Raw genomic sequence first — 123,573 nt, 5'->3', positions numbered from 1 at the left:
TAAAGTAAATTGAAAATGTGAATAATAATTAAAAAGAGTGTAAAGCATGGCTAAAAACAGAAATAAGATAAATTTAATGAGACGGACTAAAATAAAAAAATTTAACAAATTTGATAGGATTAATTGGTTTAGGTTCATAATGATTCCAACTAAGATAGGAGTATGTTTCTATGAAGAAAGATGGCTCAATCATTGACCATCTTCCTGGTAAAAAGTACAATGAATTATGATGGGAATGCCACCCACTTCAATTGAATAAGCTAAAAAATCCCACTTTTCTCACCTTCCAATAAAATTCCTGATCACAACTAAGACTCATCCATCCTTTTCACATGTACAAATCTCCGTCATATGTACTATCTTTGTTATATTTTAACATAATCAAAACGGATATTCATAAGATTGCATTAAGCAATTCTATGCAAGTAATTTTTAAGAGAAATGTTGTAATCTCAATGAAATAGTATACTGATTCAATGTTTTGCAAAACTCTGAAGTTTAATTATTAATGATCTTTTTTTTTTCCATATAGTTGGTTCAAAATGAGTAGTCGAATATTTATTTTCATTTGGGAGTGTTAACGATTCAATACAAGTCAACTCTTGCAACATAGAAACCGAACAATCGGTCTCATTGTACATCCGATAAGTATCATATCTATTGTTTTACAAAGTAACTTAAACCATTCCCCAATTATACAAGGTGATCATAGAAAACTGCCTCAAATGAGCCATCAAGATGAACCATCCACTAATGAGCTATTAACATGAAAAATATACTTCTAGCCAGATTGCATTGCATAAGAATATATGTATCATTAAAACTTTCTATGTATAACTATGAAACTCGAAATGACCGAAATAAGTAAGCGTCCTATCAACCAATAAAATATCGTGCTTGGACAAGATGGTATACCTTAAACACTAGGCAAAAAGCCGTCTAGTGAACCGCTTCAGAATGGATGTATGAACTAGCTTTTTCTCGATTGACTTCGCTGCTCGTTCTTCCAAGAATTCTTAGCAGCTTCGGAAGATGCACCGTTAGAATCCCCTTCGCCTTCTTTAGGCTTAGAGAAGAAAGGATCCCATTCGTGATACCCCACCTCTCTTTGGCCATCCTCGAGAAGAGCATATTTCCAACTGTTTTCCTCGATGAAGTTATCATATTCCGTTCTGCCTTGAATTATATTCTTTCTCAGCCTCGTAACCTTGTCGATGACCGCCTGCACAGACACATCAAAGGCATCTGGAAGGGTCTCTAGCTTCGAGCGAGGATCAGCATATATCAGCTTAGGTATGAGATTGATGACCGTCTCCCTCATAATCTCTACCTGTTGAGAAGGTATTCCCCGCAGCGTATCCTCAATGCTGAGATTCCTTTTACGAACATCGTTCTCTGAAATGAAGACAGAGTAACTCGAGTAATTCTTCGGCAGATGCCACGTATATTGAGTGTAAGCTGAACCAGGGTGGAAAAATACAGGTATACAACCAGCCAACATCGAGTCAAACGCTGATCTTCGAGTATACGAGTCCCCTTGAGGCTGTAAACAGAAAAGGGAACTCTGAAACATCTTCATAATACTACTTGGAGAATGACACTTACTTTCCCCAAAATCACATTCCAAAAGCTTGCATGTATCTGTACTCTTGCATTGATTGATTATCTGTCCTCTAATTGATTTCGGATTGTCGGGTCTTGGGGCCCCCGCAAACGAGAAAAGATATTTTCTTTCGAGCTTCCTCATCCGATCTTGCCAGGCAAACACATCGTTATCTTTTGCGGGGTGGAAATAGGTCGGATATGGTATCGCAAAATCGTTTGCATTCCAAGGGCTAGATTCCACCACCAACATAGACATGTTCTTAGCCGCAGGCAAAAACAGAAGCTTACTACCCCAATCGTTTTCCTCTTCTGTTAATCTTCGGAAGTCCCACGTAATCCTTCCTGCAACTAAGAAATGATCTCTACCGTCCATTATCTTCCACTCTGGCCTTTTCATCAGCCAATCAGTTAAATCAAGTGAAGCAGCATCCCTCCTAGATATATTGTATCCCCAAAGATACCGAGCAATATCAAACCCCGCATAAAAGGGTACAAATATTGCTGCAGCAATCGAGGAATCATTCGTAAGGCACTCATACTGTTTCATCCGATTGTTAAAGATCACATCTACAGCAAACTGATTCGTTGCGTACCACCCAGTATTCGAGAACACACCCGCAACATTCTCAAGGGGAGGACCAAGCCCAGCATTGGTAGTAAACTTGCACATATTAGTCCAAAGACTAAGGCTCCGACACTCTTTAAGCATATCACCATTGAACCTCGAGGGAAGATCATGAACATAAATGTACTTTCCACCACAAGGATCACTACTATTCTCAACCGTCCTCAAAGCCCTCATAAACGGAAACTCCTGAGGTTCATCTTGAGTAGGTAAAACACTCTTAGGATCACTAGATTTTGATCCAACATCGATCTTACGACTACTCACAGATGTTCCCCCCAACCGAACCTCCCCACTACCCTCATTTTCGACATCATTTTGGCTCAATTCAGAATCACTTCGCACCTTCAAGGGAACATTAGTTGACTTGACATCATTCAAAATCTCAGGCTTAACCTCATTTTCAACACCATTCCTACTCAAATCTAAGTCATTATGCACCAATACAGTCATGGCATCACTAGTTGATTTAACGTCATTTAACACCGGGAGATGGGTTTTTACAGGATTAAAAATCTCAATTCTAATAGGATTTGATTGTAAAGCAGTTGATTCATGGACATTATTACTACCTAGAACAACAAAATGGAAATACAAGAGTAAACTCCAAAACAAAATACACAAAGAACTCAATACACAAAGCCTACTATTATGATTCTTTGAATTCCCTTTCTCCATTTGACAAGGAATAGCCCCAACAGTCCACCTCCTTCTCATTACACACAAGAACACCCCCAATCACCAGATCCCAAACCCAAAACCCTCCTTCTATCTTTTACCCAACAGTTCATACAATCCATAAAAATCAATACACCCACAAAATTTACAAACCTAAATCCAAAACCCAGATAGGATTTTTCACAATCAAGTATAAATTATAGTTCTTTACATAAACATGGGCAAAAAAATGACAAATCAATCAGAAAATATAGAACTTCAATCAGCAGATTTCAAAAAAAAATGGAAATCTTACTGTTTACATATACAATGCAAGTACAAAAGGGAAGATTAACTTGCAGTTTTACAGCTGTTATGCTAAAAACTACCGCAAAGTTGAAATTTTGGCAAGAAAATTCTAGAAAGGGAAGGTGAGAGTTGAAAAGTGTGCAAGAAAGGAAGAATGGAGGAAAAGGTATAAATATGAAGGAAGGAAGAGGGAGACTCATGTTAGATACGTGCGCGAATCGAAGGAAGTTTGTCGGTAGCCATTGGATTAGTGGACACGTGGCAAGTGATGTCATGTACTCACTTTCCTAAATTTTCGATCATTTTTCTTTTCTTGGAATATTTTGGGGTTTAGAATTGAGATCCGAGAGAGTGAAGTGTGTAGGGATAGGAGAAGAGTTTATGATTTAGTAGAGCAAATTATAATACACCATAAGTAAAAAGTGTGTAGGAAAAAAGAAAATCATATAGAAAAAACTTGATGAGTTGCTAATAAATAGCTGATGATTTGCCGTTAACTTATCGAAATTGCAATTTAAAGACAATGAAGAAGTTTTTCTTTTTTCAGGAGCCACGAGTTGTGGCTCTTGGTGTATGACCTTGGCAACAACTCGTTTATATGTTGCCTTCCTGATTAGTCAAGTCCTTCTTCGTATGTTATAAATTTTAGGCTATTTCTCTAAATTTTCACCTTCTTATGACATTATAATACCTATAAAAACTCCAAATTCACTTCAAAAACATACAAATTGTTACAAATGAAATCATTTATATGAAATTATATATACTCTAAAATCATGCAAAATAGCTTATTACTTCACCCAGAAAAATATAAGTATCATCAATAAATACAAATAATTGTATTTATCAGTGAGTTTTATGGGCATGAGCTGCTTGTACCCCAATACGACCCGCCAACTATTGTAGTCGGCCACGCCTGCGATAAACATTATATATACGGTCACTATGTCGTGAGAGTGACATGCATGATATATGAGACACTTTGGCCCGACCCACGTTGAGCTGAATTCCATGTTTAGGATGGATATCAAGAATTTAGAATTATGGAAATACACAATAATCTCCTACATATAGTTAGTATTTCAATAATCATAACACAATACTTGGTCAATATTTTATATGTCAATGTTGTTCATACTTGGGGTTAAATTAGGAGTTAGGTTAAATTGATTCTTATGTCAATTTGAATTTGATTATCGAGTTATAAATTTTAGTATATAGATACTTTGTTTTAAGGTTGTTTTATTCAGAGATGGTCACTTATAAGAATAGCTTTTAATTAATTATTTCAACAAAAATAAATTCACAAATTCTCGTTTGAGACGGTTTTTTTGAGAGACTATCTCTAAATGGGCCGGCCCATTATATATTTTTTTAAAATATTATAAGTAGGCATTAAGAATATTGTAAGTAGACATTTAAGATATTGAAAGTAGGCGTTAAGGATACGGTAAGTAAACATTAATGATAATATAAGTAGACATTAAGAATATGGTAAGTAGATATTAATCTTTAATGGGTTGGGCTTGAGATGTCTTTCCAAGAGACAATCTCTCAAGAGACTAGCTAAAATAAATTTGATTCTTTGAACAATTTAATAATAAGCTATAATATTAATCAATTAAATCTAATACAACTTCACAAAAATGAGTTTCATTGAGCAAAATTAATTATAAAGATTTTTTCTATAAAACAAAAATCGAGTTATGAACAAAAAAAATAGTGATTACTTCTTTCAATTTAAAGAAATAGTCACAAGTATAAGTAAGGTGAAAAAATTAAAAGTAAGTAAAAGTAATAAAAGCTACCATAATTTAAAAAAAAATGAAAAAAAAAATATATATATATAAGAGAAAAATTAAATTTGTGCATAAGATTAAATAAGAGAGTATAGATCATATAAATAGTAAATTCAATAAAACAGACTAAAAAAAGACATATATATATATTCATTGAGATGAAAGAAGTATCAATATCAATATATTAATAAAGTCAATTAATTAATTATATGCATTATGTTGTTTTAAATTTAGAACTAAAAGTGGCATTTCTTTATATAATAAGTTGTAATTTTCAATAACAACTCCATATTAAGTGTCGGCGGCATGAGCGAAATGGAGGTGTGTGAGATCTGAAAATGGGAGTATTTACCGCTAATTTTGTTTGCTTCCAATTAAAGCCTCAACATTAATGTTTCATTGTCTTTACTCCCTATTATTCTCTTACTACAAAATGTTAATCAATGGAGTACAATACATTTACTAAACCACCCTTTCGTGTTTAAGTTAATAACGTGAAAAGGAAAAAATAGTAAATATTTAGAAAAAATTATCCAGAATAATCTAATTTATTTGTGATTTTCCTACAATAAATTTTACCTATTGATTAACATGAATAATCTCAACTTTAAGGAGTATTTTCTTAGAGTAAACTTGGCTAACCCGATGACCTGCTATAGAAGTTAATTCACCAAAAAAAATAAACTGAAAATTAATTAAAAATTAGAGAAAAATTTTGAAATTTTACATAAAAAATTCTAAATAATAAATAAGGTCATAAATTTTTTTTGAACAGTTCTTTTACATTATTTGTTCATTTTATTTTTCCAAGTATTAGATTTTTAGTTATATATTTTATTAGACTAATTTCTGCTCTATGCATGCTGAGAATATACTTCAAAAAATTTCATTTAAATCGTTCTGAATTACTTTTTTTTCAATTTTTTTTTTCAAAATCTTATTAAAAATCATTACATACAATTCCTATTGAGAGTAAGTGTTTGAGTAGTTATGATATAGTAAATGCTATACTAAAGTATCAAAAGGTGAAAATGATAATAAAAAATTAGGATTTACACCATTATTAAGGTTTAATACCAACAACTAAACATGTTATCTTGAAGCTATACCAAAGAAAATTTACAACATGATTATAGTTAGGGTTGTTATCAGTAGATAACATCAACAAGTACTTATATATCCTAATTTAAAGAATGTAGTAAGTTGAATTTTAAATAAAAAAAATGATGTAAAATAAGTAGAACAACTTTAAATAAAAATTAGGGAAATTTGCAAAGAAACACCTTTTAAAACCCTTTTTTGTAAAGAAACACCTTTTATAATTTTTTTTGTAAAAAAACACCTTTTAAGAGACTTTTTTAAAAAAAAAACACCTTAAATCAGTTTCCGGTGACTTTTGTCAACTTTCCGGCGTTGACTATGTCATTTGTCAACATTCCGGCGTTGACTTTTGTTTTTATTTTTATTTTTATTTTTATTATTAATATTATTTTTTTTAAAATTTTTATTTTTATTATTATATAAAAAATAATAAATAAATAAATAATAATAATAATAAAAATAAAAACAAAAATAAAAAAAAATAATTATTTTTTTATTTTTCCTGTTGTTTTTATTTTTATTTTATTTTTAATTTTTATTATTATTATTTTTTTATTTTTGTTTTTATTATTATTATTATTATTATTATTATTATTATTATTATTATTATTATTATTATTATTATTATTATTATTAATTTTTTTAAAATTTTTTTTTAAAATAATAATAAAAATTTAAATTAAAAAAAAATTAATATTAATAATAAAAAAGATAAATAAAAACAAAAATAAAAAAAAATTTAAAAAAAATTAATAATAATAATAAAAATAAAAAGTATAAAAAATATAAAATAACAATAATAACAATAAAATAATAATAATAATAATAATAATAATAAAATTAAAATTAAAAATAATAATAATAATAATAAAAATTAAAAATAAAATAAAAATAAAAACAAAAGGAAAAATAAAATAATAATAATAAAAAAAAATAATAAAAAAAAAATTTTAAAAATTTTTAAAAAAATTATTATTTTTTTATTTTTGTTTTTATTATTATTATTATTATTATTATTATTATTTTATTTTTTTTAAATAATAATAAAAATAAAAATTTTAAAAAAAAATAAAAATAAAAATAAAAATAAAAGTCAACGCCGGAAAGTTGACAAATGGCATAGTCAACGCCGGAAAGTTGACAAAAGTCACCGGAAACTGATTTAAGATGTTTTTTTTTAAAAAAAGTCTCTTAAAAGGTGTTTTTTACAAAAAAAAATTATAAAAGATGTTTCTTTACAAAAAATGAGTTTTAAAAGGTGTTTTTTTACAAATTTCCCTAAAAATTATTGCAAATTAAAGGACACGAAAGAAGTCTTCAACTTAAAGAAATAACTAGAAGTATTATATAAGCTCCATGATGAAAATATTCAAATACTAATCAAATCGTTGACTTTTGGAAAATGAAGTGGTATCTATTCTCTCCACGATCTCAAAGCGGGCCATTTGATGGTCTTTCAAATCAAACTTATTCTAAAAGTAAGCGTGAAAATTTAAAATTTTAAACCTGAGGTTTGAAGTTGTTTGCAATTACTAACTGCAAACAGGTTAAAAAAGACAAAATAGCTATTCGCACTTACTAACTGCAAACAGCTATTTGACCTGTTTTGACCTATTCGTAGTTAGTAACTGCGAACAGAATGCTGCACAAAAACAGGTCAAATAGTTGTTCGCAGTTAGTAAGTGCGAATATCTATTTTCTCTTTTTAACCTGTTCGCAGTTAATAACTGCGAACAGCCCCAAACCTCAGGTTTGAGAATTTCACACTTACTTTTGGAATAAGTTTGATTCTTAGTTTATTTTGTTAATTTTTTATATTTTTTCACTTATGTTTTTCAAATTTTCGTGTTTATGAACGTCGTTGTGAACACTTAGGAGTATACTTATGTTCTTTGATTAGTATTTTATGGGATTTAATAATGTTGAGTAGTAGGAGACATGACATTCTTCATATTGAATCTACTCGTATTTGTAGCAGTTGATAAATAACAAATAACAACACATATATAATATTCCTTAAACATGTCAGATTTTATACTTCACATGATCGATGTGATGTATCATGTATGGCTCGTTGTTGCTGCTAAAACAATTGACAACACAAACACAAGGCTTTTTTTAAGTTGATGGATCTTGTGAGTTTTAGGTCAACCCTAATCCTTCATGTTGAGTTCGAGTTGATACCAATTCATATCAAGTTAGAGTCGGATCAATAAGTTTTAAATTTGGGTGGATTATTTTTAGGTTTACTTTCGGCTAAATAAAGGAGGATTCATGTTAGATTGGATCGTTTATATTGTGTTGAAATCAAGTAGAGTCAAATTCAAATAAAAACTAAAGAGGAATTCATATATAGCCTTAACTTGAATAAAAAGGTAAAAACAAATAAAAAGTTTCATGACAATTTGATCAATATATAAACTTGGGAGAAATTGTGTAATCAAAGAACTAAGATATACACCATAGGAAGATGTCAGAAAGATCAATGTGGAGATAACTTTTTGATTCGGAACATAAGCAAAACATGCGACTAAAAAAGAATAAAGAAGAACACCAGATAGAGTATACAAATTCAAAAGTTGGAAAGCAATATCACCGATATCAACATATGATCTCCTGTAGTTCTATCTGAAGCGTCTATTGGAGAGGCCAATCGACAGGGAACAAGAGCACATTGCAATTCGCAATTCCCTACTCATATTTTCAACTAGTTAGCCAGCAAGAAACTCACTTTAATTGTTTTAGCCAGAAATAAAGGTAAGTCATCGCCCCAAAACTTGAGCGCGAAGGAAGGTAGTTTTTCTCATGTTCTTCGATGTTGAAACAGAGCAAACAGAAGAGAGATGAGTAGAACAAGAGGACATAGAACCAAAGCCTTACTCCTAAAACTGTGAGGAAAGTTAATCTTATCCATCTTACTTCCATCTTTCTCCCACTTAACATCTCCAAATGATAAGCCAACTCCAGGTTCTCCCATTTTCACTTCACTCCCAACCAAAATCGAGTTATTTACCCCCTGAATATTGTTACTGACATAGATATTGATGCAACAATCTGGCAATGGACAGCTTTGACGCACGTTCATCACTGCACCGACATTGCTTCCATCCACATTGAAGTGATCAGAGGTGACGTTTTCTCCATCTTCACGATTCACTAGATGGTGAAGTAGTCGCAGTATGTCTTCAATCGATTCTACATTCCCTTCCTTACAATGTTTGGAGTTCTTCATAGTGTGTTTTCTTTCCCTGTTTTCACAGTTAGTGCAAGAGTATTCTGGCTACCTCTTGACATAAATGGGGAACTAATATCCAGTTTTCTGCTACCACAAGCAAGCCAACATTCCCTAAGAATGACTTGATGAGCACACAACATATTACTTGTTTACTTCTAACTTGTAATTTCAATAGAATTGGAAAAATTACCGTGAATAATGTAACATTTCGTTAATTTCCCTACAACAATATCAACTTTTGATTAACCATGCATAACACCAACTTAAGGGATTTTTTCCTAGAATAATACCAACTTTAGTTTATTAACTAATTTACCGATTTTTTTTGTCTTATAAACTCTTATAGTTTGATTTTTAACATGTTAGGTATATTTTAGGGAAACACCACTATAAGTTGGTATTATTCATGGTTAATCAAAAATTGGTATTATTAAAGGGAAATAAGTAAAAGGTTATATTATTCCTAGTAATTTTTCATAGAGAATTTAGCAAGGTACTGTTTTTTCAGACTGTATAAAAAACTTCCTCTTACCAACAAAAATAAGACACAAGTCCCTATTATAACTAACAAGAGTGCGCATATTTATCATCTGTCATCACCAATAAGAGGTTAAATCAAGAGAAATGGAAGACGTAGAACGTAAATTTTGGCATAAATGTTTTCAAATAAATAATGAAACTGTTCACCCGGCATGAACTGAACCTGGGAAAAATCTAGCAAATGGTTCAAAAGGTTACAAAAAATGACAGCATTTCTCAAGATTATACAACCCTGATGACCAAATTATCTTTATGTTTATTATTTCTTCTTTGTTTTCTTGACAGCACGTACTACATCGACAATATAATCTATATTATCGGTGCTAAAGATGGTCAGCACTCAACTTTTGTACTGCTCCACCTCCCACATAATGCATGGAAGATCACAAAAGAATAGATCTTGACAAATTTAACGCATGCTGCATTCAAAATCAGAGTGTTGAGATTATAAATGCATTGCATACCTATTACAATGATCCCAACAGGTGCAAGATTTTTACCAAGAGAATGGGAGTTGGTAAGGAACAATCACCAAGGTTCAGGTGTAACCTTTTCACTGATTGTCGATCCAAATTGCGGCCCACCCTTCCGGTAACAAGAAAGGTACTCAACAGGATATCCCCTGAGCTTGTGTGGGGCAATATCAAGATCAGCAAATGTTAAAGCTGTAGAATCATTCAAATCAAAATGTCAATATAGTTGTCCTTCGGATCATTAGTTCAAAATCATGTACACTTCTTATTTATGTGAGGTTGCCAATAATGTTTGCTATCAAAAGGCAATCAGAAACAATCTCTTTGTTTTAACGGTAAGGTTGAGTACATTGGACTCTCAAAACTCCGTTTATGTGGAAGCTTACGTGGGAGTAACTTAATGGGATTAATATTGTAAAGGAATGTTGTTGTCCCTTAAATAACTGAAGGGAATTCCCTAGGTACCATAATCAAATTGAATACACTAACCTTTATCAGATACAACTGTATCTACAGAGTGAGCACGGATCTGATCCAGATTGAATATAGTTGGAGTTGGTAAAGGACATGGAACTTTGTTGAGCAAAATTTCTCGAGGAGAAGAAACGACCTAATTATTAAAATTTTGTCAGTACAAAGCAGATGGAAGAAAACAAAGGATTATAATAGAAAGAAACAACTGTGAAGCATCAGAAACAAAAAAAATAATAGGAGTAATAAAATCTTACATAACCAAAAAGAAAGCAAACATGAAAAAAAATCATTTGTTCACCTTTGCAATTGGCACTGGAATTTTCACATACCGGGGCCATTCACGAATCATTTCAAACATGAGTTCTGCCTGTACAAATAAAAAAAATCAGTTGCAATCCAAGCAGCTGAAACATTTTATATAATACAAAGTTCAATGTATATACCAATTCCCGCACTGTGAAGACATCTGGCCCTCCAAGTTCATATGTTTTTCCCATGCTAGACCCATCATCTTTCAAGGCAGCCACAATAGCACCAGCAACATCAACCACATAAACAGGTTGCATCCTGGAAAAAAAATCAAGAAAATACATCAAAGAGAAAAATGCCACAAATAAAAAATAAGAAATAGTTTATCCTCTGCCCTATCAATAGAGGGACAAAGTTAATCATCATGGTAGACATACTTGGTTGATCCATTCCCAATCAATGGAAGAACACTATACTTCTTCACAAACTGAGCCCAAGGATTTAAAATTCGATCCTCTGTACCAATCATAGTAGAAGGCCTCATTATAGTTGCCTGCCGATACAAAGAATAAATAGGATTTATATAAGTCGATATCTCAGGAATTAGGATACCGCAAGTTTAGCCCAAACTTGCAAGATGTGCAAGGCCTCAACTAACATATAAAAAAGTGGTTACATTGTTGTTAAAATCCTGATCCAGAACTTACGATCCTATGATTTCAGGATCCAAAAAGGTGCGACCGATCCAAATTGTAGGCATTATCTTAATGTATGTAGAATAGGATCCCACAATCTTATTAAGAATAAACATTTAGTGGTAGGATCTTAAGACAATTCTAAGACATTTGATCAAATTCATTCCGACAATAGCAAGTGGCCTAATCAAAAGTACTATTTACTTTTACATACTAAATCATATATTTATAGACTCATGGTTTAAATGTTTTTATTCTTATTTAGTGTATTCTCCTCACTTTAAAATGACAACACTCCGTACTCATCGACCTTAAGTGACTTCCCACCGAGTATTTAAGGGGTTTGATGTACGCAACAAAACCCTTGTGATAACACAGAGGTTTCCTATTAACCGCCGATAGAGAACAACAACTCCAACTGGACATGATTTAAAGAAATTTTATAATAATAGTCCAGAATAATGCGAAAGCAACAAATTATAAATCTTTGGCTCTAGATGGAGATATTAATCTTACACATGTCGTTAAAAGACATAAGGTTTATAATTTAAAGTTTAAACATGCAAAATGAAAAAATCGTAACTAGTTACCATCATTTTAAACAAATTTAAAGCAAAATGTAGGATCATACGATCCTAAGATCCTTTATATTCGATTTAATCGTACCCCCTTTTTTGATCCTGATCAGGATTCCAATCCTAAGAAAAATTTCATCCTAATAGCTTTGTTGTCATGAGCACAAATATACTATTAGGATATTAGCAGCCGCGAAATAAAAAGATCCAAAAAAAAAAAAATCTCATACAAGATCTAAAATGTTCGCAATTGTCCTCATTTTGCATATTTTAGAATTGAATCTTTGCAAAAGGTGCTACATGATCTTAAAATGTTAGTAATTGTCACCATAGTATGGCATAAACCACTAAACAGTAAACACCAAAAATATATAATAAACTTTTTGAAAAAACACAAAACGGACTTACTTCTGGAAGCTCTCTTAAGATAGCTTCCTCTGCGGCCGCTTTGGCTTTACGCATCCTAGATTCTGAAGTTGGAGATGCCCCAAGGCAAGAAACCTGAATGAATCTCATGATACCACCATGTTCCTTTGCAATCTACATAACAGGAAAATGTTTGCATGAACAGAAGCAAAAGTAGTCTTCATTTAGAAGAACCAGTAGTAAAAAAAACTAGGTTTCAAGACTCAAGAGAACAAATTAACATAGTGAAGCTAATTGCAGATGATTTTATACACGAGAGTTGGACCTTTATGAGGGCACAAGATTCCAAGAACAACATTGAAGAATGCCATTAGAACTCATTTAAAGAACTCCCCATCACAGGTTAGGAGCTCCAATGCCATTAATCTAACTTCAGAACCAAGTGTTCCATAGAATTCGTACCCTTTCACAGTTAAGTTGAGTCACCCTCAACAGACAGATCATATGGGCTCATTAATTCCAATAAACAAAGACGAGGAATATTCAGTGATTGAACGAATTGTATTTAGCATCTTAATCAGATTTTGAGATTTGGCCTCTTAGAGTGTTAAAAATAAAGCTTATAAAATAGTTATCAACTGGAACCTGAACTCGTAAATCTAGAGTTCAATCAAGGCCACAAACGAAAATAACTAATATTAATGCCTTTTCAGTCCTCATGGTAAGAAATTTTGGATCAACTAAACAAACCAACTGTGGCAACCTAGCACGAGCTCAAGGTTAGTTTAGCTAATTGAACAGCTCATTATGCAGCTTATCAAACTTAGTAAAGTTTTATGGGGTTGGGCATCTCACGTGAAAGAAGTCAGCCAGCAGAAGCATCATGTCATGATATAATAAACATTCGAACTGCGAGATTTCCCGGGCTTGGTCTGTTCATGTCACACTCAAATGTTTTCTTGTACGCTTTTGCATACTCAATTGTCAATCCTGACATCTATAAAGGCCATGATTTGCCCATACGCTGGAGGCATTATAACGCAAATTGCTTTCTGCCAGTAATTCTACCTTCCCTCTTTGACACTTATAATTTGCCTGTAAGTGGATGATAGGTTTTTTGTTGCTTTCTAGTACACTTTAATGTTTTATTATCCAAAATGTTAAAAGCATAGAGCCAGAAGACAGCTTAAATAATGCATATTGCAAAAATGGAAGACTAACCACAGCAAGCTGTTCAGCCATTTGGTGATTGACTTCCTCAAAGCTGAAATTTCTTGTTTCGTATTCCCTTCCTATCAATAAATGCCCAATTTATCAGACTGAACAAACCAAAAGTTCAAAATAACATACAATTAGCAAGAATGGAATGCTACCAATAAGATTAATAACAACATTAGCCTTTGCCATCACTGCTTTGATTGAACTTTCATCTCGTGGATCATATTTCATAGGTACAATCTGACCAAGAAATTAAACAAATCAGATATCAGTCAAAAGAAGAAGGGAAAAAGTACTGAAAGGGATTAATCTAAAATCTTGCCTGGCCAAGATCACCCATCAATTTGAGATGGCGAGGAGAGTCCTCAGAACCTCGAAAAGGAACCAAAACTTGACTCCCCATTTTAGCTGCAGTTAAACTACATTATTGTCAAAACATGAATGACATACTCCAAATTAAAATTATTAGAACTTAGACTCAACCATGCACTTAATAAACCAGAGTTAAACAATATACTATCTGTGCAAGGACATATGATATGAATTTGGCTCAGCCCGGAAACAAGAAACGCAACATAAAATATTAAATAAAATGAGATATTCATTACTCACACTTGCAATTCGCAAAGAGCTTTCCAAAAACATTAACATGCAATAAAAAAGATGTAACTTCCAAAGTCCAAACCGAGATTTAGGTTACTAATAACAAAAAAAATTTAGAAAAATGGATATGCAATTCAAGCATCGTGGATGTCAATGACTTGGACTGTTCACTGGAAAAAAAATTCTTGACCAAAGTGTTTAATAATTAAAAAGGCCAGTATATAAATCATTGACCATTTAAAGAAAGGAAGGGATGCCCTTAATGGAGATTAAGACAAAAGGAAGAACTTAGTATATAAATAGACTTAAATTTTATGGGTCACGAGATTGCAGGACTAAATGAGTTAATGTTCACTAAAAGATACTATAGCAAAAGAGTAAGGATACAAACAAAACCCATGATACAAGCCTAGTTTATGACGCAAGAATGTCCTTTAACCCAACGCAGATCCTCAAGAGAGTAAAAGTCCTTTACGTACCTCCAGAAAGTAAAAAGGCTAAAGCCTTTTATTATCCTTTTCAGTCCAAACATGAGTTTAAACTTTAACCATGAACACAAGCTGTATAAGTAACAGTATCGATAACAAGGGTCACAAGATTGCAAGAGTCAATATGTTAATGTTCACTAAAACATACTATGGCAAAAGAGTTCGCATAAAAATACAACCCATGATAGAATCCTAGTTTATGACTGATAAATGTCCTTTTACCTAACGTAGTGTCCTCAAGAGAGTACAAGGCAAGGACCTTTGTTAAGTTATTTCACGACAACAATGCCTTCCATCACTAATGACATTGTACACACGAAATTGAAGCTATTCAAGAGATATTATTTATAAAAAATCAAGAATTTACAGGTTCAATGTTCACAAAAGATAGTACACCCCTATTGCAATAGCGGAAAAGTCATAAGAGTCAAAAGGTAACTACTTACCAAAAGAAATTAGAGGTAGGTTCAAAATCGAAATAACCCGTGTTATAATTTTACAAACCTATCAAGTATGGTCTATGGAAACAACCAAAACAAAGGGCAGAAGGTTAAGAAAGGTTTTATGAGTATCAAATAAGCTTAGTTTGGGAAAGTTCAACGAAAAGCTAAGATTCATAGCCATAGGACATAGAGTGAAGACTTTGTATATGTATATTATGCATATATGGCATGCTCCTAACATGAGTCCAATGGTACATACATATCCAACTGCAATATATGTGTCGTAAACGTCTTTCATATGGTATCTCATGAAGTAACAGTTCACATATCAAATATACATTTGATAAATCCATAGATTGCATAAAAATGTCTACTAATTACAAAAAACAATAGAAGTAAAGTTCATAGTAAGCAGAAGCCATGATAAAACTGTAACATATAGATTATAGACTAACAGAGGGTGACAACCAAATTCAACTTCAAGAATCATGGAACTGTGTCCAACGCCATACTAAACCACCAAAGATAACCTTGAAGAAATACAAATCAGAAGATCATGATAGTAGTATGAATGTATAAATATAAGAACCTTGACTCACCAAGTTGTTGTACGAGGTAACGTCCAAGAAACCCAGTTGCGCCAAATACTGTTGCAACAATACCACTGCAAGATGCAACATTCAAAGTTTAAACAGGAATGCTAACTTGATAAGCACACTGAAGTATTGTTTAATTTGATAAATTCAACTATTATTGAGCTATTTAATAGGCTATTATACGACACAGCTTGGCTGACATAATAAGAAACAATGCCATTGTCAGCCCTTTTTGTTGTCTAATCATCAATTCATTCCCCACATAATCTATAAGAAACCTGATGCACATAGTAGTACAACAATGTAAACCATGATTTGGTGAAGAAAAATTGGAAGTAGTTATCCAGCCTTGTGATATCTCATTCCAGCTGGTAAGGCCCGACAGCATCACTCGATTCTGACGCTCTCTCACAGGAGCCTACAGTTCAGTTAAGGTGGTAGGCATGTAAAGAAAAAATAAAAGAGGTAGAACGCAAAAGTTTTGAGCTAGATAGGCTCTTAAACTTCCACACATCCATCAGCAACAGCTGACCCCATAATTTTGGATTAAGGACGTGGAGAAAAGAATATATTGACCATGAAGACGAGTTCCTTATAAGACTGTTTTTTTTACAGAACTTAGAGCTAGCTCAATCACTTCAATAGTTCTGAAGCTACAACAACACCTCATGAATGAAAACTATCTTTTCTATTTTAATGCAAAGAAAGCTTTATGTAGCTAACAGAAAAACAAGCTATTGATAATCAATTAAGTCCATCACAATAGGATAAAGAACTTAAAACATAAGATTAGAGTTCATACATGGCATGTCTACAGACACAAGAATCAAGATCTTATATAGCAGTGAAGCCAAAGGAAATTAGTTTTTGTAAAACCAGAACTCCATAACTCTCAATAAACAATAAAATAAAGAATAGTATCCAATCAACTAGTTGTCGAGTTGAAATCATGTAAGCCACGCAACCTGCTGAATAGAAGATGCCTAATCAACAATGCAATACAAAACACAAGAAGTTACAACAATTGACACCCCAAGCTAAAAAATGCACCAATCACTGTCCATCCTCACAACAAAACTTTCAAGTTCACCTTTTTCTAACGCGTCATTTCCAGGCGCACCATACCACTTGAAGCATAGCCGAACGTGTTCAGAAAGCCTTCTACTCACAAAGCCTTTTCAAAAGTAGAGAATTAAGTGAAGTTTCTGCCTTTGTTAAACTACCAAAGAATCTTTAATTTTTTGAAAATACAAAGACTTTTAAGAAATGCAACAAATGGATATAAGAAGCAAGTTAGCCTATCTTTACCCAATCAGTAGACAACAAAAACCCAAGTGTCCTTTTCCCAAAACTCCATTTTAACTCCTTTTTCATGCCAAACTATAAAAATTACGCAAAACAGCTTTCAGAAAAACGTAAACACCCAAACTAAACACCCCCTTAATGCACCATGTCAAACTGAAAAACAGTACACTCTGAGGTGGAAACAGATTAGATTGTCCATAAATCAATTCAAACATATGAAACTAAACTCGGATATAAATCCCAAGTTCATCAATAACTGATATTGAACTTCAATCACAAACTACAAAACCTACATTTTATAAACATTTCTACAAAGACAATCCAAAACTTCTAACTGCAATAAACTTCATGATTATTATTATTAAAAATACAGAATGAAAGGTAAAATAATTACCTAACAGATGACCTTCCTCCAGTGCCCTTTCTGACTATGTGGCCAAGACCTTTAGTAGCAAGAGTAGATCCATACCTAGGATGATCAACACCATAACCTACATCCAACCGAGTCATCAATTTCATAATGACATTGCTATTAAAGAACATAATTTCAAAACTGAATTACAAACCCAATAAAACCCTTAAAAAATGCGAGAAATTAAAAAGGCCTTAAATATTTAAGGGGTGAATGGGAAATGGAGATAAGAGAACTGGATAAAGAAATTACCATGATCAGAAATGGAGTAAAGTGCCTTGAATGATGAGATTGAAGGAGAGTTCTTCAGAGGTTGTTGGATTAATCGCCTGGAAATGGACTGCATTTTTTCTCCGATGGGCGATGAGAGATGAATTCAACTGAAATTTCAGTTACAGAGGAATAAAGAGAAAAAGAAGGCCGTGATCATTTATAATTATGAATAAAAAAATTAGTTTTGATAAGTAAAAATTATTTATGATTGGAAAAAACAATTACATTCAGTTAAAAAAATTATAATTAAGTTTTAATCAGTATAAATAAGTTATAACTTATAATTAAAATTTAATGAATCTATAAAAATTAATTTTTAATCAGTAAAAATTAGCTACAACCAATAAAAATCAATTATGATTACTAATTAAAATTCAGTGTCAATCAGTAAAATTAATTGAATCAGTAAAAATGAGAGAACTAAACAAGGCCTTAAAAAGAAAAATGGTTAAAAATAAATCGATCCACACAAAATAAATAATATATAAATTTATTTTTAGTGAATTAAGTATTTCTTTTCTTGTGTCTTTATTTCACCAAATATTGTTGGTCTAATAGTATTTCAATAGATTCATTTTATTAAGTTATTGTTGGTCTAATGGTATTTCAATAGATTTTTTTTCTTTAAAATTATTAGATTATCTCAATCACATGATATTTCGGTCTAAAATCTTCTTTTAATCAACTTGCATTAAATATTATACCTAACATCTTGTTCAATATCTTATTTTCTATTTAATCTGAAAAAATATATCCGTTCTATTGGAAGATGAGTTAGAATACTAAAAACAGTCACTTTAAATGAGCTTCGTTGTATCTAATTTTACAACACATCTACCGTAATCTTTTGTACTAATACAATAGTTCATCTCTCTTAAAATATATATTTTTGTATTATATAAGGTTTACGGAAAGTTTAGAAGCATAATAAAAAAATTCAAATTCTTTAAAGGTCCTCTATAATTTCAAAAATTATGATATTTTTTTAACTTTATATCCTTAAACAAACATATTACAAGTAATCTAATATTACAATTCTCAAATTTTCAGAACATGTTGGACATGATCAGTATCCCACCTAAGTGTTGTAAGTTGTAACTACTAATTATCGATATAAGAACTCGTTACATCTAAGATATCCTCCATGAGTTATAATAACACTGTTATTGCTTAGTTTTAGCCTAGGTCTTATTGTTTAGGTTTATCCCAAAATATGAAACAAATAAGCAAAATTAACAAAAGAAAATTAAAAAAATGAGCTTCGCGTAAACTTATTTTAAAAAATAAGCGTCTTTATGTTTGAGCCCAAGGTTAGGTTAGTTCGCAGTTACTAACAACGAACAAAAAAATTGATCAAAAAAGTCAAAATTGTTTGTTCACATTTATTAACTGCGAACAAAAAGAAGACAATGTCATACCGTTAGAAGAGACAAAAAAATAGAATTTATGTTGGTAGTTAGTAACTGCGAACAAACATGTTTTTAAATTTTTTTATCCCTCCTATTATTATGATTTATGACATTGTCTCCCTTTTATTCGCAGTTATTAACAGCGAAGAAACAATTTTGACTTTTTTTGATCAATTTTTCTGTTCGCTGTTAGTAACTGCAAACTAACATAACCTTTGACTTGGACATAGAGACACTTATTTTTAGAATTAACTTTAACCCGAAGCTCAATTTTTTTTTTTTTGGTTAATTGTACTTATTTATATCTAATACCAAAACAAACAACATCTAATGACAAGTGTCAAGCTTTCAGAACTTTTTTCTGGCCCAAATACTACTCTAAGTGCATCTTCTTTTAGAAACAATTCTTTCCTTAATTAATTACTACTCTAAGGTACATCTTTTGGAAACAAATTTGACCAAAAAAAGTAAAATTTGCAAAGATATCATAATTAGTCCTATTATTAGTGGTATGCTATTGTCATTAATAACCCCTTTTAATTAATACTCGAAAAAATAATTATGTGCTATATAAGCTTTTTATTCTTAATTATAATCAACTATTGTATATTTTTGTACCAATTATCCTAAATTACATATCATACAATACAATATATCAACTATTGCATATTTTTGTTACTATACGCATTAACATATTCTAAATTCTATATATTATATAGTCATTTTCATAATTCAAAATACTTTTAATACACCAAATTCTTATTCTTGTCTTGATATAAAAAGGGGATGAGACACTTTATAGTAATTGCAATAGAATAACATTGTGTTATTGGCAATAAAATAATATTAATTATATTTTGTTTTAAATTACTTGTAATATTTATTTTTTCACGTATGCACTAATTCAATCTTTAATATCTCTAATTATACACAATAAAAAATTATAAAAATTTGATATTAATAATCTTTTCATTTAGACAAATCAAATAAGATCTCACTTAAATATGTTTTAACTTATAGATTGAGAATTAATTACAAATCAAGGGTGATGAGTGAATAATGCAAATATTGCTAATGTTGCAAGTGATTTAAAACGGAGAAAGTATATATCATTTACAAATTTCGTTGTTTTCTTCACATTTTCTATTTTCACCCTTTTTTGCTTTCATTCATCAAATCAGTGACTTATTCTCTATATCTCATTAATTTAAGTCTCACGTGTTTGCAGCCTGTGGAGGAAGATTACTTCTATCTTTTTCTCATAAAAAATACCTATTTTTTTCTATTCCCATATTTAAAAATTGGATTTTTTTTTTAATTATCTCTCTATAGATGTTTTGGATTAGTTGGTTCGAACCAAAAAGAGAAGTAAAGCATGTAACCAATCGTGATGAATAGGTCATATCTCCTGCATTAGTTACAAAGAGAAAATATATTTCAAACAACTTTTTTTTTTCTTACAATACAAGTTTTTGTGTTTTTACCATAACTTTTATGAAAGTAAATAAATGAAACTACTACTCCTATTATTATTATTTTTTTGAAAGAATACTACTATTATATTTGAATAGACTAAAATGCTAAGTGATGCAATTATTATGATATAAAAGGAGTTCCTTTGTTTATCATGATTTTCTATATTTAAATCGAGTTTCTTTGTTTATTATAATTTTCTTTAGTTATCTTTGGGAATTTGATTGTTAGTTTGTTACCGTTATTTTATTGAATTTATACAGGTATTATATGATAAATATATTTTTATTTTATTTGCATTGATTAATAATATATGCGTGTAAGGAATATAAAGTATATCATAAGTTACATTCTTTGTATATATTTAATTTTTATCACTTCTAATAAAAATCTAATATTTATACATTTTCTTAAAAAGTGATTTTTTTTTTAATGCAAGTTAAATAACAATGAAGTAAGGATATTTTAGACACTAAATTTCAAGTAACAACACTAAATATAATAAATTGATATTTTTGTTAGAGTTTTATATTAAGTTTGAATTTTATTAGTTGTTACTGATATAATTAAATTTAGATTTGGATATGAATTGTTTGGATTTAATTTATTGGAGTATTAATTGATGTATATATTTTTTTACAGATGGTTTATTTAGTTTGGGTTCTTTGTTTAGTTGTTAAAAATTGACTTTCTATTCAAATTGAGACGATGTAAACGGCGTTTAGAGATAGACGATACTTATAGAAGAGTAATGAAACTTGAGAAGAATTGACAATAACAATCATGATATTTTTTCCTAATACTAAAATCTAAAATTTTATTTTCCTTTATTTAGTTTGATCAACAACTAAAGACTTGACATTAAGAATTTCCTGATAAGAAAGTAAAGAACAAGATATAAAATTAGAATTCAATCATTTGATTATTATCTAACATAAATTTTAAAATTTTACGAGTACGTATTAAGGCATGATCAATCATATGTAGTGGTTTTATGGGTCAAAATTAGGCAAATACTAAAGATTTTAATTTGTGATGATGATAATAATATTTATACTTCAACATACAATGTTGTATACATATTAAAAAGGTGGTTATATATTTTTAGTTGATATTGTTTGATATAAATATGTCCATTTTCACTAAGTATATATATATTGTTTAACTTTATTTTTCGTTAGTATATACAAATATGGGTAAATATTAGGCAAATACCAATAATTATTTTTTATTTTATTATTTTTTTTGATAATTTCTTCATTTATTTATAAAAGTATATGTTAAATATAATTAAATATTATAACCCGTAATTAGCACGGGCAATCACCTAGTTTGTTTCACATTTTCGGTTTATCCCAGGGCTGACCCTTTAGGTTGAGTCCAGCTTGGGCTTAGTTTTGGTTTTTCTCGTTGGGCTGTACCTGATTCTTATGGCATTTCTTTTTTATTTTATGATTAGAATTGAGTATGATAGATCGTTTCACCATGACGGATTTAAAATCAGTCTATTTTCTAATAAGTGATCACTTTAAAATTATAATTAATCACTTTAAGATTGAAAAGTAAACTCTTTTAAATTAAATTAATTTTTATAATATTATAATTGATCACTTTTAAGACTATTAACTATAAGTGATCAATGATCACTAAGGTTAAAACTAGAGTAAGTACTTTAAGAATATTAAGTGATTACTTTAAGGTTATAAGTAATCGCTTTAAGGCTATAACAAATCACTTTAAGATAGTAAGTGATCACTAAGATTATAACTAGAGTTGTTAGTCGGGGCAAGGCGGGTCAAAATTATAATGATTTGGATTGGGTCGTGCTGGTTATAATTTATATATTCAAGATTAGTCAAAGCCCATTTAGACTTGATCGGCCTCAACCCCTTTAAAAGTTTATTCAATGTTCTTTTAGTCTGACTTCGTAGCCGTTACGTCGACATGTCTGTATATAAAATTGTGATATAAAATTTTTTTAAAAAAAGTGAGAATATTTCTAATTTTCTATGGCAACTAAACCCAAAAATGATTGTCCTAGCCTTTACATAAAAGTTTGTTAATGATCCGACTCATTAATAATCCGTTTAAAAGTGATAATCATCATCATCATAAACAATAGCTATTGTTATATTCCGTTTTTCTATATTCAGAGTTAAAAAAAAAAACAAAAGACAACAAATTATGCATAAAGAGAATATTCTAAAAATCATATCTTCTAAATAAATAAAGAAAAAAAAAAGGTGGTATATTGACATCATAGTAGTATTAATTTAATATCTTACCAAAAAATGCCTAGTAATATAATATAGATTATTGAATAAAAAGGAGAACAAGGGATATGGACTAATAAGTAATAAGGTGAGAGATCTTTTGTTGTTTCAAAAAGAGAGTAATTTAGCATTAAAGCAGTGTGCTTTACAGTTAATTAGTTGAAGCTGCTTGGATAAACTATTATTAGTTTGATGCATTAGTGGATTTCTGATTTAAGTATGACTAAGATTGCAATCTTATTGTTTACCATCAAATAACAATACTATTATTAATAGTCTCGTTTTGTTATTGACCACCAAATAATCAAGTTTTACCATGAAAAAAAAAGTTAAGTTTGGCTGCCAATATGTCATTCTTATCGTGTTTCGTGTCAAATTGTGGTGTGTCACGTTGTGCTGAGAACAGTGTCATGTAATGCTTCATACGAATTGTATTTGGGCAATACAATACGTGTGCTAGCCTAATCCACTTCCATCTAAATTACAGTCACTCTCTAATAAATTAAATTATACTTTGATTTTTTTATAAGAATTGCAACAATTTTTTTTTAATTTGCACGTTAATTTACTACAATTTTAATTTTGATTTTTTATTTGCATTCACATATTTGTTTTATTATTTCATCTTAGATCCATACATTTCTATCATGTTAAATAAATTACAGATTTTTACCTGTTATTATAAAACATAAACATCAATGTTGTAAATTTTGTAATTTCTATGTTACGGAGAGAATAGTAGTATATTCATTCAATTGCTTGTTTGATAACCATTATTGATACACCTTTATTCGCAGATATTGTATACTATTCTATCCCTTTTACTTAGAGTCAAGAAAATAGAATGATTTTAAAGAAAATATTAATAATCAATAATAAATAGAAAAAATTATCCGGAATAATTTCACCTATTACCCATTTAATATGAATAATTCCTAATATTAATTATTTTTAAATTATCCAAGCTTTACATATTTTTGCTTACAGCACCCCTTGCCACATTTTAACCAGTTACCGTAGGTATCTACCACCAAAAATGAGCAGGAATAGACCAACAAAGAAGCATAATGCGGAAAAAGAAGTGAGTATAACGGCTCGTAGATACGTACAGTAGCCGGTTAAAATATGGGAAGATGTGTTGTCAAAAAAAATATACAAAGGTTGAATTATTTAGAAATAATCAATAATAGGGATTATTTAGAGCAGATTGGTATTATGTAGAAATTATTCAGGATAATTTTTCTAATAAATAAAAGAAGAAATTAAATTGTGTATATAAAATTTAAAAAAATTGAAATACATGGAATATAAACTAAAAAAGTGGTTGATCATTTATAAAAAGAAAAATTATCATAAACAATACAATCTTTTTGTTAATTTTCATACAATAATACCAACTATTGATTAACCATGAATAATAACAACTTAAACGGGTGTTTTTCTAGAAAATTCCTAACATGTTAAAAATCAAATTATAGGGGATTATAAGACAAAAAATTGGTAAATTAGTTAATAAACTAAAGTTGGTACTCTATTATTCTAGGAAAATATCCCCTAAGTTAGTATTATTTATGGTAAATTAAAAGTTGATATTATTATAGAAAAATTAATAAAAAATTATATTATTTACGATAATTTTTTCTTTATAAAAATAATAATAATGCAAATTAAATGTAAGGAAATGAAATTGCATATGAAAAGGAGTGATGAGGAGCATTGACTTTTAAAGCATTGCTTAGATCATAGTCATCATGTTACTAAATTAATCTATGTCGGATGTCATTATCAAAAATGCCAAAGCAGTACCACAACCCTCTTTAGTGTTAGAGGATTGTACATTTATGTACAAAGTTAGCACATAAACAAAAGGAAAAAATATGAATATTTTAGTGGAGGATGTATATATGAGATTATGTCTTGAGTAGAGTACATATTGGTTTTAAGAGCATTCTCAATAGTGCAAAAAAAATTTATTTTCAATCTCTCTTTATACTTTTCTTTTTATTTATAATAAGTTTTTGTGTGAAAATTTTTGATATAAAAAATATATTTCATCAATGAGAAGAAAAAGTTTCCTCACTAGTTTTTGAATATTAACTTGTGTAGAATTAGAAAAAAAAAATTTTAAGCATATTAATATAGCAAAATTAGTGTTTAATTACGGAACATAAAATTTTATAATCATTAATATATTTATATATATTTTTTAATATATGTATACATGAAAAGGCCTATTTAAAAAATAAAATTAGTTTTGTAGAGTGTAAAAAAAATAGGTTTGTGAGTTTATTACATTTTCATCACCAATGGAATCAAAATTTTGAGCAAAAAAACTTCCACATGTGAAGTATTTCCCACCATTGGGATTGCTCTAATATAGAAGAGATAAATAAATTATAGGTAGAGTCATGTTCGTAGTGAGATGATTATAAGGATTTTTGGTAGATGATTGTTGGTTGATGGCTTTTTTTGTTGATTTACTTGAACAACTAAAATCTATTTTTGTTGATTTTTAAGGTAGTTGAATGATTAAACTATTTAGAAAAATATTTTGTAAAATTAAATATTAGTTGTATAATAATCAAAAAGTAGGCCAACAAGCAAATACCAATAAAAAGCTAAAAACAACAACATTTTTTCTTTTAACAAACTATTTTTGGGCTTGTGTCCAATCCACAAGGCAAATACTGGACAAAAGCAAATTAAAAGATAAAAATCAACCAAAAAATCACTTAAAAAATCAATTCTAAGTTTAGTGCCAGTGAGCAAAATTCAATGATGTGGTATTTTACAATATCAATTTTCAACATATACTGTTTCGTCCCTTCAAATTAGCATTATTTAAAAAATGAGATATTTTTAGAGAACGTTAATTTTTTTGAATTGTGTGGAATAACTTTAAAGAGAGTTAAAATGTACTTATAAATAAAACTTAGTGTATCCTTCGATTATTTTTACGAAAAGAAGAAAAGGGAACGGGGGATCAAAGCGAAAATTATTCAAATTTTTTCAATATTAGAAAATTTTGTTTTGTCCGAAATATAAAAAAAAAACTTTTTTTAATATTTTTCCTTCCATTCATTTTCCTCCCTTCTCCAATTGACGTCCAAGTGAAAGAAATTCAATCTATTCATTTTTGTTCTTTATTTTACCTTTATTTCCTTCCACCATTGCATAGTTTTAGAAAAATAATATACCCAATTTTAAATGCTTTCTCCGTTCTTTTTTGTTCTTTTCGTTTATTTATTACACAGTTTTCAAAGTAAATGTTAAGCTTTAATATCTCTAAATACACATTATTAAAAATAATAAAAAATATATAATAAATATTATATATTAAGACAAATTTAAAGAATTCTCACATAAATATATTTTACCTTTTAAATATGTCTTAAAAATCGTGATTAAATTTCTCACTCCTTAAAATAGAATATTTTAAACCAAAAAAACATTAAAAAACAAAAAGATTACAAAAATAAGAGTACTATAAAATAAAAAAGACAATTCAATAAAAAAAAAAAAAAAAAAAAAAAAGAGAGAGAGAACCTAACGCAGTCCACAGTGTATCTGTAATCTGCATGCTGGCTGGTGGAATTTTCAAAATGTCCCAATTCAAGGATTACCGTTGTGGGAATGAATGGTAGTGTTAATACTGAATCTTGAAAAGGTACAAATCCAATCAATAAAATCTCTAAATCTGAGCCTCATATAAATGTAAGATCACTATTCCAGCGATATAGCATCATATCATATAGAAGTATTATACAATAGTATAAAAAAACCTGAAAATTACAAATGACGTTTTTATAGAGTTTTTTATAGAGTAAATGAAGCATATTTCCAAGTTAAAATATAATTGTGTGACATCATATCGTATCATATAATTAATATTATAAAAGAACTGAAAAATGTAAATGACGTTTTTTCTAAAGTGTCAAATAGAGCATTTTTACAGGTTAAAAATAAAATTATGTGATATTTAGAAAGATTTTATTACATTAAGTAATTCATTATGATTTTAAATATTAAAGATAAGTTTTCAAAAATATTTTTTTAGGATATTTATGTAAAACTAATAAAAATCCTTTTAAACATGATTAATTGATTTGGTGGCAACTATTTTACAAGTAATCTTTTGTTATGAAATATTAACTATTTTATATAACAATGCATATCTTATATAAATTATATTTTAAAAAAATTTAAATTATTTTAATGTTATACATATTATTAATTTTGTTGGGAAATGATATAAATAACATGTTCAAAGAGCTTTGTCATGTTTTTTAAGTTTGTTGAGGATGAGTCAATTATTGAACTATGTGGACAATAAATTTACAAGTATGTCAATTTTGACACAATTTTATTTTTTCAAAATCCTCAATTTGACAAAAAAATATATAATTTCGGTAGAATATATAATCAATTATTATTTATCCAATCAAGAAATTATCATGTTGTTATAAAAACTTATATCAATTATTACATTTTATTAATATTATAAGTTGATAATTGTAAGTGCAATTGCTTATTTTTTAAAATTTTTCAATCATATTTATTTTCATACTAACAAACTTCGTGCATTGCACGAGCTTGTATACTAGTACGTTATAAATGGTGAAAATGTTAACGAAAAGTTATGTAAATTTAATAGGATAATCTCTCGATAATTTAAATGATTATGCTTATTTCTTTAATTATCATATTTTCTTTACAAAATTCATTTTAATGTATTACTCTCTATTTATAGTGGTGATATTAAGTGGTAATAAATTGTGACAAGATTTTTTTTGAGATCTAAATTTCATTATCATGCTAATGACATGATGCATTTTATAAAAATTTACAGTATTAATCATTCTTATTACCATGTTTTAACATCAAAAACCAAACAGGCCGTAAAAGATAGTTTCTATCAATCACATAAGAATTGCATTTTGGATGAAATTTAGTAATTGCTTAGTGGTATGTTTAGCAACTTGAAATTTATATTCAAATGCATTGGGCATGTGTAAATATGGGGTATTAGTGAATCTGTCAAGGAATCAACGTAATTAAAAGTTTAAGTTGATGATCTAGGGCTAATGATATGTTATATACGTTAGCACGTCCCTTCATATGAGAGCCCTTTACGATAGAATTGTAGAAGCGTCACATACTCTCCTTGTACCTCGCACAATATTTCACTTTAAATGAGGGTGTGTAAGATTTGAAACTTTGACCTCTTGTGGTGATTTATAATACCTTGTCAAGAAACTAACTCAGCTAAAAATTTTGGTTGAGGGATGAAGACTGCCTAATATACTTAAACAAAACCGAGAAGAAAGATAAAAAATGAAACTTGAGAGACTCAAAAATAGGATCAAAAAAACCAAAAGTGATATAAAAATTAGAAAAATTTGTGAATTACAAACTTAAAGTTTAGCACATATACGAATTACAGCTTCAATGTTTATTTTTTTTGTGAATTACAGTCACTAATGTATCAAAATTTACATATTCATGCCAAAAATATATAACTCCGACCACTTAACCTATAATTTTGACCACAAAAATGGTCGAAATTTTATGTTTTGGCCTAAATATGCAAACTTTGATTGATACTTTGGTGACTGTAATTCATAAACGAAAAATTAAAACTGTAATTCACAAAGCTAAAATTTAAGGTTATAATTTACAAATTATTAAAAGTGAAAATAATATTAAATATATAAACTTAGATGTTGAAATCAAGATTCAAGCCACAAACATCAATTAGTAGTGTAAAATGGGTTATGTAAGAGTACACTTATTTTAGATATTTTGAAATTTTTCATAAGAGGAAGACTTAAAAAGTGATGACTAATGAGTGATGATGAGGAGTGGAGAGAGATGAGCCAATGGTAATCGATCATGGCTTACGTGGAGTTACATAATCCAGATCATCTTACTTTTTCCAACGAAAGAAACGTAATCCAGCCTGCTTTGCTAGCTTTACTTTCAAAAAAGGCAGCAAAATAACCCACTCCATGCCCATAATTTAGCTTTTGATTAGCTAATCTATGGTCATAATATTTGTCGCACTTTTATTTTTAATACGTCTGATTATATTTAAATTTTTAGTTGTTTATATATTTAATTTAATTTTTTTTATCTACTTTCACATATACTTTCTACGTACTACCATATAATATCTTATTTTTATCTCAATTTTTTTGTTTTATATACCGATTGTCTATAGGAAAAATTTATCGGAGGCAGCGGAAGTAAGAAAGATATATGTTTGGTAGTGTCTATGCTTTTGTTTCTCAATGACATATGACCAGAAAAAAGTTGTATGATGACAACAAATAATATTTTTATTTTAGAAATTCGATTTTTACTATAGAAGAAATGATTTTAGAAAAATTAAATTAAATATTTGCATGGATAAGATAAAAAAAGACATAAAGTTTGTAAATGAGATTGAAAATGATCAAAATTTGATATTATCATTAAAATAAAACAAATTCATTAGGGCAAGTTTGAAATAATTTTTTATAGAAAAATTATTAAAACATATGTAGTAATTCTATATATTTTGTATAGATTGCTCTCACTAGTATATGCACAACCTTTTTCATGCATGCACCTAGCTAGAACACCTACCAACTCAACATGGTGGAAAGGAGCAATCCAAACACTTTTGTTAAATGAAAAGAAATTTGAATATGGAAAATTCGAGGCAAACTTTTTGGGTAAAATAGCTTATTAAAATTAAGAAGTCCCCTCAAACCAAGTAAAATTAAATTATCAATGAATAAAGTGTTGAATTTCTAACAATTTAGGTTAATTAGTAATTTTTTTAATATCAAGAATCAACTAAATCAAAAGTTTAAACTAATGGTTGAACCTAGCTTTAAGACACGAAAATCCTTTGGGCTAGAAATATAAATGCAAAACTTGTCCTCCTCCTCAGACTGACTTGAACATCGAAAAGACTATACAAGACATCACCTCGACAAATCTTTCCAAAGATATACCACTTATATTTCGGGTTTTTATTATTATCATTCAATTTTTTAGGTAGATATTTTATCTGTGTTCTAAATTTCTCAACCAAACACGTGTATAAGGGTCATCATAAAGGCATAGAAGCTATTTTCTACCCATAAAACATCCTTATTCAAATATGCTTTAAAGCCCATTTTAACTAATAACCATTTTAACGAATGCTTATTTATTTATTTAAAAAATAAATGTCTAATTCTTGCAGCCAAGTGGCATACAAGAATCTTATCATTTTGTAAAAAAATGGATAAAATATTTTGAGAATCTTAGTATGTGAACTTTGCAAAATTTTGTTGAAAGCATCATATGCTCAACCAACATTAAAACATGCGTATTAGATAGTTTTGTGCATTATTATTAAAATATCTAAAAAATCAAACGAGTGATTCGCCTTGTGGTAGGATTGTAATAATGGTAGAAATCTTACGATTTCGATTGAAATAAACTTTTGAGCGGTTGAATTGTAATATGATTTTACGATTTTACGAATTTATAATCTAATCAATAAGATTTGCTTAGGATCGTACGATCCCACAATCTGATCCTACCCTATGTTTGACTCCAAGTAAAGTCTGATCATGTTACATAAAAGCATTATGAATTGTCATTTGAGACGGTCTCATTGTGGACATGCTCCTTGCATGGGCTAAATTTGAGATTGTCTCACTAATAAACGGTCTCTTATAAGAATATCTGAGAAGCAATATATAAATGACCTAAAATTGGCATAGATCCAAGACTTTGTTCGACCTTATCAATTTAATGTCTAATCTAATAATTTGAGATTTAATAAATTTGGGTTTAAATTAGAATTCAGGTGTGAAACAAAGGGTCTAAGTCCGAATTTAAAATTTTAGATTGACTCTAATCTCTAAATGCAATTAAGACTCTAATTCTCTAAAGTTAATATATATTTTGTAAAACTCTGAATAAACTATATTGATGATTACTTTTTTGAATTATAAGGTAGGTTGGAAGGGAAAAGATAGGTGAAAATGATATTTTATTAAAAAGTGGTATTTAATCTCAAACCGATACAAAATTTGATTCTCATATATAGATAAATACTACCAATAGAGATCGTAAGCTGATGTACAAACTAACACAAGTCTTTCTCAAATAATTTAAAAGTGTTTGTTAATCTACCACCGCTAATTTTTTTTAGATAGAATTATGAAGGTATAAAAACTATTTTTAATCCACAAAACATCCTCCAAAACATAGAGAAGATGCTCTAAAGCCCTTTTCAACAAAATAACCCCTTAACATGTCTTTTTTTTTTTTTTTTTTTTTTCCAAGTAAACAATGTCTAATTTTTACAACCAAATACAATATAGAAGAATCAATAATATTCTCATTTTATTATTAGAGAATTTTATTAAGTGGACTTAAAAAATTCTGTTGAAAGCATCATATGCTATAACAACATTAAATAGGTTGCCTTATTACAAGGATAGTAATATAATATATACAATATACTAGCTATAATATGCACGTGGAATCAATGTTATTTTTTTCTATTATGGGATTTTGTTATATTTTTTTATTTTAGTCTGTTTTATATAATTTGTTATATTTTTAATTTAAGTATTGATATTTTATACTTTTTCTTTAATTTTTATTTCATTTATATTTTTTTCTCACTTTCTCATTAACTATTACTTTTAATTTTTTTGATATTCTAACGTATATTTGTAGCAAATATTATGTGACATAAAGGAGTATGTGGCAACTCCACACATAAAGAAACGAAAAGGATATGTGATTGATATTTATCAAATCTATTCTATCAATTTCACGTTGTTTTACATTTATTCCATATTATACTTTATATATTTAAAGGTAAAAGAAAATACATGATTCTACATTCATTATCAATATTTAAATTTGATAATCGATATGACATTAATTATATATATATATATATATATATATATATATATATATATATATATATATATATATATATATATATATATATATATATATATATATATATATAATCTAAGTTGAATTCATTATTTTTCGATTTTTATCTGCGAACTCTTATTTTTGCCTCAATCTCTTCGCATATTTTTTCATTTACTTCTTTTTGATCTTATTTTCCTACTAACTACCTACCGATCAAAATGTAAACTAAAATAAATCACAAATTCTTGTGAGACAGTTTCAACGTGAGGCACGCCTCATATACAGGTTAAATAACTTAATAATATAAATTAGTAGTATATATACTTCTTGTTTTGAAGGTTATATAACCAAGAAACAATCTTTTACAAGAATATCTGATGTCTCAAATTAAACATAGCAAAATAAGTGATCACTTAAAATATTTCATAGGTTCCTCTTAATTTGTTATGCTTTTCACTTTTAGTTGTTGATTGAGTTGAGTTTGATGCATGTTATTAATTTATGGACATAACTCACATTATCTCCCTTCAATTTATTTTGGATTCAAATCGGAAATTTTTTTCCAAAAATTTGAGATCCGGTTTAACTTTTATTGTTTAAAATTAGAGGATGCCAAAATTCAAAACCCTAAGCTAAATTGAAATCAAACCACTACTATATCTACTGCTATAAATGTCTGCATGTTCTCGAGGTTTGTTTTTATGATAAAAATCGTTATAAAATTAATTTAACATAAATTTTAAAATTTTGTCTACCAAATAAAAAAGTTAAAAGTTTAGGATCACTACATGTCAAGGAATCAACTCAACCAAAAGTTTAAGCTGATGGTTGAGCCAAGATATGTTATATACTCTAACACTCCCTCTCACACGAGAGCCCATCAAGCTAGAAGTGTGGATACGCATACGCACTGAATATTCTACTTTAAATGAGGGTGGTTGAGATAAACCACATGAATTAACAATCGAATATTATCTTAGTTAGTACATAGTATCTTTTATAAGTTCGTTTTAGTCGCCCTTCTCTCAACCTACACGTACACTATAGTCTATACTCGAGAGTCCATAGAAAAATGCAAGACCCGAATGTTGACCCATGACTATCATTAGTAGTAGTGGTTCGTTAGGCAAAGGTTGTCCTGAGGAGTATATAAGATAGATCCAAGCATGAAGCATCCAACGTTAGTCGACAAAAGAAAGCACATGCAACTGATAAAACACTCAACTCACAAAGCAAAATTCGATCCTAACACGCCAAGGGCGGTGAAACCAACGTCTACAAATGCAGACAAATTAGGTGAGAAAGGGAACTGAAAAGACCCACTTAGTTGAGCCAAGGGAAGAGAGAAAAGAGATCTCTCTCTCCTTCATTCAATTCTCTTCTTTTGTCCCAATAAATTCTTCTCACTTACCTTTCCAAATCAGTACTCAAATTTATAGAGTGAAAAGTGAAAACCCCATTATAAACATGGGTTTGCTTTTATAGAATGAAAAGGGTGTTCATTTGGGTTAGAAAGGATTGATTTTAGGTATAATAAGGTCAAATCTTTGATGGGTTTGATTCAAAATTTCAAATTTTGTTGAGCAAGTAAAAGAGGAGTTGAGACAAATTTCTGATTTTTGGTGGGTCATTTTTCTTTGTTCTCTTTCTTCACATTCTATGATAAACAATCTGTTTGTTTTCATGTGCTCTGTGTTCTCTTCTTCTGTCTTTTTTCTATAAGTGAGCTGTCTCAATTTATGAGCTTTATACCCAGATGGCAAAATTTCCTTAATTTGGTTCAGTCTTGTGTTTTTTGGTACTATTTCTCCATAACCGACTTACTCTTTTTGATCAAATTTATTTGCTTTTCTAGAAGATAATTTCTGGTTTTGGATCATACCCAGTTGCTAATTTGAATCGATTGTTTCATTACCAGGATTAAGCTTATTGTTAATGGCAACTAATAGCTTAGGATTACCTAGGGAGTTCCTGGGTATTCCTATACTGGAGTGGGTGTCAATATGCATTAATTTGGCCTTCTTCTTTGTGTTTGTATTGCTAGTTTCTGCAAGACAATTCATCACTTGTATGGGCCGTATTAGGTTGATTAAGAATGATTCAAACCCGAATTCAGTTCCGATTCGTCGAGGTTTAGACTATGAACTAAGTGATATTGTAGTGGGAATTTGGTACAAACTGTCAGTTTTGAGTTGCTTTTATGTGTTGTTAGTGCAAACAGTTTTGTTAGGATTTGATTTGGTAAGAGTTATAAAGGATGTATCCCATGGAAATGTAGCTAGTTGGGTTCTTATATGTTGGCCTATTAGTCAAGGTTTAGCTTGGTTGGTTATGTGCCTTATGACACTTCATTGTAAATATAGGGCGTCAGAGAGATTTCCATTATTGTTAAGAGTTTGGTGGTTTGTATCTTTACTCATTTCTTTGTGTACTTTATATTTTGATGGTAGAATTTTGTGGGTAGACGGGTCTAAGCATTTGTCACCTCATGTCGTTGGGAATATAATTGCAACCCCAGCAATTGGTTTCCTTTGGTTCCTAGCATTTAAGGGTTCTAGTGGGATACAAATCATGGAATACCCTGATCTTCAAGAGCCTTTACTTGAAGAAGAAGCTGGGTGTTTAAGGGTTACCCCTTATAGTGGGGCTGGTCTTTTTAGCTTAGCCACTATTTCATGGTTGAATTCCCTTCTTTCCCTTGGTGCTAAAAGACCACTTGAGCTTAAGGATATCCCACTTCTTGCTCCTAGAGACCGTTCTAAGGCTAACTACAAAATTTTGAACTCAAATTGGGAAAAGCTTAAGTCTGAAACCCCTAGGAAGCAACCTTCATTAGCTTGGGCAATTTTGAAGTCATTCTGGAGGGAGGCAGCTTGTAATGCTATCTTTGCTGGCCTGACTACGCTCGTTTCGTATGTGGGTCCTTACATGATTAGCTATTTTGTTGATTATCTAGGAGGGAAAGCAACTTTTCCCCATGAGGGTTATATTCTAGCTGGGATATTCTTTTCAGCTAAGTTAGTAGAGACTTTAGCAACCCGGCAATGGTACATTGGGGTTGACATTTTAGGTATGCATGTAAGGTCAGCTTTAACTGCAATGGTGTATAGAAAGGGTCTTAAGCTGTCTAATTCTGCTAGGCAAAGTCATACTAGTGGAGAAATTGTGAATTATATGGCTGTTGATGTTCAAAGAGTGGGGGATTACTCTTGGTATCTTCATGATATATGGATGCTACCATTGCAAATCATCCTTGCTTTGGCAATTCTATATAAGAATGTAGGAATTGCTTCTTTAGCGACGTTGGTTGCGACAATTGTGTCGATTGTTGTTACCGTACCGATAGCTAGAGTGCAAGAAGAGTATCAAGACAAGTTAATGACTGCAAAGGATGAAAGAATGAGGACAACTTCTGAGTGTTTGAAGAATATGAGGATGTTGAAGTTGCATGCTTGGGAGGATAAGTATAGAAAAATGCTGGAGGATATGAGGGTTGTTGAGTTCAAATGGCTACGAAAAGCGCTCTATTCTCAGGCTTTTATCACATTTATCTTCTGGGGTTCTCCCATATTTGTGGCAGTCATCACTTTTGCTACTTGCATATTGTTAGGTGGCGAGTTGACAGCCGGAAGTGTTCTATCTGCTCTTGCCACTTTTAGAATTCTCCAAGAGCCACTTAGAAATTTCCCGGATTTGGTGTCAATGATGGCACAAACCAAAGTTTCTCTTGATCGTCTTTCAACGTTTCTTCTTGAGGAAGAACTTCAAGGAGATGCTACTATTGTACTTCCAAGGGGAAGTACAGAAACTGCCATTGAGATTACGGATGGATCATTCTGCTGGGATCCGTCTTCGTCGAGACGGACTTTATCAGGGATCGAAATGAAGCTTGAAAAAGGGATGCTTGTTGCTGTTTGTGGGATTGTTGGTGCTGGAAAGTCGAGTTTCCTGTCTTCCATTCTTGGGGAGATTCCCAAGATCTCTGGTGAAGTGAGTCCATATTTGACTAGTTAGTTTGATCAAGTTCTAGTTTAAGAAAATCCCATGTCTCTGACTGCTTATTTATCTGGTTCTTTTTTATCAGGTTAAAGTATGTGGTTCTGCAGCTTATGTATCTCAGTTGGCATGGATACAATCGGGAACTATCGAAGAAAATATTCTTTTCGGAAGTCCAATGGATAAGCCAAGGTATAAGAGTGTTCTTAATTCTTGTGCATTGAAGAAAGATTTAGAAAATCTTTCACATGGAGATCAAACAATCATTGGAGATAGAGGCATAAACCTTAGCGGTGGCCAGAAACAGCGTGTGCAGCTTGCTCGAGCCCTCTATCAGGACGCTGATATTTATCTACTTGATGATCCCTTCAGTGCTGTCGATGCTCAGACTGCGTCTTTTTTGTATAAGGTTGTATGCACTTTCGCGTAGTTCGCTTTGTACTAGTATCTAGATGAAAATTCGTTTTCTAAAAAAAAAAATTTGGTCTTTTGCAGGAATTCATACTGACCGCCCTGGCTTCAAAAACTGTGGTGTTTGTAACACATCAAGTTGAATTTTTACCTGCCGCTGACCTGATACTGGTATGAACTCTATGTCAATATAAGAGATGAACTTGTCTTTAATGATAGCATAACTTATTCTGTATACTACTTTAATTTTAGTACCCTTTAGATCATCATCATCGTACCCAATGTATCCTGCCTATAGAAAACTATGATGAGGGTCTGGGGAGGGAAGGAATGTGGCAACCCGTACACATAAAGGAGGATGCGGCCAGAGATTTTCTAGATTTTCTATTTGATGTTGACATTGCATATACAATTGCTACATTCTAGATTTTCTGTTGGTTTTTATTGCGAGAGGGAAATAGTAAGCGGTCATCTGAAAGTTTCCGAGTTCTTCGAAGTATCAAACTTTAGTTCTAGGCTTCTGATGCCTATTCTAGTTGAGATTACAAAACTTGCTGTCGTATGAATTTTCATCACTAGTTGCATCGTATAATGGGTTTGTCGTTGCCTTGAAAATCTTTATTCTCGTGCCCCTAGTGGGTTTTCAAGTTTAGAAGGAGAGGTAATACTATTGGAGTACAGTCTGAATTTTCTGGTTTCTGTACAATTAGTGGGTACTCCCAACATCAGGGGGAAGATTGGTTTAGGATACTGGGGATTTATTATATGCTTTTGTTCTCCCAAGAATCTGTATGAGTAAAGTGCCAAATCCACCTATGCTATACAAGGCATAGATTGGAGTTATTAATTATCGAATTCCTGTTTTTTTTCACGTTTCTTTGCAAAATAGGTATTTTGATTCATTTTCTAAGCTTAACATTTTACATTAATTTTCAATTTTCAAGATTTTAGGATGGATTTATGAGCAGGAAGTAGAGTTGTCTAATTTGCATAATCATTTATTGTAGCCTTATCATCATTATCATACCCAGTGTATCCCGTCCATAGAAAAACTATGAGCAGGGTCAGGGGAGGGAAGGAAGGCGGCAACTCATAATCATGTATTGTATTCTAAAACTCTAAATCTCTCAACTTCTGCAGGTACTCAGAGAAGGACACATTGTACAGGCAGGGAAATATGATGATCTTTTGCAGTCTGGCACAGATTTCAATGCCCTAGTATCTGCTCATCATGAAGCAATTGAAGCAATGGACATAGGTCCTCACTCATCAGAAGATTCTGACGAGGATTCTAGCCCACAGAACGATATTGATGACATTGATCACGAATCTAGTAGCTGTAATGTTAGTTTAGTAAAGGAAGTGCAGCCTACTATGTCATCTCCCGAACGAAAAGCAATTAAAGAGAAAAAGAAGGCGAAACGAGCAAGAAAAAAGCAGCTAGTTCAAGAGGAGGAAAGAGAACGAGGAAAAATTAGTATGAAGGTTTATTTGTCATATATGGCAGCAGCCTATAAAGGAATGCTGATTCCGCTCATTATCCTCGCACAAACGTTGTTTCAAGTTTTGCAAATAGCTAGTAGTTGGTGGATGGCTTGGGCTAACCCACAAACAGAAGGGGACAGTCCTAAGACTAGCAGTTTGACACTTCTTCTTGTGTACATGGCACTTGCATTCGGCAGCTCCTGGTTTGTTTTCGTCAGGGCTCTTTTGGTGGCGACTTTTGGGCTGGCCGCTGCTCAAAAGTTGTTTGTGAAGATGCTTAGGTGCATTTTTCGAGCACCTATGTCGTTTTTCGACTCTACTCCAGCTGGACGGATACTTAATCGTGTACGTTTTCTGTCAGTGCCCGACAGCTTCCCTTTGCTCCTCCTGTTCCGTTTTTTTTGACATTGGCTGCTGCCCTCTTATATTTTTGTACTAATTCTCACAAATCTTTACATGCCAGGTTTCTGTTGATCAGAGTGTTGTGGATTTGGATATTCCTTTCAGACTTGGTGGATTTGCTTCTACAACGATACAACTTCTTGGTATAGTGGGTGTAATGATGAAAGTCACTTGGCAAGTGTTGCTTCTCGTTATTCCGATGGCTATTATTTGCTTGTGGTTGCAGGTAATGCATTATAACTGAATTCTGTTTTAAGAAAATGAACTGAAATTTTTTTGCAAGCTTCCTCATCTAGTCTATGCTGGGACACTATTGGATGTCTATCTGTGTAACATAATTTGCCCGTTAATTCGCTTTTTGAATTAGCAATTCCCTTAGAATAACCCTAAAATAGCCCAAAATTGACCATACTTCGCAATTCACAAGGAAATCAGTATGTAATCATGTAAGTAATCATGTATGATCCTAAAATAGTCTTTTTATTTAGTATTCTTTTTTGGTTATCATTTTGTTGCGTTGGAGAATATATATGAAATCATGCGATGTATGTATTACTGCAGAAATACTACATGGCTTCTTCACGAGAATTGGTTCGCATTGTAAGCATCCAGAAATCCCCAGTTATCCACCTTTTTGGTGAGTCAATTGCTGGAGCTGCCACAATAAGAGGATTTGGCCAAGAAAAACGATTTATGAAGAAAAACCTTTACCTTCTTGATTGTTTTGCCCGACCATTTTTCTGCAGCATTTCCGCTATCGAATGGCTTTGCTTGCGTATGGAGTTGCTTTCCACATTTGTCTTTGCTTTCTGTATGGTTCTGCTCGTCAGCTTCCCTCAGGGAGCTATTGATCCAAGTATGTAACTCTTTTCAATTTCAAAACACAGCTTGATAGAATTTACTCCGATCAGATTGAGTCTTGTTATCCACTTAATGGAATTCAAGAAAGAGATTAATAAAATAAGTTCGACAAGTCTGCATATATAATCTTCTTCGTAATGCTGATGCACTTGATTTTTTGATAGGTATGGCTGGCCTTGCTGTGACATATGGGTTAAACTTGAATGCACGTTTGTCGCGGTGGATACTTAGCTTTTGCAAGCTTGAAAACAAGATCATTTCGATAGAAAGGATTAATCAATATTCTGAAATCCCAAGTGAAGCTCCACCTGTTATTGAGAACTGTCGTCCTCCAGCTGCATGGCCGGAAACGGGGACTATTGAGCTGATTGATCTGAAGGTCTGCTGTTGTTTGCTAGATTGTTACTATTAGACGATAGTCTCTTCGGTTTCTTACGTTATTTGTGATACTATCAATGCTAGTAGTCTAGTACCTCTTTTTCTTCCCGTCCTGAAGAGCACTCATCATCACTTCATTTCTTAGGTCGCCGGGATATTTGTGTGCTAGTTGTTAAGAATAAGCTTTTTTGAGTTCTTTTTGCTGACCCTTGTATTGACAGGTGCGGTATAAGGAAAACCTTCCGCTCGTGCTTCATAATTTGAATTGCACATTCCCTGGTGGGAAAAAGATTGGTGTGGTTGGACGTACTGGCAGTGGTAAATCAACAATGATTCAGGCGTTATTTCGAATGGTTGAGCCTGCATCTGGAAGGATTATCATTGACGACATAGATATTAGCACAATTGGGCTTCATGATCTCCGAAGTCGTTTGAGTATTATTCCTCAAGACCCATCCTTATATGAAGGAACCATCAGGGGCAATCTCGATCCTCTTGAAGAACATTCTGATCAGGAAATTTGGCAGGTTATTCCTGGATTTCCCTGCTCCCTTTTATCTTGTTTGAATATATATACATCTTGTCCAACATAGTTACTTGCATTTCTAGGACGATCATAGTACACGTCCTAGTTAGCTGTATTTTACATTATTATGAAACCTGTTGGAAATACTTCACATGTGAAGAAGATCTCACATCGCTAAAAGAGTGGGTTGTAGACTTGCGTAATACTTGATGGGTGAATCTCCTATTACCATATGGTTTTGGGAAAGAGTAAACCTTATCTAGTGCGTATGCAAGTCAACGCTCATTATTTGTGGGTTTTTGGGCCCGAGCCTATGGGTGCCCTGTGGGTGTATCCACGTAAGTGGGCCATGGGGTGATTGTGTGACGAATTGTCACGGCCTAACAGAACCTATGCATGATCTATTTGAAACTCCCGGGTTCTATCCGTTTTCTGTGGCTGTCTGATATATCAATTGCTTCAACCTTATTTTGCTGCAGGCGCTCGATAAATCACAGCTTGGATCCATTATTCGTTTCAGAGGTGAAAAGCTTGATTCACCAGGTTTGTATTCATATAAGTGACCGAGGGGTAGAAGTGATCTTTGATTGATAAATATATTTGGTTTTTCAATTTACAATTTGATTTTTGCTTCACTTATAGTGCTTGAAAATGGTGAAAACTGGAGTATGGGACAACGACAACTTGTTTCTTTGGGACGTGCTTTGCTTAAGCAGGCAAGAATACTTGTTCTTGATGAAGCAACTGCTTCCGTTGATACTGCCACAGATAATCTTATTCAGAAGATAATAAGAGCGGAGTTTAGGGACTGCACGGTTGTCACCATAGCACATAGAATACCTACTGTCATGGACAGCGATTTCGTTTTGGTCCTTAGTGATGGTAAGTCTGCTCATTCCTTTTGTGCAATTACAATATGTTTTGGGCATTTTTACAAAGTAGTCGCCCTTTGGTTTTCCGGTATTAACTATGGCGAACTACCGATCTTCCATCATTTGATGCGCACTTTGTGTTGCTTATATTATCATCATTCCATTAGCCCAATGCCATTAATTGGCTCCCACCAGACTGAGGTTTTGTAGTTTCGGATGCATGCAATCTTACCCTTGTTGGTAATAACAAAGAGGTTGTTTCTAATTTCAGGTCGAGTGGCAGAGTTTGACAGCCCTGCGCGGTTGATGGATAACAAGTCGTCTATGTTTTCAATGTTGGTTGGAGAATATACATCAAGGTCAAGCAGTATCTCTTAGTTCACACGCACCAAGTAGACACGGAGCCAAGACGGAGCCTATTCTCTTTCAGGTCATCCTGGAAGAAATCCGCCTTTTGCCGCGCCTATCAAGTTGCTTCTCTTGCCCAATGGACAAGCGAGAAAGGAGATCAGAACAGCATGCTGCTCGATCCCACGCCTGGTCTTAGATGTCCTTCAATTTGAAGGACAAGATTGTCCTGGCTTTATGAGCCGGCAGTGCTACTCAAGGTTGCTGCCCTTGATCAGGGCTCGATGATCACAATTACGTTGATACGAGAGAGCCAAAGGAAGAACACTTAATTCTAATTTATCATTTGACAATGCGAGTTGGGTGGTTTCATCTTTTTTGTTTAGAAATGTATAAAGCCTCAAACAGTGCCACTTCGGAATGCCGATCCCACATCCCTGCTTCATGTAAAACAACGAGACCTTGTGATTTTGTAGAGATGAGTTATGATAAAGAATAAATCATTTGCATTCTGGTATTTCAACTTGTTGCTGTTTTTGCAGTTTATATAACTTGTCGATGCCAAATCTTGTGGTGGGTGCTCAAGAAAAACCGTTTTGAAGATTCACACACCGGGATTGCTCTCATCTCCGGAAGTTAGGTTTGGTAAGACAATAATTTTAGCTCTGCATTTGTTGGATTTGATTGACTTTTGAGTGTAAAAATCTGGATAAAGAAGGGAAGGAGGGCTATTCCATTTCTGGGCGTTGAAGATGAAGAGTCAGCATTATTTTATGATATTGTTGAAATTGGAGGCACATGTTCTAATCCAAACTTGGTTATCGGATACTCAGATAATCGGGTACTCAGATAATTTGTGTCGGGACAATGGGTAGCCAATTACTGTGGCAAAACCAATAGTTTAAAGGATGATCAACAACTTAGAAAACCGAAGGACAAAACAAATTCCGAAAGCAACTGCTCTCATCTCTTGCTTGAACATGCAAGATTTTGGTTCAAGTATCTATCTCCTTTCAAACATGTTTGCTCAAACGAGCAATTACTCAACTCGTTCGAGCAAACTTCAATTAGACAATTTTTCACGTTTAAAATATTTTTCGCAATTTTTTATCAAATTATCATTAAATTACACAACTTACTTGAAACAACAATAAATATATATATATATATTCACTTGAAGCTTACAAATTCAGTAGTAACATATAGGACTATAAGAGTATTATTTATGTTCCAAGAAAGCACACTCACCTCAACTTACAGCAAAAACTCGCAAACCTCATTCCATTTTATATATATATATATATATATATATATATATATATATATATATATATATATATATATATATATATATATATATATCATCGTAGCTAATGTATCCCGACTATAGGTATATATATATATATTCTATCTTGCAGCAAGAGAAGTTGAAAATTCGTTTCCCGAAATGTCATAGAAGAGATCATCACTCTTGCATAGAGCGTACACAACATCAACCATACTCGGTCTCTTTGAAGGATCTTTGTTAACACAAGCAATCGCGACAGTCATCACATTCATCAACCCTTCGACTGAGTACGACTCTTTTTGAAGATATGTGTCCATCCACCCCGTTAATTTTCTCACCTTTTCCTCTTCCGGACCCTCCCAAATTTCATTGGCACTTCCCCAAAGTGCTTTGCCTTCCTCGTCTATGGCTTCCTTTCCAGAAATCAATTCAAGCAAAACAACCCCAAATGAAAAAACATCCATTTTCGGTGAGACTATACCATCGGATAAGTATTCAGGCGCGATGTACCCTTGGGTTCCAACAATGTGCATTGTAATGGCGTTGCATCCAGACCTTGCTAACCCGAAATTGGCAATCTTGGCTCGCATATTGGTGTCGAGGAGAATGTTGCTGCTCTTGATGTCTTTGTGCACCACTTGTGGCCTCGTATGCTCGTGAATGTATTGAAGACCATTTGCAACATCGACAGAGATTCTTAGTCTTGCTTTCCAGTTCAATTTTCCCTTGTTCTCGTGTAGCCACGAACAAAGCGATCCATTTTCAATGTACTCGTAAACTAGGTAGCAACTAGCATCCTCAGGGTCTATCGAAAATCCTTCCAACCTAACTAGGTTTCCATGATTTACCTGTAAACGAACATGATATATATGTTTCAAGAGTGGCCTGAATTCGACTAAATCATATTCGACATTATAGATCAAAATTGAATGAGCTAAGATAGTTTGAAAAAGGCAGATTTCCATTGTACAATATATAACACTGAAGAACGACAACCGAGTTAGGTTAACACACAAGGAGTATTGAGTTTTCGTGCAACCCTATACTAGTGTGTAACATATGACACAGATCAATGAAAAATCAAGCCGGTTTAACACAAAATTAGAAAAAAGTCTGTAGGAGACTAGGAGTTTATCTTAAACTTCCTCCTTTTGGAAATACCCGCACCCGATTGTAATATGTCGAGTGGGAAAATATCACCATCAGTAGCAGATATAATGAAATGAAGGAAAGAGTTTGTGATGAAGATGTCATTATGTGAAGACTCATCCATTGACATTAGAACCTGTACTTTTTCTACATAGAAATCATTAATCAACAATCATAGCACTTTTTTATAAAACATCCACCAGTTATTTGCGTACATAGTTGTAATTATAAATGGATCAAGCTTGATGGGTCAACTACTAAAAGTTAGAACTTGTACTTTTTTCCATTTAGAAATCATTCAACCACCACGATTATAAAACAGCCGCCATTACTAAGCTCACAAATAGAAAATTTTTTCCACTAATTTAAAATTTTATTTTAAAATTTCAAAATATTGCAATTTGGAAATATATTCCTACAATATCATCCACATTATCATAACAACATTATCATACCTAATACATTCCGCTCATAAAACCAATTTAGAAATATCACTCAAATGATAATATAGGAACTTACTCAACAAGGATTCTCAACTCTTTTAAGATTATTTTGAGAAAAAAAAAAGCATACAATTATAAATGGATTAAGCTTAAAAAGTCAAATACTATGACCAAACAACCTATCTACTACGGCTATCTTAAAAAACAAAGTGGGAATCTAGCTAGATAGTAATGGTATCTTCACTAACCTTGAACCTCATTTAAGGATACCAATTTTAAGTCAGGTTGTGTCACCCACTAATCACGGGTTCTGCACTATCTTCATTCCACGGGACACATGTTTTATACCCATTTGCATCACACTTGCAAATTGCAATTCCATTCAACTCTATGCTCACTTTCCTTTTAAGAATCATGATTATTTTTAAAAAATCCAAACTTTATATATATGTTTTACTTAGAGCACCCTTTGTTACATTTTAACTCTCTACTGAAAAACATTTTAGCGTTAAAATGTGGCAAAAATTACTCTTAGTAAAAACATATACGAAGATTGAATTATTTAAAAATTGTCGGCAGATGACAATATAGGTGATTATTGTAGATAACTTTTCCTAATTACTAACCAAAAGAATAACACAAATTTGCATGCCACAAGATCTAATATAATCACCAAGACAATAAAAATAGGTTGAATAAATAAAGAACAAAGACAAATTACCTTCTGCAAGATCTTCAATTCCTCATAAGCATTCCATTTCATCTTCTTAATAGCAAAACATTTCCCATCAATAAAACCCTTATAAACAGCACCTTGAATCACACATTTCTCACTAAACCCATTAGTGGCCTTCTGTATTTCTTCAATCTCATAAATCTTATACTTATCCAAATTCTCAGAAACATCAGCTAACAACATATTCTGTTCCAATTCCTTCAAATACCCTCTTCCAACACCACCTCTCCCTACATTTTCTGCATTTTTCACATCTAATTCTTTCTGCTCCTTCAAATTTCTAAGCATAGAATTGATTCTAACCCACATAACAAACAACAAAAATAGAATCAACCCACAAATTCCTAATGCTATACTTAAACCAACCACAGCAGATTTATGATTACTTTTTGTGTTAATCACTATAGTTTGATTAGTAGAAGGATTACTAGTTTGATTAACCCCAGGAGGCTGTTTAAGCTTGGTTAATTTTGAAACAGGAACAAAAAGTGTATCAAATTCATCAAATTTATCCCCATTTAGATCGACTATTGATTGTTTAGAAACCCTAAATAAAGAAGCGATTTTATCCAAACTATCATTAGGTTGAAACACATATGTAACCAAGAAATTAACATTATTTTGCAATTGGGTTTTATTAGGGCACTTACAAGAGATGGGAAAATAAACATCACTCCCAATTTTAAGATTGTAAACATCGAGAGTAGGATTGACGATCATGGTTGATTGGTAAGTTGTAAGATTCCCATAATGATCAGTAGAAACAAAGTAAAAAGTATCACCTGGGTTGATTGTGTAAGTTAAATTAGCAAAGGAAAGAGATTTTAGGGTTTGATTCTTAACTGGGTAACACCCACAAGTTATAGGGATAAAAAGGGGTTGATTTAGGGTTAATGAGAAAGATGGGTTGGAAATATTACTGGGTTTTGCAATATTTGGTCTACTAACACCAAAAAGATCACCAATGGAAGCAAGATCTCCAAAGTGTGGAGGTTTAGCTCTGTATAAGACATATGTTTGACATGGATAGTTGATGATTGTGCTGTTTGTTGTGCAAGTGTAGCCATTAGTGTCTGGTTGAGCTTCTGAACTGTTAAGGATGTTTAGAGAAAGAAGGACTAGTATATAGAGAATAAGGAGTTTTGGTGTCATTTTGGGTTGGGGTGGTTTTGTTTTGTTTTGTTTTGTTAAGTGTTTGTGTTCTTGTATTTATGTAAAGGTCAAGCGAAAGTTTCTCCGTTCTGAAATATTTGCTACATATTATTTTTGAACTATTTGTTCCTTAAGCTTATTTTATGAAAAAATATAATCAAGTGGAATCTTGCTTGAATCGTATCACCACATGCTTTCATAATATTAACTTTTTATAATTTTTATATGTGCATAATTCAATAAATAAATGATCAAAATAACACAGAATTACGTAAAAAGTTAAATATAATAAATATAGTGGAACGAAGGAAGTATAAAAGTATCATTTGTTGACTGAGTCAAGTTGGATGACCGATGTCTTATTAACTAAAGGTCTATACTTAATCGTTGAGGCGGGTTTGTAAGTAAATATTTTGACAATTTGATTAGATTTTAATTTTGATTAATTGAGTCAAATTTAGACAATTTTATCACCGACGATCTGATTAGGGATAGAAATAGTTGGAGATACCAGATTCACATTCTAGACTAGTAAAAATCTCTTTAGTTATCTCTCTTGCCCTAATGCCTAGTTGTTAACTTACCTACTCCTATTCTTTTTGTACGCATCGAGTCTATTATTTTATCCCAATCTTTGTTTTGGCTATTGTAGTTCTTTTGTAGGTAGCAACAGTGCTTAATCAATTCCTCTCTATGCAGGGATCTCATCTTTTGGGGTAAAATTGACCGATTTTCTCTAGTATTCCCTCTCAAAGGAGTACGAGTATGAATTTTCCGTCACCTTTTCTCATCCAGATTCTGATTTTGAGTGGGATATAAATTGATGATGATGATGATTGAGTGCCTCTTAACACTAGCCAAGCGAGTTGTGTTGTGTTTTGGGAGCGTATTTTTGAGCCAGAAAATAAGCCATGTACCTGACTTTTGTTTGCAGCACGCCCCTGAATCACAACATCGTGTCTTGCACATGCTTTATTATTTGGAGTCAATAATAGTTCATGTATGTAACGTAAAATGTAGGTTTAATTTCATAGGAGGTTAGAAAATCTTTATACGTAAAAAGATAAAGATAGATAATGAGAATTGAACCACTATTAACCATCAACTACAAGAGTACCCATCTCAAAATGTTTTATCACTCGTGAGGAAACTGCAACCCAACATGAATAAGGCGGAACAAAAAATTTGGTCTAAACCGTAAACTAAATCGGACCAAATAGAAATTTTAGTATTTGGTCTGGTCTACGGTCTAAATGGTCTTGTCTGGTTTTTTTAAAAATAAATTACGGTTTACGATCGGATCTCGGTTTTTTATTTTTCAGACCGCAAACTGTACTGTGGTCGAAAATTATAATATTTTTTAAAAATAAGTTGCTATCTAGATATTTCAACATTTAGTTATTTTTATATAGTAATATACTTGAATGATGTTGATGTTATTAACTAATTACAAATTATTATAATTAGTGACTGTAGGTCAGAAATATTTGCATAAACACATGTGTTAATTTGATAAAAATAAAAAAAAGTAGACTAGACCAGACCAAACCGTTTTATAACGGTTTGGTCCAGTCCGATGATCTAAACGGTCCGGTCTAGTCTGAAAATTTTCTAGACCGGAATTTATAGTTTGATCTGATTTTAGTGTTAGACCAGATCAAACCGAACCGTGTTCCCCCTAATACATCAATAAAGTGATTATTACTCACTAGTTTCAATCATTCATTATTATTTTTTATTTTGGTTTCTCCTACTTATTTTACATCATTTTTAATCTTAAATAATAGTATATTATTTTTTTATCTCATTAATACATTTTAACTTTTTTTAATTTAAATTACTTATTTTTTCTTTATTTATTACATAATATAACTTTTTTTAAAAAACACTCATTTGTCTTTGCAACCCTTCAAGGGGTTTTAGAACTAGGTCTAGATGCTTGATCAGTGTGAACACATTAAAGTGCACTGTTAATAGTCATGTAAGTCGTTCAATGTGAATTCTTTTAATAAGCAAAAATGATTATTTTTAGACCAGGATGTTGACTATAATGACTGAAATGCTTACGTGAAAGACCGTCTTTTAATCAGATGGTAAATTATAATATTTAAGAAAATTTTAAATTATGCACAAGATATTTTTAAAATCAGAGAATAATTAAAGTTGAAAAATCTTATTATTAAAATGTAATCAAATTTTTAAATAATAAAATGAGACGTTTATAATGAAATGACTATTAAAAAATTATAAAACTTTATATAAATTGGGGTGAATAATTAATTATACTCTTTCATGTGAAACGTAAATATCGCTTACTATATACTATATGGGACAAAGGGAATTGAACTTTGAGGAAGGAAGTTTTTTATTGATGACGTAATATGTTGCATCAACTTTTGACGATTCTTCTATGTTTTGAAATTTGTGTCACTAATTCCTATCGTCCAGACGTCCACCCATAAAATTGAATTGAATTAGGATTCTCACAATTACATAAACTATCCGTTTAGTTAGTGGTATTAAGTAATGAAAATGATTTGTAGTGTAAAATTTCATCAAAAGTTTTATATTATTCCCATGATAGTAAAATTTTAATCACCAAAAATTTTTTTATTTATAAATTTCCATTCCCAATAATAATGCATTGGAATGAATTTTATGAAGAAAATGAGATGATTGGAATTGGACAAACATAGTTATCAAGGTAGCCAAGAGATTTTTCAACAAAAATTACACTAGTTTTTCATTCTCATCACCATCGTTTATTACTACCCACCAAACAGGCCGAAATGTAATAAAGAGTCTATTACTTAATCTAATGGCTATAATTGCTAGATGGAGAAAAATAGAAGAATTTTTAAAATTTTATTTTTTATTTTAAAATAGATGTTAAAATCTTAGCATAATTAATAAAAAAGTAATAGAGAATCATAGTACCATAAAATTTGTGTTTTCTTTACTTTTATAGTTTTATTTTTTGATTTTTTATTTTGGGTTCTATTTTTTGAATTTTGACTACTTGAAAGTAGAAACGTAGGACATTTTTCGTCCTTCAAGTCAACAAACCAACATGAAGTATTTAATACTTCCTTTATCTAATTATGATACGGCCAATCTGCTAAGAGCGAAACGGGAATTGATTTTAATTTTGGTAAAGTTAAATTCTTATTTAAAAGAAAAATTTAAACTAAAAAAGTAAAATTATACTTTTTTCAAAAAAGCACGTAGTTTTTTTAAGTTGTGGTTTGATTTTGTTCATTGTTAATAACAATAAATAATCTTTTTACTTAGGTTTGGAGATTTACATGCTTATTTTGAAAATTAAGTTTTCCCATACCTATTTTGGAAATTTTTTATTCAATTTTGCTTATTTTAGTCAAATTTTCTATAACAAAGTGTAAGAAAAATCTTCAATCATTGATTAATCTATGACTTCTATTCATGCCAATGAAATTATTACTATGTTTTTAGTAATAATTACACTCACTTATTAATCTTTATGAATATATTTGACTCTTTTTTAATGATATTTATATATTTTTACAGTTATTTTTGTATAGACTATATCTCAATAAGACGATTACAAATCAAAGAGTTTATATTAAGATTTTTTCATAATTTAAATTGATTGAATTATTTAATATATATATATATATATATATATATATATATATATATATATATATATATATATATATATATATATATATATAAAAGATGTGCCTTAAGTAAAATCGTCTATATAATAATTTGTGAGGAAAGTATATAATAGTGACGTACTATATAAGGTCATTTTTTATAAGTTCTAGGATATAAAAATGCGTTTTGACTTTTTCTTATCTCATGCACCCCTTTGTAAGGTACTGAGGTTAATGAAATTGAATTTTAAACAGCTGCGACAAGTTTATTTGTTTGATGCTATATTCCTTTATTCCTTGTTACTAATAGTCAATATGTCTTGATTTTTAATTCAAACAATGAAATATTTATTGGAAAATTATTTTCCATGAAAGCTTTTCATAATTTTTAATTATAAAAAACTTTGAATTTTCTAAAGTTCACTACAACATAATTTACTTTCAGTGGGATATATTTAGCGACATATATATTAAATGTCGTTACTTTAAATTTGTAATTGTATACATAGAGAATTTACTGACATTTATTAGACCCTTTAACAGCATAACACAAAATTTCACTAAAGCTTTTTGCGACATACAATTTAGTGACATTTCAAAGAAATGTCACTAAAGACTATAGTAACAATTATATATGCCACTAAAGACCAAATAAAATGTCGTTAAATCACTTATAGTGGAACTTAAAATAAAAATCAATAATTATTTCTATTATACTAAAAATATAAATCAATGACATTTTTTTTAAGCAGCTAATTCAATGCCACGAAAATTTAAATTTGTTATAATGGTTGCATAAATTCTTGCCTATAGTCCGTGTGGCTTCAAGATATATTTTTTTTAAAGTCTTTCCTGTTTTTATTTGTCACTTGACTTGACTGCTAGAAATGAAATCTACTCTTTTCAAACTTTAATTTTAATCCAATTGATTGTAATCCAACTAAAATTTATTCCATTATACTTTGAAAATTGTAATCCAATTAAAATTTATTCCGTAATAATTTGAAAAAATTAACTTCAAAAATTATTTGAGTTAAAAAAATAATTCAAACCTGACAATAAAGCAAATTTGACCTTTTGATCGATTTTTTTAAAAAATCGATAAATATGTTTTTAGTTCCATGTTATATTGTTTGTTCAATACTCACTATCTTATCGATTGTTTTTTCTTTTTTTTGATTTTGAATTGTAGTTACATCGTTAAAACATGTATAATTATATAAGAAAATTATTATAATTTATTATATGTTCTTCAAATATTTTGTCTTTTAAAAACTAATTGACTAAATGCATTCAAATTGAAAACGACACAACCTGAAACTTCTACTTAGAGTATAAGCAAATTATACTCCAAGAGGGAGGGGTATTTGATTTTTTGTTAAGCAAATTAAACAAATGTAAGTGACTCTCAGCTAGTACTCTGATTGGATTGTACATTGAAGCTTTGAAAAGTCGATGAAAGATCTATTTTGGGCGCCTTCACCATTGCTTCAATTTTTATTCACATCTCATTTTAGTTTTTCTACTTTTCAATTATATCCACGCAATTTAATTATCTCACTGTATTTTCTTAATTCTCGTGCAATTATAAATTTTTGCATTATCAGGAAGACAAAAGGAGTAGATAATGCGTATAGCTTCGATGTTGTTCATCAGTCTAAAATGTGGACTCATTCAGAATTATGTAATAAAGACATAATAGCGTAAATTGTGGATTCATTCTGGATTATGATAACAATTATACCACAAGTTATAGTATGAGTCTAAAATACGCCTTTAAGGTGAGGTAGTATAAGTTTCATCTATTTAAGAATATTTACGAGTCAATTGATAAAATACAACGACCTAAATTTTGCACGTCAAGTTTGTATTTTGTACGATTTCCAATGATCTAAGCTAAGCCAAATAAGTGAATAACGATAAATAAGAGTTCTTAGGAAGTTTTGCATTTTTGCAGTCTATAAAGTACATTCAAAGTATAAAAGTTCTTCATAAAGTGGACATCTATAAATATGAATCATCATTATTATACCCAATGTATCCTGCTTATAAAAACTACGGTCAAGGTTTGAAGAGGAATGAAAGACGGCAAAACATACCTATAAAATTAATATTTTGTATATTTTGAAGATTTGAATGGGATTGCAGTTAGCAACACCAGATTGTAAGTTTTGTCTCTTCATCCTAGTTAGAACCTGTAAATCAGAACATTCATAGATTAAAAAAAAAAGCGATCGTTATATACATACTTAGGAAGTATAAGAGCATGAAACATATGGAAGTATTTGAACATTAATCAGATGTTGCCAGCAATAATGAGTAATGACAATACCATTTGAACAAATATGGGTGCCATTTTGAAATGGCTTCAATAAAATGGTGGCCTTTTCTTGAAATATCTCCCATGATGCATCTATGTGCTTCTTCTCGGTTAGTGGTGCTCCAACAGCCAGGCGTAACATATATTTGCCAGACAAAACCTATAGACATGAATAAGAGTAGAAATTATGATTAACATAGGTCATATGTTATCAGTGGTTTATTCGAAAATTTTAGAATTAGTATGGCATACCGAGTGAGAAATGAAAATCTTTCCGGTAGAATTTACAGCTTCTAAGAGCTCACGGTTGAGCTTATCACACTGGCTTTCATCATCATCAGGAGGCAACAGCCGGAAACATACTAATGCAAATGTCCTAGGTGTAACCACCTGTTCATAGATAATATAATCATCCCAGAAAATACATGAGATACAATAAATTGATAAGATTTAAAACTGAATCTTGATAAAACAGAAGACTTTGAGGCATAATTAAGTCTAGTGGTTGTTGTTTGAAAGGTGATGAATTGAATAAAAAACTTAGTGAAGAGAAGTAAAAAAACAAAAGATAGAGGGTGTTGTTTGTAGAAAAAGGGGGTGTGTACTAGGTCATTTGTTTTCATTTCCAGGTCATTCTCGAGTTGAGGGTCTCGATGGCCACAATCCTTATCTCTTTTGGTAAGGGTATGGTCCGTCATCATCCAACCCTCACCATACCCCGATCATAACTTCTATGAGCATGATATACGAAATATGATGATAATGATGTTCGGAAAAAGGGGATTTATAACTTTTAAGTTCTAACAACATGGTCAGAATATGAAACTATAATCTTGCATGCGGAGCATTGTCTCAGTGAAACCTCATATCACTGCTGAATTTAGGCGTGGCTAGTTACCATGTGGCAGCTAACCTTGCCAAAGAACCGAAACTTATGAGTTTGGTAAAGAGAATTACCTCAAATCTTGAATCCTGACGAACAAGGTCTTCAAATCGTTTTGCCAAAGATATATGATTTCTAATGTATGCTTGTAAGCCTTCCTGGCCGTATAACCTCAAAACCATCCACAGTTTCAGAGATCTGCAATATATTAATGCATACTTTTAATTGAGCAACAATTGGTGAAGTCGATGCAGTATTTACGCAAGCCGTGATGAGAGCTTCTAATAGTATGTCACCGTGAAGATTAGAGCTTCTAATCAATTCAATCAATCAGTATGACATAATGTTCACCAATCTAACCACTTAAATATATTTAGTTAGTCTAATGTACAACTTTCATATACATGATGTCAAGATTATATTTGCATCTACAGCCTTAATGTTAATGTTTGAGACTAGCCTGAATCGACGACCGAGTGGAATTTGCCAATCTTTATAATCCACAACTGTATTTGTTTCTGAAGCCTGGTGAGAGAAGCAAGTCATATGTTCCCGAAATCTATGAACCAGATACTAAAATAATCAAACAAAAGAGAATACAATAGCTTACTTTGTTTCTCAAATACTCTGGATAAGTGGACAATGATTCGATAAGAGCAGCTCTGTCCTGAAACAGAAAATAAAGTGAGACCCCAATGTATGGAAAGAGGACTTGTAGAATCAACTATCACATAATCAATTATTAGATGATTAATTCTATAAAACTCAAAATTACGTTGCCTATTCAGCTTGCACCATAGGTCTGGAAAATATTTCAACAACTTAGCTTGTATATTAAGCAGAAAGCCAGAAATAGATGAATGGAAACACAATACTTGAGTAGGATATGACTAGGAAGATTTGCAATTCAGATTTTTTTTTAAAATGTAATTCAGAATACTGTCACAACGTGTTTTCGAGGGGACAAAGATAAACAAAGTACAAAATGAATCAAGAATGGTGACGGAATGGTGAGTGCTGTGCGTCAAGGCCTTATGAAAAGCCATTTTTTTATGCAGCTTTGAACTATTTTAGTATCAATCAATGAAAAGAGTGATACGTGAACATGCCAGGTCTATTAGCACTGCTAGAAAAACTGCAAGACAATTGGCTGTCAAAGAATTCCCATTACCAATGTAGAGGCAATTAGGCAAATTCTTAGCAACCATCAACATCAAACATCATATGTGCAGCAAGATTTCATTGTGACAAAAATTCAGGTACTTTAGACTGTTTAACAGATAAATGCAGAAAATATCAGGTAGCATACCGTAACCCAGAGCGCTGAGCAATCGAAATTGGTAAGGAACCATTTATGTGCATTCATACAAAATGAGTCCGCTTCTTCAATACCATCGAGATAGTGGCGGTATTCAGGACAGATACAAGCACTTCCAGCGTAGGCAGCATCAACGTGAAACCAAATTCCATTACTCTTTCAACATTCCAAACAAGATGTTAAGGTTTCAAATATTTTATTGATATTGAAACTAGATGTTACATGACTGATACACACCGGCAACTTTCAAGTATTGCACAGTTGAATTAGCTACTTTAAAAGGCTGAAACGATTAGAAGTTTTCCAAGTAAGAAGATTGATGAAACTCTTGGAACAATTGACTGATACCTTAGCGATCTTTCCAAGAGCAGGCAACGGGTCAACTGCTGTTGATGAGGTTGTACCAATCTGCAAGCAATTTGAAACACATCTTACACTAAATATTATAGAGAAACTTTTATTATTCACTCAGACTATTACAAAATCATCACAACACATGAAAGCATACTTGCCAAAGGGAAACAGTTTGTCCCTTTAATCAACAAAGGAATACCTTACATCATTTCAGTGTTTTTTAGTCATTGCAGTGAATTTTCGAGTACTACATCCAATTCTTTTTATTCTTTACACTTCCACCAAATAACGACTGTTATTTTCTCTAGTTGTATAGTACTATAAATTTCAATAGGTTACTTTTATGAAAAAATAAATTTTATAAAATTAAATTTTGAGACAAATTGTTGAGAAATAATTTAATTTATAACAATAATTATTATACATCTTATTAAGGTATTAATGGTTAGATCTTGAAAAGTTTGACCGTAAAAGTCAAAGTGCAAAGAATAAAAATGAAAGTGACCGAGTACTTAGTAACTAGTATCCCCTCTATCCCCATTAATTTGCACATCTTTCTATTTAAATTTGTCCACTTTTATTGCACCATTTCCATGGTCCTACTTTTTTCTTAATTTCATCCATAAACTTATTCTCTTATTTCGTCTGCTCTACTCATTTCTATCACCTACTTGTTATATTTACTCTTTACTTGCAAATCAATATTATAGAAGTACCTAATAAAAAAAGGTGTATTTCGTGGGGACAGAGGGAGTAACTCACATTGTTTTTGAAGTAGGTTTTATCCAACCATAAGTCCATAATTTTGACAATGAGCAGCCTATGTTAGTACTTTCTAGACATTAAGAAACAGAATGGCTATAACACAATTATAAAAGCACTCCCACTGTACCACACATAAATCTAATAGTTTAATTAAAACAATATTAGAGTAAGCCACCAATGATTATGATTTAAGATCAATCTTGGCCTCTATTCTGAGTAGCTGCAAATGTTAAAATCTCATGATTTAACTGGAAGTCTGGAACAGATTTGACATTTATATTCATGTAAGTATAGTAGAAATTACAGGACCAACATGAATGTCAATCGAGATATGGAAGTAGTAGTGATTATCATCCTTACAGTTGCACATAATAGAAGAGGTATTAAACCAGAAGCAACATCCTGCGATACAGCTTCAGAAACTACTTCAGGAGAAAGAGCATATGAACTCAATGGATTGGTCTTCAAGATCCTGAAGTTTTCAGGGTGGACTCCTGCAATCTATTATCAGGCAGCAAAAACAAAATATAAAATTTCAGAATTTTATGAGTAACATAATTCCTTTTAGTTTTTATCCATATAACGATGTGCCTACGTTACTTGAACTCGAACCTCGTGATGTATTTGTCTAAATTCATCCTCGAACATCTATGATATATTTCCACAATTTGGTTCAATATGTATTGTCCAGTTTCCATACCTATGCTGCATTGTAAAGGATTCGACGTGTCCAAACCTCACACACCAATGAGCTTATGTGTTACTCCAGTTTTTCTTATTTTAATATTTGGATAGTTGATCAAAATTAGAAGATTATTATGCACCTTATCAATTACGCACTAAAATTTTAACGTTGCATGAGTGCACTAACCAATAAGTACACATCAAGGACATGTATTTAACTTCATTCTTTGCATTATCTTGTCTTTGGCAATATATCCTTCAATGTACTCATTATCTTGTATAGTAAAACATCTTTAAATTAGTGAAGGTATAATAGGCCCTATCTTTCGGTTTAGTTAGTGAATTCATACACCAAATGCCATCAGTGAGCACTAAATTTATTTCATCAAAATTATTACCATTTCCACTAATTGGTAGAAGCTATTTATAACTCCATAAACCACAATGACATTCAATACAACGAATATGACCCAACTGAAAGAATCAGGAAAGCAAATAAACCTGACAAGCTTTTTTGACGGAAGCATGAGTTTGATCAGCTGAATAGACAACCAGTTTCCCAAGAGAATCTTTACCAACTAATTTCAACATTTTATCACGCGCAGCTAATAATGCAACTAGAACTGCTTCACTAGCAGTTCCCTGTATTACGCCTCCTCCTTTTCCTGCAAAAACACTAGTTCAGCTATGATTACAACGTATTCTTTTCCCCTACTTTGCATTCAATGTAAGTTCTATACCGAACAAAACTTACTTTAAAAATATACCAAAGTCTGACTTTTAATTGGTTATCTTTTAAAGGATTGACTTTTATTTATCCTATACATGTCTATCTTCATATCCTTCCTCTGTTCTAATTTACTCGCAATATGAGAAATACTTACACTATTTACTTATCTCCCTTAATTTGTAATTAATTTTTAATTTATAAATTAAAACATAGTTAAATGAGATCTTGTTTAATTCGTCTCAATGTAAAGATTATTAATATTAAATTTTTTATAATTTTTATTATACATAATTATAGATATTAAGAATTAAATTAGTGCATTGGATCGCGTGAAAAAACAAATGTTACACGTATTTTGAAACGGAAAAAGTATTATTTTATTCTAAAGGATCCACCAATTTTGTTCACATAGTATAAAATAAAAGGTTATTTAAATTTAAAAAAATATAAAAATCGTTATAGGCCAAATTATAATTAATTAATTTATTAGAGTTAAAAAAAAAATAAAATATAAAACAAAAAGATGATTAAAAACAGGAAAACAAAAAATTTTAAAATACAGAAAAAAAAGAAAAAAAAATCAAATTGGGGAAAATTGTCAACAACCCCTTCACTGTACACCACCCATGCTCCCCAATCCTGCGTCACCCCTTCCCCTCTTCTTCCCCTGCGAGATCGAGTTAGGATCTCTCCATTACTTAAAATGTAATGGAGGGTCCATTACTCAATTTAATGATTATTCTTAATTTTAACATTTTATTTTTATTTTAAAATAAATGTCAAAATACAAGAATGGGTAATAAAGATAAATAATGGAGGATTCTAATGGTGCAAGATCAATTGAACAAACTCTAACCCCAGTTCACATAATGCCATGCAACTTGTTTTTTAGGGCATCAAGCAACTTGTTTAATAAGTCAGGTTATTTAAATTTTTAGGAGAAAATAATGTGTAAAAGTGAAATTTTGTAAGATAAACGAAAGGGAAGATTTTTACAAGCTATTCACCTAAAGATCAAATACTTAAAAGTTAAAATTTCCTACTTTAAATAATGCAAATAAACAATCGTTTATTAAGTGAAAGACCTACACAATTTTAAAATTTGTAAATAGTATTAAGATTTTGAAATTCTAATGTGTAAACCTATACAATATTAATAATAATTTATTAAGTAAAAATAGTACTTTCTATTTTTAAAATTAATATCACTTATCCACCTGAATCCAACCATCAGATTAAGCTTTTGCTTATGATGGTTACTCAACATAGTTTATGAGGAGAAATTAGAAGCCAACATAAGAAAAGATTGTAAGTTAGATCCTCATCCACACCTCATTTCAGATGGAATATTTAAACTTAGATACAAAATAGTACATAATACTATAACATTATGCAGCCTTAAACATCAGATTATTAATTGAATTAATTACTCAATGTTTTGGCATATGCTTTACCACAAGGCTCTAGAAATAAAACGATGAGGTAGGTGTAGGACGTGGCCCAAATAGTGGCACATTAATTGGGAGAAAAAGAGTAACCATTTGTGCTATAACTAAGAAGTCCCAACTTTTGTGACATAGAAATTTGATCGATGACATTATTGCTTGTGCTTCTAGGCTAAGATTCTGATGAATGTAACAACCAGTTCGACAAAAAAAGTACAATTACCGGTAGAAAGGAAGACATCAGGCAACTTGAGTAACTTAGCAAGCCAATCTAGAACAATTACTTCAAGTTCAGTTGCTGCAGGACAACTTATCCAACTAAACCCAACTATGTTCAAGCCAGAGCTCAACATTTCACCCAGGAATCCAGCAATACTACTATTAGAAGGGAAATATGCAAAATAGCCTGGACTTTGCCAATGTGTTACCCCTTGAAATATTTTTGATTTTACATCTGCAGAAATACCACATTTCATTTTATTTGTTCAATTATATTTTACAATGCAAAATATACATAATTATTCATAGAAAAACAAAGAAATATTATTTGGTTAATAACAACCTAATCTTTGATTAGACATAAAGTGCTCACTAATGAACTAACCATCTAAAACATCTTGTAAAGATTCTGGATGAATTGGAGGAGAGTCAGGTATAAGCTTACCAAGATACCCTGGCTGCATAGCACAGCAAATGCAAGATTAATGGTGATGACTTATGAGTATATAGATCTAAATACATACATTACAAATTCTGTTCACATTCTTCACATGATTTCTAATAAGATGAAGTTCACTAAATTTTAGTCGTCATATTGCTCCAATCCTCATAGCACAGTAATTTCATCTCAATTCCATATGTTAAATTTTGGTCTAAGACTAGTAAATTTACTTTTAACTCAATTAAAGTTCAATTGAAAAACACGTCAAGTACACAATTTGCCTCACAGTAGATTTTAATTATTTGGGAGGGGGGAAAGAACTTTGTTCTATCATCAATGGATTCTATTCATGTAGACTTTGTAAGATAATAACAAAATCACAATTAATCAATTGACGCTAGCCTGACAAGAGCATGTATACAAACTTGCATGTATATTCTGTAATAAGTGAACAAAACAGACATTCCTGTCAGAGTTGGCTATAAACTATTGCTTTATGTACTTGAGTTTCATCACAAGAGGTGTGTTTTTTTTTTTATATATATTTTGAGGTATCCCGAAGAACCCATTATGGTTTACTTTATGACAACTCTAATCTTCGCTCATAATCTCAACCATTTATGTCTGATGTCAATTCCCAATGAATAAAAGGCATATGTTGGGCATCGTTAGAGACTTAAGAGTATAGGGAACACAAAAGGTTCCTAAAACAGAAGGTAAGAACAATTGGGCGCACATTTTTAAACCTAAAAGACTTGCTTATTTTAAAGCTTGACTAGTTGCCTGCCAACTTCAGCTCAAAGTGGATAAAGTGATACGGAAAATTAGAAGAAATGTGTAAATTATACTGAAAAGACAACTTAAATGTGTGGATGAAAATACAAAAAATGTGGATCATTTCCAAAATATTAAAGAAGGCCAAATATGATGGGACTTTTAAAGGAAGTAGGGAAAATTTTATAGAACAAATGTAGCATAACCACAGGCTTGATAATTCTAATGAGATGTTGAAAAGAACAATTTGGTGCTGGTCCACGTATTAATAAAGATCATTTTGCACACATTATACAGAATAATAACACAGTGGAAGCAATTTCATCGATAGAAATCAATATATTTACACACCAAATTATTTCACACTTCCCATAAAAAAACATTCCCCTTTAACTTAGGCCAAAAAAGGAACAAGTTAAACAATCTTACAATGATATTTCTATCCCCATTTGAAATTACTCCTAAAAATAGCTTAAATGTCCAAAATAATGTCCAAAACATGTAAAATTATAACTACTCATTAAAATCTTACACTAAACACAACTTATAACTACCTATATCCCATTTAATTTGCACCTAATTATTTTATGTTGACTCACTTTGCAATTTTTAATGATTGTTTAGTCCGTGATAATTTATCACATAATCACACCGTGCCTCGTGAGTGTATCTCGTGTGGATACACTCACAGGGTACACATGATCTCGGCCATACAAGCCCATGGGTAACACTATTTTAATGATCTGCGATCATTCTCACATATTAAGTATTCCAACACTCCCCTCACATGTGAGCCACATCATATCATATCCATAGACTATCATTTGCTCTGATACTATGTGACAATTTTTCACAAAATCACCTTGTGAATCCACTGGTGTGGACACATCAACGGGGCACACATGCGCTCAGAATCATTAACTTATATACACACACTTGATGAGGTGCACTCTTTTTCAAACCCATATGGTAGTGGAAGATGACTCACCAAACCTTATATGCAATTTTATAACCCACATCAACGGGGCACACATGGGTTCAGAATCATTAACTTATATACACACTTGAGGAGGTTCACTTTTTTTCAAACCCATATGGTAGTGGAAGATGACCTCACCAAACATTATATGCACTTTTATAACCCACATCAACGGGGGTTCAGAATCATTAACTTATATACACACTTGATGAGGCTCAATCTTTTTCAAACCCATATGGTAGTGGAAGATGACCTCACCAAACATTATATGCAATTTTATAACCACTATTTTAATGACAGTGAAATCTCACTCACATGCAAACTATTACCAACACTTGCATAAAATCACAATCACTTTTATACGTAAAATGATTTAATTATTTAAGCACCACCGTACCATATCCTTGCTAATTATACCATATGATCATAACTTCTTAAAAAGTAGACATAAAAATAGAAGTACTGATAAATATAAATTTAAACAATAAACACTATATATAAGCATTTGTTGTATCAATTAAAATAATATTATCTTAAAAATTTTAAGATAAATACACGTTAATCGGTGCATTAATGTTTGATATTGCAAATATCAGTTTGGATCAGATCAAATTTGTGTGGTTTCAGACTCTATTAAGGTTCATTGGTATAGAACAGACTCGATCAGCAACTGTTACTGTCAAACAACTTATACAACTGTCACTTAAATTAGGAGCATTCAAACTCACAAAAACGCAACTGTCAAGCACAGCATCATCACAAAATACTAATTCATTTATTCATACGTGAATTTATAACGAATTATCATCGCTCAGTTTATTAATGCTTCCGTAAGTTTCTTATTTATATCGGACTTAATCATCAACATCAATTCGATTTTCGCATAATCAAATTAGGGTACGAAAGGGAAGAGATGAGATACAGATACCTGAACTTGGCTAAGAACAGGGAAATCCTCAATGGATTTATAGTAATCAGCAACAAAATCCACCATTTGATGACCATACTCTCTCAGTTGTTCTGCATCCATTGCCTTCAACTTTTCTTTTTCCCTATTCATCATCAAAATCATGCAAAATTCAGAATATGGAATTATAACGTATAATCAATCATAAATCGTAAATATGAATACATGCATGCAAAATATATGTAGAAGAAATCAATTTTTCTTACATTTCGGTGAAATTAGAACAGAGAGAGAGAGAGAGAGAGAGTTCGAATCGCAGAAAGGCGTTAAAGTAAATTTGTTTTAGGAAAAGAGAACGATTTTGATGGCGTTGGAAAACAGAGATGAACACACTTTATATAACAATTTGTTTGTTTTGGTGCTCAGTAATCACTCCTTACGTTTAATTGTGAGATCGCCACTCAATCCCGTTGCACTTATTTGTGAAATCATACTATTCCTCCGTTTTTTATATAAACAATTTTTTCTTTATTTAATTTGATTTACCAATTTTAATGTTAAATTTGATTATAATTTATTGATCTATATAAAAAAATATATTTATGTTTGATTATGATAGATTCGTCTTAATATATATTTTTAAATAATATTTTTTAAAAATTTCCAAAAACTCGTGATTAAAATTAATTAACTTTTAAGTTTGCATTGGAATCCGCGAAAAAAAAATATAAATGGGAAAAACAAATGAAAACAGATTAAGTAGTTCTTTCTTAGGTCTGTTTTACTTATTTTATTCAAGTTGAACTATGAGAATTTTAAAATCATGTAGACTGAAATGAATTTAAATCATAAAAAAATTATAGTATTCAACAAATAGAGTTGAAGCTTCCCTATAATTATCTTTTTTTTTTAAAAAAAAGTTTTTGACTTCATATATTTGCCTAGTATGTCTTGAAGAACTTTTAAAATTAAGATAGCAAAAATCATAAACACATACTAAAAATAATGAATGTAAAATTATGAATGTAAAATCATGAAAGATAAAGAGTAATGACATTATAATATAAATTTATTAAAAAAATAGTTTAAATTAGAATTTGATCCTCTAACTTTAAATTACAAATATGTTATCCAATCATTGAATTATTGTAATTTTTATTATATTTTTACACTCTTTAAATTATACTACATCATATATTAGTAAAATAGTTAAAGATAAAAATACAATGATTAATTAAAATATTAACTAATTTATAACTTACTTCGTTGTATTTTGTGTGGCTCACCATATAGGCATATACCCGTTAAACAAGAGATTTAAGGGCAATATTGATATTTTAAATATTTATTTCACTACTAAACAAAACTAATCATATTTTCGCCTATAAACTCTAATTTTTTTTTTATGTATCTTAATGTCTCACCATTAGTTAGCTTTTTATGGCCCATTTTGTATAGATTTTTTAGAATTGCGTAATTTTAGTTTCCTTCGATCATTTTCTAGGAGTAATAAGAAAAAGGATAATCATTATCGTATTTCCTTACCATATTTATATCAAACAATTAATAATTTAATATTTATTAATATTCTTTTCTTTACTTAACTTTTTTCATTCCATTTCTTTTTTGTGATTTATACCAAATAACCCCTTAATTCCAATATAAACAAGGGCAATATTGATATCGTTGTTTTTGACGTATATCTCATTAATTTTAAAGTGACAATTAATAAAATCCTAATTTTTTTCCAATCAGACAAAAGGCTGACTTGCTTAATTATTCAAATTCACCAAGAGAAAATGCAACCATATTAACAATAGTTTAACAATATTAATTTGTGAATTTTTAAAGGTAACAAAAAAAAATTGAGCTCTCAAATAATCTGGGCCTGACCTTCAGGGCCTCCGCTAATGAGGCTCACGTCATGGGGCCTGGCCTGTTTTTACCCGATCCTTAAAAAACACAAAATTTGCATAAATTTTTGTGTGAGACAGACTGTTAGCATCGGACAAAGAGAGTAATTTGCTTATATGACTGTACACGTGGTCTTCTATTCTGATGTGGTTGTACGTGTGGTGTCTTTATCATGATGTGTCAATACTTGGCAGCACATTAAAAGTCACGTCAATAAGTGACTTGATATAAAGGTCACCAACAAGTAAAAGTTTATAGGCTGAAATTTAGGTTCAAAGTTCGCCCAAACAAACATAATAGTTGAAGTTCAATCTGATAAACTATTTTAACCAAAGTTCATTTTGCTAGTTCAAAGTATCGTGGTGCATGCTATTCGCTGACGACATAGTGTTGATAGCAGAAACTAAAGAGGAGGTTAGTAATAAATTGGATGAATAGAGGAAAGCTTTAGAAGGTAAAGGGTTGCGCATAAGTCTTACGAAGACCGAGTATTTGCGCTGTGACTTTAGTGGGACAACACCGGTAGGTAAACCAGAGGTGTTCATTGATGAAGCAGTTGTTAAAAGTACAACCAAGTACAAGTATTTGAGAATTCAAAGGAATGGGGAGATTGACGAAGATGTAAATCATCTTATACAAGAGGGTTGACTCAAGTGGCGAGCAGCCACCATAGTGCTATGTGATAGGAAATTCCCAAGCAAGTTAAAAGGAAAATTCTACCGGGCGGCAATCAGACCTACTCTGCTATATAATGGGAGTGAATGTTGGCCTGTAAAAAAGATTTTTGAACATAAGATGGAAGTTACAGAAATGCGTATGCTGAGGTGGATGTGTGGCACAGATTGATGGATCGAATTAGAAACCAAGAGTTTAGGGACAAACTAAGGGTAGCCCCTATTTTTTGAAAAATGCGCGAAAATAGATTGAGGTGGTTTGGACATGTGCAGAGAAAAACTTTCGCCGCCCTTGTGAGGAGGATAGAAAGCATTATAGTAGAGGGTAAGAGGAGTCGAGGAAGACTCAGGAGAACTTGGGATGAGCAAATAAAAGTTGACTTACATGAGTTAAACCTCTCTGAGGGCCTGACTAGGGATAGGGGTAGTTGAAGACTCTATATCCATGTTTTAGACTACTGATGTTCTCTTAAATTACCTTTTGGTATTCTTGCCATCTTGCTTCTCTCGTTTTTTTTATTATTAGTTTTTGTTTTCTTTTTTCTATAGTTGGTTCTACTTATTTATTTTATTTATATGCAGTTAATTTATCTTTCCCGTGTAGCTACGTCTCCTTATCAATCTCAAGCCGGGGGACTCCTTTAGCCGCGCTCTCCTTTATGAATATGAGGTGCCGCCGTTCTTTCCTCCCCAGACCCTATTCATAATTTTTCTATGAACGAGATACACTGGGTATGATGATGATGATGCTAATTTGATAATCTATACTCAATCGTTTTCAATTAGCGTTCTTCTTAAACCTTTTTTTAATGTCTAAAATCTTTTTTTTCAGCCCCCCTTTTAATTTCTTCTTTTACTTCTAAGGTAATCACTTAACGAATCGAGTTTTGTCTCAATTATAATATATATCACTTTCTTCAAATAAAAGCTGAATTCGATTATTACTACTTCCTTTTTTTTTCTCAGTCTATCTTGTTCATATATGAAGGGTCAATATTTAATATCACCTTTATCGATTGTCCATGCATTTGTGGATACTACAAGTCTACAAATACGTATGGATAATAAACATTGATAACATCAATGCAAATGCACCAAGAAATAAATACAATACTCTTAATATTAATGATGACCAGAAAAGAGTAGGTTAAGAAAATAAATCAGTATTTTGGTTTTCCATTTGGAGTTTGGTCAATAAAAAGATTCCAATATATTTTACCTTTATTATTACTAAACTAATGAAATTTCAATTATTTAGTTATTATAAACGTACATTTTGTAAAACTAAATATAAACATCCCTTATGAATCTAACAAATGAACTTCAAAAATATATGTAGATAATTAGATAAGAATTAAAGTGATAAAAATATTTCCTAAAATAAAAATATCCTAAAGGATAATTATCAGTAAAGTAATTGGCAAAATGTATTAAATATAAGTGACAACCTTCTTCTCTTCATCCCTTCTTCTCTTCATCCTTTCTCTTGATCGTCTTTAGTTCTTTAGTTCCTGATTATGATGAATTAATTCTAAATGGTTTATTAAATTAAGGGCACGTTTGTTGCATATGATGTTTGCTATCGAAGGTAAGTCGAAAACAACTTCTTTGTCAGCGTATGTCATCACTAATAAGGGTAAGATGACGTACAAATAACCCAAACGTCATCTTAAATGGGAGACACTTAATGTTATTCTTGTTGTGTTGACGCCAGGGGCAATTTTGGGTCCACTTAGGTGAAACCGACTGCCTAAGGCGCCTAGAAAAAGGGGTCTCATATATTAACGATATAATTCATTAATCAATTGTAGCTTAGTTGGTGATCTGTTGTTGGTTAAATGTTTAAGACCTATGAATTTTATATTTTTTTTGAAAAATTTGATCTCTATTTTTGCCGTTAATGGTTAACAAAAAAAACCTTAATTTTCTAAACATCATAAATTAAATAGACGTCTATACTCTTTGACAGAGTCGTCTTGAAAAATTTGAGGGCCTTGTGCTGAATTTCTATTTTGCGCCTTATTTATAGTAAATATATTTATTTATTTATAAACTTAACATTTTTCTTTTTGTACGGTCAATCACGTTGCAGACCCTCAAAGACACCCTGGTCTTTGCTCCGCCTTGTCGACCACATTAGTATAAAGATAGTAAATGACAGGCAAGACCAATTCCACACGAATCAAAAAGCCACCAACAAATAAATATAGTTGGGTAGTAAGCTAGCTAGCTAGCTTATAGAAAATCAAACAATTAAAGAATACTCCAATTATATATCTTCCACCATTAAAAGATAAAGATGTGGTTTAATAAGAATGGAAAAACACCATTGTTAGAAGGTGATCATGAAGAAGAAAAGAGTAGAAAAAAATGGTGGGACCAAGTGATAGACTATAAAGAATCAAAGGAACAAATAGTGTATTCATTGCCTTTGGTGTTAACCAATGTATTTTATTATCTAGTTCCTCTTGTTTCTGTTATGTTTGCAGGTCATCTTGGTCAGCTTCAGCTTGCTGGTGCTACTCTTGCTAATTCATGGGCTTATGTTTCTGGTTTTGCTTTCATGGTTAGTCTCTCTAATATTCTTTAATGGAATATATGTTTAATCATTTTATGTTAATGGTAGTTTCTGGTTGAGTTGGTTCCTCAACATGTATTAAAAAGTCAACGTGACTGGTGACAACATATATAGTTTTGGGTTCGAATCTTTTCCATTTCTTATTTGAAATGGATTATGCACATGTATAAGGAGTGCTTATGTCGTGTCTTGACTCTTGAGTCATCGTATTAGGATGGTTGACACAACACAACCTGTTAATGTACATGGCCCATTTCGGCACGGTCTATGCAAATCAATACAATACAAATTCTATTGTCTAGTTGTAGCTTTTTAGCTATAAATGTGGATGCAACGCGTACATTTGTCATATCTCGCGCTAAATAACCCAATAGATAAGATTCCAACCTAATACCGTTTGTCACATTAGATTATGATAGACTGCATGGCCATTGAATAGCAAGAGCAAAGCGCGCTATTGCCTAGGGCCCTAAAGTTTTTAGGGCCTAAAAAAATATTTCCATGTACAAGGTAAAGGTTGATATTAACTTGAATTAATTTAGGTATAATTTACATTTTTTTTTTTGCTATTTTGCTATGAAATATGAGTCATTTGGGGTTTTTATAAAATACTTAAAATATAAACAATACAAAACAAAATGATAACATATTATTTATTACGCCTTAAATTTTTAAAGGCCCTTTTCATTACGCATTAAGATTCCAACCTATTACCTTCTGTCACATTGGATTATGATAAACTAATATGTCAAGGAACCAACTTAACCAACAGTTCAAACTGATGTTTAAAGTCTTAAAATATGCTTATATACTCTGACTAACTGAAAAACACAAATTTGTGATTGTAGCTTGGTCTAAGTGGAGCTCTAGAGACACTATGTGGGCAAGGATATGGTGCAAAACTATACAAAATGCTAGGGATTTACCTCCAAGCATCAACCATAATATCCCTCATTTTCTCCATACCCATATCCATATTATGGTATTACACTGAACCCATCCTAACATTCCTTCATCAAAGCCCAGAAATCTCAAAAGAAGCAGCTACATTCCTTAGATGTTTAATACCAGGACTTTTGGCCTTTGGAAACATCCAGAACATTCTAAGGTTCCTTCAAACACAATCTGTAGTTTGGCCTGCTGTTGTCTGTTCCCTTGTACCTTTGATCCTGCACTTTGGGATCAACTATGTGTTGGTTTACTGCACGTGCCTCGGTTACAGTGGCACTGCTTTGGCTGCTTCCATTACATTCTGGATTTCAGCCATAATGTTGTTTGTTTATGTTCATTATAGTAAGGATTTGAAGCATACTTGGACTGGGTTTTCTAAGGAAGCATTTCATCATGTTGGTGGAAACTTGAAGTTGGCTTTACCTTCTGCTGCTATGGTTTGGTATGTGCCACTTTTAACCTTTTTCGCTCTGAGAATCATGATTTTGCCTAAGTGATTGAATGTTTTCCTTTTCATTGTTTTATTTTTGTGATATGGGTTTGATTCTTACCACCTACAAGAATATAAAACAATCACGTGAAAACCTATTTAACGTGGTGAAAAAAAATATTAGGGCTATGTACACATTCAACCTTTCAAGGGTAGTGGCATTTTGGTAAATATCTCCAACTTTAAGATGGAGATAAATATATAGTCCTCTTCAAAAGACATGCATACCTCTTCCATAAAGTATGTCCCTCTTAAAACGATTCATGTACCTTGAAAAAGGATTTTTCACGGTTTTCACCAACTTATTAGTTTTCATCAGATCGGAGATAAATCCTCTTCCCCCTACCTATAGGAAATTCTCCCGCCTTACCTCAATTTATATATATATATATATATATATATATATATATATATATATATATATATATATATATATATATATATATATATATATATATATATATATATATATATATATATATATATATATATCTAATGTGTATTTGGATGATATACTTCCAGTTTTGAATATTGGGCGTTTGAAATCTTAGTGTTAGCTGGCTTGTTTCCTGACTCGGAAATCACCACTTCTTTGATTGCAATGTGGTAAGAAATTTTTTGGGTAATTTTACATTTTCCCTTATATTTCTGATTATTTCTATGATAATCATCTTTTATAATTTCTTATCAGTGTTAATACAGAAGCAATTGCTTTCAATTTCACTTATGGTTTAAGTGCTGCAGCAAGGTACTTAGCCAACATTACAAAACTATGTTTTATTTCACTTTCTAGGTAGTCTTAATACATGCTGATGGTATACATTAAATTAGCTATAATAATCTAATTATTTATTGTAGCACGAGGGTTTCGAATGAACTTGGAGCAGGAAGATCGGATCAAGCAAAACACGCGATGGGTGTAACATTGAAGCTATCGATCATGCTGACTGCTATAATACTTCTTGCTCTAGGCTTCGGCCACGATGTTTGGGCCGCATTCTTCAGTGATAGCACTCTTATGATGAGTGCGTTTGCTTCCATGACACCATTTGTGTGTATTTCCATATTTCTCGATTCGATTCAAGGCATTCTATCAGGTACTAACAAATCATCTGAATTCCTTGCAATGATTCAACTTTTCCAAGTACATTTGACGATTTTTCATTGGTTTTTCGTCTTTTGAATAGCCGTGTGTAGGGGATGCGGTTGGCAACATTTAGCCATGTACATAAATTTGGGTACATTCTACTTAATTGGTATGCCCATTGCATGCTTACTTGCCTTCAGGTTCAATTTGTATGTCAAGGTAAAAGATTCTCGGTTTCACACTGTATTATGCAATGATTCAAGGCGATCATATTCTAATTCTATTCTCGTCGTTTGTGCATGATTTTTAGGGTCTTTGGGTTGGCTTAATATTCGGCCTTGTGTCTCAAAACGGTTCACTTTTCTTAATAACTCGACTCCAAAAATGGACTACAATCAAGCTTTCTGATGGCGAAGAACACCCAGCATCAGTTTGATTTAGTGCAGCCGATGAGTACTATTCAACGCATCCTTACGAAGTTTTGTTTCCGAATGATGGTTAAGCTTAAGTACTATCTCGAATAGAACATAATGTATTCGGATGTCCATGAATCTAAAATTTTTTATGATCAATTAATTATAGCTACGCTGTCGATTTTTTAAGTTCCAATTGACATCGGAAACAGAAGATTCGCGGAACAAAGAAGCATAGTTTTTATTCCAATGGATAGAGAGAATAATTTACAAGATGAAACACGGGCGCTTCACTTTGAGGCAGCCCGTAATTTTTTTTCCTATATAAATATAGGGATAACCGTCAAACTGCTTCGGCCTCCCCCTAAGATATTCCGTACTCGGGCTATGCGACTATACGTTACAGATTTTTTTTCTTAAAAATAATTGAACCATGGCAGTTAGGGACTATGGCCCTATGCAGATCAAGCTGCTTGACAAGCGCATTCCGCTCCCAGCCGAAAAGAAAAAAGTGAGAAAAAGAGAGAAAACCTGACTATGTATTGACTACGAACAGCAAGAGACCTATATGGCTTCAGTAACTATATGATATCAAACAATCAACATGTTGCTCTATCCGCCTGCTTGTTCTCGATCTAATTTATGACTTCTCGTGCTCAAAGGTAGCCAAACGAGAGTCTGATAAGACTGTAAACATTTGCGTGTCCACAAACAACTGCACAATTAAAACTCAAGAGCGTAAGATATAAGTATTAATGAGTTATACTAGTAGGATATCTCACATTGCAAGAAATAAGTAAGGCTAAAAGTTAAAAAGGTGTTTGGTAAATGACTTTTTCATTAGCTTCTAGCTTTTGGCTGGTCAAACAGACAAAAAAGTATTTGAAAATGGCTTAAAATTAAAACCAAAAGCCTACTATGAGAAGTTTTTTGTTGGCGTTAAGACCCTACTTTTTCACTAATAAACAACTAACAGCCAACAACTATTTTTTACCAAACATCTCCATAACAGGTAAGCTTAAACACTTCGCTTAACTTCCGGCCGGTCAAACCGGATAACCATTTGCCAAATAGACCCACAAAGAAAGTCTAAGAAACAACATAGTCTAACACGAGTGGGTCAAGGGAAAGACGAACCTTGATGAATGGTCGATCTCTACTAGAAAAGGAATCAATAAAACTATCCTTCAGAAGTAAAGAAACCTACAAACAACACAAGATAATTAAGATCCGGTTTTTGACTCCGTGATTTCTCATAATGTTTCAAGTATCCAGGATGCATGAATACGATAGAACATTTCACTTACTCGATCATTTACACGTGTGATGGTATAAGACCTTAGATCTGCACATAGAGACTCCATGTATCTCTTCATGACACCTGAAAAACGCGTAGCAGCTTCAGCCTGCAAACAAATCCAAACTTTATGACGGGCAACGAAGGTTAAGACCACAAGATAAAAAAACAAGAAAACGCAATATTACGGACTTGGGTAGTGATGTCGGATATTGGTACGTGTCCAAGTGTTGAATACGTCTAAATATTCAATTTATACCAAAAATGAAGTGTCTAACTGCCATACCAATGTCCGAGCATCAAGGAACGGACACGGATACGTGAAGCAAAATAAAGAGTCCGAGTACCGATTTAAGAGAAAACAACTAACACATGTAGCAATTAACGTTATTGGAACTTAACGCATAAGTAGCAAGCCAGTCAGTGCAATATGATTATATGAGAAACACTCCGAGAGGACAAAGGCCCAAGTGAAGAAAGGGCCTCGGCAGTTGCACGGAAAAAGGACCCGATGACCCGATATTCACCCAACCTTGTAACCGAACCCGATTTGATCCGACTTCAAAAATGATTTACAATTAAGTAAAAAACAATATGGACACAAAACCCGATTTCAAATCGACCCGAAACACCTAACCCGAAAACAAACCGATGACCCGAATGAACACCTCTACAAGCTTCACCTCATCTTGTCTCAAATTTTTATCGGATTAGCATTAGACCAAAACTACTACATGGGTATGAATATTGGACTTTTAGAAGAGAAAATTGTAGAAAGATGGGGTAACCGAGATGCACATGTTAAGACTAATCAGTAGACATAGATCGAAAATAATATTCGAAATGAAGATGTAAAAAAGGGTCTTGGAGTTCAAATATTCAATACAAAATGAGAAAAAATTGTTTAGGTTGGTTTGATTAAGTGAAAAGAAGACCGAAAAATGTACCACTTACGAAAGCGCTGGTGCTAGCGTGGAAGATTTCCTAGAATATACAACCTTTGCATAAAGCATCAAGATCAACAGACCATCGTATTATATTATGTTATCACGACATATATCGCAACCAATAGCACTTATGACTGAAAAGAGTTGTAAGTACCTGCTCCTCATTGCATTTATGTACAGGGTGTTTCTCAGCTGTCCTACACTGACTAACCAGAGCAGTATGGATTGGAAGAAGTTCAGAATAGAGCTCCTTCCGTAGAGGAATCATGGGCAACGAACACATTTTAACCTGTATAAATACACTTTCAATTAAAGAAAGGTTTACAAAGTAATTATTTTTAAGAACAAAAGCCTGACAAGCAGACTAGAACTTCACAACCACCACTGTCTTTGCCTTTACCAAGCCTCAGTCATGAGTCCTAGGGGCTAGGGATGGCAACGGGTCAGATCTAGACCGTATCCGAATGGATCCAAATTATCATAGGCAAGACCCAAATCCGGAACGGGTCTAAATTTCAGGACGCATATCCTTATCCATGGATTATGTGGATCTTGTATCGGATTCGGGTCCAAAATGTGTCTAACTTGTTCATTGCGATCAATTACACTGACACACACTTTCTCTCTCACAAACACACAATCTCTCTTGCTCTTTCTCTCTCACACACACATGTGAAGATGGTGGATAGATTCCAGTTGTTGATGATGGGTGTGTTTAGTTGGTGATCCTGAATTTCATCATAGACTGATTCAGTTGCTGCGGCGGATGGTGGGTCAATGTGCTAAGGATAGATAAGTGATGGGGGTGAGGCTAGGGTGGGGTCATAAAGAAGTTGACATTGACAGAGGTAGTCTAGGTGGGGTGAAACAGTCGTATTATTAGGAGATTTCATTAGTTGTTTTTAGCGCTTAATTTTTCTTATATATTTGTTCGTTACTAATTATAATTTAATTAGTGATGGTAGTAATTTGAAAATTCTCTACAATGATTAGAAACTTGTTAATTCGTAACGTGATTATGAATCGTAACAAGTAACGTAAACTTTGGAGGTAAAACTTAAAGTTGAGCAACTACCCATAACAGTTCGAGAAAATTTTAATTATTACCCAAGCATATTATATAACCATGATGGGAGTAAATTAAATATTTCACACATATACAAGTGATTTTTAAACATGAAGTACAAGTTACATAACTTGTTACATGTACAACAATTTTTACCCAAACCTTAAACTATCTTAGATAAACCTTTCTTACACCATATTAGACCAAATTGAGGATATAAATCACCTCAAATCAGCCCCAAAACAGCAGCCCCTACCTGCCATACTAGCCTTCTTTTAGCCCCAAAACTCACTTGCACACTCCACCAAACTCTCTACCCAAAGCCCCTATTGTTCTTACCCAAAAACACCATCATAACAAGCATGCAAACATAATAAATCAAGACATTTTCTGTCCATATTTTCAGCTCCATCAACCTTCTTTCACTCTTCATTTTACTCCTTATTTCATCCATAAGCATAGTTGAAGTTCAATCTTCCAATTCCTAGCAAAAGCATCTTCTTTTCTCATCAAATCTTCTTCAAAAGCCCATCTAAAACTTCTGAAAATTTATGTTTATAAACTCAAATCTCCCATAAAAATAATCTTCATCTTAAGAGTTTTCCATAGACACCAAACTTGAAGAAATCCACCAAGTATAGAGTAAGCTATGTTCATTTCTTTATTTCACTAGTTTTTGTTAAAACTTGTTCATGTAAAACATTTTTTTTACATGAATCTTTCTATAAACTAAGATCATTATAAAATGAGTATTTTATCTCTAAACTAAGAAAATCATCATTTATAAATCTATAAAAATAGGCCATAATAGAAAGTAAGAATATGTATTTCTACAAACATATAAATTTTGTTACTTAAAGGATTCAAGTAAAATTATAGGACTTAAGTAAGTATGTTGCTCAACATAATAAGTATACTCTAAATATGTTAAAATTATCACAAGTATTAGTCTAACAACTCTAACTAGGAAAAGTTAAGTGCATGTTAGAAATCCAAAATTATTATTGATTTTTGGATGAATGCAATATGTTTAGTTGAAGAGTTGGAGTTGAGGCTTGAAGGGCAAGGAACCGAAGTTAGAACCACTTCTAAGAACACGTAGGAGCTTACGGAATAATTATATAGGCTTGGAGTCGAGGTATGTCACATGGGGTGATTTTTAAAGGATTTAAGAACAAGTTGGGAAAGTTTGTGTACAAACTTGTTTTTTTTTTAAAAAAAAGAAAAAATTCCCAAAGAGAAGTTCTTAAATCTTGAAAAATGATGTCAAAATGATAAATTTGAGTATGGAATAATTTATTACATGTATTATTATTGTGGGCATCATGCATGTTAATTTTATAAATTATTGTATGTTTAAAGTCATGTTTAACACTACTTTGTGAAAGTTATTGTGATGGAAATGATTATATGAATTTGAAAATATTTGACATACATTTTAAAAGAAATTTCCAGTAGCTATATGTTAAGAAAATTTCTTGGATACTTTTTGTTGAGATTATTCGTTACATTGATATTTTAATGGATTTTAAGGTGTTAAATACTCTTATTATAAAACATGGTATTAGATGAACTCTTCATCATCAAAAATAATTAATAAAAACATATTATAATGTCTCCAACAAGATTTGGCCAGAATATATTTAGTTTGGAATTTTTTTTATAATTTTTGAATAATCGTTAAATTGTTTAACGGTAAATTGTAAAATGGTAAAATATAAAATAATTACCAAACAAAGACATATGGACTTGAAATTCTTATCACATACTCATATGGACAATAGGTAAAATTTGTAAAAGTATGGGAAGGTTTCGTTGACATTTAAAGACCTTAATAATTTTAACTCGGTTATTAATAATCGGTAAGTTTGAAAACGGTAAAATATAAAATAAATACTAAATGACGTCTTTTGGACATGAAAATTTTATGAGACACTTATATAAACAGTAGATACATGTTCAAAAATTTATATGGATTTTCGTGACCATATATGGACTTAAATAAATTTTATTCGGTTTATCGGTAAAATAACAATGTTAATTATTAAAAATACCCCACATGATTTTTAATGGTTATTTAAAATTTTATACCCCTTAAAATAGCTTCTGGAATATCATATAATTTTTATAATATTTTATTCAGACTCAAATAATTTTAAACCTATTTTATTCTATTTATCGATAAAATGTCTATACAAAATAATAAAACATCATACATGAGTTTTATAAGTTCAAATGGCCTAATAAACATGTTATATGACTTCTGGAACTTTGGTATAATTTTATAAAATAAGTTATTAATTATTTACTAATTTATCAAATTAATAGAAAATGTTTATTTATTAAAAAGTGTAATATTGTTAATTAAATTTGGGTAAAAATAGACCTATATAAAAAAATTTATAATTATATTAATAACCTACTGCCTCATAGTATAAATTAAGTTTAAATTAGATGGTTTATAAATTTTTATGGATTTAGACACCATTTAAATAACGGTAAATACCCAAATTGTCGAAAATAATTGTAAGATCGTTATAAATTCGCATAACCAATTATAATCTGATGGGACAACCTTAAATTCATTTTAAATAAGGTATTATAATGACTTGATTAATTTGGTCTTTGTTGGAGAATTAATATGTACTTTGTAAATCAATTATCAATTTTATTACCGGCAAAACTATCTCGTATTTAAGAAAATAGTGTTTTATGAAATCTTCTGTCGTAATGATTTTATAGACTTATGAATCATATTCTAGTTCTTTTGAATGAATTTCAAAACCCTTTTAAGTTATATTTACTTTAAGAAGGATTGAAACGAAACATTTTAGTGGTTTCCTTAAAAAAATCGTATTGAACTTTAATTACTTTTTGTTACGATGCATTTCCATACATGCTAGTGATGCCCCAATATAATACAAAGGTTATGTTTAATGATATGATTATGCTAAGCATGTTTTACCCATGTGGGAAATATTATGATTTGATTTTGCTAAGTCGCAAATAAAGTATGTTTTGCTATGTGCAAATAAAAGATGTTTATCATATGGAAAAAGTTAATATTTTTGAATTTCAAATGCTATTAAAATTACAAGATATATATTATGTACAAAAAAATATTTTATCCTAAATGGCGGGTACATATGCCACAGCAAATGTTGTGTGCATGATTAAACGGCTCACCAATGCTGAGCGCGTATTGTTCACAATACCATTGTGTTACACTTGCCGGACATGTCGCGGACGGTAGACCGACTACCAAACGAGTCACAGGATGACTCACAGAGTACCCATGTAAACTTATGATATGAGTTTGAAATTGATTTGGATCTATTGAGATCTTATGATTTATGATGAAAAATGAGAATTTGAAATTACTATAGAGCCATTGAACTGAATTTGAATCATAATATGATTTATCAAATGAAAAAGCATATTTCAAAATGAATTTACTCAAATAAAAAAAAAGATTTTAATAACTTGTTTGACGGACACCAGTGTGTTTATACTCGGCCTTTTTGCTGATACTATGTTTTGTATGTTTTTCCAATGGTTTTGTTTTTAGAGTAAACCCCTATGGCACCTCGACGGAGAATGGATATGCGAGCGGAAGTCGAACCCGAGTTGGAGTATGACTCCCCTTTTGTTTAGATCTCTTTATTGTATTTGAGAGACTATTAGTTTAGATTTAGACTATTTTAAGGATGTAATTTGAACTTTGGACTTATTTCGATTTGGTTGTAATTTTCCTATATTTTGGACAGTTAAGACTTCCGTTATATTGCTTTGGTTTGGTTCAAGTATTAAACTTGAATATTGGTTTGACCTTTAAGTAACCCCTTAATTGTGTTAGCAAAAGTAAGCTTTCGCTTGATTAATACTATATTCCAGTTAGTATTTGCCTTCATAATTCGAGGCGGTTACATGGGGTTGGAGAAGGGAGCGATGTGAAAGACCAGAGTTGAGCTAGTGCTTTAGAAAGTGGTCAACGGTTGTAACGGATGGTCAGTTGCTGGTCATGGTTAAAGGCGTTTGGGCAAATCATCAAATCCCAAACTCCCCCTTGGGACTAGATTTAGAGGGATTTGGGTGAATCAAAGAAAAAAAAAAGTGGGGATAGTAATTTTTTTTAAAAGTGATTAATTATGAGACGAAGTGTGTAATTCAAGTTATATCCCACTAGGCAAACAAAGAAGGCAATTTTGAAGGCAGAACATTACATGCTTGCCATAAATAACACTATGCTTAAAAAAATGCTGTTATGTTTATATTTAGGAAAGAGTACAAACCTGATCCTTTGCTACATTAACGAGGACTAGATTAGATGTCTTAATCTTCACGTCTGCTGGTTTATTCTTCATCCCAACCTGTAAACCAAAAGAACAGAGAGCTTTATCAAAATCACAATATCCTTTGTTTTAACATACTCGGATCTAGAAAGAGAATGTGAGAGCCAATATAAAAACTTACAACATAAGGAACAGGAGCATCAAGAAAATCCAGCATCTTCCCAGGGAGAATCTGAAATAATGAAATACATCAATCAGATAATATATACAATAATACAATGCTCCATAACAGATTACCATCTCATGATTGTAACATAACTCTGAAGTCTGAACATTATTAGCAACTCAAAATTATTAGCAATACAAATGTGCGTAGAGTAAAAACAAGGCCACGTTGCGTCGTGTCGGCCGCATTGTAAAGTATTTCAAAAACAACGTACCAACGTTTCCCATGTTGTAAAGGTGTAAAAAAAACCGTGTCTTGGGTCGTATCAAGGAATATCTATCAAACGATATTTAGGTGTAACGATAATTGCATCACTCCTGTTATCGCATCACCATTTCGTGACAGCAATCGCGACCATGCGCATTTTTACTCTATGAATGTGCCACATATTTTTGAGCTACCAAACACAATACACATTATTTCTCTTTTCCCTTTCAATGTCTAGTTCTATATTCACCGATTAGCTGATATAAATTTAACATTATGTTGAGATGTCCAAGCAAGCATATTTCCACGGTTATCAAGAAATCAGAAAGAGTGAATAGTTTGCATGGTAAATCACTAAACGAAGCAGAGGAGAGTAGAGATGAGACAATGTAACCCACTCACTGATAGAAAGAGACTTTGCCATTCAAACGGACGAATCATAGGAATGATAGATAGCACTACAGCTGACAGAATACCCTGTAAAATTTCAATTTTGATGGTGAGGACGAAGCAAAAGCTCACATCTAACAACAAAACATACTATTAACTAGAGCATAATAATAGAATGAATAATCAGATTCAAAGAAATAATTACGTTTAAAATGCCACCGGAACCCGGATCGCCATCACCGGCGATCTGAGTCTCGAATCCTCACGAATTCGGCACGGACGTTTCCGACCGGAAACCGGAGGTCCGATCCGCGTTTCGTGCTTCATTGATATGGACAGTTTTAGGAAATCCGTCAAATATTTTGCTCCATACACAAAAGCATAATAATAGAATGAATAATCAGATACAAAGAAATAATTTTACCAGATTAGATCCGACCACCACCACTTGTTTCTCCAACAGTACTCCAGTAAGCAAGTCCAAAATCTGAAATGAAAGATGCTTAATAATGAGATCATCAATTAAAACAGTATGATTTCGAAACAACCCAGAGTATAGGCAGGTGCGTTTACACGCATATCAGGATGATGAAGTCTATAACTTACAAGAAAAGAACAGGAATCAATCGTTATAATTATATTTTCAAAATACCACATTCTTTTACCCCAATATATTGAGTTGCTCCAACCTAAAGAATATATACGCATATGAAAAAATCTTATAAAATATTAACGGCGAGACATATAAAGAATTTATCTATGCAAAGATAGAAAAAGAAAAATGCTCAACTACTAGATAGTCACATGTTGATGATGTATATAATTAAAAGGCTGTAGAGTCGGTTTTTTAATGCATCCAAGCTAATACACATATTCAAACAATACTTTTTTGTCTCGGAAATTAGGAGATAATCTTTCAAACAATCCCTCGAGGCCCTTTGAATTTGGAAAACTTTCCATTTATATACATCACTTAACTTTGCTATATTTCCTTTTTTGGCTATGATCTCGCATTCTATTTTAATTACCTCCACACTCATTCTCTCTCTTTATCTCATCCATATATTTCTTCTATCCATTTTTTTTGTCTTATTCTCTAATTAAAAATTAATGAAGTAACACTATCATCCTATCTGAAACTCGAGTCTCTGCCTCAATATTACAATTTGGGAACAAATTTCCCACTTTGCATCCACGGGAACTTTATTTCCCATGAAACTGTCCATGTAGGACGGTGCACAAAATATTTTTTATTCTTTAGATCAAATCGTTATCTCAAATTACGATTTGTATTATTTTTTAGCAAACTGCTATCTGAGATGACGGTTTAATCCAAACTATAATTTTGAGAAAAAAAATTAAAAAAATGAGAATTATTTGAGAAAAATTTTTATAAAAAAATGTTATCCTACGTGGACGATATGGAGGGTGATATATTTCTCTGTTATGTAAAATGGAAATTATTTTGTAAAAAGATAATATTGTGGGAATAGACTCCTCAAACTCAAAGAGACATAGCGAGTATTACACAGAAGATAAATGATTTTTAGGATAAGTTACAAACTTCAGCCCCACAAGATAGATAAATTAACAGAAACATACACTATCCAAAGAAAGCACTCGACAGATTGTTGCCGTGGTCCAAACAGATAATGCTACAGCTTCTTCTGCAGCAGCTAACCTAGCATAGACCTGAAAGTCACAACTTATGCTAAGAAAAATACATCTCATACAGGAGCTAGTATCAAGAAAAGATAAATATCAAGGACGAAGCATACCTCTGCAGATTTAATTGGATCATGCAACTCACTATCTAAATCACTTTCATCTATACCAAGATCGGATATTGAAAAGCGTTTGTACTGAATAGCCTGAAGGTGTTCAAGTGGCTGAAACACTACCTCACCCCCTCGTGGAGGAATAGGGAGAGCTCCATAAGCACAAACTATTTGCAGTAGATCATTCTTATTCTCCTGTGAGAACAAACAGAAAACCCAAAAACTTAAAAAAAAACACGATGGACAGCTAGCACAAAATTTCTAAGCATTTTATATAATGGACAGAGTAAACAAACCTTAGCCCATTCCATAGTCATGAAATCGCCAGAACAATCACTATCCTGGTTTGAAAAGCAATCATCATCATCCATGCTTCTAACCGAACTGTCAAGAGAGACTAATGTGATTATTGGCTGTACTAAAAATTGGAGATATTAACATGGTGATTTTACATTCCACGACTTGAAAATAATGCAAGAATATGGAATAAAAACTCCCCCGTTACGTTACGCCTGTTATACAACCTGTTTGGAAGATGTCACGACATAAATCCCATTATATATCAGTGCATGAAATTTCACGGTCAAAAAGTCACGTTGACCCTTATGTAACATGTAACACCCGTTATTTCACCATTACAACGTTATTTCTCTTCCCGTTAAAATTTCATTAATACCCATTAACTTTAATTATTACGATCACTTAAATTAAAGTTACTCATAAGTATAGTTGATAAACAAAATAATTAACTAATAACTAATAAGTTAATTAATTATACACTAAAAAAATCTCAAATATTGCAATTATAACAGCTAGTTGTGTATTATTGTATAATAATAGTAGTTCAACAATAAAAATGCAATTATAAGTTCAAAACTCCCTTATGTGATTTTTTTTCGAAAATCACACCGCATCTGCCATGATTCGCGTTATTTCTTCTTTATCATCGTTTTCTGCGACTCCGCGACCCAGATTTTTTTCCATGTGACAAGATCGAACCTAGTAGATGGAATAAATAAAAGCAGAAATAAAATGCTAACAGTAAAAAACTTTGTATAAGACTTGATGTGTTATACCTGTGGAAAGACAAAGAGCTGTTGCTTCTCTCCAGTTTTAGATGGTCAGAATGAGATGATAAGGTAGGCTCAGGTGATAGAGTAGGCTCAGGTGAAGAAGTATTGTATTCATAATTCTCATACGGTTTACCAAACCCATTAGCACGGCTTTCAGATGCAAGATCATCACAATCTTGTAGATCCCTTTTTCCATCTTGATCAACCTCTTTGGAAGGACCGAAATCTGAGGCCTCGCTATCATTTGATGGAGATTGAGATTCCCCAATCTTGGACGAATTAGATAGGACATCATCATCAGTTATGATACCAGCAGCAGCAGCGGTGAGGGCTATCGCCTTATCAACGGGAATTGCTGATGACATCCACTCAGTGTCCTTACAAGGCGATTCAAAATTTTCATATTGTACCCTTGAAGGAGACGGGGAATACCCACAAAGACTCATTTCACTAACAAACTGTGTTATTCGATTCAAACGCTCCTGTGAGATAATACTGCCATGAAAAATGAAATGAATTTAGTAGCAAAACTCAACAACCATAACTAAAATGCATTATAAAATCCCTTAAAAGGCTAACCTATTAAGCATCTCATAGTGTAGCTCAAAGAAAGGAACTCGGGTTAGCAAACAATAGCAGCGAGGTGCAGAGACCAAGAAACGGCTGCCTCCTACAGATGGATTACACAAAGGTGAAGAAGAACCCAAGATAGCGGGTGGCCGTTGAACAATCTCTGGTACATGAAGGCAAACACCATATAGTGTTCCACTATCTGCAGCCTACGTTAGTATAAGAAATTTCAGTATCAAGCATCAATTCAAAGAATTGATTCTCATTTCGCACTGTGTGCACTTGAGGGTTTTCCACCCCAAGTGCTATCTTGTTCATCTTACCAACCAAAAATAATGTTAAGCTGGTATAAGATTACATTTATATTTTTCACATTTTAGGGATTTTTATTGTGAGGGGGGTGTTAAAGATAATGGCAATTCACTTTGCAGTTTTGAAATTTTTTAGGTCCATTATATTTTACTAACATCAATACCAGTGTCACGTGATTCGCTAATCTCCTCGCAAATCGCGAATCAGAAAAAGCAAACTATGGTCGGTTTTGGCTATTCTTGGGCAAATTAGAGCGAATCGCGAATTCAAAAGGCAAATTAGCTAGCTAATTATGTTACACTAATCAATACCATGAAGGCATGTACACATCCTATATCAGCCTTATAGGGTCGTCTTACCTTCAGTGAGAAAACGAATGCTAAGTCATCCCTACCCATATGCTCCTGTATAATAATGCAGAGGAACAAAATATTTACACATTAGAAAGGATACCAGGATAGATGCACTAAAATATATACTACCTCCAGTTTTTTAAGTTATCATTTCTCCCATAAACCCTCATGTCTTTGGGAGAAATGATGCAATAAAAAAATAGAAGTATTACGGAATACAGACAAAGTCACTCAGGGCATATGATGACAAGCTTGCTAGGTGCATGTGGTATGAATCCCCACCTTGGAACCTAGAGCCAGATGTCAAAGGGTCTATTCCTACGCCTTACACTTCTTGCGGTGGGGATTTTCCTTACCCTTCCGTAGCCTCACACTAAAGTCCTGTAATGGCTGCATTGGGCGACCCTAGCGGGGTCACGTTCAATTGGGCCTTTCATCTTAACGAAGCCGTGAAAAAAGGAATATAATAATGGAAACAAACATAAAATAAGTTGTAATGTAACCAATCTTATCACCAGTCACCAAAATATGCGTTGGTGATAGCAAAATAAGCAGAATGTTGTATTATAATATGGCATCAAAATCTATGCAATAGTTGCAGAAAATACATGATAATTAATAACCCTCTTCACTCTAAAACTTGATGTTTATGTCTCCTCTTCGTCACACTTTCCTCCAATCCTCAACATATCGCTTCAACACTCAAAAAGAAACTAAGATCTCTATTTAGCTTACACCTTTCACCATATGCAATGGAATGAATTGTAAATTAATAACCTATCACCAATAGAAACTGGGATCGCTCATCGTTCATCCAGAATTAACCACTAGCCCCTACTATATTATTTTTGCGCAACAGCATGAAAAGAAATATAAAAAATACCTGTCCATAAACAAGTGAATTCAAATCACTCAAGGATGGAGTTCTCTCCATCAGCCGAGCCTGAAATTAATAATACAAAGAAAAATGCGTTATAAACTATGCATAATATAATAAGATGAGTTGTGGACATACATAAACCAAGACAAGTAATGGTGTTAAAATGCTCATTTGTTACCCATATGTGAGTTGCTCCACATTAGAGAAAGAGAAGAGTATACATCACTTTATAAACTTGAGGAGTAACTCATACTAAAACCAATTCATTTTAGTAGTGAACCTCATTTGGGTTTGTATGTAGGTTACCTCTTCTCCTTCTTGTTTAGGTTGTCTAGCCAGGGTCTCACCATGAAATATGTCTCATACTTGGGTTAAATAGCCTAATAATATAAAATTTTAGCTTATGAGCTTCTTGTTTTGAGGTCGTCTCACCGTGAGACAGTCTCATACAAGACAGGTTGTTTTCTAAATTCTATCAAGAGGAGATGCATAAACCCGGACAGGTACAGGATATGGCATATGGCATCAGAAATGAAGATAACAAATTAGCAAAATCAAAAAGAGTTTAATATCACAAAATCAGACCATATCCATCCAGTTTCACAAAAGTAGCATCTCAAATACCAAATCAAAATATGACCTTGACACCTCCAGGGAAAGAAAAGACACAGAAATCTTTGAGGCGCATAGGCAGTTTCTTCCCATGTGGATACTTGAAAATTATCTGCAGGAAAAGATAAATAATTACATTAACATATATTCTTACCAGAACATGTAAAATCATCCTAAAATATAGAGGCCAAATGTGAAATCATTAGAGGTGCGAGCCTTAAAACTTCAGTCGTATAGGTCATCCAAAATTCTGTAAACACCATGAGATGTGTCAAGAAACACAACCTGAAATCCTAAATTGTTTTTTAGTTTTTCTGGTTATCAGTAGCAGCACGAAATTCCTTTTCTCTTGTATCTTGTTCATCGACAGATCACAGAACTCATCTAGATGTGAATTTTGATCCAAGCAATCTAGTCCAGAAGTATTTAGTTTATTCAATCAATTAATTATGGTCAAATAAAGCACCTATTTTCTTGTGCATATTTTTCTTGTAAAAATGCATTCCGAAAAAATATGCCTCCAAGTTTAAGTTGTGTCAAATGAACATTGATTGACACTAATAGCCTAATAGGTTTGATAATTCATTCAGAAATAGTGAAGGTGGATTCTTCAGTGTTTTCCAACAATATTTTCCTAAATAAGACTATGCAACAGCTAAGCTTTTTACTTTCCCAACACAATCAAGTGGAGCACAGAGTTGGATTCACACATTGTTTACAAATATAACTAGCCAAATAATACTTATGTTTACAATCACAATTACTATTTCATAGATCCATATTCATTAGCGTGAAATTTCAGTTAATGTCTAGAACATCTCCTTAAAAAACAGAGATATTTGGATTTCACCTTCCCAAATATCTTAATCTAATTCCTTCTAACAAATGATCATTCATTAACACTACCTAACTACCACAAACATTATTGACAACCCATAACACCTACATCACAAGCTTATCTAGAAGCTAGGCTAAACACGGAATAGAAAACCATATATTCAAGCGAATGATAATAAATCAAAAAAACAATAACTTTCCCCATGAATAGCATAAATTATTATTCGGAGTTGAACCTGAGGATCCAGCAATGGAGGAGAAGGTCCGCAATTATATGATGATCTTCCATCCAGTTCCTCTGTTCTAGCCACTTCTGCCTCCCACTTTTTCCTTCTAGCAAATGCATCCTCAATGGCTTCAAGGTTGGCATCTGGATGTAGACCACTAACTATGAAGTGTTCGAATAGGGAAATGGGCTCCTGATATTTACTACGATCCTAAAGACGCAACAAGGTACAAGTTATTCTGTTGCAAAGCAGAAGTTCCAATTTCAAAAACATCTAAATCATCCTATCCTCTTCCTCCACATTATAAATAACGCAACAAACTAAAAATTAAAGGGTACATTAAGGGGGTATTTGGTATGAACTTTATAATACTAATTAAGGGATTCAATTACCATTACTCCACATCTTTTGTTTGGTATAGTATAAGGTTAACCCAATCCCTTTCTTGAGGGTAATGGATACCCTTATTTTGTTACCACACATTTATGTCAAGAAACAAATTTCCTTTTTATGATCAAGTAAGTGTTTCTCTTATAATTTTAGACCAAACATCATCTAACTACAACCCATACCCTTACCCTTACTCCTCTTTATCATTTCCCTTTCCATTACATTTTATGCTCCCATAACAAACACCCCCTAAATATGCAACAAACTTTATATTTGGAATCAGGTAGATCCTATGAAGACATGCTTCGAATTTATAATTCACAGCTATGTTATTTCGACTTTTCGTCTTACCTTGCATAGCTATGCTAGACACTCAGCACTCATGAGTCATGACATGCTTATAGAAAACTTATCCAACACTTCCAGTGTCAACGCCTCAACAGACACTCTAATAATCTTGAAAACATACTTAAAAAGAGAAAATTGTGAACACCAAAGAAGATAACATCATGTGATACATGTTCACAAATGCGCATGCTGTTGAACTTTGACAAGAAGCAGGAAGAAAAAATGTGTATGCAAATATTTGCATGTGAACTGACGAGCTCGTAGAAGGTATTCAAAATCAAGAATATTATTTGTGAATGTAGTGTCCCCGTACCTATGCCCTATTTTAGGATAGTATATCCTTGCCTAAAGTTTTTAGCTTTGACATGTCTCATTATTGGGTATGTACCCATTACCCACGCTCACACATGTGAACATAGCTTGCCAGGGAAATCAACACTCTCCATTTTTTTTAGTCAAAAATCACAACTCCATTGCAAACTTATATGTCAAGGTTAATTTCGACAGAAAAATCTTGAACCAAATGAGGGGATTTTTTAGCCAGTACGAACTAGAAACAGATAGATTCAATGTTTGACTAACACATAACTACCATAACTAAAAAATATAATCAAAAATCACATGATACAATTCAGAGCAGCATTTTATTACGGAAATAATAAACTACACGAACAAACAACATAAAATAAAACATACTTGGGTATGCAGTTGATACCACTGGCGTTTCTGGTTTGCGAGTACCTCAGGGTTAAAATTGAACCGTCCATTCTCATACTGCGAGTTCCCACCCCACCGCCAAGCCTTTGATATCTGAGACTTCAATTGCTCGAAACTACTACGCCTGCGTGTGTGGTTTACAGTTTCACTCTGATTTCGTTTATGTCCGGTCCAAACGGGTGATGTATTGGCACTACTCAAGTACTCATTTGCTACCCTAACAGCCTCCTCGGAGATTTGGTGCAAAACCCACAACGGTGAAGACGGCTGTTGTTCATGTACTTCAACATCCCCATTTAACTCCATTTCAACAAAACCTTATCTCATCCTTGATCATTCATGTTAACAATCATCCAATACTACCATCATGGATCATATGATTTGTCATGAACCCACCATATATACCAAATAAACAAAAAATCACACCTTACAATAATCCCAAAAGTGACCAAGTCTATGAATTATGGCAATCTAATTACATATTGAGCAGACCCACCAACTATAAACTTTGATACCCTTTTCCAATGTCTCTACTCTACACTGATCTTCCAACCAGGAAACAGCTTTAAAAAGAAACTCCAAAAAGTTGTTATCTTTATGAATTCAGCAATTAATTCCCTACATATCAATGAATGAAAATGACATTGAATTTTAATATGCCTCAGTCAAACAAAACATAACCTAAAAAACATAGAAACGTACATAAAAGTAAAATCCCAATCAACCATTCATCTTTCTGGTCATTTTCTCAATACCCATATGAGAAAGTCAGGAAATTTGACCTCTTTAAATTCTAAACTCACTAATTTGGAGGATAAACAAATTAAATTATTATAAGGGTACATACTATATAGCAAAAAAATAAAATAAAATAAAATCTGAAGGATCATTTTTAGTACATATCAGCAATCTTACACAGTTTACAACACCCACTTCACCCCCAAAAGGATAGAAAAAGGAGAAACTGACCAGCAAATAAATTAACAAAAATAGTAAGTTAAGAAAACACAATTACACAAGCATACCTCTTTAGAGTTACTAGGGTTAGATTGATTGCACAAAAATGGAGTTCAATCATAGGAAATGGGAAAAAGTGGGGAAAGAAAGAGATGAGATGATGGAAAGGTCTCCACAAATGGGCAGGGTGGGGGCTCTATGTAAAGAAAGGTCAGTACTTTAACTTAAACATGGAGAACCTGTTCATAGACCCATTGAATATAGTGAATATGAATATTTATGAGGAATTATTTGTCAATTTTAGTTTTTACTTTTAGATCAAAGAGGACCCACATGAATCATTGTTTAGCTTGTAAGAGTACTTGGAAGATGGATGCATGGAAAATCAACTATGTTTTGTTGGTTTTTGGTTTAATCTTCTTATTTTTGTACTATTTTGAGAAATTTTGTTGTTGATGATGATGGGTAATTGGTAGATGAAATTGTTGTAGTACTACTAAAATTGGTTTGATGTTTGGTTGTCTAAAAAGTTTGGATTTGGTATGTGAAATTGAAGGACATTTATTTATCTAATTTTTTATTTTTAATTATAAGAGGAAAATACTTTTGGGGTTTGATTGTGCTATATTTTTATCTTAAAACTCTTATTTGGATAATTTAAATGTTGCAAGCTTAAAAAAAATAAGAAAGTATTTCAGAGGTCAATTATCATTTTTAACTAAGAAAAAAGGGAAAAAATAAATAAAAGTAGGCAATAACGACAAGATCTAAACAAAAATTAAACTACAATTTAAATTGGTAAAAAGAATATTTTATTTCAACTAAGACAATACTTAATTCACGGTAAAAAGGATAATTTTGAACAACAATAGTTGAAGCATTTGTGCACTATATCTATAAATATATAGTAGTACATTGCTTGCTAAAACTGCAAGAGATATTTGCTTGCTAAAATGCAAGGAATATTTAATAAATAATCATTGGTGCCGCAATTTATTTAGACTAACTCAAACAAAATCTATTTTCTATGTCTATCTCAATTTTTAATACATCATATGAGTATTATATTATATCGATGCTAATAAAAAATTAGAAAAAATACATAGTGATTTCTTAGAGTTTTTCTAAATAAATTTAAAGATAAATTAGGTAAGTATTATTATTTATTAATAAAGTCATAATTGATTGCGTGGGAATTTTTTTCCTCAATTAATTTAATGCTAAATAAGATAATCATAAATACTAATAAAAATTATTTTATACGTAACTTAAATATGTTTATTTAAATTATTAAATGTTGTTTAAATTAGTTTAAATTTTTTCAAAAAATTAATTTAAATCAACTCAAAATAAGTTGAATTTATTCAAAATTATAATTTCCTATAAATGAAATAAACCAAAGAAAACGATAATGATATTAACTAAGCAAGATGCTAAAAGTAATTATTCCAAGTGGTTCATTATATACCTTTTGAGACCCCTTGGAGTTTCCCTTCCAACGTGATGTTAGAAGGTGTTAGGTGCGAAGATGGTAATAATGAAGGAAAGTAACACATGAACATGATTGATGAGTAACATGCCTTTGGGAGACACTTCTCACTATAGTGTTGTTTATTCGGATTATTAATTTGATTATGTATTTTAGATCGGTTAAAAATTAAGTTTAATGTCCATAATGATTTTTATATTATATTAAAGGCATTTTGAAGTCGGGTCAAGTCGGATTCGATTATAAGATGAAGTACATACCGAATCATCGGATCTATTTTGAACATCTCTGAACTTGTGCTATTGAGAGTTCAATAGCAAATACTTCCTCTCTACCTATGATTTATAAATTGCATTATTTTTTTTTATTTTAGTCTATCTTATTTAATTTACCCAATATTCATTTTTAACAATGGTTCCACTATGCATTTAGAACATAATTTCATAAATTTAAACAAGGAGAATAAGAAATAACCCACTTATAAACACTTGATAGTAGTAGGAGTTTTCCCTCGAATTTATGAAGCGATGTATATTCTTCTCTCTATAATATAGAGACAACTCACACATAAATAATAAATAAACATATAGTCTCTATATATCTTCCACATTATAATCTTCATAAACCCTATATATTTCTAACTAATTTTATAAAAATATTTTTTCATTTATTATAGTATTAGTACCTATATTTTTCTACAAACTTCCATTTAATATTTAGATTCTCAGTTTCTCCCTATTAAATTTTCAAACAATTTTCACAAGTCAACACTAAAAAAAAGTACACTTTGGAAGTTTCTCATTTTCTCTCACCTATCTTCATTTTACCCCTAAATTTCCAAATTTAGTACATTTTTTTAGTATCTAGGGTTTTTTCCCTGTAAAAAACTGAAATTTTTTACTCTAATTCATCTATTCACCTCTTTTTCTTAATGGGGTTTTCAATTCTTTTGAATCCCACCAAACCTCGCAAAATTTCTCCCCAAAATTGTTCTTTGTTTGAGTGAAAATTCCAATGGATCAGTCACTAATTTTTGAATTAAGTTCCGATGATGAAGTTGGTTTCGATAATTCTCCCACTGTTGACAATTTTGGTTGGATAACAAAGCTTCTTGAAGATGATAATTCTGATGAAATTGTGTCTAATTCTAATGGAAGACTCCTTATCACTAATAATGGTGTTAATAATGATGAAGATGACTCCGACGACGTTGTTGTTGTGGGTGAAGTGATTGTTGTTCAAAAGCCAAAAAAGCCGAAAGCGTTGTCGCCCAGAATTGACGATGATGAGGATGATTGTATTGTGTTGGATGGTGACCCAGATAAACCTAAAGGCGATGCTAAAAAATCTGGACAAGAAGACGATTTGGACGACTCAGATGATCTGCTTATTGTTGGTGAAAAGGGTCAGGTATAACGTTTTATCAGAATCGATTTCATCAATTTTAAGCTGTTCTAATTTTGATAATGAATAGTTTTAGAGAATTTTCTTGTTGTGAGTTAATTTTCAGTGACTTGTTTCTTGTAATCTGTATTCAATTGTGAGTTTTAAGCCATTTTGGGTTACTCTCCAATTTTTTAGGTCAAAAGGAGATTTTGTATGAGTTCTTGTTTCAGTACATCTATTTTTGGAAATTCAATTGTGTGTAATTGGGATCCTCTATAAGTTGGTGTGTTTCTTGTATTCATGTCTGTAAAATGGGGCTCTGTTTGAATGGCATTAAATTTAGGTTAGTGGTAAGTGATGATTTTATTTTAATGAATGAGAGGTGAAGGCTTTAGACGGATCTAAGAAGCTTAATAATTTGTCACATTAATGGTTTTTTGGGGGGTATGTAACATAGTGTAAACAAGGCTGCATCTCATCGCACTGGTGGCATTGTAAAGGTTTTCAAAGCAAGTTAACCGATATTTTCCGCATTGTAAAGGTGAAAAAAAAAAACCTTTTTTGGCTGTATCAAGGGATATTATGATTCGACTGATATGTAGGCGTTACGATAACCGCATCACTATTCCGTTACCGTGATCGCGATCGTTTCCGTATTTTTACACTATGGTCTGTAATATCCGTATGTGTTTGTGAGGGAGTATTGTATGCTTTACTCATCTATGTTGTGCTAACACATTTTTTGTGTACATGTTTTGTTGATGGTGTGTTGATTTAACTGCCTTTATTAAATAGCGTAATATGCAAATACTAATATGTTGCTTCGTCAAACAGGGATAGTGGAGAGAAAGAAAGTTTGTTTTTCTTTCGAATGATGTTTCTCGTTTTTATACATTTAAATTATCAAATTGCGTAATATGCAAATACTAATATGTTGCTTCGTCAAACAGGGATAGTGGAGAGAAAGAAAGTTTGTTTTTCCTTCGAATGATGTTTCTCGTTTTTATACATTTAAATTATCAAATAGCGTAGTATTATATGTTGCTTCGTCTAACAGGGATAGTGGAGAGAAAGAAAGTTTGTTTTTCCTTCTAATGATGTTTCTCGTTTTTATACATTTAAATTATCAAATAGCGTAATATGCAAATACTAATATGTTGCTTCGTCTAACAGGGATAGTGGAGAGAAAGAAAGTTTGTTTTTCCTTCTAATGATGTTTCTCGTTTTTATACATTTAAATATCTGAAGTTAGGAATAATGGCGAGAATTACTAAGTTTGCTTGCTTATGTAAAAGAGTAAAACATAGAGAATTACTAAGTATTGGCAAGAGTAGAGATTTGATCATATGTGCTGCAATAATATCAAAGTGTTTCAATGAATTACTAATGTGTAAGAGAATGGTCTAAGGTGCAATTTGGAAATAGAGATCAAAACTGAGACCAAGTTAATTGAGTGCTATCTTAAGGTTGGCCTTTGCAAGTTACATTGTTTTATGAGAAAGTTATTGCCGAGTATATATATATATATATATATATATATATATATATATATATATATATATATATACATATATATATACATATATTGGTATTTGTTAGTTCATGAACTGTTTCCATTTGTAGTGAACTTATGAATTGCATGCTAAATGGCGTATTTTTATTATTTGTTGCTTTATCATGCCCCTCTTTCACTATTGAGTTTATTACGTGCTTAAATCACTGATGAGATGTTTAGCCCAGTCTCCAGATGCCAGTCATAAAACTCGGGTTAACTACCTATGCTCTCTAATGTGCTGGCTAATGCGGATCCAGCTTTCAGGCGCATGCAGTTCCTTTCAGAGTTGTATGTGGTACCACATATGGGTGCATTGGTACGCCTTGCATCTGATTATCTGTGAAACACCATTTTGTGGGGCTTGCTAGTTACTCTATCCATCCCTAAGAGATTGCCACACTTTCCTTTTAAGTCCGTCCCTTTTATTTTGCTATAGTTTTCTATTATGGAAATGTCCTCATCACTTTCTTTCACTCTCATCCACACATTTCAACCTTTTTTAATATCATCTACACAATTTAAATGGTTCCACCATTTCTTAATCTTTGTGAAATATTCCATCGTGGCAATTGCTTGGGGACGGAGGGAATAATATTGTTAGTGCTTCATAATGTCGCTGCTCCCTCTATGTATTGTGTTTGCAACTTTTGTTCATGTAAGTATATCCTGTATTTTTTTTTTGTGTTTTAGTCGTTAATGGCGTTTTCTTAGATCCTTTTCTTTGCTTGGAGCAGCTCCGTGAAATTTTAGTGTATTGATATCTTATAGAGTTGTCGTATAATCGACATGATTTTAATTAGTGTTGTTCTGTATGAGAAGAGTGTTTTACATTCATTCCAATGGCTTAATTATCTCTTTGTGGTTTTCGCGCTATTGCAGGTTGCATGCAGAGATTATCCCCATGCGCGACATTCTTGTGCAAAATTTCCTTTCAGTTCTACACCACATGAAAACCGCTGTGCTTTGGTCAGGCATCACTCCCGTTTTATGCTCACAAACCTTATTACTGTTCGTCGTCACAATGCTGATTGTGTTTTTGCCTTGATGAAATGCAGTGTCATTGTTATGTTTGTGACTCAGTTGCTCCATGCGACCATTGGGGATCTGGAGTCTTAACTACCGATCACTGTCATGCTACAGACAAGGAAGAATACTGGAAGCAAGAGAGGAAAAGCTTCAGGCAGATGAAGAATCCAGGTCCCATGTCAATCTCTAAACCTATTGTCGAATCTTTCCTTCAACCTTCACAATTGCATCCGGTTCTTACAGGACCCAATCAACTTTTGAGGGCAAAGTCTACCCATGGGATGTCTTCAACTGACGTTAGATTATCAAATAGATTACAGACAAATCAGATTGCTAGACAACTTCTTGGGACTCGTAACGTTCAAATCCAGGCCAATAGAGTTGCACATCTGAATCCTAGAACTAGAATGGTCCCTTCTCGTCCGATTTTCAAGAGGGCTGGATTTACAAGGAGGCCTGGTGATGCGTATCAACCTACTTGCTACGCACAAGACAATGTTCGTGTAGCATGCATAGAGCAGCCGCTTCAGCTCTTAACAGGACAAAACAATCCCACCAACTCAAGGGCTCCATTCCTTCACTTGGATTTAAATCCCAATTGTTTATCTTCAAGCACAAGCAGTATGTCCCCTGTTTCTCAAGGATATAATCAGCCTAGTCCACATACCTCAACTTTGCTTTTTCATGGATATGGTCAGTCTGCTGCTGTAGCAAGTGATACCGTCAACTCATTCACATGCACGAACCAAACACAGAGTGTACCTGTTCAAATTCTTCCTTGCAGTGAACATTCAGCTGGATCTCAGAATATTTTTGATCCGGCTCCTGACATTTTAAGCAGTGTTACACCGATAAGCCTTCAAATTTCAACTGATCAAGCTTATTGTAGTCCAATTCTTTCTAGTAGTACATCTACACCAAACAATGACACTTTGAACTGTCAGCAGTTAGCAGCAAATAACTCTCCATTTGGAGTTGTGCCTATGCATGAAGTCTCGACGTCAATGCAGCAGAACGTGCCAATCTCGGGTGATGCTGAAAATTTGGAGTTTGATTTTGAAAATTGGCTCGACAATATTGGATCCGTTCTTGGTCCAAAAGACGACGGTTTTGTGTCTGATACAAACAACCAAGCTTCCATGCCTGAGCCTCTTGATACAGGTATGCTCTATTTTGATTTCGAGACTTCTTGGAAAGGGCTGACTCGTTTATAGGCGTAACTTTCGGTTCCTGCTGCAGTAGTTAACTTACATGGTTTTAAAATCAGACCTGGTTCGTGCTGGGGTTTGGGCCAACTGTAGCCTTTTTTGTATAGTTTGATATGGAGTTGGTAAAATTTATTTTCTTCTAGACTTCAGAATAATTGTACATAAGTTAAAAAAAATGCATATGATCAATTTGCTGTATTTGATGGTAACTTTATTTACTCTCGTTCTCTCTTCTTTAAAGGCTGGGTTCCTTGCACTGCTGTGACTCTTGACCTACAAAAGTATGTATGGATGTTATAAGAATCATAGGTTGATCGGGTGGTTGGGGACTTTTCGTTTTACCCTTGTGGTAGAGATTTAACTCCCATCGACTCTAGAAAGACTTAATTTTCTCTCTCTTGTCAGTATAGATTCTCTAGCCTACCCTAAATAAAAAAGAATATTTATAAATGGATTAGGGAAAAATATATGGAGTGTTATAACTATTAGTCATAGTTAATTAGAGTGGTTGATTTGACCAACTGATTTAACATTTTGAAAATGTTGAAGCAGCTTGTTTGAAAATAGTTGATTTATATTAACAAGCCGACTAATTTATCAAACACTAGCATTAAATGATTTGATTACTCAACCATCTATTTGTGATAAAGTTGGCTAAAATTATCTAATAAACTATTTTATCGAACACCCTTAATGGTTTGGCTTGTTTCTTAATTCTGTAACGACGTAGTTTTCAGGGCTTTGTTGGCGTATGCTTGGGCCTACTCAGATCGGTTTTACTGTTTTACATATGCTTGGTTGATTTTCAAGTAAGACGAAAATAGATTTTGTGCATATTGAGTTAATAATCAAATATTTGTTATTTTTAGGTGTATTAGTATATAGTGTGGTCATTTGATCTATAAGTGCAACATATTTTGTTAGTTTATTAGTTTTTTAAATTTACAATTCGGTTAAAATAATAAGTAGTTTCAAATTAATTATAATTTGTTTTTTTTTTATTTACAAGGATATTAACGAATTATATGACACTGATGTAAATGATAGAAATATTATCATGGTTTGAGGAACTTAGGATGAAGACTACAAAACCCAGCTGGACTTGACTCTTACTCATTCCTGTATTCGTTTTTCTCTTTTTGTTTCCTATTATATTATTCATGGTCTTTTTACTCTCAATTTCATAACAATAAATTTGACACGTCAAGAATTTTAAAAATCAGATATATCATTGTAAAAATCATTTTATGTCCACGACATACATTAACCACAAATACAATCAAATATAGTAATAAATTATGTCTCTTTATAGCATAAAGGCAAAAAAAAGGTGAAATGAGTCTAGATTGCATTTGGGTTTTGGCTCAAGTACAACCTAGCTGTTATTAGGCCATGACTCAAACATATTACACGATAGGTTGAGCCGCTCAACACATTATCGGCGTGATTGGACCATAGTTAAAAGGCACCCAAATTGTACTTATCAATTTTCAAATGAGACGATCTCTCAGTGACAACATATCTATTGGATTGATACGCTTACTGTGTCTTAAAGTGATTTCTTGTAACCTTAAAGTATTCATTTTTTATATTCTTAGAGTGATCACTTATAACATTAAAGTGATCAATTAAAGAAATTAATTAATTGTATGGAATCATTTCATAGTTAGACAATCTCATACAAAACTTGTGTTGTGTTTGGTCTATGAGCCAAACAAAAACGTGTTGCTTTGGGTGTATTTCTTTTCCTTAATTTACATTTTCTTTTGGCTATAAAAATGAGCTACTTTTGTGAGAGACGACCTCTCGTTAAGACGAACTCAAAATAAAAAATTTATATGCTACCAATTTATATTTTTGGACTATTAACTCATATGAGACGCGTCTCGCAGCGAGACCGTCATACAAGAATTTATGTTAATATAATTACATGATATTACAACCCACCTGACCCAAAGGTCTCATATTGGATAAACCAAGACCAGAAGCAATGATTCTTAGATCAGGTGAGGCTTACTGTAATGAAGCTGTATAAACAGCCAAACACAGCCTTTTTCCTCATGTCTATCTACAATGAAGCTGTTTTTTTGAAATTAAACAGCGAAATTGACACGCTTCATTTCAAATAGCATCACTGGTGATGTTTGTGAGTTGCAGGATCCCAACTCTAAATGTTACAATGTTACAATGTTTCAAATAGCATCAAATTGTATGAAGGAGAGCAACACAAAAAAAAAAAAATCAGAAATTTCTGAAGCAAGCCCCCTTTGGTAGTATACATGAATGCTTATTGCTAATTCAAAGATTTCTTACAAAAACTCTGGTGATTACCATTTTTATGTGAAGATGGAGGAATCATTGTGACGGGGCTTCCTCTTTCTTTTGTGATAAGTACCTAACATACAAGATGAACATAGAATTTTAGTTAGTTTGAATTAATTCTATGCTCGTTTTACTTCAGTAAAAAGAATCAGAAAAGGCAAGAGTGGATAATTCTGCATCAAAGAAGAGATGGACTTCCAAATTTAGTTCAGATTGAAATCATTCTGTTTAGAGTTTAGAGGGAAAAAAACAATCACTTTCATGTTTAGAGTTTCACAAATACAATGCTGAATTCATGTAGATAATGTGGTGGAGTTCACCTTTATAGCTTACATATGGGCTATGCTACTATGGAAGGGGTTTTTACTTTTTATCCTACTGAAGTCAGTTGCGGGGTTACTTTGCTAGGAATGATTAATGTTTATGAACATGGTATGATGTAACCAGATGAGAAATGTTGGATAAATGGAGGTGCTCGTTTAGAGGTTGATAACTCGAGTGTAAGAATTGGGAAATGAGTTAGGATGCTAGGAAAAATTCGAGAGTTGCAACAACTGTAAATGTCAGCATGGATCATATTATACTTCAGTATCAAAACATGAGAACTTACCATAAGCAGTAGTCACCTTAAAGTAATAGCAATTAGTAATTTAATTTCCTATGACTTTGAAATGTACCTTTTAATAGCTAAACAGTTTAAAGTTCGTCTCAGTGAGTTTGTATTTGCTGTTGGTGTTGGCTACGGAGCTATATATAAATTCGTAAATCCACCAGTGCAAGCTCTCACCCGTTCCGAAAGGAAAAATGGAGGTACAGGGTAAGATCATGTAGCACCACATGCTGGTTGGTGTATATCAAGTTGAACATTTTAAGTCTAAACCTTACGAGGATATGGGTCACAATGTCACAACTGGTGTAGGCTCCTCAATTCAACAAGAAGAGTCAAGTACCGAAATGTTTTCATTTTCTACTGCACCTGCACCTGACCCAGATAGTTTTATAAAGCCATAAGAAGTGGATGGACAGGAGCCTTACGTACATTGTTGTGGATGAGCATTGATTCATGATCATTTCGTTACAAATTTAGGTCTACTTCCATTTTATTTTTTTATAGCAAATTCAAGAAATTAGCCTATTTTAACTGTAACAATGAGCTTGTTTATGATCATTTTTCAGTAGTTTGTCCCGTAGTAATTAAGTCAGTATTTTGCTAGCGCAGGGAGAGAGCTTATATGCTGAAAAATATGGTGAGTATCAATCTGAATTTAAGTGAAAGAACCAAAATGTTTCAGGGTCACATTTCGTTCTTTATAGCTAGCTGAAACTCAATTTGAATTTCAGCTTTCATTTCTTTTCAATACTACTTTGGTTGAACAGAAAGTAATCCATAAAATGCTAGTACTAAGAATATGAAGCCCCAATGTACAGATCATAACACCTACACAACAGTTTACTGATCATATTGCACCTTATCCAATTAATAAACAGGTCAAACCAATCAACATACAAGCAGAAACTTCGGGAGGGGAGGATTTGATGTTGCAATTAGAACCGAACATATCATCAATCCCTCCCCAAACAAGTCAGTTCATAACAAAAATGTAATGGAAGTAAGAGACAATAATGACCTGAACTTAGATTTGAGGCAGAGAAAGAAAGAACATAGTAAATATAAATTTCAAGTAACTAATCAAAAACCTTACCCGTTAGCTCTAGCCCACCGTGATAGTTGGTATAGCTGCACAGTTTCATTTGAAGCATGGCATGCTAAAAGAAGGTAGTTGCGGGGCTGTACCATCCATGCAAACCTCATGAATAGTCCAGAGTAAACACACATTGCTGCACACCAGAAGAAAATTTTACATCAGTTCATTTTGCAATGTATTATAGACTAGGGTCAACTTTGCAACGAAGCCAGAAATGTCAACCTGCAGTCATGTTGCCTGATATCATTTCAGGTGGTTTATTCATGTCCACAAGCCCCTATTTGCCCCGGAAACCATACAAATGATTAAGTTGGTCAGTCTCAAGTTTCAGCCAAGGAACATGTAAAAACTCAACAAAACATCTGCACTCTGTAAACTAGTAAATAAGTCCAATACAAAAAGTACAGTAGCATACAGCTATAACAAATCCCCAATTTGCAACAGGCCCCCAGAAATGAGTTGTTTTAGGTCCAACGGGGCTGTTTAAAAACGCTTTAAATTTAGAAGCCATGTGATACCTGCATTAAGTAATATGACGTCAAATGCAGCAATATCAAAGTATTTATGCTATTCATATGCAAGTCTACCACAGACGATGAGATTTCGGATGTAGCATTTCTGTTTTCTAAAGGGGCTTAACGACCAAAGTAATCTACCCAAATGGCTGGATCACCAATCAGTGACAACATGGTAGAAGAAATCTAATTCTGCACCAGGAAAAATTAACACTCTAAAAATAGAGGTATTCTTGATTTCTTGTGGGAGTAGACGGGCCAAAAACACATTTACAAACATACACTTTGTACTATATACCTATGTTTCTATCAAAGTGTCCGACTTGGTCATGTTTGTCGTGTAGTATCGACACTATTATGGTTGCCCCATATACCGTGTTCGGAACATAGCTATAATGCTATATACACAAGTGTAATACCAAATTGGAGATTATCCTGTAAGAGATGACACAGTGGTAATTTTAGTGGGACTCACTTTTATGGTACTCAGACTCTTCACTTAACCTCAAGTACTCATGTCGGACCATGGACACTATAGTGAACTTGCTTCATATACACACATGGACACTCTTCTATGCAAAGCTCGCACAAGTGAGCTAGCACCTTTAGCTCACAATACTCACCACATTATCTTGTTGTAGTACTACTGTACTAGCAATCACTCTCTTATTATAACAAGTGTAACCCACAACTACTTTAAGCACATCACTCAAGTAGGCCTACACGTTCAAAACACCATATCTATGAGGAGTGGCACATTGTTTTACGTGTTTCATGCGTCAATGTTTACTTTCTTCCAGACTTTCGCTTCATCAAAATGTGGCATCTAAGTCATATTTTTATAGAAATATAATGATGGCGGAACACCAATTACATGAGGCAGAAAAAATAAGAAGCAAAGGTCTCTAGACCAATCTGGCTTCTAAAATTAATGGCAATCTTGCTTAGTTCAAAGATTTTGCTTAGGATTCCAAGTTAGAAAAACCTAGAATCTTTCTAAGTACCAAATTTTTATTGTTCAAGCCCATGTCATCAAGTTGTAGTTTCTCAAGAGTTTTCTTCCCTTTTAATATTAATCAATTTCAAACTCGTAAATATATTGAACAACTAATACTTAGGATTTGGGGCAATCAAACCAAAAATTCTTGTCCACAACACGCATCCTATTAAAAGATTTAGAATAAATAGACATTGACAATAAACCCAAGAAGAAAAGTCAAAGCAGATTATATCCATAGTACCACAGCTTCCTAAAATGTGGACACACTATTAGAAAATTGTACAAGATACTCCGACACTGCTGTCAAATTATCTACTCCAGCCACCATATCCCCATTTACAGTGCTTTACTGCTTTCACAGCTTGTGGAGTGATAGCTTACTCCAGCAGGTCTAAAAATTCATAAAAAAGAACTACCACATGATCCATACAGGTTGTACAGTTGCAACCCAAATTACATCTTCCGAAAATAAAATAAAACTATGCAATATTTTCTTCCAAAAAGGCATTCTTCCCCCAAATATGACACATACTTCATGACACTTCTCCAATCGAAGTCTACCAATCATCAATTTGATAATTCATTTATGCCAAATAAAAATTACAAAGGTTAATTTAGAAGAACAACAAAGGTCCAGTGACCAAGAAATAACATTTGCAGAAAAAACCGGCGAAAAGAACAATATAATCGAATATAAGCACATAAAAACCCAATTGACAATAGGAAAAATCAATTATAATGATCAACATATACATGTGGTAACGATAATCACATCCGTTTTTGAAATCTGATCAACACCAAAATCAAGTCGCGCAGCGGGAAAACCTAACTTTGCAGTATGTTTGGATAATCAAACAATGAAGGAAACAAATGAAAGAATGATGGGATACGTTAGGAATTGGGAGCATGAAACTGAAATAATAAATTATGCAGAAAACAATGGAGAGGAAAGTGGTACCAGTAATGGAGGCGAATGGCGATAGAGCAATGAAAATTGGGAACGCCAATGTGGAACAAGGATAGAACAAACCCAGAACGAATGGTATATAGTACACCCAATTATACCGTTCAGATAGTCACATTTTTATTTTAGTCCATCTAAATAAATTTGCTTCATTTCTATAAATATGATATTTGATTGGTTAATAATTATAATTATTTAAGTGATTTGATTTGAACTACCTAGTTATAAATAATCTTTTCTATTTACTCAATGTGTTCTAATTGACTATTTACTATTTTTTAAATGGTTAAATATACTACATGTGAAAGAAAAAATATAGTGTTTTTAAATTTTAAAAGAGATAAAATGGAGTTAGTAAGTATAAAGCACTACAGGTGTGATTTGTGAAAATGTTGAGTTAAGTAAGAGTAAATTGATATAACTAACAAATCTAAAATAGAAATAAGACATTGAGAATGACTTGACCCAATAAGTAAATAAGACGCGTAGGGCGAATAGGAGGAAGTATAATATTATTTTATTTTATTGCTATAGAATAACTTAAAACTTGTATAAATTTTTATTGTTAAAATTAAAATTTAAAGTTCCTTATTACAATAGGCTAAAAATAAAATCTTAAATTATGATTGTGTAATATTAACTCAAATAAAAAAATGACAAAAACATAGTGAATAAATTATACACAAATTCTTATAAAAGACAGTCATAGGCCGGCCCAAATTAAAAAAAAAAAAGAAATAATATGAAATTATTTAATTATGTAGTTTCTAATGTAATTTATGTCAGATTATTGTATTTGGGAAATGCAAACCCATCATTTGATTTGTCCCCTTGTAATACGCGTCATTTCCCCTCCCAAAAACTGCAATTATCATTTAAAAAAAAAACCCTTCCATATTCAGTTTCTTCCCCTCACATTTTCAGTTTCAATCAACCATTTGAGTCGCCATTTCATTTTTCTTTCTTCATCTCGTTTCCTTTCTCCTGTACACTCGTGCTTTTTGCCATTTTTTTGAAGCAAAGACATTGTTTAGTTCCTTCATATACAAACAGATATGTAAGATTGTAGTTTTTTTATTTATTTTTTTTCTTCGCATGCAATTTTGGTTTATTTTGTTGTTGTTAATTTTTTTTTCTCCATTTCGATTGTTTTATTCCATTAATAACCAAATTTCTCTTCTTTAATGAACTAAAATTCTAATGATTTTTTGATTTTACACATAGATAATGAACAAATCCTAGCATCTGCAATGAAAAATTTAAGAAGACCAAACTTAAATTCGAAAACGAGTGGTGATGTTCAAGGTTCCAGCCCAAAAACCAAAAGGAAGAAGGCTAAACTATGCTACGTCAAATTGGAAACAAATGAAGAATTGTAAGTAAAAAAAATTTTTATATGTAAATCGACTTTAGATCTTATCTAAATTGGCATTAGATCTATTGTAAATGGGGGGTTATGTTTTTATTTTTTATAAATTGGGATTATGCATGTGTATTGTAAGTACCAAAAGCGCTTGTGGATCAATGGATAGAGCATCTGCATGTGGAGCAGAAGGTTTGAGGTTCGACCCCTACTGGGCGCAGGTATCAGTATGGAGGTTTACTCCCTCCTTTGGGGAACGAGTATGATTTGTCCGCATCTTTCAAGAAAATAAAAAACCCCCCACCCAAACCCTGCCTTGTGTGGGATACTGGGAGTGTCCCTATTCCCATGTTTATTGTAAGTTGGGATATATGATGAAGTTTAAGATGATGGATTTTATTTTTGTAAATTGGGGGTTTTGTTTATTTTTTGTAAATCGGAACTTTATATGTTAGAAATTGGCTTTAGTGTTATGTAAGTTGGCATTTAATATGCATTATTTGACATTTAATATAGTATAAGTTGGAATTAGATCATGTTATTATAAGTGATGTTTTAATCTGTGTAAGTTGGAATTATATTTATCATAAGTTGGGATTAGGTTATTGTAAGTGATGTTTTTATCTGTGCAAATTGGAATTAGGTTTTTGTAAGTGATGTTTTAATTTGTGCAAATTGGAATTAAGTTTATTTTAAGTTGACATTATATTTGGTATGAATTGACATTTAATCCAATATAAAATGGGAAGTTGGGATTAAGTTTATTGTAAGTGATGTTTTAATCTATGCAAATTGGGATTAAGTGAATGTTGTAATTTGTGCAAATTGGTATTAAGTTTATTCTAAGTTGACATTATAACAAATATAAAATGGCAAGTTGGGATTAGGTTATTGTAAGTGACATTTTATACGAAATAAATTGGCATTAGTTTGATGAAAATTGATATTTATTGTAAATGCATGTTTAGCGTGATATAATTTGGCATTAGATCAGTGTAAATTGCCAATATATAACTTATAAATTGACATTAGTTTAATGTAAATTGAGATTTTAGTATGATACAAGTTTTGATTGTTTGTCATTTTGTATGCAGTGTTGACAAAGCTATTTACACAAATTGCAAACCACATCTTTTCCTCGGTAATGGTAAAGAAGAAATTACACTCACTCCGACTCAAATTCGTGATGTGAATGCCATCGGATTTTCTGGATTGCTAAAGGTCAAGTGCGGTAAAACGCCTTATGGCATTATACCATTCCTTGTTTCTCACTTTAGCCATGTTAACTGAATCCAGAATATACCCAACAATATAGGATACGTCATTAACGCTGATGATGTATTGATATATTTGGGTTGCTGTTAAATCCTACCAATCAAATCAAAATAAAAGCCCCGACACATGAAAACGGGTATGATGTATGGGTTAAGACTCTAAGGTTTCCTAATCCAGACGCGATGAGGGCGAAACATCTCCCTCACCTGTTTACGAGGTTCCCTGATGGAGGGGATGATTTTCTATTTGTATTGTATGCCGTCTCTATTTTGTTAGCTCCTCTTCCTGATTTCAAGATCAAGAAGACACTGTATTCCGCTATTTCTAATGCCGCTATGATAAGTTCCTTTGATTGGTGTTCTTTCACCTTAGAGAGTTTGTGTGACACTGTACGCCGTGTGAAAGGAGACAATCGCATAAATTTTGTTAATAGATGTGTGCTTGTATTACTTGTCTGCTATTATTATAGATTTCCTTTTCAGGGAGACCGTATCCTAGGTCTTTGCCCCTAGTTCAGCATCTGAGTGAGAAGCTCCTTAAAACTAGATTTGGGGCTGAAAGGGCTGCTGGTTTTGGGAAAGCGTTCATGGCGCTCGAGGGACTGTCAATCACGCACCAGTATAGCGACTGGTGCAAGGGGATTGCGCAAGGGGTTTGATGATGCAGAGGGTGTGAACCCGTCTGTTGAAGTGATGCCAGTAAATGATGAACAAGAAGAGCATGTCCAGGAGTTACCAATAAATGAACCAATTTCGACAAGGTTGTTGAGTTACGAACTCAACGAAAGATGGGAAACTGATGACGAAATCAGGAGGAAGGCAATGGATGTAGGTTTTTTTGTCATTTTTGTTGCTGTACATATCTTTCATATTTAAGGTTCAAATAGACATTAAATATTTATTAATAGGTATTAGATACCATATAATTAGGCATTAAGAACATGTAAGTTCGTCAAAAAACTGTGTATGTCATAAATAAGTTGGCAATAAATATTTAAATGTTGGTATTAAGAATTGGGGTTTAACATATATAAGTTGACATTTAATATGTATTATTTGGCATTTGATCCAGTATAAGTTGACATTAGATCATGTTATTCTAAGTGATGTTTTAATATGTGTAAATTGGAATTATGTTTATCATAAGTTGGAATTAGGTTATTGTAAGTGATGTTTTTATCTATGTAAATTGGGATTATGTTATTGTAAGTTGTTATAATATTCATTTGGTTTTTAGGGATTTTGAGTTTGCCGAGCTGGTTTTGAAGAGAGATATTGAGGTCATGACTCATGCCTATTGCAAGAGGGTTGTTGATGCAAAGGCGAAGAAAGGCATTGATGCGCTGACGAGTGATGACGTTGTTTTGACCCATCTGAAGAAATTTTTAACAACAATGACTTGCATCGGTTGATGCGTTATGTGCAATGATGACGAAGAAGCATGGGGGGAGAGGTGTTTCCGAGGGAGGTGCATGAGAAGGTGACACTGATGGAGGTTCTTGTGGAGGTGCGTGAAGATGTGCTCCCAATGGAGGTGCGTGAAGATGTGATCCCAAGGGAGGTGCATGAAGAGTTGGTTGTGAGGGAGGAAATTCCAGGTCTGGTCATTGAACCAGCGAGAGACGTTACACCACCTACTGTGGATAAGGGAAAGGGTGTTGTTGATGTGGGGGTACACCAAGGTGATGTGGTGCAGGAGGATGAGACCAGGGAAAAGGATATTACACCAGTGCCCTCCAAAGAGAAGTGTCATGAGGTTAATACTTCAGTGCCGTCAGCTTAAACGAAGATATGTAGTTTGGACTTAGGCTCTACTGTGGAAAAGTTTGTCCCCGCCAGTGAATTTTTAAGACGAATCTACCATTCCTAAAAAACTTAAAGGAGGTTGAGCTTCTAATTCTTGATTACGCAATGTGCAAAGAAACTATGGATCCAAGGTATGGGCTTAATGGTACTTTCATTTTCCAATTTAACTTTTTGTTTGTGATTTTAATATTACGTTATGTCGTTTACAGAGAGGTCTTATGCACATATGCCACATTGCTATTAAAGGACCGGAGGGATGTTCCGTCGATGCACAATAATGGCGAGATCGCCTCAAATGTTATCGATTGATGGGCTTTGTATCTAAATGCTGTCGAGCATATACAGAAGGTAGCGAAACCTTATATGTTGCGGTTTTATCCCCGTAATATGTTGTGGTTTTGACATGCAGCACCAGTGATAGCAACATATGACACAATATTATATGCTGCGGTTCAGAATCGCAGCATATAAGAGACTATATGTTGCGGTTCAAGGAGAACCGCAACATATAACCCAATTTTTATTTTTTTTTTCATTTTATATTAATTCGCCAATAAATATTAATAACTATATAAATAATAATTATTACACTAATGATCATTCAATATTTCCCCGATCATCACCAATCATCATCCAAATTAATCATCACTTAAATATATATACAACTCAAAATTAACATATAATATATATATATATATATCTGTGTGTGTGTGTGTGTTTGTATACAAAATAGAAAAATCTAAACTAATGTTATAGATTTATATACATGTACAATCTACTACCTTACGCAAAAATTCGGTTGAAACGCATCGATCTAGCTTGTCTTTCATTTCATCGATAACTTGATGCATGTCAAGGAACGAAAATCCAACACCGTAGTTAAACAAAACACAAAACATAAGCAAATCACAAAAAATATGACTCAAACTAATATTGCGACTTATATCGAATTAACTTATTCAAACTAAACACATGAAATCGCTCAACAGTATATATATATATATATATATATATATATATATATATATATATATATATATATATATATATATATATATATATATATATATATATATATATATATATATATATATTAAAATTTTTTCTAAAATCACCACTTAACACACCACAATCATAGGCAAAATCATCCAAATTACCAAGCAATTCGTTGTACATACCAAGCTTAATTTTACAACAAAAATAATATGCCTTAAACTTTAAAATTCATACTTATACAACTTACTATTGTTTGCAATCAAATACAACACAATTTCAATATGTCTAAAACTTAAAATTCATACTTATACATGCACAATACTATAATTCTTCTATCATCATATATCCATCAACTAGTCAAATTACCAACATTCCAAGTGAGATTCACATAACTAGCATCAAAAAATGAGAAGTTCGCTGTACAACCTATGATTTAATCCACATAACAAAAACAATTCATAAAAAGACAACCTGTGATTTACTCCATAACAAAAACAAATTTAGAATTACAAACTTAGATTCACATGACATAAACAAACTTTGAATTACAAACTTAGATTCACATAACCAAAACAATACATTAAAGCACAATCCATGATTTAATCCATAACAAAAACAAACTATGATTCACATAACACAAACAAACTTAGATGAGATTGTTTACAAAACTAAAAATTACAAACTTAGATTCACATAACAAAAACAAACTTAGATGTTTTACAAAACTTAGAATTACAAACTTAGATTCACATAATAAAAACAATCCATGATTTAATCCAAAACAAATTCATACTTATACACAAAGCAAACTTATGCACAACATATGTTCAAAGGTTGAAGTTTAAATAAACCCTAAAATACCATGAATCTTGAAAAACTAAAAGGTTAAAGAAATTATACCTTAGATTGTTTAAAAAGCCCTGATATTGTATGCTTCTAACAATAGCTTCACATACCTTCGCATACCTTGCATCAAAAAACGAAGACAATAATAAATACCATTACCATCAAAAAAACCTAAGTGAGATTCACATAACTAGTATACAAAAACTAAGCCCTAAAACACCATGAAACTTGAAAAACTAAAAAAACAAAAAAGAACAACAATAATTTTCGTGGGTTTTGAAGAAGAAATTATACCTCAAAAAAACGAAGCCCTAAACAATTATGTGGGTTTTGAAGAAGAAGAAGAACAACAACAACAACAATTTTCATGGGTTTTGAAGAAATTAAAGGTTGAAGAAGAAGAAGAAGAAGAAGAGGAAGAACAACAAATTTTCATGGGTTGAAGAAGGGGGTTGAAGAAGATGAAGAGAGAAATGAGCAAATGTCGAAGTAAGGCGCGTTTTGAAAACAGATAATATATTTTCGTGGGTTTTAAATGTGTTGTATGAATGAAGGCGGGATTTTATCAAAAAAAAAGAGTATATGTTGCGGTTTTTTGAGAATCGCAACATATACCCTTTTTTTTTGCCTAATTTTCTACTACTTTTATGCTGCGTTTTTGTAAAACCGCAGCATATGTTGCGCAACATATAAGGTTTTTTCCACTAGTGAAATCTACCTGTTTGGATGCAGCCAATGTGTAAGTTTTTTTGGTTACACATTATTTAGAATGTTGATGATATATTGGGATTAAGAATTTGCTAATTTGGATTATATCATGCTATGTTCGTATTAAGAACAGTAAAAGATGATCCAACTTATAAATTGACATTAAAGATATTGAAATTGGGATTAAGTTGGAATTAAGATTGTTCAAAATTGGAATTATATCATGATAGGTTAGTATTAATATTATGCATTATAATACATACAAGTTGAGATTTAATATATTAAAATTGGCATTTAAATATATTGAAATTGAGATTATATCATGATAAGTTGGTTTTAATAATATGCAATATAATATATATATATATATATATATATATATATATATATATATATATATATATATATATATATATATAGATATATATATATATATATATATATATATATATATATATATATATATATATATGTTGGGATTATATATATTGAAATTGGCATTTAAATATATTAAAATTAGGATTATATCATAATAAGTTGTTATTAATATGATGCATTTTAATATATATATATATATATATATATATATATATATATATATATATATATATATATATATATATATATATATATATATATATATAAAAGTTGGGATTAAATGTATTGAAACTGGCATTTAAATATATTGAAATTGGGATTATATTATGATAAGTTGGTATTAATATTATTCATTATAAAATATATAAATTGGGAATTGGCATTAAAAAATTAGAGATGCGTATTATAATATAGTAAATTGGGATTACATATGTTATATATTATTGCGTTGTAGTTTTCTCTTGCACGTTATATAAAAGGGACTGCAGAGGGCCTATCTCAGAGCGCCGTTTATGACGAGATCATCGGGGCATTCAGGGAGTGGGTTGAATTACAGTTTTTCGTGCAAATTAAAAAACAAAATATGGTAAGCACTACATAAATGTAATTCAGAAGTAGGTTTAATCAGTATTTCTTGAATTTTGAACACATTTTCTATTTTAATTCAGTTTTTCGTACCCTATCAACGGGTAGATCACTACATGCTGGTTGTTATTGACTGCTTAAAACAAGAGGTCTGCTATTTCGATAATGTGCATTGACCTGATAGTGAGCAAGCAATTCAAGTGACAATGACATTGGTACGTAATACCTTATTAGTGGAAGAATTACTGTTTATGTGTTTCTTTTTTTTATTACATTGAAAAATTTGGTAAATATTGTAACTTTTGTTTTGTTTTTCTTGTAGCGTGGTATTTTTTCTGACTTCTTTGAGTGTGTAGGGCATCCGGAGGCTGATGCAGTTCTAAATTACAAGATCAGAGATGGGTTGCCGTGGACTGTATGCGATGATAGCTTTGATTGTGGACTCTATCTTGCGTACTTTATGGAGCAGTATTAGGGATATGTTGATATAGAACCGTTTTTCGAGGTTAAAACATTCCTTTTACCTTTTAAATATAACTACTTCTTAAATTTTGTACAATTAGATTGATGTGCTGTTGCTATATTGGTATGAATGGGATTTGGCATTATGACTGACACAAATTGACATTATGTTGTTATAAATTTGCATTTAGAATGTGATATGTTTTTTCCTTTTTGACAGCTATGTGATCGTAGACTGTACCGTGCTATGGTATGCACAAGGATTTTGCTAAGTGATTTGAACAAGAGTAGAGACGATCTGATACGCAATGCTAAATACTTTGCCAAAGACAAGAAAAAACACTTACCGTTGATCAATTCCATCCGTGCAAGAGAAAAGAAGGAGCACATAGAAATGGAGAAGCAAAAAAAGAAAGAGCAAATGGAAAGGGCAAAGCTTGCGAAGAAGGAACAAATGAAAAAGACAAAGCTCGTGAAAAAAGAGTAGATGGAGCAAGCTAAGAAGAGTAGGCCAGAGCAACTTGTTTTTAGAAACTAACAACTCCGACTAACAATTGATGTGCATTTTCTGATTTAAACACTTATTATTCATAGAACTTGTGTTTGTTTTTTCACCAAGTTCATCAACATTGAATTTGATTCAGTGTATTAAGAGTATGTCATCATTTTCATATATGTTAACCTCTTAATCATGAATTAGGTATTATATATTTTGTTTTTAAATACCTTTAAATTGGTATTAAATCTAATATAGGTAGCTATTATATGAAGGCAAGTTGAACAAATAATTATTCTATATTGATATATAAGATGTTATAAGTTGGCAGTTTTGTTACTATAATTAGATATTAGGACTAAGTTGGACATATATTCTAAATTGATATTTATTCTGATCTAAGTTGACGTTTTGTTACTGTAAGTAGATATTAGGATCGATTTAAATGGCATTTATATCATGATAAATTGGTAGTATATCATGATAAACTGGAGTTATATCATGATAAGTGGGGTTTTAAGATAGGTATTATATCATGATAAATTGTTATTATATCATGGCCTTGGAATTTGTAAGGTTACCTTAGGTATTTTTTTCTACTGATGCTGCAAGGTTTTTTTTTTTTAATTTTTGCTTTATATTAATTCTAAAAAGCTGATGCCAAACTCGAAAATATTGTAAATTATAACTCGAAAATATTGATGCCAAACTCAACAATTTACCAAATGTTTTTGAAAATGTTTTGGGACGGTCATGTTTTGATCGAATTGAGTTCTATTGGACTTATAAGTCAGGTTAAAAATTAAAAAGTTTAAATACAATATACTTCTATTTAAATTTCACAAATTTTTGTGAGAAGCGGTCTTTTTGAGAGATTATATCTGATTGGATCGGCCCATAAAGAAAAATATAGAGTAAGAGTAGACATTAAACTTTAATGAACTGGGTATGAAAGACCGTCACTCTCAAAGAGACTGGTGATAAAAGTCATTAAAGACTTCTTTCTTTGACTATAATAAACTCATAAGCATAAGTGCATGACAAGAAGTGATCAATGATGACCAAACATGGCAAACGTGAAATATTCCACGGGATTAGTCTTAAGCTAATGGAAATGTTAATTAAGAAAAAAAAAATTGCATAAATTAGTTTTAATTTTCACTTGTGCGTTAAAATTGATTAATTATATATCAACTTGTTTATTAAAGTTCAAACAAGAAAAAAAATGTTCTTTTACAAACAGAACATGCATGAAACAAGGGAATGAATGATAAAGATGTAATAAGAAGCACTTAAACATTCAATTGAAAGGATGGCATATTATAAATTGTACTGAACCATGCCAACTTATGTAAAGTTTTTACTCCATATCCCGCCTAATACAATCGGTTCTATAACATTTTCCGAATAAGGTTCAAACACGGGTTTAAACACATCAACATGAATAGTTTTCCTTTGCTTCATGTCGCCTCATTCAGCAAAGCATACTGTAACTAGGAAAGAAAAACGTCATAGACAGCCATAACGGTGTTTTGTGTATAGTTAAATTATGACGACTCAACTAAATGATTTAGTCGTGCACAGATAACACACAGCGGAGGCAACCACCTTCATGCATCAGATCAAAAGCCTTGTTGATGTCCCCGAGGCCCAAGTTATGAGTTATGTACTCATCAACCTTAATCTCCTGCACATTGATCAAAATATATTGACAAGTTGACAAACAGAAAAGGCGGTATGATCTTTATTTGTCTTGTTTTGGAGAAATTACCTTCTTCATGTACTTCTCAACGAGCCATGGTACTTGAGATCGGCTCTTGAAACCACCAAAAGCTGTTCCCTTCCAAACACGGCCAGTCACGAGTTGGAATGGACGAGTAGAAATCTCCTGACCCGAGGCTGCAACACCCACAATAACGGATGTTCCCCACCCCTGCAAATATTTTTCCCCAAGCAAACAAGTAAGACCGTCAAGCGTATTCCTTGATGACGACGATACAAAATAAGATGTAAACTTACTTTATGGCAACACTCCAAAGCCGCTCTCATCACGGAGACATTTCCGATGCACTCAAAACTGTAGTCAACTCCTCCATCAGTTAGATCCACAATCACTTGTTGAATGGGCTTGTCGTGATCCTTTGGGTTCACGAATTCTGTCACTCCGAAACGTTTAGCTGCAACATAGATAGAACTTGGTAAATATGAAGTATAAAGGATGAACTCAACGAACTCCTGACCCGAAGAAGTATTAGAGGTGTAACATGCATTGATACCGGGAATATATGAGATATTGATGATCTGCAAGATAGAATGAAGGCAATACCTACGTCGAACTTCTTGGGGTCAATATCGATACCAATGATCCGTGAAGCACCAGCAGTTTTAGCACCCTCTGCAACCTGTTGTTGTAGCCGACGAAATATCATTCAGGAGAATAAAATCACTTGAAAGTTGATAATAATATAAATGGTTGACTAAAAACTTACAGCTAGGCCTACAGTTCCAAGACCAAAAATAGCAACGTTGGACCCAGGCTCTACTTTTGCAGTGTTCCATACAGCTCCAAGACCTGCAGGAAAGTGTTTTCCTTAATATGAGCCATGATGCTTCCGGTCTTTGTTTAGTAAGTACCTAATATAAGATGGGGGTGGGTAGACACTAGACGAGCATACGGGAAATAGCAGCAAGGAACAAGCACCGCAAGAGGGAACAAGGGAAAATCCCAACAAACCTATTAGGCTATTTCAATGTAGACCAACTAATGAACTAGTCAGTTAGCTCCCTCTTCCATGATGCGCCAATCGCTAATGGACAGAAGAAAGCATTGACAAGAAAAACAAGGCTAAAGGTAGCCTAGCGGCCCTATCCTATCTAACCATAGATATTTAAAGGTCTACACCAAAAGGTAATATGTGATGTTTCATCATATAAGACTAGGATTTGGCATGACCTTGGCAAATAGAAATGCATGGTCACCTGATCTGGAAGCAAAGTTGTTTTTGGGATATATTAGGCCTTAAGGTCATTTTGAGCAAATCACGAATTTTACACTGAGTTAGATCTTCTGGAGGACATCATGTTACAGCAGGTTCAAACATCTTGATTACAAAGGAAAATGAGAAAACACATTAAAGCAGATGGCCCAGTGTTCCAGGTAATCCCTTCTAAAAATCAACAGCGGTTTTCTCCCTTTTCATTCTCTTAAAAACCCTCGTCAATTTTTCTACACGGCGAAACGCACTCTTGGCATTGAACTTGATCAAGAATAAATCTGAAGAGCATGCTCTTCAACACCAATCGCACAAGCAGAAAGATTTCTAAAGTCAATTATTTAACAAATCATTAGCATATTGGTTCCAACAGTTGATGCCATCTTGATGGGATTATGGCTTTGGCATCGTTGTTGTATTTCATCACAGAGAAGATAAAGGTACTCAATATGATACAATCCTGCATCATGTTTTAATGATATGTGTGTATTACGAACCATATCAAAGGTCTGTTTAAAGAACTCAAAATCTCCATGATAATCACAATAAGGAATACTACTAATGTAATGTCTACTAAATCTAGCCTAATACAGTACAGTAAATTTGTTATACATAATTTGTGTGATGATAAGGTAGAACATTGATCAACTCTCATCAACCAACAGATCATAATAGAAATAAGAGAGAAGAGCATGATATGAGAATAGTATTCAAGTATGTAGCAATTTATGAAAGCTCCATACCTGTCGGTACACCACAACCAAGAAGGCAAACTTTTTCCAAAGGAGCTTGTGGATCAATTTTCGCAACACTAACATCATGTACTACGGTGTATTGACTAAATGTTGAAGTTCCCATGAAGTGATAGATAGGTTTCCCATTAGCGGAAAAACGAGTCTGGCGATCATTCATCATAACACCAACTCCAGTAGCTGCTCGTACTTTTCCACAGAGGTTTGTCTTCCCTGACTTGCAGAATTTGCACTCTCTGCACTCTGCTTGGTAGCATGGAATAACATGATCTCCAGGTTGCACTTCTGTGACACCTTCACCGACACTCTCCACGATTCTACATCAATGACGTTTAGGCTAAGTTTGATCATGAACACTAAAACAACAATGACAAAAAATCCATCCATTTTTAAAAGCACATACCCTGCAGCTTCATGGCCAAGAATACATGGGAAGAGACCTTCAGGGTCCTGTGACGTCATGAATAATGAAAGTTAAGTTTCAAGCACATTGCGAAAATCTAGAGACTCTTTACTGATCAAGATTCAAAACGATAACATCAGCCATCGTACATGTCGCCTAAATCAGTAATGTTGTAACACCATTGGTGTTGGTACAGCATGGCAAAGCATCAATGATCAATGTGAATTCACACTGCACTGCCTAATCATAATCCGCATTTAATCCTACATGACAGCATTCATTTGGTCCAAACTATACATTACCTTTCTTCTTATCATGTCATTTAGTTTTTTTTCGATTAATTAAGGGGATTTATACTCCACATCCAACTGAACTTACCACAGCGTAACCATTATTATACATCAACAAGTTATACCTAAAAGACACTTCCCCATCAAAATGAGCACCTTTTCATATATGCCTTATAATGTAGTTATGTCGAAGAAAATTGAAGCCTAAAGTTGTTACAATTCCAAAGGTATCCATATCTGTTTGCAGATCAGCAATTCCACCAATTTAATCCACATGTGACTAGGGGTATTTTATGATATACATTGATATCAAAATGGCTCATTAAATCATGTGCACTGACATTAGCTACCAAGGGTCAATCAGATAATAACCCCTTTGTTAGTTTCATAATTTAAAAAGGGTAAGATTGCATACATCCGACCCTCCCAAATCCCATTCTTGGTGGGAGCCACTTAGTGGTGGGGTAATGGAATGTTGTATTGATATCAAAATGCATGCCAATGCATCAAATGATTCCCCTTAGAGGGTGAGTTTCCACTTTTGCACAACGAACTAAGCTTTCGGCAAAACAAAATATGAACTACAGAGGGAAAACCCCAACAAAAGCATCCATGACTTAGTTTTCCAATCCAACATGCAATAAATCTTTGCCTTTCTGGTGTGAATGGCATAGGTAATAGGTTTTTACAAAAAAATTAGTAACTTTCCCTAGTGAAGAAACAAAATTGACAACACTACAAGATGAGGTAAGTCCATAGATAAACGTAATGTTACTTTTTGTTTAAGAGAAAGTATCAAAAAAGGCAGGAAGAAAACATTGACATTTTTTTAGGGTGATTAATTTGACAAATGAAGTGAATATTCCCATTAACAATTCAAAATTCAAGACTTTTAAGACCACCATCACCAATATTGAAGGTTTAATCGAGGCTCCGATTAGGAGTCCCACCACAGTGTCGTAATATCAACTTGAACCAGAGGCAGAACAAAAATTCACTAACAAGAACAAAAATTGATAAATTCTTTTAACACAAATTACATACTATGTAATTTAATATGCCCTAATTTTTAGTAGAATATGTTGAACATGCTCAGAATCTCCATTGAACCATGACCTTTCAGTCACACGAACTGAAGGTTAACTAAAAAACCCACAACCCAAATTCCCTTTTGAATGCAATAATCAGCAACCATCCAACATTCAAATCAAGAAAAATCTAAGCAAACAATAATCAAAACCAATTAAACCCAAATAATAAATAATCAAAATAACAAAAACCCATCAAAAAAAACAACTAAAATGGAGAAATGAAGAGAAAAAAAGTAATAAACCTTTCCACTCCAAGTGTAGGCATCAGTATGACAAAGCGCAGTAAAAAGGATTTTGATTCGAACTTCACCGGCTTGCGGCGGAGCAACCTGGACATCTTCAATGGAAAGGGGCTTGTTGGGTTCCCAAGCAACCGCCGCTAACCATTATTAACACAGATCATTATGAACATCATAACCATAATAAAATGAAAGAGGAAATACAGAGAATTTAGAAGAGTTACCTTTGCAGGTGATGACTTTTCCTTGAGTATCAGCCATTGGTATTCGAGCTTTTTTTGTACTTGTAAGAGCAAAGAAAACAAGGAAATGTGAGGAATTTAAGGAGAGATTGAGACGATTAGAGTATCGACGATGACAGAGCAGACCTGTCACCTATCCTTCAATGGGTCACTACTCAGTCGGTCTGATGGCTGTCTTCATTTATTTACTTTTATTGAGCTCCTTTTGAACCATATTGTGTTTATCAGATTGAGTCCATATAATTAGATTATTTGTGAGATGTTCCCTTTAAGATTATAATATAAGTTTTATTTTAACTATAAAAATAATTATTTTAAGACTGCATTGAGTTAAGATTTTTTTTGAGAATTTTTTTTATACTTTAAAATAATAGAATTTTTGTTAATTTTTCTACAATAATATTAATCATATACAATATCAATTTAGGGATTGTTTTCATAGAATAATAAGAAGTTTTGTTTATTAATTAATATTTTTGTTATATGTTAAGAATATCATTCAAAATAAAAATATTGAAAAGTAGAAAGGTATATCAATATCTGAACATGATTGAAATGAAAATATGTGATTGAAAATAAAAGAAAATAGTAAAAATTATTTTCAAATATGAAAATTTGACAAAGTTATTCGAATTAAATATTAATAAATGATTATTTTTATCTCTTATTTATTTTACATTTTTTCGAATTACGAGAAATTATGATGAGAAAAACTTTACTTTAAAAATAATGCAAAATAAAAAAGGAAAAAATTAAAAATGGTTGATGGAGATTTTTCTTATTTTTTCGATGTGGAAAAAGATAGGTAGGCAAAATAAAACTTTCTTTTTGTTTGAATTGACATGTGATATTTAACGTTAACTTAACCTTCAATAATCTAATCTAATACTCCTTTTTCTTTATGCTAGGCATTTAATACTTGTTTTGAATTTTGGTTTTGTTTTTATCACAACATATATATTTTTTAAAAATTTTCATAACAAATCTAACTTAAAATTTTTTTTAAAAAAATCTTATAATTTCATTTTACTTATATATTTCTTTTACTTTTTTATAAAATATTTTTTTCTTCTTTGCCTTTAAGATGCACACAAATTGACGAATTGTACTCTTAGCAAAAGAAATATAGGTCATTGATTTTCTAACAATTTTAGAAATAGACAAAAACAGCAAATAAAAGATTTAAAACAGTATTAATTTTAAAAACTTACATTCTGACACATATTTATTTTAAAGGAATTAAAAATTACTTGGAATAATTAAATATTTTCATAATTTTTCTATAATAATTCCATCAATTAACCATGAATAATACCAACTGTAGGGGTTATTTTCTAGAGTAAACTTGGATAACCACTAAACTGCTTTTATAGGTAATTTACCACAAAAGAAATAAAAATTAATGTAAAATTAGAGAAAACATTGAAAATTTACATTAAAAAATCATAAATTTTTTTCAACATTTTTTTACTATTTTTTTCGACATTTTATTTTAATTTATCTTTTTTTTAAAAAAATAAAACTTGCTATAGCAAGTCATCCAGTGACGGGTTTACTTTAGACAAATGTACCCTAAAGTTTGGATTATTCACGGTTAATCAATAAACGGGATATTATATGAAAATCATGAAAATATAGGATTATTTTAGTTTTTTTTTTTAAATAACAGCAACTAATCCTATGTTAAATATTAAATCTCACACTTAATACTCTCTTGGTCCACCCATAAAAAAAATAAATAAATAAAATAAAATAAAAATAAAAAAACTCTCTTTGTCCTACCTCCCAAAAATGTGTTTTACCTTTTTATCATATAATTTCATTTTTTTTTAATTAAATACAAATATATCTTCAAAATGAAGGAAGTATCAAAATTTGATTAATTCATAATTTCTTTACGTCAACAAGAGTTTATTATTATTATTATTATTATTATTATTATTATTATTATTATTATTATTATCCCATAATTTTCCTCAAAATTAGCGAACATAATATATTTATAGATTGATCTCTTAATATGAAGTAGATTGCATGCTATTGAATACTTCCCATAAATATTAGAAATCATCCTCATTAGTCTTCTATTACAAAATTTTGCATTTAAGAGTTACTCTTGTGAGAGAATATTTCACAGTAAACAACCTCAAATAAAAAACTTATATTTTCACAATAAGTATGAGATAAGCTATCTCGTAAAACTGTTTCATACAACAATTTATGTGCATTTAAATTGAATGAACCGAAACACCATTTATTCATAATTTAAAAAAGTCTTTGATTATCTGTCATAATATTTTGTGCATTATTATATATATAAATATAAACTAGAACTACAACAAATATAAGGAATATACTCCCAAAACTTGTAATTTATTCATCTTAATTAATCAAATACAAAAATCATTTAATAGATTTCAGTTCTCCAGCTAATCATATCCGAAACAAATGTAATTAAATCCCTACATATGATCTCAAATCTACAATATCTAATAACATGGACACCACATTAGTCATCCTTTCCAAATTCCTATTTTTAGTATGTCTTACCATTTTTGGCTATGTTGACTTCCATGGAAACAGATCGCATTACTTAGTATGTTCCAACTCCAGGGACTCGGACTAAACTCGAAACAGATCCGAGATCACGAGTTACGTCCCACTGAGATTTCACCAAAAACTTCGTTTATCATTCATTCTGTAATTTGCATATTTTATAGGTTTTGTTGCCGATCTTGCAATCTATACCACCAAATTTAACACTGAAAACCCGTTTCTGTAATGAACCTGCGGCATTCAGATGTTTCATCGTCTCTTCTACTACTCGCTGCAGCGAATCACTGACATCACCTAATGCCCATGTTAATGATATATGCGGTCGAGGATCCTGCAAAAGTATCGAGCGTTAGATGTTGCGCTTGCATCTAGAGCATAGAGAATAAAAGGACTCGATAGCCACACGAAATGGCTTATAAAACTAAAACTAAATGGGTATTCTGTGATAACCTTATAAAATTCGGAAAGATTGTGAAGCCTATAGACTTCGTTAACAGCTTGAATCTGCTTAGTTATCTGCAACATAGCTGAAAACGTCAATGTCATCTTAAAGAAAAAGTTCACACGAGAAAGGAAACTAGCTGAGAGAACACAAGCAAAATCATCGATGAATCATTCATTGATATCTCACGCACGGCACGTTAATCTGACAGTCCAAAACTTTAACATTATTCAACAATTTACACCCGGAAAAAGCAAAAATATAAACAGTAATTTCCAATTATTAAGATACTCGTTCGTGCAAACATACGAGTACTAAGCATGAAGATACTTGACCAATCTACCAAATTAAATTATTAATTTGTTCCTTTAATATGACAGAATAATCAAAAACCCAACATGGAAAATCAACAAAATTAAATAACACAATACAGAAATTTGGTTTCAAAGAGAGAGAGAAAATTACAGCAGAATTAGTAGAAACACTGATGTGGGATTTAATTGATGAAGATGATATACTTCGATAAATAAACCGAAGAACAAGAACTGGGTGAAGAACAAGTGGATGTAGAAGCATAGTATGACACCGTTCCAAAGGGAAGAAAGTAGAAAGTATTAAAATCTTAGTAGTACAATTTTCATGAGTAGAAAGATCAAGCTTTGAACTTCATCATTAAACTTTAAAGGTTTTTCATTGTTGAAAGTTGAAACTCAAAGATCAAAAGGTTTCAGTTGAGGAAGACAATTATTCAAACCGCTCAGACTCTTGGAAGAAAGATTAGAGATGGAAGAAGCAGCAGCAACCGTCGGCTAGCTACTGAATGAAGACAATTGAAGATGGCAATCGATGGCGGGTGAATAAATATGTTTTCACAATGGTGCTAACTGATCTCTTAAGTCATACCTTAGCAGCGGTAAGAACTTCATAAGATCAAAGAAGTTCAATAAAAAAAGTCTGGAAAATTAGGTAATGAGCAGAAAATTCCAAAGAATACCACAATTTTCATTCCATCACAAATTCAAAAAGAACGAATTTTCAATCTACAAATTTAGAAAGTAGGATTTTTCAATCAACTACTAACGAAATCTTTTGTCAATTAAAGATACTAACTTTAGACCTTTTGCCAATTACAGCAACTAAATTTAAAAAATGTGGCCCAAACTTGCGCTTTAATGCGCAAGTTGTACCCTGCTCCGCCAAACTGAGGAGATCCTCTGTTACCGCAGCCTCAAATACACTTTTTAAAACTAAGATACCAGAATGAGAAAATAAATTACAATACCAATTTCCATCAAGTGCAAGGTTATTTTCCGCCCTTTTTCAAATCCCATATCTATAAATTTTTCCTGTTTTTGGCGGAATTTGTTGCTTTTTAGGGGGAGTGTAACAAACAGCACGCACCATTATAGATAATTATTACATGACTATGTTACCTCTGGCAAGCCACCTGTAGTGACTTCTAGTGACAGAAAGGTACGTGCTTTATCATCGTTGACAAATACCTCCCATTTATTGAAGTCAATCAAATACCTGACACAAAAAATACAAATGCAAATGTTCAAGAAAACAAATTTACAAACTGAATCGCTTAGAATGCATGAGAAAAAGGCATTATTAGAACAAAGAAATACAAAGCTTACTGCTTCTGATGTTTTAACTTCTGACGTAGCTTGGTGATGATTGAGTCAATTTGATGCACTCTAATTGGTATAGTCCTTCCTAAACTTATATGAAATTCCCTCCCTAATGTAACGTGTTCAAACTTTTGACCGTCATTTAGAAGAGCATCAAGTGGGATGTCAGCATCCACGAGATGAAGACCAGGAACTTTCAATGAGACTTTTTTCAAGAACTGAGAAGCTTCTTTCCTTGCAGGTTGTGGAACATGAACTGCAATGAATTTTATCTACATTGCACTTCAGCAGTGACAACGATAAAAAACAAAGAAACAACTAAAGCATAAATAAAACAATTATATTCCTCGCAATTATGATCTCGAGCAATAGCAAAGACAGACTGTAGGCAAGTCAATATTGCCTACTCCTATATATGTAGTGAACTTTCGGAATCCTTGTAGGTAATTCATATAATGAAGAGGCATCGCCTTTTGTTTTAATAAATTAAGGCTTTCCTCCTAAAAGCACCCAGATCTTACAACATAAAGAGGTCTTATTCGGGGTTATACCTATATAACCACCTCCCAACACCCACTAACAATTGTTAGGATAAAAAGGGATGATCATGGTCTTTTCCCATAACACACCTTACAACAGACAGTATCTCATAACAATTACGCTAATGATATCAAAGGGCACAATCCTAATAGTCCACACCAACACCTAAAAGCCAAATTATGGTGGTTCTCTTAAGATTGAGAGCTACAACACAAACAAAGTACTAAATAAGAAGTCAACTACAAAGAAGGGGTAATGATCTCTTCCATTGATCAAAACGGTCTATCTACTTCATACAACACCCATTTTTACTAATAAATCTTAATATCTTCACATGTCGATTGTATATGGTACTCCGTAATATGGCTCGTGGTTCTCCTACAAGTGCTAAACACCGGTATATTATGTAAAAAATTCATGGTTTTGATCCCCAAACTTAAGGTTTGAAGTTTCCTTATCATGCTATCAATGTCAAAGTGTCAAAAAAAAATAACACAAGTAACATAGCTTATAAAAGTACAGAACTCTCTAGTATTAATATTTCTTACAAGAAATTCACTTATGTAGTACTTATTCTCCAAGAATATTTGTCACGCCTATTAAGTTAAGTTTTATTTTGTTCCAACAAATTTTGTACATCACTTCCACTCACAATTTCGCAACTCCATTAAAGCTCCGAGAATCTAGGGTTAGCCTAATGGTTTTCCTTTCACCCATGTGACATGGGGTTTGATTCTCACCGCTTGCAAAAGGGATTAATTCCTTTCCCCAATAGTGATTCTCTAGCCTACTACTAATAAAAAAAGTCCATTCAAGCTCCAATTGAGGAGTACATATCAATGAGACAATGTTGCCTTCTTTGTCGCAATCGGAAACCCCCCCCCAAAAAAAAGCTATGATCTAATAGAGCAAAATTACAACAAAAGAACACCAAAGGCATTCATTTCATAATCAATCAATCAAGTATAAAGTGATGAAAATGAAGCCGTACCCACTGACAGGAATAAAAATCAGAGGCAAAAAGGAGAAAGAAACCTGGAATGTAAACATGTAAAGCGTAGTTGCCATCTACATGAGGAAAGCTCCGAACCCTGTTGGGTTGAATCGGCTGCAATGTATCTACCGTACCTAAAACCCATAAAACTATGACCCATTAAAACACTTACTAGAAAATTTGAAATGGCAACATAAAGGCAAAAGTAGGAGCATTTAGGTTACCAAAAAGAGAATTGGGTGGGATTAGCAGAGATACCGGCGGCGGAGGCACCGGATTCTGCGGTGGAACGGCGGGTTGTGGAGTCGACTCCGAGTATGGTTCTGAGTCCGACTCGGGATCGGAATCGCCGTAAGATGCTACTAGAGCTTCCATGTTTGCTTTCTTCCTCTTCTTTTGCTACTTTTCTTATCAATATTTTCAATTAAAGCATGCTTTAATGAGCTTTTACGATTTAATAAATGAAAAAATATTAGAAACTACCTTTAAAAAGCTCACTTAAAAAATAAAAAATTTAAAAAAAAAAAAAAAAAAAAACTAACCTAAAATAATTTTTTTGTCAAAAAAAACTATCTAGAAAATTTAATTTTTTTTGTCAAATACTTTATAGCATAACCGTCCTTCCACTGATGCAACATCGGGGTTTGAACGTGATCCTGTTTTTGTGTATGTATTTGTTTGGTTTTGGATTAATGAAAATTTCGTTCTCCAAAAAAAAAAACATAACTCTTTATTTTTTTAGAAATCAGAAATTAGAATACATCACGTGTTAATGTCATTTTTCCCAAACTAATAGTAATAACACTGAGCTATGAAATTGATGTATAAAGTTTTAATATGTATTTGTAATTTTATTATAACTTTTTATGAAACGTCTATATAGATATTGAGACTTTTTAAATAATTTTATTATAATTTTTACTATTTGGTATTTAAGAAAAATTACTAAAAGTAATGAAAATTAATCGATATAAATTTAAAATTGTGTCAAAAACATTTACGAAAAAATATATATATTACGTTTACGTTGAATAAGCGCCAAGTTTAATAAATTAAAAAAATTGAGGTTTTTTTGAAATGAGGGACAAAATTTAAAATTTTATGAAAAAATGTTTAGACAACAGAAAAATGAGAATTGAATTGGTTCAAATGTAGCAACCTAGTTACAAGATATACGTCGTACCAACGAAACATAATATCATCCAATCTAGTAATAATATATTAACAAACTTATAAAAAAGGTAAATAACGATAAATTTTTTATGTTCTGTTTAGAGGTATTTAAAACAAATTCAACAATTTGATATTTATCTATTCAACTTGACAAAACAAAATTATAGTTACTTAAAATTCAATGTGGAGGCAATTTGTTAATTACTTAAATAGTTAAACTTGATAAATTTCAATTGCCCCTATCCGAACTTAAATATGAATATATCTATAATGATGGATCTTAGAAAACTTAAACATGACAATATGACAATATGACAATGATAACGGAGCCTAAAATACTGGTCTTAAAATAATAGCGGTTTACTATTTACTTATTATATTATTTTTAATTTGCGTAAAAAAAAAATAAATAATCATATTGTATTTACTTTTTCCTTTAATCCTCATGTATTATTAATCGTTTATTAATCTTACTTATGCATATAATTCAATTACCCAATTCTTAAATTTCACAACCCTTTTTATTATATTGTCACTTATTTTTTTAATAAAATTACTAAAATGCCCTTAAATCTACTTTTAACTATAAAATCAAGCATTGTTATTACAAAACCAAATTTATTAATAATAATTAAATTAAAATGAAACTATTAATTTTAAAAAAGAAAACAATTTTTTAAAATCGAAAAATAAACCTTATCGCACGTTTTGTGTTGAAATTTAATACATAATCACTCTTTTGGCCAAAACTTTTAATAGGAAAATCACATTACTTCAATATTTGCAGCATTAGAACTTAGATTTCAAGATCTTTCTAATGATATATTACATGCCCAATTTCAATAACCGAGCGAGAAATGATGATCATTTAAAATATACTTATGTAAAATTTGATAAATGTTCAATCTTTTG

At 32.1% G+C, this 123,573-nt stretch overlaps 12 protein-coding genes across 22 annotated transcripts; 3 read left to right on the top strand and 9 right to left on the bottom strand.

Moving 5' to 3' along the window:
• Positions 1 to 545: 545 nt before the first annotated feature.
• Positions 546 to 3,548, bottom strand: LOC130813936 (xyloglucan galactosyltransferase MUR3-like). Its single transcript, XM_057679861.1, has one exon. It carries the CDS (start codon positions 2,945 to 2,947, stop codon positions 971 to 973), a length of 1,977 nt encoding a protein of 658 aa, XP_057535844.1. The 5' UTR covers positions 2,948 to 3,548; the 3' UTR covers positions 546 to 970.
• A 4,678-nt stretch (positions 3,549 to 8,226) lies between these two features.
• On the bottom strand, positions 8,227 to 9,826 carry LOC130813935 (uncharacterized). The gene has a single exon (XM_057679860.1). The coding sequence runs from the start codon at positions 9,326 to 9,328 to the stop codon at positions 8,900 to 8,902; it is 429 nt and encodes a 142-aa protein (XP_057535843.1). The 5' UTR covers positions 9,329 to 9,826; the 3' UTR covers positions 8,227 to 8,899.
• Positions 9,827 to 9,976: 150 nt separating this feature from the next.
• LOC130813934 (NADH dehydrogenase [ubiquinone] 1 alpha subcomplex subunit 9, mitochondrial-like) lies at positions 9,977 to 18,189 on the bottom strand. Its single transcript, XM_057679859.1, has 13 exons — positions 18,021 to 18,189; positions 17,751 to 17,847; positions 16,055 to 16,119; positions 14,244 to 14,329; positions 14,077 to 14,161; positions 13,925 to 13,995; positions 12,746 to 12,877; positions 11,505 to 11,620; positions 11,262 to 11,385; positions 11,117 to 11,185; positions 10,834 to 10,954; positions 10,372 to 10,536; positions 9,977 to 10,290 (listed from the first exon to the last, which is right to left on the bottom strand). The coding sequence occupies exons 1-12, from the start codon at positions 18,112 to 18,114 to the stop codon at positions 10,400 to 10,402; spliced, it is 1,197 nt and encodes a 398-aa protein (XP_057535842.1). The 5' UTR covers positions 18,115 to 18,189; the 3' UTR covers positions 9,977 to 10,290; positions 10,372 to 10,399.
• A 15,121-nt stretch (positions 18,190 to 33,310) lies between these two features.
• Positions 33,311 to 47,288, top strand: LOC130813931 (ABC transporter C family member 5). Of its 3 annotated transcripts, XR_009042264.1 has the most exons (13): positions 33,311 to 36,126; positions 36,221 to 36,541; positions 36,628 to 36,714; positions 37,684 to 38,373; positions 38,492 to 38,656; positions 38,992 to 39,286; positions 39,456 to 39,670; positions 39,891 to 40,196; positions 40,675 to 40,738; positions 40,838 to 41,077; positions 41,339 to 41,861; positions 41,958 to 42,060; positions 46,883 to 47,288. XR_009042264.1 is itself a non-coding variant. In XM_057679857.1 (11 exons), exons 1-11 carry the CDS (start codon positions 34,072 to 34,074, stop codon positions 41,443 to 41,445), a joined length of 4,545 nt encoding a protein of 1,514 aa, XP_057535840.1. In that variant the 5' UTR covers positions 33,311 to 34,071; the 3' UTR covers positions 41,446 to 42,631. The 3 variants fall into 3 exon arrangements, 1 of the variants encoding a protein (XP_057535840.1); XR_009042263.1 differs by lacking the exon at positions 46,883 to 47,288 and having other exon boundaries at positions 41,958 to 42,631; XM_057679857.1 differs by lacking the exon at positions 46,883 to 47,288 and having other exon boundaries at positions 41,339 to 42,631.
• Positions 42,707 to 46,211, bottom strand: LOC130813932 (serine/threonine receptor-like kinase NFP). The gene is made up of 2 exons (XM_057679858.1): positions 45,017 to 46,211; positions 42,707 to 43,551 (listed from the first exon to the last, which is right to left on the bottom strand). The coding sequence occupies exons 1-2, from the start codon at positions 46,181 to 46,183 to the stop codon at positions 42,823 to 42,825; spliced, it is 1,896 nt and encodes a 631-aa protein (XP_057535841.1). The 5' UTR covers positions 46,184 to 46,211; the 3' UTR covers positions 42,707 to 42,822.
• A 3,857-nt stretch (positions 47,289 to 51,145) lies between the features above and the next one.
• LOC130813930 (phenylacetaldehyde synthase) lies at positions 51,146 to 62,003 on the bottom strand. Of its 3 annotated transcripts, XM_057679856.1 has the most exons (14): positions 61,908 to 62,003; positions 61,663 to 61,786; positions 58,925 to 58,997; positions 58,544 to 58,774; positions 56,647 to 56,810; positions 55,822 to 55,962; positions 54,691 to 54,750; positions 54,334 to 54,498; positions 53,635 to 53,691; positions 53,485 to 53,549; positions 53,099 to 53,222; positions 52,394 to 52,531; positions 52,154 to 52,301; positions 51,146 to 52,016 (listed from the first exon to the last, which is right to left on the bottom strand). In XM_057679856.1, coding segments are annotated over exons 1-14 (1,503 nt in total). In that variant the 5' UTR covers positions 61,910 to 62,003; the 3' UTR covers positions 51,146 to 52,005. The 3 variants fall into 3 exon arrangements, with proteins under 3 accessions (XP_057535839.1, XP_057535837.1, XP_057535838.1); XM_057679854.1 differs by lacking the exon at positions 61,908 to 62,003 and having other exon boundaries at positions 61,663 to 61,794; XM_057679855.1 differs by lacking the exon at positions 58,925 to 58,997 and having other exon boundaries at positions 51,147 to 52,016; positions 61,908 to 61,919.
• A 4,316-nt stretch (positions 62,004 to 66,319) lies between these two features.
• Positions 66,320 to 69,946, top strand: LOC130813929 (protein DETOXIFICATION 18-like). Of its 2 annotated transcripts, XM_057679852.1 has the most exons (7): positions 66,321 to 66,795; positions 67,656 to 68,200; positions 68,771 to 68,854; positions 68,940 to 68,996; positions 69,107 to 69,345; positions 69,436 to 69,554; positions 69,646 to 69,945. In XM_057679852.1, the coding sequence occupies exons 1-7, from the start codon at positions 66,529 to 66,531 to the stop codon at positions 69,769 to 69,771; spliced, it is 1,437 nt and encodes a 478-aa protein (XP_057535835.1). In that variant the 5' UTR covers positions 66,321 to 66,528; the 3' UTR covers positions 69,772 to 69,945. The 2 variants fall into 2 exon arrangements, with proteins under 2 accessions (XP_057535836.1, XP_057535835.1); XM_057679853.1 differs by lacking the exon at positions 68,771 to 68,854 and having other exon boundaries at positions 66,320 to 66,795; positions 69,646 to 69,946.
• Positions 69,947 to 69,964: 18 nt separating this feature from the next.
• Positions 69,965 to 87,613, bottom strand: LOC130813928 (uncharacterized). Its single transcript, XM_057679851.1, has 19 exons — positions 87,296 to 87,613; positions 86,250 to 86,888; positions 84,825 to 85,025; positions 83,780 to 83,863; positions 83,143 to 83,202; positions 82,266 to 82,310; positions 81,604 to 81,803; positions 81,028 to 81,519; positions 80,248 to 80,335; positions 79,952 to 80,146; positions 79,776 to 79,865; positions 78,598 to 78,660; positions 78,186 to 78,260; positions 77,532 to 77,582; positions 77,351 to 77,428; positions 72,147 to 72,281; positions 71,056 to 71,154; positions 70,886 to 70,951; positions 69,965 to 70,463 (listed from the first exon to the last, which is right to left on the bottom strand). Exons 2-19 carry the CDS (start codon positions 86,574 to 86,576, stop codon positions 70,389 to 70,391), a joined length of 2,424 nt encoding a protein of 807 aa, XP_057535834.1. The 5' UTR covers positions 86,577 to 86,888; positions 87,296 to 87,613; the 3' UTR covers positions 69,965 to 70,388.
• A 1,872-nt stretch (positions 87,614 to 89,485) lies between these two features.
• On the top strand, positions 89,486 to 94,109 carry LOC130813925 (uncharacterized). 5 transcript variants are annotated; one of them, XM_057679844.1, is made up of 4 exons: positions 89,486 to 90,126; positions 92,537 to 92,623; positions 92,713 to 92,854; positions 92,927 to 94,109. In XM_057679844.1, exons 1-4 carry the CDS (start codon positions 89,731 to 89,733, stop codon positions 93,895 to 93,897), a joined length of 1,596 nt encoding a protein of 531 aa, XP_057535827.1. In that variant the 5' UTR covers positions 89,486 to 89,730; the 3' UTR covers positions 93,898 to 94,109. The 5 variants fall into 5 exon arrangements, with proteins under 5 accessions (XP_057535827.1, XP_057535826.1, XP_057535829.1 ...); XM_057679846.1 differs by adding an exon at positions 91,843 to 91,973 and having other exon boundaries at positions 89,987 to 90,126; positions 92,713 to 94,109; XM_057679845.1 differs by adding an exon at positions 91,838 to 91,973 and having other exon boundaries at positions 89,987 to 90,126; positions 92,713 to 94,109.
• Positions 94,110 to 96,006: 1,897 nt separating this feature from the next.
• On the bottom strand, positions 96,007 to 100,516 carry LOC130813927 (mitochondrial pyruvate carrier 1). Of its 2 annotated transcripts, none has more exons than XM_057679849.1 (5): positions 100,393 to 100,516; positions 98,335 to 98,437; positions 98,142 to 98,196; positions 97,917 to 98,052; positions 96,007 to 96,286 (listed from the first exon to the last, which is right to left on the bottom strand). In XM_057679849.1, exons 2-5 carry the CDS (start codon positions 98,428 to 98,430, stop codon positions 96,247 to 96,249), a joined length of 327 nt encoding a protein of 108 aa, XP_057535832.1. In that variant the 5' UTR covers positions 98,431 to 98,437; positions 100,393 to 100,516; the 3' UTR covers positions 96,007 to 96,246. The 2 variants fall into 2 exon arrangements, with proteins under 2 accessions (XP_057535832.1, XP_057535831.1); XM_057679848.1 differs by having other exon boundaries at positions 100,188 to 100,505.
• A 10,095-nt stretch (positions 100,517 to 110,611) lies between these two features.
• Positions 110,612 to 115,527, bottom strand: LOC130813185 (alcohol dehydrogenase class-3). Its single transcript, XM_057678946.1, has 9 exons — positions 115,305 to 115,527; positions 115,084 to 115,220; positions 113,461 to 113,507; positions 113,049 to 113,374; positions 111,802 to 111,884; positions 111,639 to 111,714; positions 111,332 to 111,489; positions 111,084 to 111,245; positions 110,612 to 110,999 (listed from the first exon to the last, which is right to left on the bottom strand). The coding sequence occupies exons 1-9, from the start codon at positions 115,339 to 115,341 to the stop codon at positions 110,883 to 110,885; spliced, it is 1,143 nt and encodes a 380-aa protein (XP_057534929.1). The 5' UTR covers positions 115,342 to 115,527; the 3' UTR covers positions 110,612 to 110,882.
• Positions 115,528 to 117,606: 2,079 nt separating this feature from the next.
• LOC130813337 (uncharacterized) lies at positions 117,607 to 121,942 on the bottom strand. Its single transcript, XM_057679155.1, has 6 exons — positions 121,713 to 121,942; positions 121,530 to 121,622; positions 119,961 to 120,210; positions 119,754 to 119,850; positions 118,329 to 118,394; positions 117,607 to 118,209 (listed from the first exon to the last, which is right to left on the bottom strand). The coding sequence occupies exons 1-6, from the start codon at positions 121,861 to 121,863 to the stop codon at positions 118,012 to 118,014; spliced, it is 855 nt and encodes a 284-aa protein (XP_057535138.1). The 5' UTR covers positions 121,864 to 121,942; the 3' UTR covers positions 117,607 to 118,011.
• Between the last annotated feature and the right edge of the window lie 1,631 nt (positions 121,943 to 123,573).

Source organism: Amaranthus tricolor, chromosome 5, assembly GCF_026212465.1.
Source record: "Amaranthus tricolor cultivar Red isolate AtriRed21 chromosome 5, ASM2621246v1, whole genome shotgun sequence".
Lineage (NCBI taxonomy): Eukaryota > Viridiplantae > Streptophyta > Magnoliopsida > Caryophyllales > Amaranthaceae > Amaranthus > Amaranthus tricolor.
This window is presented reverse-complemented; position numbering and strand designations above follow the sequence as displayed.

Bases quoted from the DNA above. Each gene is read 5' to 3' on its own strand.
- LOC130813936 (XM_057679861.1), bottom strand. From the start codon at position 2,947: ATGAGAAGGAGGTGGACTGTTGGGGCTATTCCTTGTCAAATGGAGAAA.
- LOC130813935 (XM_057679860.1), bottom strand. From the start codon at position 9,328: ATGAAGAACTCCAAACATTGTAAGGAAGGGAATGTAGAATCGATTGAA.
- LOC130813934 (XM_057679859.1), bottom strand. From the start codon at position 18,114: ATGCAGTCCATTTCCAGGCGATTAATCCAACAACCTCTGAAGAACTCT. The intron at 16,120-17,750 runs GTAATTATTTTA...TGCATCTTGCAG, and splicing joins GGAGGAAGGTCATCTGTTAG to TGGTATTGTTGCAACAGTAT. The intron at 14,162-14,243 runs GCAAGATTTTAG...TTTCTTGGTCAG, and splicing joins TGATGGGTGATCTTGGCCAG to ATTGTACCTATGAAATATGA.
- LOC130813931 (XM_057679857.1), top strand. From the start codon at position 34,072: ATGGCAACTAATAGCTTAGGATTACCTAGGGAGTTCCTGGGTATTCCT. The intron at 36,127-36,220 runs GTGAGTCCATAT...CTTTTTTATCAG, and splicing joins TTCCCAAGATCTCTGGTGAA to GTTAAAGTATGTGGTTCTGC. The intron at 40,197-40,674 runs GTTATTCCTGGA...ATTTTGCTGCAG, and splicing joins CTGATCAGGAAATTTGGCAG to GCGCTCGATAAATCACAGCT.
- LOC130813932 (XM_057679858.1), bottom strand. From the start codon at position 46,183: ATGACACCAAAACTCCTTATTCTCTATATACTAGTCCTTCTTTCTCTA. The intron at 43,552-45,016 runs GTAATTTGTCTT...GTTCGTTTACAG, and splicing joins AATTGAAGATCTTGCAGAAG to GTAAATCATGGAAACCTAGT.
- LOC130813930 (XM_057679854.1), bottom strand. From the start codon at position 61,794: ATGAATAGGGAAAAAGAAAAGTTGAAGGCAATGGATGCAGAACAACTG. The intron at 55,963-56,646 runs GTTTATTTGCTT...GCCTGATAATAG, and splicing joins CCGTCAAAAAAGCTTGTCAG to ATTGCAGGAGTCCACCCTGA. The intron at 54,751-55,821 runs GTAAGGATGATA...AATTGCTTGCAG, and splicing joins CTCTTCTATTATGTGCAACT to ATTGGTACAACCTCATCAAC.
- LOC130813929 (XM_057679852.1), top strand. From the start codon at position 66,529: ATGTGGTTTAATAAGAATGGAAAAACACCATTGTTAGAAGGTGATCAT. The intron at 68,201-68,770 runs GTATGTGCCACT...ATATACTTCCAG, and splicing joins CCTTCTGCTGCTATGGTTTG to TTTTGAATATTGGGCGTTTG. The intron at 69,346-69,435 runs GTACTAACAAAT...TCTTTTGAATAG, and splicing joins GATTCAAGGCATTCTATCAG to CCGTGTGTAGGGGATGCGGT.
- LOC130813928 (XM_057679851.1), bottom strand. From the start codon at position 86,576: ATGGAGTTAAATGGGGATGTTGAAGTACATGAACAACAGCCGTCTTCA. The intron at 83,203-83,779 runs GTCATATTTTGA...TATTAATTTCAG, and splicing joins CTTTCCCTGGAGGTGTCAAG to GCTCGGCTGATGGAGAGAAC. The intron at 80,336-81,027 runs GTATAACACATC...CTCTCTTGACAG, and splicing joins AGCTCTTTGTCTTTCCACAG to TTCGGTTAGAAGCATGGATG.
- LOC130813925 (XM_057679843.1), top strand. From the start codon at position 89,731: ATGGATCAGTCACTAATTTTTGAATTAAGTTCCGATGATGAAGTTGGT. The intron at 90,127-92,536 runs GTATAACGTTTT...GCGCTATTGCAG, and splicing joins TTGTTGGTGAAAAGGGTCAG to GTTGCATGCAGAGATTATCC. The intron at 92,624-92,712 runs GTCAGGCATCAC...GATGAAATGCAG, and splicing joins ATGAAAACCGCTGTGCTTTG to TGTCATTGTTATGTTTGTGA.
- LOC130813927 (XM_057679848.1), bottom strand. The intron at 98,197-98,334 runs GTATGCTACTGT...CGGGGCAAATAG, and splicing joins ATTGGGGATTTGTTATAGCT to GGGCTTGTGGACATGAATAA. The intron at 96,287-97,916 runs GTAAGGTTTTTG...CTTGTATGTTAG, and splicing joins CGGTGGGCTAGAGCTAACGG to GTACTTATCACAAAAGAAAG.
- LOC130813185 (XM_057678946.1), bottom strand. From the start codon at position 115,341: ATGGCTGATACTCAAGGAAAAGTCATCACCTGCAAAG. The intron at 113,375-113,460 runs GTATGTGCTTTT...TCATTGATGTAG, and splicing joins CTTGGCCATGAAGCTGCAGG to AATCGTGGAGAGTGTCGGTG. The intron at 111,885-113,048 runs GTATGGAGCTTT...ACTTTCCTGCAG, and splicing joins TGGTTGTGGTGTACCGACAG to GTCTTGGAGCTGTATGGAAC.
- LOC130813337 (XM_057679155.1), bottom strand. From the start codon at position 121,863: ATGGAAGCTCTAGTAGCATCTTACGGCGATTCCGATCCCGAGTCGGAC. The intron at 120,211-121,529 runs GTTTCTTTCTCC...AATTCATTGCAG, and splicing joins TTTACATGTTTACATTCCAG to TTCATGTTCCACAACCTGCA. The intron at 118,210-118,328 runs GTTATCACAGAA...ATACTTTTGCAG, and splicing joins ATCTTTCCGAATTTTATAAG to GATCCTCGACCGCATATATC.